The sequence below is a fragment of the Borostomias antarcticus genome, assembly GCF_949987555.1.
Source record: "Borostomias antarcticus genome assembly, chromosome: 29".
Taxonomy (NCBI): Eukaryota; Metazoa; Chordata; class Actinopteri; order Stomiiformes; family Stomiidae; genus Borostomias; species Borostomias antarcticus.
The window spans coordinates 4,368,691-4,508,690 of NC_140262.1; the positions used below are offsets into that span (position 1 = coordinate 4,368,691).

General features: G+C 47.8%; 13 protein-coding genes across 16 annotated transcripts in view; 5 read left to right on the forward strand and 8 right to left on the reverse strand.

Annotated features, from left to right (window-relative positions):
* skap1 (src kinase associated phosphoprotein 1) overlaps positions 1 to 2,092 on the reverse strand; it is a gene marked incomplete at its 5' end in the record, with an annotated part of 24,942 nt that extends 22,850 nt beyond the window's left edge. The window contains 4 exons of the mRNA XM_084459874.1: positions 325 to 432; positions 618 to 643; positions 1,267 to 1,372; positions 2,053 to 2,092. Of these exons, the coding sequence (XP_084316000.1) occupies positions 325 to 432; positions 618 to 643; positions 1,267 to 1,372; positions 2,053 to 2,092 (280 nt within the window). The remainder of the gene's footprint in view (positions 1 to 324; positions 433 to 617; positions 644 to 1,266; positions 1,373 to 2,052) is intronic.
* Positions 2,093 to 9,954: 7,862 nt separating this feature from the next.
* On the reverse strand, positions 9,955 to 11,966 carry hoxb1b (homeobox B1b; the record flags this gene model as incomplete). The annotated part of the gene is made up of 3 exons (XM_084459875.1): positions 9,955 to 9,969; positions 10,808 to 11,022; positions 11,384 to 11,966. 3 exons carry the CDS (start codon positions 11,964 to 11,966, stop codon positions 9,955 to 9,957), a joined length of 813 nt encoding a protein of 270 aa, XP_084316001.1.
* A 10,428-nt stretch (positions 11,967 to 22,394) lies between these two features.
* hoxb5b (homeobox B5b) lies at positions 22,395 to 23,747 on the reverse strand (the record flags this gene model as incomplete). Its single annotated transcript, XM_084459684.1, has 2 exons — positions 22,395 to 22,642; positions 23,165 to 23,747. The coding sequence occupies 2 exons, from the start codon at positions 23,745 to 23,747 to the stop codon at positions 22,395 to 22,397; spliced, it is 831 nt and encodes a 276-aa protein (XP_084315810.1).
* Positions 23,748 to 24,975: 1,228 nt separating this feature from the next.
* hoxb6b (homeobox B6b) lies at positions 24,976 to 26,209 on the reverse strand (the record flags this gene model as incomplete). The annotated part of the gene is made up of 2 exons (XM_084459876.1): positions 24,976 to 25,229; positions 25,783 to 26,209. 2 exons carry the CDS (start codon positions 26,207 to 26,209, stop codon positions 24,976 to 24,978), a joined length of 681 nt encoding a protein of 226 aa, XP_084316002.1.
* Positions 26,210 to 33,427: 7,218 nt separating this feature from the next.
* ttll6 (tubulin tyrosine ligase-like family, member 6) lies at positions 33,428 to 40,148 on the reverse strand (the record flags this gene model as incomplete). Its single annotated transcript, XM_084459877.1, has 14 exons — positions 33,428 to 33,669; positions 34,177 to 34,459; positions 34,547 to 34,810; positions 35,110 to 35,269; positions 35,617 to 35,805; positions 36,836 to 37,014; positions 37,355 to 37,580; positions 37,694 to 37,779; positions 37,961 to 38,104; positions 38,323 to 38,512; positions 38,576 to 38,706; positions 38,796 to 38,914; positions 39,686 to 39,723; positions 39,982 to 40,148. 14 exons carry the CDS (start codon positions 40,146 to 40,148, stop codon positions 33,428 to 33,430), a joined length of 2,418 nt encoding a protein of 805 aa, XP_084316003.1.
* A 3,431-nt stretch (positions 40,149 to 43,579) lies between these two features.
* Positions 43,580 to 48,778, forward strand: calcoco2 (calcium binding and coiled-coil domain 2). 2 transcript variants are annotated; one of them, XM_084459734.1, is made up of 14 exons: positions 43,580 to 43,671; positions 44,254 to 44,425; positions 44,852 to 44,954; positions 45,110 to 45,270; positions 45,371 to 45,496; positions 45,591 to 45,713; positions 45,864 to 45,967; positions 46,275 to 46,344; positions 46,568 to 46,735; positions 47,022 to 47,201; positions 47,319 to 47,414; positions 47,526 to 47,682; positions 47,790 to 47,815; positions 47,997 to 48,778. In XM_084459734.1, the coding sequence occupies exons 2-14, from the start codon at positions 44,288 to 44,290 to the stop codon at positions 48,159 to 48,161; spliced, it is 1,617 nt and encodes a 538-aa protein (XP_084315860.1). In that variant the 5' UTR covers positions 43,580 to 43,671; positions 44,254 to 44,287; the 3' UTR covers positions 48,162 to 48,778. The 2 variants fall into 2 exon arrangements, with proteins under 2 accessions (XP_084315860.1, XP_084315861.1); XM_084459735.1 differs by having other exon boundaries at positions 47,043 to 47,201.
* Positions 48,779 to 49,613: 835 nt separating this feature from the next.
* snf8 (SNF8 subunit of ESCRT-II) lies at positions 49,614 to 51,866 on the reverse strand. Its single transcript, XM_084459747.1, has 8 exons — positions 51,549 to 51,866; positions 51,412 to 51,462; positions 51,118 to 51,256; positions 50,897 to 51,001; positions 50,714 to 50,786; positions 50,395 to 50,536; positions 50,079 to 50,153; positions 49,614 to 49,964 (listed from the first exon to the last, which is right to left on the reverse strand). The coding sequence occupies exons 1-8, from the start codon at positions 51,600 to 51,602 to the stop codon at positions 49,827 to 49,829; spliced, it is 777 nt and encodes a 258-aa protein (XP_084315873.1). The 5' UTR covers positions 51,603 to 51,866; the 3' UTR covers positions 49,614 to 49,826.
* Positions 51,867 to 53,837: 1,971 nt separating this feature from the next.
* Positions 53,838 to 61,098, forward strand: msl1b (MSL complex subunit 1b). Of its 2 annotated transcripts, XM_084459737.1 has the most exons (10): positions 53,838 to 53,884; positions 54,631 to 55,406; positions 55,630 to 55,826; positions 55,924 to 56,237; positions 56,384 to 56,448; positions 56,795 to 56,862; positions 57,210 to 57,334; positions 57,774 to 57,846; positions 58,145 to 58,206; positions 58,720 to 61,098. In XM_084459737.1, coding segments are annotated over exons 2-10 (1,566 nt in total). In that variant the 5' UTR covers positions 53,838 to 53,884; positions 54,631 to 54,746; the 3' UTR covers positions 58,722 to 61,098. The 2 variants fall into 2 exon arrangements, with proteins under 2 accessions (XP_084315863.1, XP_084315864.1); XM_084459738.1 differs by lacking the exon at positions 58,145 to 58,206.
* Positions 61,099 to 61,106: 8 nt separating this feature from the next.
* On the reverse strand, positions 61,107 to 64,010 carry chmp2a (charged multivesicular body protein 2A). The gene is made up of 6 exons (XM_084459748.1): positions 63,888 to 64,010; positions 63,319 to 63,486; positions 63,040 to 63,219; positions 62,702 to 62,832; positions 62,363 to 62,424; positions 61,107 to 62,218 (listed from the first exon to the last, which is right to left on the reverse strand). The coding sequence occupies exons 2-6, from the start codon at positions 63,484 to 63,486 to the stop codon at positions 62,097 to 62,099; spliced, it is 663 nt and encodes a 220-aa protein (XP_084315874.1). The 5' UTR covers positions 63,888 to 64,010; the 3' UTR covers positions 61,107 to 62,096.
* Positions 64,011 to 64,934: 924 nt separating this feature from the next.
* Positions 64,935 to 76,767, forward strand: fbrs (fibrosin). 2 transcript variants are annotated; one of them, XM_084459727.1, is made up of 18 exons: positions 64,935 to 66,553; positions 67,458 to 67,637; positions 68,297 to 68,332; positions 68,445 to 68,474; positions 68,586 to 68,634; positions 68,841 to 69,207; positions 69,349 to 69,563; positions 70,178 to 70,476; positions 70,595 to 70,639; positions 71,044 to 71,139; positions 71,313 to 71,396; positions 71,652 to 71,690; positions 72,136 to 72,207; positions 72,455 to 72,608; positions 72,841 to 72,921; positions 73,187 to 73,270; positions 73,385 to 73,598; positions 73,748 to 76,767. In XM_084459727.1, exons 1-18 carry the CDS (start codon positions 66,245 to 66,247, stop codon positions 75,432 to 75,434), a joined length of 4,041 nt encoding a protein of 1,346 aa, XP_084315853.1. In that variant the 5' UTR covers positions 64,935 to 66,244; the 3' UTR covers positions 75,435 to 76,767. The 2 variants fall into 2 exon arrangements, with proteins under 2 accessions (XP_084315853.1, XP_084315854.1); XM_084459728.1 differs by having other exon boundaries at positions 71,328 to 71,396.
* Positions 76,768 to 78,944: 2,177 nt separating this feature from the next.
* srcap (Snf2-related CREBBP activator protein) lies at positions 78,945 to 112,099 on the forward strand (the record flags this gene model as incomplete). Its single annotated transcript, XM_084459878.1, has 32 exons — positions 78,945 to 79,005; positions 80,020 to 83,006; positions 84,131 to 84,394; positions 84,563 to 84,748; positions 85,125 to 85,265; positions 85,475 to 85,664; positions 87,166 to 87,335; positions 87,419 to 87,506; positions 87,604 to 87,693; positions 87,851 to 88,030; positions 88,309 to 88,541; positions 90,416 to 90,593; positions 90,861 to 90,997; positions 91,413 to 91,582; positions 91,804 to 92,133; positions 92,332 to 92,518; positions 92,840 to 93,009; positions 93,221 to 93,366; positions 93,510 to 93,725; positions 94,277 to 94,441; positions 96,197 to 96,352; positions 96,760 to 97,086; positions 97,638 to 97,765; positions 98,075 to 98,388; positions 99,680 to 99,882; positions 101,143 to 101,312; positions 102,114 to 102,310; positions 103,169 to 103,283; positions 103,448 to 103,573; positions 103,977 to 104,159; positions 104,264 to 104,347; positions 104,899 to 112,099. 32 exons carry the CDS (start codon positions 78,945 to 78,947, stop codon positions 110,524 to 110,526), a joined length of 13,920 nt encoding a protein of 4,639 aa, XP_084316004.1. The 3' UTR covers positions 110,527 to 112,099.
* Positions 112,100 to 114,576: 2,477 nt separating this feature from the next.
* stx4 (syntaxin 4) lies at positions 114,577 to 120,137 on the reverse strand. The gene is made up of 11 exons (XM_084459744.1): positions 119,988 to 120,137; positions 119,399 to 119,500; positions 118,593 to 118,692; positions 118,288 to 118,362; positions 118,105 to 118,175; positions 117,819 to 117,927; positions 117,482 to 117,555; positions 116,615 to 116,752; positions 115,935 to 116,045; positions 115,749 to 115,829; positions 114,577 to 115,606 (listed from the first exon to the last, which is right to left on the reverse strand). Exons 1-10 carry the CDS (start codon positions 120,015 to 120,017, stop codon positions 115,752 to 115,754), a joined length of 888 nt encoding a protein of 295 aa, XP_084315870.1. The 5' UTR covers positions 120,018 to 120,137; the 3' UTR covers positions 114,577 to 115,606; positions 115,749 to 115,751.
* Positions 120,138 to 121,253: 1,116 nt separating this feature from the next.
* Positions 121,254 to 140,000, forward strand: part of LOC311326772 (rho GTPase-activating protein 44-like) — a gene marked incomplete at both ends in the record, with an annotated part of 46,916 nt that continues 28,169 nt past the window's right edge. The window contains one exon of the mRNA XM_084459730.1: positions 121,254 to 121,306. Within this exon, the coding sequence (XP_084315856.1) occupies positions 121,254 to 121,306 (53 nt within the window). The remainder of the gene's footprint in view (positions 121,307 to 140,000) is intronic.

A 140,000-nucleotide genomic window follows, 5' to 3' on the forward strand; every position in this document is an offset into this window, starting at 1 on the left:
CTATAAGGTCTGTGTGACCATGTGACCAGCCACCTTCCCTCAAGATGATCATGACTATTAACACTAACATTTTCATACACAAGACTCCACCAGAGGGCCATGGCTTACCTGTCCGTGATCAAGGACTCAGCAAGTAACAAAATTTTTCTTTAAAAGCCCTTGATAAATGTACGGCGTAAAGAAAATGGCTGTCTGACATTAACACTCGGCACCAACACATGCAGTAACACAGACACACTCACGCACGCACACACAGACACACACACAAACACTCAGACACACACGCAAACACACACAGAGCTGGAGAACCAGGCCTCTACTCACACTCTGGCGAGCCGTCCTCAGAGGCCACGGAGAGGTCGTCTGAGGGGGCCGATCGGCCCAGACTGGGGCTCCGGTTGTCATCTGAACTCTCCTCCTGTTTGGACTCAGCTGGGAGGGCAACACCACATCGTCATGCAGGCCAGGGGGAGGACTTTCAACGTTACACAGGAAATGGCCCAAATAGAAGAATCTAAACTTTCTTACTAACCTCCTTTTTTTTGCAATGGAAATAAATTCCACGCACCCAGTTGAGAAAAGGAATTAATTATATGATAGAGAATATAACTACTTACATCTGAGGGGAAACTCCTGAGGATTTCTGTAAAATTAAAGTACTATGAATTAAATCTAATCCCTTGAACTGTAACAAAATTGGTCTTTGTTCTATTGTATGCAAGTCTGTTTACATTACAGTCTGTTACAGCAACCCATTTTAGCTTCCTGCTCCACAGACCACAGAACCATAGCACCATGTGCACCTGCAAAGCTAAGGAACAAATGCTTGTTTCCTCCCTTGTATTACATGATGTGCTTCCTTCAGACATTCGCATTGCCTTTTCAATCCTTGAACAAGATATTTCTAAAACGATCCAGTTTACCAACCAATATTTTATCAAACTGAAGATCCAAGAGAATGAATATGAAAATATTAATATCTAGTGAAGACTATATTAATGCCATATTTATGAGATAGACAACAACTCACTCACTGACTATTCTATGAAAGCAACCCTCCTTCACAGATGCACTGTAGGCCTACTCTTTTCACATGGGTGTAATTAATTGTACTAAAATGATAAGGAAATATCTATCACCTAATGCTTTACAACATGAGGCTGTCTTGTAGTATTCTCTCCACTTGAGTGGACACAGAGGTGTTAAACCCTGCCCTACTTGTTGTGGACCACTCTGAAGACGCAGAGGTGTTAAACCCTGCCCTACCTGTTGTGGACCACTCTGAAGTTCCTCAGAAGGATCTCGCGGGTTTCTCTGGCATGTTTACTGAGTTCCTCTTCCTGCAGGATATCTGATACAAACAGCTCACAGTCTAAGGAACATAAGACACAATTAATTGACCGTTTATCAGCAGAAAAGTTCACCGAGACGTGATCACAAGCTATGTACAAGTCAGAGGAGTATCAAAAGACAGTTATGTTCATGTTGCTACAAAAACAGTGGTTCACCTACAATTTATCAGACTCAATTACTTTATTTTCTCATTTATATATTTACATAATCACCTTGACACATGCAAATGTTTGTCAAAAGATCAGTGTTACGGAGCCCGGTCTATGCAAATATGTCAGACAGCAGACATACTGTATGTGACTCGATTCTGCAGACTGAATCAGATGGCAATCCATAAAACACATTCATAGGGAACTACATTAACTGCACATATGTGTAATGTTCAGTGTTATGAAAGGCACACTTTTATCTATAGATGGAACACACTTTCCTACTACTGTATGTACAGGTATTCATCTGAAGCACTATCAGCACCCAATCTCTATTCAGCCATGAGGCCAATCATATCTATATACCTGTGTGTGTGTGTGTGTGTGTGTGTGTGTGTGTGTGTGTGTGTGTCTTGATGAATAAAATACCCATTTGAAAAGAATGATTGTAGTTATATGCTATTTAAGGAAATCCTATAGCTAGGTAATACCGAATTAATATATTAGTAATAAATCACATGGTGGGAAAAAAACACAATAGAAACATTACCATCCAAAAGCCTCCTAATGTCCTCCGAGACTGACCCCATCCTGACTTCTCAGTTCCAGAGTGACTTGACTGATATGTTATGCTATTTGGAGCACTTACATTTGACACTTACTGTCATATCATCACCAGCACCTGCTCTGAAGCTAAAAGTTCCCTGCATGTATTTACAGATTTACAAAAACAGGGTGGAGCAAAAGGGGTGACTAAACCACTTCCTCCATGCACTTCTTCCTGCTTGCTAGTTTGAATGTCACATCGGTTTATTCAAAGTGTGGGTGCAGTCTGACATACATACAAGAAAGGGTTCATATTGTTTTATGTGCATTTGTAATATTGTTCGTTTGTAAATTTGTAATTTGATACTGAGTATTAGAGTTTATTTATGTAGCATAATCTTGGAGCCGGCGATAACGTTTCACTGTGACTGTATAGCCTAAAGCCTACCTTACATTACATGTGACGAATAAAGGAATATTGACTTTCACGCAATAGGCCTAGGCTACACTTTAAACCGAAATCATATTTTACGCTCTGAATGGACCTCTTGCTGAATATTTCTTTCATGATTTTTTGATGTACAATCAAGACTATCTGCTGTGAGAAAGAAAGGCTAAACCAACATAGGCTTTTCACAAAAACAAGGGGGGCCATCCGCCATAATTAGCTTATTGTGCAAGTTTGTAGCCTGTGATATAGGCTAAATGGTATTGAATCTACAACTACAACTGTTTGAAAAGCTAGACTGTGTGCCGTTTTGATACAACAATAATCTGTTCTGTTTTGTTCTATATCTTAGAGGCCTAGATTCTTCCTAAAGAGGTCCAGATGTTGATGTTCCACACCTGCCTGACGCGCAAGCCACGAGGCAAGAGAAGTCATGCGTTGAGCGCAAAAGTAGCCTACCTTGTAGCCTACCTTTTTAGTGCATCTTAAATGTATCTTACAGTAGCCTATGTAACCACTTTTATAACATAACCTTTTTAAAGCAGTCTTCAATCCTCCTTTCTACTTTCTAAACAGGGTCAACTCGGAGTCAGACGGCCAGGGACGTCGACTCATCATCTCCCCATGAAAGGTAGACTAAACACGAACTGACTTGAGAACAGCTCTCGTTTGGACCCTCGTTTTGCCAGTAGGGGGCAAACAGTGCTGCACTCAGCCAAGCCCACGTCCTTACCGGCAACTTGCTTTCTCTGCGGCTATAAGGTAACAAAGAGAGAGAACAGCCTACGGCAGCTGAAATTAATAGACGCTAATGAATGACCCCACAGTGACATGTTTCCGTAGCTCTTTTTTAAGCGGTGCCGCGACGTGCGTCTATCCGTCCGCGTGTGTGTAGGTTCTTAGCATAAAATTTAGACCAATCAGGAGTAGCCTATGCAAATCAGGAGTAGGCAGGGTAAATACAGGTGTAATTGATCAAATGAATTATGGTACCACTATATATATATATATATATACGTCTCAGTGGCCTCTGACTACCAAGATGACGGCTCTCTAGTGTGAGTAAAGGCCTTGTTCTCCAGCTGTGTGTGTGTGTGTGTGTGTGTGTGTGTGTGTGTGTGTGTGTGTGTGTGTGTGTGTGTGTGTGTGTGTGTGTGTGTGTGTGTGTGTGTGCCACAGCCCAACAGAGCCATAATTCATGTTATTAATTACACCTATGTGTACCCTGCTTTGACATGTCAAAATGGCTGCTGTCAAAACGGGCTATCTTTAATATGATTGCTTCTAAACCTACACTGCTTACTTCACAACCTTGGTGTGATTTTTTTGTATTTAATGCAACCTAATGTTTCTATATTTCTTTCAAACCAATGCCCAGAATATTTAGATTTTAACTCAATGTCCATGCTTCTGTATTTGTGTCCAATTACACATCCCCATAGGATGTGTAATTGGGTACAAGGACTAGGACTCAGTTAAGCTACGCAGACAGAAGTGGCTTTTAATAACGTATCATTATCTGAATTGGAAGAAAATGTACAGATGTTGCAATAGTTTCATGTTGACCCCAGCTCATTATTCTCTAATTGACCCACCATTATTTAATTACAATAATGTAATTGTGTTACACCTACTGTTTGAGGCTGGGGTCTGTGTTAGGCCTACTGTTTGAGGCTGGGGTCTGTGTTAGGCCTACTGTTGGAGGCTGGGGTCTGTGTTAGGCCTACTGTTTGAGGCTGGGGTCTGTGTTAGGCCTACTGTTGGAGGCTGGGGTCTGTGTTAGGCCTACTGTTGGAGGCTGGGGTCTGTGTTAGGCCTACTGTTGGAGGCTGGGGTCTGTGTTAGACCTACTGTTGGAGGCTGGGGTCTGTTAGGCCTACTGTTTGAGGCTGGGGTCTGTGTTAGGCCTACTGTTTGAGGCTGGTGTCTGTGTTAGACCTACTGTTTGAGGCTGGGGTCTGTGTTAGGCCTACTGTTTGAGGCTGGGGTCTGTGTTAGGCCTACTGTTTGAGGCTGGGGTCTGTGTTAGGCCTACTGTTTGAGGCTGGGGTCTGTGTTAGGCCTACTGTTTGAGGCTGGGGTCTGTGTTAGGCCTACTGTTTGAGGCTGGGGTCTGTGTTAGGCCTACTGTTGGAGGCTGGGGTCTGTTAGGCCTACTGTTAGAGGCTGGGGTCTGTGTTAGGCCTACTGTTTGAGGCTGGGGTCTGTGTTAGGCCTATTGTTGGAGGCTGTGTTAGACCTACTGAGGCTGGTGTCTGTGTTAGACCTACTGTTTGATGCTGATGTTTGATATTCTCGCAAGTCTTTAGTCTTGTCTTATGCAAATTGTGTGGTTCAATGACGTGACCATTATCAACAACCAATAGGCAATTTGCAGAATCCCAGTCTGTGACTTAAAACTCTTTTTAAAAGTCTTTAGATGTGAGAGGGTGACAGTCTTTTATCTTATTTTATGACAAATCTTTTAAAAGTTTTATCAGAGTCTTCTAGTGTATGGACAGCAAGTTGCACAGAGTGGTTTCCCCTCCCTGGCCATGGTTCCCTCCGCCCCAGTGACAACACAGGGTGAGAGGTTATGTTTTCGGTGGCGTGGTGGTCGGTTGGTTCGTTCTTTAGCAGGATTACGCAAAAACTACCAGACTGAATGTCATGGAACTCGGTGGAGGGGTGTAGCATGGGCCAATTTAGAACCCATTCAATTTTGGAGCGGATCTGAATCACGGGGCGGGTCCACAAGCCGCCCAAACACGACCGGGCTGGCCATTCACCTCCAGTCATTTTTGGGACTAGGATTACCAAAAAACTACCAGACCGATTTTCATGAAACTCGGTGGAGTGTAGCATAGGCCACCTTAGAACCCCTTAAATATTGGAGTGGATCTGAATCACGGGGTGGGTCCACGAGCCGCCCAAACACGGTCGGCCATTCACCTCCATTCATTTTTTTGGACTGAGGCTCAGGAGTGAAAAATTCCCCTACTCATTATCAATGGGAGGGGATAGAAATGGCCATATCCCGACAGAGGTCAGAGGTCTATGCTCTGAGCAGCAGTTCTAGTTGGTTTATTAATATTTTTAAAAGTACAGCTTTAGCAGAAGATGGTTTCATCTAGATCAAGATGGCGCCACAAATGGCTGCGTTGGTGCTCCCTGTCGTTGTACCGTCCCTTCTTGTCATTGCACCCGGTCTAGTGTTTTCTCCATCAGCATTATGCACCATTTGACCAAAACAAATTCCTAGTATGCGTAAAAACGACCTGGCAAATAAAACCGATTCAGATTCTAACACTTAGAACTAGATGGTGATAAGGGGTTTTCTGATTACTCTTTTCTGCTGACTATAGTCCTGTCTATCTTGACTGCTCTTAAGATATTCCCAGCTCTGGGACACATATGGTCAAGAATCCTAGGAATAGAGGGCAGACCAGGTGACAGTAACGGCCAACTAAGGCACTAATGCAAACAATGAATAAGGGGGTAAGACTGAACTATGTATAGAATCAGCCACACCGTGACTATAAAGCTGCACAAACTCAATGCTATTCGGTCTGATCACACTGAGAACACTGTACTCTCTGTGATTGACCCGAGATCTCGCATGCTGTTGTACTCAATAAATCTGATTGAGTCTGATCTACAGTTCTGCTCCGACGTACTCCTTCTCCTCGGCCATTGAATCTTCAATACCAGATCTACATTTATCAGATGGTAACAATCCGTTGTGGGATGGTTCCCCAGTCGCCCTCCTCAGAGGAAGTCCGTGAGGTCAGGGGGCGTAGAACTCCTGGGACACAATTGTCCCTTTGACCTGTCTCATTTTTTTTTTCTTCTAGAAGCTCCTTGGTCTCACTGCCCTTCCCAGCAAAACCCCTGTGAAGGTAGAAAAGGAGCCAGCCCTCCTTCCCCTCCACAGTCTACCGCCACCTCCCTGCAGGCCGGCTCCATATGAAAGAGACGGCCCTTTGTAATCTGGCAGGGATTACACCAGCCAACAATGCGGGGCTGAAAGAGCGACAAAAGCCCCGTATCAAACACAACCCTGGGCAGCTGAGGGGGGGGGCCTGCTATGATCTCCCACCACCAACGCCACCACCGCCACTACCTCTCACCGCCCCAAGAGAGCCCTTTAGCATTCGCTCCCTCTGTGCCCCTCTCATCTCTGGAATCAGGCCTTTTTATCAGTGCATTCTTTTCATTTGCATTGAAGTGGGGGGCGGGACAGTGGGTCTCTCTGATCTGATAGTGAAAAGAGAGAGAGAGGAGCAACCTGAGGGCACAAAGAGTGTATGTAGCTTATTTGCCTCCCCCCCCCCCCACCCACAGAGGGGTAAACTGGTTCAATACTGGATGTTCAGTGCCTGTTTTTCGGCTTGCTCATAGCAGTGGTAGGTGAACCAACAACCTGACCCGTTTGCTCAAATTGTCTTCCCCCGTTTAACATTTCCCAACCTGTTTTAAAAGCGTAGCTGAAGATAATGTTTGGGTTGATACTCGAGAGGCCACTGTAAATATTTGTGTTTGTGGAGATAAAAACAGGTAGTTTGCTTTTAGGATTTCCTAGGAAATCATTGTATTGCCCTCCCACCCATTGCTCAAACATGATGGGGGTCAAGAGATGGGGGCGGGGGGGGGGGGGTCGTGGTGGGTCAAATGTGATGATAGATTAAGGACACCGGAGAGGAGCAGGTGTTGCGCTCATCCAAGAACCCTGCCTGGTCACACATTGGCTTCAGTTATATCGGCTGGAGTTGTACTCCAACAAACCTAGCATGTGATATATTATATGCACTTAAGAAATGTACATGCGTCCCGAATACTCAAAAATGTACATTTTGTTTTATTCATTGCCAGTGATTTTTTTTTTTTTAACTGATTACTAGCCATGAAAAGGATATATTTTTAACCATTAAGACATTGTCTCCTGAGGCAATTTTAAAATGATGAATCTGTGAGGTATTCCCTCAGAGCACCTGGCTCTCGTCACGAGTGCTGGAGGGAAAAGGAGAGCTCGGCTATCCACTGTGGGCATTGATGGTGGGATTGCGAGTCTGGGAGGACGCCAAGAGACTAGCTGCCTCTCTTCCCGTTATTGCGGCCTCTCCGTCTGTCCAGTTAATTGGAATACAAAGCAGAGCTGGGTCGATGGGAGAGAGGAGGAGGAGGAGGAGGAGGGGGGCTCTGTCTGCCTCTGACAACCCTCAGCCTTCACAGCACTCCGCTGGAAATTGACCAGAGAACCAGCGAGCGAGACCGACACACTGTCACTGTTAAAATGAACTGTCACCTCACATTTTTCACCCTCCCGGCAGCATCGAATTGGCCCCTTTGAACCATGTGACGTGACACTGATTGAGTTCTGGTTTTCTCTCCCGGACTCCAGGAGAACAAGCTAGTCTGTTTCAAAATGCACGGCTCATGCGAAGACTTGGCACGGCATGGGGGGGATGTATTCTCTTATAGCCGTTTACCCACATTCTGCTAACCCTATCACAGATGCACTCCTTTTTCCTCAGGACCCCCCCATCATTGCACTGCTTCATTACTCTGCTTTTCTGCAATTCCCGTTCCTCCTCTGCCGCACAGCCACGGCGGGCTGACGGACACACAGAGAAAAAACTATTAAGGCAGCCATTTGGATCCTGGAGCCAATCCCAGGGAGCATTAAGACGTTAACCCTGGCCCAGTCACACTTGTCCCTCTCTCTGTTATCAGCTGATTAGGGGGGGGGGGTGGAAGCAGTGGCCAGAGAACTCGGGAGGGTTGGTCTTCAGGTTGGCTGGGGGTCCCAGATAGAATAGAACTTGACTAGGAGGTAAGGGGCGGGCGAGAGGGGCGGGTGTGTGGGGGGGGGGGGGGGGTTGAGGCAGTCACCGCCTTGGCTGAAAGGGACCCCTACCATAACAAAGGGATCATGCAGAAGCAGGAAGCGTGTGTTGTTTCTCTGTAAGGACCTGCGGAAGATTTTGTTGTCGCATATTTATCCCAAGTGTACATCTGAATTCTGCCACCCCTCATTCATGCTTTGATCTTGATTCTCTTGACATTTTGTGATAAACGTGAAATACACTCCCACATCTCTGTAAAAACCCCAACCCCCCTATCCCATGAATATTGTATACAGAGCTCCCTTTGGTCTCTTTTGAAGCTTGGTGTCCCTGCAGAGTGACATGTGACAGAGGAACTAGTAAGACCAAGGAAGTGAGCCTGGCATTAGACTTTTAAAGGAGCCTGCAACAACTGGAACCAGCATGGGGCACACGACATCAGTTTGACCCCAGAAAAAAATGTCAGCTGCAGGCAATGGGGGCAACGACATGTGAAGAATAATCACTGTCCATTATTTGCCTTTATGCTATTCTGTAGCGTAGCTTTGCTCGTCCCCGACTCCATCGCTGTTGCGTTCTCCCCCCATCCTCCCCCTGCCCTGCGTCCTCCCCCCGACAGACTAGCTACGGTGATATGACATCTTCCGCCTCCCCTGATGAACATCTGTCTCCGTGGTGCCGGCCCCGTCGCTGGCTCTGACGCCTCCAGATGGAGACTGTGGGGGCTCTGAGGTAATGCCTGCCGAGGCAGCGGGGGGGTCACACCTCTGGAATCAAGTCCCACACTTGTTCTCTTCTCCCCTCCCTTTTCTGTGGATTCTGTCACCTCACGCCCTCCCCTCCTAAGGTCCCTTGTGACTCTTCCACTCTTTCACCCAGGCCTGTTCGCTGCAAAGGCAAAAAGGATATATGTCAAATAGCCTATAGCATAACCTAATTTACTGTAATGGAAAGTATAACGTTTCAACTGAGTGTAAAGTTTCAGTTATTGATGCCAATAGTTTTCCGTGGAGCCTGTAAGCTCGTGCAGGTGTATTTCAGGTTCGTATGGACGGGGACTTGTTGTTTCAGATCGTTGAAAGTGAAGAGAGATGAACGTAAGGGGAGAAAGAAGAAGAAGGAAAGAGTCAAAAAGGAAGACATAGTGGTAGCTTAAGGGTTGTGCTTGGAGTTAATGAGGCCCTTTTTAAGGGGACATTAATTTACTCCACTTCCATCTTATTGAACTGTGGTTAAAATATTGAAGTAGTAATGAGTACCTTGCATTGCAAAAAGGAATTATCCCCTTTTCAGAGCAGAATCGTGTGAAAGGCAAAGAGAAAGACCTGGCGTTGACTCCTCTCAAAGCTCCTCTGACAGATTGACTTTGTGAATTGGTTTGTGTCTGAACTTTGGGTGAACCTCAACTTTAAGGAGAGGGCACTGACAGGCCAGTGCTGCTGGGGAGAGCAAATATTGAGACTGCTTATACCAGCAGCAGATGAAACAGGGTTGCCAGGTCCTTGCTAACTTTTAGGGAGAGGTGAATCCACAAAAAGGGCACGGAGGTTTGGGCTATCGATACCCCCAAAACGTACGAGGTTAAACTATCAATTGTATTGTTGAACTGTCAGAAAATAGAATACCACACTTCTCAACTGTTGAAATACTACAGAGGAAAACATAGAGGAGACAGAGGCAGTGAGAAATAGTGCTGATTGATTGTGAGACAAACTGAATTTGGGTAACAAATCTAGTGTGAAACCTGGCGCCATGGAGTTTGTTGTCATGTTGGGAACCCCTGGAGCATTTAGAGGTGAAAAGGTCACCAATGCCCCCCCCCTCCTCCATGTGAGTTGAGGGATTCCATAAATCACATTATTATTCAAAAAGTAAATTATTTGGTGAATTTATTTGCAAAACCGAGAGAGAACTTCAGTAAATTTGAATATATTTTGTAGTTTAATTCAAAACTGCTTCAGTCAAGTCTTGGTTGAAAAGTCAATGAATAACATTTAAATTTGTAAACAACAAATACAATCCTTACAGGAGTTTTTATGTGCATGAACAGAAAATAATGGAGGACAAGACATTTATACTGTGAGTATTCCATATTGCCATACATACTATCAACACAATAAATGCATTAGCCCATATAATTTAAGAACAAACAATCCTATACACATTTGCCTCAAATATCCTGGACTAGGCTATATCACCTATCAAACACCCTGTGAATAAATAGTGCAAACCATGACTCTGGACTTTCCATCAATAGAAATGACAATCAACCAGCCTACTAAAGATAATAGAAACACGTTTAGAGTAGCCTACAGGCTAGTGGAAGGGGTGAAAACATTGCTGCGTATGTGTAGACTAAGGACGTCTCAAGATAGTTCAGAATTATTGCTCTGTGAGTTTGGAGACGTGTCAGGGGTAGAGAGATTTAAGATGTCATCTCCTGCTACATTAGTTGGCTCTCTGGCTTTGATCAACACAGTTCCCACTTTCTCACGCTTTTTCTGTTTCATTCTCCGGTTTTGGAACCAAATCTTCACTTGAGTCTCGTTGAGGTCGAGAGAGGCTGCCACCTCCACACGCCGAGCCCTGGTGAGGTATTTGCTGAAGTGGAACTCCTTCTCGAGCTCCGTCAGCTGCTTTGTGGTGAAGTTGGTGCGAATTACATTCGGTTGGCCCGGAACTCCATATTCAGATACGCTCGCTGTAAAAATGAATGAATGGGTGGATGAGAGACTGATGGGATGAATTGAATTGTGCATGATTGAATGGAAATATGATCAAAAATATTCACAAGAAAAACATGAAAAGGTATGCTCATATATAGGCACTCATATCATCTACATTTGTGTTGCCAGAGACGGGCCTTTAGGGGTGTTTTACGCACAGTAACACTTAGGCTACAAGTCTATAGCCTATCTAGTGTAGGCATATTCTTACAAACACTGAGGTGTATTATATTCTGATTTAAGTACGTATAGGCTATAAAACAGCAATGTAGCCTATACTTTGACATGACACGCCATCTGAATATCTCTGGTTATTTCTCTCAGGTGTGAACAAACCTGTTTTAGGGGGATTCCTCTTAACTTTCATCCAGTCGAAAGTTTTTGAAGTTTGCTCTGCGCAACTATCCAAATTCTTATCATTGCCTTGGGAAGGCAACCTAGAGTACGCGTTCTCCAAATATTCCTGCTGCTCCCCGTTGCTGTAATTGAGAAGGATCCCCGGTGCAGAACCTGGCCCACAAATGCCCTCGGCCAAGGGAGCCATGTTTGAGACGGCAATTCCTGGCGACTGAAGGAACCCTCTTTCCTGCTCATGCTCGAGAGCATACTGGTGATGTCCGTAGTCCAGAGTTGATCCGATTTGCCCACCGTACATCGGATTTCCTGTTGTTGCAAACTGAAGATCTAGATTAATATGATGCAACTGAGTCTGGTGGAGAGTATGGCTTGAAGTCTGGTGATGATGTGGTGCCGAGGAACCACCAACTCCCAACCGCCCATCGGACCAACTCTCACTTGTTGCGCATGAATTGGAAGATAAAGCCGACATGTATCCATGGTTTAGATTGTGAAGTCCGGACTTGCCATTAAATATGTTCGCCCCCCGGTTACAAATTGGATAATCTAAGTACGAGTTCATTTTGTATTGTATAGCAGAATTGATGAAGACGGGTCAGTCCACGTTAATTGGTATCCCTTCTGCCCTACAACCTCTAGGTAGTATGTCAAAGCTGTAAAACTGCCTTCCACCCTCATATCACCTTAGTGACAGACCATGTGACTTACTTTACGCCAATAGAAAGGGGCCTACAGCAGTTTGTCAAGTCCTAGGGTCGTCCATCAAGTGTCTTACATTTACATGACAAACGCTTCAATCAAACTCGCCCATCAATCTGATAACAAACATCAAACCACATCTGTTATGACTCGTAGATAAGTATGGGAGAATTTAAATAGCCTAACATATACACTGAAGGAGTATAAAGTAGCCTAATTTGTTTCTCTGTTTTTTTTTTCACATGGCATGATTGATTATGACTTGAATGCCTTGGATTTTACTAGGAATCTTGGTGGCCGAGAATACAAATGCTGGTTAATTTTAGACTTTTTTTTTCTGGCCGTAAAATCACCATTTCGGAAACCTGTGCATTTTATTTCATTTCCCCCACTATGTTGAGTATTTAGAGAGGAGCGTTGAAATTAATGTGGTGATCAATCTTTTGCTCCTCGAAAGGATTGACAGCCTGTTCTCCAATTTTCCCGTGAGGAGACAAAGAGACCACCTTTGAGGGCTAATTTATTGTGCCTCAGATTAGAGTTTAACGAATGGCATGGGCTATTTAGGCCTAATCTTGAAAATTGGCCTAGGACTATATATATTTATTGTAATCTGAGTGCCCTAAACGTTACGACTAATGGTGATCGGGACGAAACTTTATAGAGAGATAAAGTTAAATAAATAAATAAATAAAGGTTGCTATAAATAGGATGTGGTAGAACAATTCATTGTCAAAGCACTCAGTGCTATGCACCACTACTCTAACCTAACAACAGACGTATTTCTATGAGGGCCGAACCAGCACCAACTTTCATTGAGGTTCAATATCCAATTCAATAGAGGTCCTATTATGAGTTTTCAGTTAGTTCGTAAATAAACGACAAATAATTAACATCCACAAACAGTCTAATATCAATAGATAACCTAGACGACACCAACAAAAGTAAAACATTGAAAGTATTTAAAATAAAATAATAAATAATAATAAATAAATAAAAGAGATAATCTGAAAGTGCAAAAACAAGTCTATTCTTTACCCTGCATGGTTTATGTGCTTATATTCAGAGGAATTGTGGATTTCAAGATGATGGGCTACATCTTTCAAATGTCTTACAAATGAGTCAGTTTTGGAGCTTGCATGATTCTTTCCTGAGTAGAAAAATGCCCTGACAAGTATGACGTGTTTGGATCAGTAGGCCTATATCCATGCTGTTGGCAGGATGTCATTTGCGCAGTAGACCTATCAGAAGAGGCCATGTTCACATCATACCCAGAGACACGCTTGGCATTGTGGGTGGGGAAAACATTGTCCCGGGGACTGTGAGTGTCATATTCAGAAGTTGTACTTGCACATATCTGTTGAAATGGTTGGGTTTCCGTTGAATTTAGATAGACCGGTGCTTTCCCCGGTGCGTCTTGCTGAGGTTTTAAAGATGGCGAGGTAATTGTGCCATAATCACTACTCGTATCAATATAGCCAAGATTGGTAAGAGTGGGGCTGTCTGAGCACAGTCCTTTTAATTTTTCATCCTTCTTGTGCTTCATCCGCCGATTTTGAAACCATATTTTGATCTGCCTCTCGTTGAGACTGAGCGAGTTAGCCATCTCCACGCGTCTGGCTCGGCACAGGTAACGACTGTAGTGGAACTCCTTCTCGAGCTCCACCAGCTGCGTGGTCGTGTAAGCAGTGCGTGCTCTTTTGGAGGCCGATGTATTCGTTGGACCTGTGTCATCCCCAGAGCAGTCTGCAGACAACAAAATAAGATCCACCATATTTCAGAAATTCAATAGGCCTACAGTGCATTTTGGGTATCTGTAAAAAAAAAAACAGTTGGACTGTCCCAGAGGTTTGGTAATTAGGCTACCGTTTAATGTATCTAAATGATACAATTAGCATTTATCAAGATGAAGAAGAAGAATTAAGAAGGTAAATAGCACTGTCTAGTTGGTAATGTAATTTGCATACGTACCGTCTGAGATTTTGTTGTCTTTTTGGATTGAATGCCTCGAGTCTCTCATCCAAGGAAAGATGTTCTCGGTGATAGTTGACTTTGGGTTTTGCTCTTTGGATTTCCGTGGATGCGGCGATTTGATGTTAAGTGACTGTAATGAGCAATTATACTCTTTGTGGTTTCTCTCCAGTTGCGCCAACGGTTGGTGGACTGGTGCGTCATGCTCGTATTCAAGTCCATTGGCACCTTGGTAAAGCGTTATGGTCTCGGTGTAGGTAGTTCTCTGCATCCCCCCCAAAAAAATGTCTCACTGGCTACATGGGACCCTTTTGACCTTCAGATAAAACATTGGCACCCAGAGATCACGTGGTTGTTCCTTTCCAAAGACCCATGGTTTCTGTCCTGAAAGGTTATAGAAAAAAACACACAAAATAAGGGAGGTGACAGCATGATCCATCTTATCAACTCAATAGCATCATGACATGAATAGCAGCCTCTCTACGAGGCGTGCTGAGGCAATGTTGGAGTAGACCAATCTCTCTACCTAACCTGGCTTCACACAGGCCCATTTGCAACCTCAAACTGATATGTCCCAAAAGTAGATTTTTTTTGGCTTCCAGGCTACGTTAACCTCCTTAAACTGAAACATGAAGAAAACATATTTTCTTTGGCCAACAATATTCACCCAACTCTATCCCTCTGGGCTTCATATTCAAGTGCACTTAACACGTAGCCTATTCGTTGTTCCTTCAGATCCCTTTTTTACAATCTGATTCTATAATCATCATGCATGGTTTAACTTATTAAGTGCCTATTACTAACCCTAACCCTAATATTTTTTACAAGGTAGTCCATCAATAAAAAAAGAATACACTGAATAAAGAATAGAACAGTTGCAAAATCAGAAGCAATTCTCCTCCAAACTCAGTAAAGAGTCATGTCCGTGTGTGCATTATTTCCTAAAATATTCATTCTGGAGCATACCATCAACAGGATATGTGCATGTAGGCTAACCTACTTTACGTTTTCTTCCCCTTTTTCATCGAGCCTGTAGAACCTTGCATGCTTTTCTTCCAATCAAAATAACATGCTTTTTTTTATCTAAACAAAAGGTTGAATTTGAACTGCTAGTTTAAAGTGAGAAGGAATTGTATTTTGAATCGGAGGCATGCAGCTTCCTGAACTCCGCATGAACTGGTTCTGGAGTCATAAATCACCACGACACCTAGCCCCACAACAACACGCAGCCAACGCATCTTACCTTATAGCTTCAAATGTGGAGCTCCCCAAAACAATATGTGATCACATTTAAATCCACACCGTTTTCAATCAATAACAAATGCTCGCTCCTTTCAAAAATATTATGGAATAGGCGTTTGCAATCCGAGTAGGCTAGCATCCAGCTCATCGGATGATATCCGCTATAAAGGGAGAGATCTGGGAGTGAATGGACAGCCTTTAGGCTACGCAGACCTAGACAGTGAAGTGGAATTCTGAGACATGGAAAATGTGATCCAACATCTGTTTAAATAAATAGCCTAGTCTATGTGAATGATCAGGCGAGTAGGCCTAACGCATTTTAGGTTCTTTAAAATGCAAATCTATTCTACCGAATTTTATATGGGAATACATGAAATGTGTGAAATGTAAGATACGCTAATGAGGACGTGCACTGACGTGGATCGTGGCTGGACAGTGGCGTTTTAGCCAAGAGAAACCACGACCTTAGAGATGGAGCCTCGTCATTCGTCGGGGCCCCTTCGCCTGAATAAATTGAGGGTTTAACGCCTAGCCCGCTAAAGCTCAAAAGGCTTTGAACACTTTTTTATTACCCATTTATGACCCAAATATTATTTTATTTCCCCCCCCAAAAAATAATAAATTAATAGGCTAGCAGAGACTGACTGATTTATTTTTAAATATTGGAAACACAAACTTTAGAAAGACATCCTATTGAGATATAATTTTCGTCTTGGCATACGGCGATCATAGGCTAGCCTATAGGCCTACGCCCTATACTCCATGAATCATGCGTGATGACGTCCATGACAGATGGACAAAAGGTTCCTCTGTAATGAGTAGGCCTAGGTCTACGAGTTGATGTGACTCAGATAGTCTACCAGAATGATTGGATGGGATGAGCACTTCATTCAGATTTAATTTTCATAAAGCGTAGGCTATGCCTTCTTGTGTTCACACAATTAAGCCTATACGTGGTCAGGTCTCTCTTGAGAATTAGACCCTGGGTGTCTTAATGAGATTAGCCTACCTGTCTATAAGTTTCCTGAATTCAAATAAACAATTAGGATGAAACGTAGTTTGTATGCTATAGGCCTATGCAATATGCCACAGCGAGCATGCTAAAAAGTGAAGCCCGTATACCTACTCCCAAATTCCAAGGAAGGCCATCTGCTGTTTGACAGTCCACAGTTTCTAAATGACTGGAGCTGACGTGAGGATCAAAAATGCCGCTTCCTACAGGATTACTGTCAGTAGATCGATATCGGTCCGGCGAGGCTTTGATCTCTCATGTTCATCTTTCAATTTAGAATACTCAATCACTTCGATTCATTCGTTATTGAAAGCAGATGAAGTAATGGCCTACCCCAAGCAGGAGAGGTAATGTTTAACCAAAAGTGAAAATAACACAAAAGAAACCGTTTCTTTGATCACCCATCCCTGCCACATATGCTGTAACAAGTTTAACAGTCGAGAAATATAGGTTAATTAGAAAAATACTAGAGTATTTACTCCTGTAGACCACAGGCCTTCTACAACCACCTAGTTTGCATTAGACTAGGAGTTATTTTATGGTTTATTTCTCAAGCACTAAACAATGTAGACTAAGTAGCCATAGCCTCACTCCCATGCTATAGGCTAGTTAGATGCAGAAAAAAGAAATAGCCTATCGAAATATCAGGAATCACAACCCTTAACATTGTATCAGGCCTATATTTCCACTCGCCAATGATAATTTCTATACCATCACTTAAGTTCTTATTAGACTATTTAGGCATACACCTTTGTACTTATTTAGGCATCATGTGTTTAAGTCATTCAAAAGCAAACTCTGCTATGTCCTGCACAATAATAGGCAACATTAATAAACGTGTCACAAATTTCCTTCTGTTAGCCTATGTTGGACTCGCGAGTAGAGCTAATGGATAAATATAGGCCTAGACTACTACCCTATGTATAAAACAGGCCATGGTTGTGACTAAACCATAATTTATTAGCTTAGTTTAGGCTAACTCCTAAAGGGCTCTGTAATTTACATCGTATAGGTTAACGTGGGATCCCCAGGCCAGTCTACACGACAATGAATCTAATCACTTATGGATCACAAGATTAATAGCACACTTGCCCCCTAGTAAGGAAAGCCTCGTAAAATACAATGGTATTCGGCAATAACACTGTCTCACATATCAATGTAAAAACCACGTTCTGGTGATCAGCACTGAGTGAATGACACCGTGGGGAAATACATCCATAACGTATCTAACGTTTGAGACAGATGAATGGGCTCCTCATAACTTTGGCTATAACAAAATATAATTTCTAAAAAGGCGAACAAGTTGCCTTATAGGCCTGAAATAATGGAATTAATTAACTTGCTCCAAAACGAATTGATATTGTATTTACTTACAATGCTCTTTGTCTTTCGTTTGTTGGTGAGTTTCCCACCAGACGACAGTTCACAGGTAGGCCTGACGATGAATGATCTACACTACGAACTCTTGCGCGATTACTTAATGAGTCACGTGACCCTGTGGGAAATGGTGGAGCCCTGTATGGTCGCTATATGACTGTAGTGCATGATTGGGAGTCTGAATTCAAATCATAAAATAAATACATGCGACCCGAGGTCATCCGAAATAGTGTGACAAGTTAATGTATTACACATAATCACATAATGTGATCATCGTCATCAAGAGAAAAGACGGAAATATGACATAAAACTTACCCACATCCACACATCCGTTTCGCTGTGGTGTTGTGTCTTCGAGGAGGGCATAAGGTCCCTTTTTTTTAGAGGGTCCAGACTCCGCCTTTAGCTACAGAATAGAATGTTGCAGACAAGAAGATAAATGGTTTCCTGAACAATGCAGACCTCTCCCAGATATCGAAGACTGGGGGCGTGTATTTCTATTCGTATTACAGTCAGGCGAATGTGTGTCCATACACGGTCGAACCCGTGCGTAATGCATGCGTATTGCACGTATTTACACTAAAACTGTAGCCTACCCGTGGATCACACTCGTTGAGACGGGGTATTACTTTGGAGATGACAACACATTGTGATTATGGTGGCACTATGAAATGTAGGCTACAGTATTGCGTCCCATGAAATTAGTGTGTGTGTGTGTGTGTGTGTGTGTGTGTGTGTGTGTGTGTGTGTGTGTGTGTGTGTGTGTGTGTACTTACCGATCCTTTAGACTTTAGTTTTCCAAAAGTTCGACGTGCGTCACTTGGACTATCAAGTGTATACAGTATGCTATTGTCAGCCCATTCGAGCAGGATAGGGTACATGCTGACATAATGGGCGGTATAGTGCCCCCCCCCCACTGAACGGTAGGCTATACTAAAGCTTTCCCTGCCAAAATAGAGCTTGCTCGACTTCGCGTCATTGCTGTTCTCTATAATGGTGTCACGGTCATTAAAAAGGCCATTAGTGAGGTCTCTGTTCAAAGGCCATATACCCTAAAGGGAGTTGCAGCAAAACAAACGCCCTCTCTGTGCATGACGACTGAAAACGTATAGTGGGAGAAAAAGTATCAACCCATGAAGGAGCCAATGACATATCGAGTAAGCTGCTCCTCAGAGAGGCGAGGTGTCATCAACGACATACTCCCCAAGACACGAATTTGCGATGCATGTCTGGTCACACAAATTCGGATCTACAGGGTATATATAGGCTAGATGATAGGTATTCAGAAGCACTTGAACTATGACACCTCTATTAAAATATCAAAACTATAGGCGAAATGGCAAACTTCTCGTTTAATAAATGTACCCTTTGTAGGTCGACATATACTGGACCAAAAATAATCTTGAATAAAAAATTAGATGTTAAAGGTTAGCACATTTGTAAATATAGCGCTGCAGGGCTCCAATTAAATAGGAATTAAATTATTCATTTGATTCAATAGTTTCCTGTATACTGAAAACAAACAGTCCATGCAACTTCCTATTCCCCTCAGCAACACGGCGTGTTGGGCGTGCCCGTACTCAAAAAGCTTGTTGTCATTGACCTATAGTGGTGCTATGTCATCGTGGGGATTATGGCCTGTAACACGTCAGCCTACAGTACAGGCTTATGTGTGGACACGGGGTTTCTGATTAATTCAGCCATTGGACACGGAGTTTGATGAACAGCGCAACATGTCACAAATCCCAGGGCATTTTAATATTTGTTAGACGCGGTGACCCGAGTTTCACCCCTTCCTCAAGGCCCCACGCACATTAACAATATCTGACTTGTTCGTTGATATTGAGTAATGTACTTCTAAAAGAACAGGGGCCTAAGTATAGGGGCCTACACAATACACGAGGCTTCAAAGTGCTGGCTTTGCCCACTTATAATTCCGTGCGCAGTGCCAAAAAAAAGTTCTAGTGCTGTTCCTGTTTAAACACAAAGTTGAATCAACCATGAATGGCTACTTTGCAGTTCTTCATTTAAGTTGTCCACTTATTTAACAATTTTTCACATTTCAATATTGCAGTGTGCAGATCAGCCCTCATAGCCATTGTTTTATAATGTTGTAAACTATAGGCCTAGTAAATTATCAAGCCCAAGAGCCATAAAGGGTAACCGGCCTAAAGCGCCCTCTGCTGGTGCCAAGGCTGCGTTACATCTATCACTTCACTGAATATCGCTTCTTCATTTGCTTTATTTTCATCTTAACATTGTTTTAGATCGCTTTGATATTAATTTTCCTTCCGTATGCTGCAGATTAGTTATTTACAAAAGGGTAAATAATAGTATGTCTACTCGATATGCTCACGTGCATAGCCTAATTCCAATGTATTTAATATCAACAAATAGAAAATAGCCTATAGGCTACAATCAACATCTAATTTCGACCATAGGCCTACTTGGGTCTATAAAGCCCATGCGTAGACTAACATACATTGTTTTCCTATTCAGTTTGTGGGTATAGACCTCCGAGTAAGTGCCCTACATGAGCTTCTTCTTCTTTGCTTTGGCGGCATCTGTGGCACCCGTCTACTGACCTAGCGATGATCCCGTCTTCATGAATTATTGATGAGATCCGGGCACTGATTACCCCTATCAATATGCAATACTCATTACCCTGCTTAAATGACTACTTAATAGTTATGAATATATGGAATTGTTTCGACCCAATCCAAAACACAAGGTACTGAAGCCTTAATGTGAGGGCATATTCAATTATTTTCCATAAAATAGACCTACATTTCACACGGTGCATTGTTTTCCATAAGCCTGCATGTCCTATATTTGTTCTGATTGTGATTCCAATTCAAGCAGTCCTGCATAACGTGAAGTGGGTCGTGCAAAATAAGAGTTCTACACTCCTTGGAGCACGTTCAGGCCTATTTTTTATTGAAGATCGATTTTAGACGAATGACTGTAAAATCTTGCTCAAGTTCGCTGGTTCATATTTAGACAGTTCCACTTAAACCACTTAACACATTTAAATCTATTGTAATTTGCCCATGCAGCAGACATGCATGCAGTTCGCAAGGAAAGCGAGGGTTTGCCCTTTGCCTATTTCTCTTAACAAGCTTAAATTTCACCGTGGAAATTAAGTTATTATTTACTTCAATGCATAAGTGCTAATTACATTGCTTGTAATACGCCTCTGGCAAAGCATGTATTTTCATTTGAGGATTACCTAATAATGTGATAATTGCAAGGTAGATTAAAACATTTTTTCCGCAATAGCCTACAGCATCTAACAATTTCGTCTATATCTGCACAGTTTACAAAATAATTGTGGGCACTTCTTGAAATAAAAAGTCTATAATAAATAGGCACAGCGCATTCTGACCGCCCGGACTGGGTCTCTTTACTGTCCACCCTGTGGGTCCCCTCATTGCCGTTAACCCGTCACTTTCATTCAACAATGTGAATTATATTGTACATTGTCTACTCCCTAAAACCATAAAACCAACTTTATGGACCCCACGTGACTTTTCAGAGTCAGTACGGATTATAGAACTATGATCTTTGGCAAGGATGGTTTTACTAACTTCGGGCCCTGTAAGTCATGCACTCTTTGGATTTGATCAAGAAACTAACAGACTCATCCTACAAGCCACGCGAGGGTAAGTTGAACAGGTTCAGCCTCATGTTGTTCAGCTAGGTGTTGTTCAGCTAGGTGCAGCTTATCTGCAGAATGCAACTTGGTGTGCTTTTGCTAAATCAAACACACATGCCACAGTGTGACCGTATGTGTTAACCTATAGCCTATAAAACTTTTATTTCGGACCATAACTTTACAGGTCTAACTAAGAAAGCTGCATATCGCAAGCACTGATTGAGTTCATTTAATTTCGAGTCTTTGGATTTACATCAGGGATCGTTAATGAAATTGTGACCAATCTAAACTACGACTTCATAATGAGGAGCAGGTACTACTTTGTCACATTCAAAGCGATTGAGAAACTTTATTTCAAGTTCTATAGGTTCACATACAAATACAAAAAGCTTATTGGCAAAAATTCTTACATCACTGTTCCCTTCTAGCCCACAGAATAATTCCCTTCTTGTCCACTACAAACTGGTCTCATTTGAATGGTGAATACGGGTACATTGTTTTACATAGCCTATCTGTTATTTAGTTCTAAGTATATTGATGCACAAAGGCTCTTTAGCTATACATTGGAGTCTCATGAAAAGTATGGTCCGACCACAATATAATCAAGCATAAATAGAGCATTAAAACGTACACTAAAGCGCTTTGAATGGTCCCATCTTCTATACAGTAGGTTTACATCCAATGAAGAGCAGCATATGGTTTGGAAATGTACTGTACACCTAATTTACACACCTGTTTTTTAAACTGCTAAGAAGTTACACAATAAAGAGCTCACGTGAAACATGACAACATCCGAGAGTAAACTGAGCACGACACTTAAGACTCCAGAATATTTCGTATTTCTTATTTTTTTCAAAATAACTAAGCTACCATAACACAACGGCAAACTAATAGTGTGCTCGATAAGAATAATTATTCGTCTACCACAACAACATGCTGAAAGGTGCTGTATAGCTTTACAGTACTCAAGACCCCCCCACCCCACCCCCCCCAGACACACACACACACCCCATGTCATCTTTTGCAGTTCGAACTCAATTATGAAACGCACTACCTCCTGTAACAAGACTCATACTTTTGAGTTTATTGTCCTTCTTCCATTTCATCCTTCGATTCTGGAACCAGATTTTAATTTGTCGTTCCGAGAGGCACAGCGTGTGGGCTATCTCTATTCTCCGTCGCCTGGTTAGGTATCTATTGAAGTGAAATTCTTTCTCCAGCTCTAGCGTCTGGTAGCGGGTGTAGGCTGTTCGGGCGCGTTTCCCGTCCGGTCCAGTCATATCTAAATTGTATGAGAAATCCAAATTAGAAAAGACCACTGCAGCAAGACGGAACAAAATTTTGTAGACAATAAGGACACGTTTATGGAGGAAATGCGGTATGGAAAAAGTGTAGTGTAGCCTATAGGCTATGTTATGGGGGCACACAACGGTTCACACTGAAGTCCTATATGAATAACACTCTTAGCTCTAGCCGCAAACACAAATATATTCACCACCAACATGTATGCGCAATTTAAACCACGATTTTTTTTTGTGCTATTGCATGCTTTCTCATTTCACACCTCTTCGGCAGTGTCATCTCATTATCCATGACCCCATAAGCTAGAGGTGGTCATAGGTGATATAGTTTAGCAACCGCTGCCTTTTTCTCTCGTCTTACTGACCTCGCCAAGTTCATGCAACACTTGACAGATTTATGACGCTTTCGCAAATTTGAGTTGAGGAGAAACACAATAGAAAGTATGCGACCCAATCGAATACAAGACCACCACGAAACAATATAAGGAGGCTGTGTAGCCTACCATGGTTTATGTGTAGTTTCCGCATCCAAGGGAATATTTGCGGCGTTTGGCAATCACTTGACGTTGTGGTGGATGTTGCGTTGGATTCTTGTTGTTGCTGCTGCGCTCTTGCGACCGTGCTGGTGCCGCCGCCGTGTGCGCCTTCCTCGGTCTCGGAGGCAACGCTGGTCTCCTCAATCTCAGTGAAATGACCGTTGTTGCCTTTGTTGAGATTGTTGCTGTTCGAGGTCGTGCTCCGGTCAGATGGAGGAGAGGGGCTTTTTAGTTCCAAAGACTGTGTTGAGTTGGCTGTGGCGCATGGTACGGAATCTGGAGACGTGAGGGAACAGTCCGGCTGTCTGTACCTGGAGTCCGGGCCGAAACCACGGGCATCATCTCCAACAGCCCCGTAGTGGCTACTGTTGTTGGTGCGATTTACCGTTAGGTCCATGCCATTGTAGTTGTAGCCGAAAGACCCGGAGTGCATGGTGCCAGGGTCTCTGAACGTGCTGTTCACGGCGCTGTTAGTCCCATAATTTAGTAACTGATAGTCGGAGCCATTTGGATAGCGCCCTGAGAACGAGTTAGCAAAGTAAGAGCTCATTTGCTTGGTTTTAAAGCCTCGATTTGTAGATCTTTGTCGCTATAATCCTTTGCTTTACGATTTATGATGTAATCATGAATTATAGCAATGAAGCCTACTGTACTTTGCCAGGTATGCGGCCAAATATGGGAGAGCGTTCAGGAATCACGTGCCTTTGTTGACCAGTCGTAAATTCTCACTGATGACTTCAAGAGGTAATTCATGCTCTATGGTTACAAATGATGACGAAATGATGGTCGTTAGACTCTAGTCAATGGTGCCTCCCCATTGCGCCTCGTGGTCCATGTAGGCAGACAGCGTCATCTACTGGCAATAGAGTTAACTGCTTGTGGGTGCGCGTGAGGAGGCTAGAGTTTCCTTCATTTTCATACCCTTGACTCATTTCATCATAACACTAAACAAGTGATTACAGTGATCTCTTGTATCAATTGAGATGCGTTGTCTATGCAGGCTAATCTATTGTATTCTATCTCAATAACAATAATAACATTTATGATAATGATACCAACTATAATATAATAGGCCTACTTATAGCCTGCTAATACTAATACCAATACTGATGGGACTATCCACGACTTGACACAGAGCAGTAAAATATAGGCTATAAAATGCACGAGATATGTGAACAAATGAACAGAAATTCTTTATTTCAATTTTACAAGTGAACAAAAACAACATATTGCACACATATGCGGACGTGCAAATGCACAAACTCTTAAACACAATAAATACCTTGTCAGATTTAGGAAATTCAAGACTAAACATGTTGCAATGGTACAGGCTACTGCTGTGCCAAAAAAAACTAACGTGAACAACCACTGTACAACAAACACTGATAGGCAAAAGCATCTTGGTGGAATTAAAGAATAGCACGACGATTTGAGAATATTGTTACAAAATAATAATAAAAAAATAAAATATATAAATGTAGTGATCGAGCAGATAACATGTAGGCTACATTTGTCACTCTGCATAGTCCACTATAAACGCACGAGCACATTTACTAACAGAAGATGATGACCTTTGTATAACCCTATGACCTACAGACGTTATTTCATCGTGCAAGTATCAAAGCCTATTATTCTAAACATATCTCTAAAACGTGTTCTGTCAGGTAGCCTAATATACCGTCATTATCTGCAAAACAACAAATATAATTTCAACATGTCTGGATTTTCAACTGAGGCCAATGCTGGCTTGGGTTGGCTATTGTTATTTACAGTGTCCTTTAACTCGTCTCTTTTTCTTTCTCTTCGTCGCTGGGTTTTGACGAATTCATGATCTTGTTCTCCTTTTTCCACTTCATCCTACGATTCTGGAACCAAATCTTGATCTGACGTTCGGTGAGACAGAGAGCGTGAGAGATCTCGATTCGGCGACGCCTTGTAAGATACCTATTGAAATGGAATTCCTTCTCAAGCTCAAGAGTCTGATATCTAGTGTAGGTCTGACGGCCCCTGCGTCCACTGTTGCCAAATGTCCCTGCAAATAAAAGGAAAATGGGCAGTCAAATATGTTCAGCATGAATGTAGCAAAAGTTATTGACATTCATGCATTTGCTATAATTTATTTGAATGAACGAATTATCATTGTCTAAGGCTAGCTTTTCTTTAGATTATCAACACAAGTACTATTAATAATACATAGTATACACACTCGTGGAAATGGCATCACCGTAGGAACTTAAATAGGATAATTCACGTGATCAACCCTCATATTTTGACTCTCATATTTCAGTGTATTTATGTCAGCCATCTGAGTAGCCCTCTCAAAAGTGTCAATATGCGAGGCTATATTTAAACAATAGCCCAGGCCTATGATCGCAAAACACTTAGTTAGGCTACTGATATAGCCTGTGCAAACGCAAAATAACATTGTGTATAGCCTACCCTGTGGCTATTGCCAAGCAACACTGACTAAGTAGGCTACAGTGCCCGATTCGAAGGAACATAGCCTACAGTAGTAGGCTAAGCTTTCACAGATTTACGCACACCATTAGAAAAATGCAATAATGTAAATGGAAAGTTTCACTCACCAGCAGAGCAAGAATTTATCCTTTGCATCCACGGGAAGACCAAGGACGAGGATTTGTCTTCGACAGTACTGTTCATGTTTACATTGTGCTCGGGGCAGTCCGCCTTGCGCTGCTCCTGCGTGCCAAAGAGCGGCGGCTCCTCACGACCTGGGAACGCGCAAGAGCCCTCACTGTCCTTGTAGAAAGTAGCAGCTGCGTAGTCGCATGGAGAGCTGGTGCTAGGGCGACCATAGATACCAGTCGTTTGCTGATAATACGAGGAAGGGAAACCCTTTTCTTGCATATTGGCAGCGCCATATGTAGCGTTGGAATAGTGTCTTAAAGGATCCGTGTATCCAGATGAATATAACGGTATCTGACCCAAGAGAGACTCCTGTCCCCCGGGCAGAGAAACAGGAAAAGTTGAGTTAACAAAGTAGGAACTCATTGGATGGACAACGGAATACTCCAAGGGATATGATTTGTTGTCTTTTATAGTCCAAGTGGTTTTGCCATTACTTTATCGGGGATTTGGTTTTAGCTGAAGGGGGTTGCGAGGTGCTATTGAATACAGAGGGGAACTGTACCACCTGATCAACGTCTGGCCAATCGCGGGCTTCTGTGGTTGCAATATTGCCCCCATGGGGGGGCTCTTGTTGCGCACCGGGGTCCCCAGTGCATCGAATCGAAGCGCTCGAGCGTCTTTGCACACATCCAACGCGACTGTATCCAGACCCACGTGCATTCAGTATTAAAACATTCCATGAGAAAGCAACTTCAACTCGTTACGAAAATGTGTGCGTATTGCATATGATCATTGCAATAGACTGGGGGCCATCACTTCATCCCCCAAACACCAACTCACACACACGCACACACACACAAACCCTAGAATGATTGGATGTCTTGTTTCCATTCTTGCATTAAATAATCATATAGGCCTATAATTCTCTTCCCCGTTTCATTTAGATGGCTTGAGGAGAATAATGCCTTCGTTTTTGCTCAGAATGTATGTAATCCCTATGAGCGTAATGAAGTATAAGATCATAGTTATGAAAAGTATCTGAAACATAGTTATAGGTATAATGATTAAGATGGAAAACATTCGTGTTCAGACAGAAACATTCATGTCCAGGTGGAAACATTCACATCCGTGTTCATTCACGTGTTCATGGTGTTTTTTAGGCACTTCCCTTCCAACAAAGTGACCGGATAAAGAACAACACGGGATCAACACTGCTACTGAGAAATGAATGGGAAATGGGGACACATTCCTCAACTGATCAAGATCCAAGCGGATAATAACACAACTATATTCAATTGTCATCATGAAAAAGACGTATGTTCAATTATTAAATGCTGAAAATGTAAATAGACTTTACTGTTTGTTTGGCAGGGGAGAGGGAACTGACATTTAAATCACATAGGCTATATCACATCTTAAAATGCATAAACCAGCAGCAGTCTATATTATTATCATGATTATTATTATTGCTGGCCTAGAGCACTATAGACTACTAGCCACACCATGAACGTGGATATTTACTGTGTAAATTCTATAAAGCCCAATGCACAATTTCATTGTCAAAATGTCAAAATTATTATTATTATTATTAGTAGTAGTAATAGTATTATTATTATTATTATTATTATAACCACTACTGTTATTTATTATTATTAATATTAATAGTATTATTGTTAATATTATTAAGATCCTTGCTATTTTACTATAGGCTATCTTAGGCGTTTCATGTAACAATCATACTGTTATCACTGTATTTTAGGATCAAATAGACCGATTGTTTAAAACAAATCGAATGTATTAAATAAAGTCACAAAACGAAAACGAATGCATCAATTGTTTCCCATTTTCATCCAATCCAATTCTATTTCTTCCTTTTAACGTAGGCAAGACTATTCAGCAGCTACCATTATTTGCAAAGAAATTCATGGGCCTGTAAACCAAAGCAACAAACTCATATGCCTACGTTTATCCATTCATTTCATTGATCTACAGTATTCAATAGATATTTTCCGTATATGGTGGAGGAGCTAGGCTAGGTAGAGAGAGAGAGGGAGTGGAGGGCATATGTACAAATGTAACTATGATGCATTGTATCTCACGATGCAACCATGTCGCTTTTGGGGGGTGTTTAAGAGCTTGTGGTAGAACTACAACCACTTCACTATTTTACACAACCTACATCTAATTAAGAGTCAATTGTGGCTCTGCCAACTATTGTCACTAGATGGCAGTAGAGAGAGGCGAATGAGGTTGTAGAGTAGCCAAGGCCCACGAGTAGAACCATTATCATTTAGCTGCTAAAGCCTCCATAATATAGATGAAGAAGATTATGATGATGTCAAGATATAGGCTACTGATAGAGCCAATAATGTGCTTATAAATGCAGTTGAGGTTCCCTTTAGGGGATAGGGTACTTATGACTGTTCAAACAAACCTGGGAAAACCTGAAAACCCAGTGGAATGTAGCCAAATCCCTTAAAAAATAATTCTTATATAATGCATCAGGATTCTCATCTTTGTCAACATATTGTAACCACCGATGAAAAGGCCTGTGGTATCTCTCAATGTTGCTGCCATCTTGCCATCAACGGTTGACGCGCTATAGCCGCTGTCCTATTTTACAGCCAAGGAATTTTGTATCTAACATAAAATGCATTATCTGCCATTGCTTAATCTATTTAAGGCTATCTTGAATGCTCGGCCAATTTGAATGCAGGTATATGTGCATTAGCTGTGTCTGAAGTGGTCGGAAATGAGGCGGTCCTACCTTTGTTGATAATCCATCATTTCGAGTGTGGGTGAACGCCACTCCGGAGTAGCCTAATTGTCTTGGTTGTTTTTTGATCTGTTTTCATCATTATCCTATTTATACGATGCACAATGTGATATCTGTTAAGTAAAAATAGTATTCCGTTGTCCTGGGATTATCGATTTTTCATTCACGCGCACATAACTGAACTGTAGACTCATTAGCATAACATTTGAGTTTGCGCAGTGGCTCCATCCGTTAGGCTACTTGGGAGAATTACGCAGCAACTGAACACATTTCTTTAATATAATACTGTGAAGACAAACAGCCCATGAGACGAAGATGTTAGTGAATGAATGTTAGAACACAGACAGCTATAACATCATGGGAAAAAAGTTCCACATGACACAGCTCAGCCAATCCTCGAGCAGAGATAGTCGTAAAGTCCCGTTGCAAAGTTGTAAATTTCCCAAACTGCACCCAATTTAATGCATTTCAAAGAATTCTGCGCCGTTGCGACTTTGTCTTCCTCGCCACCCTTTCTTCACAAACAGGACAAAATGGACTCGCAAATAGTCAGTAAGGCCTCTTATCTTATGCGCAGTTGTAGGATTGCTTTAAACGAAAAGCCCAATGTTTTGGATCATTTGATATCAATTTCTCATATTATCCGTTCTCAGATTAGGCTATACAAAATATAGGCGTTAGTTTTTACACCAATGTTTTTTATGTAATTGTGTCAAAGACTAGCCTATTATTCAACCCAACACTGAAGATTGGCCTTCAGATGTAGGCTACAGTTTACCTTTTTCACAAGAAAAAAATCTATATGAATTGACATCAGGTTGTAAAGATTAACTGTAGGCTATGGATGATGAGGCTAGGCGCCATTTTGAAAGCAAGATGATAAACCACATATTTTGGCTATGTGCAGGCTCGTGTGACAGCATTATACAGAGATACTGTAGATATCCTATGCATTTTTCCTAATTTCCATTGAAAATAAGAAAGAAAAAACAAAGCAACGCAATAGAACAAAAATAGCCCTAAATTCCCAAAGCAGAAGGTTACAGGAGAGGTCATCTCACCCTAAATACACCGAGGCCTGAACAGACAAACAAACAAACTAGTATTTCAATAATCGTATTGATAAACAGAAACTTCATATCAAATTGACAAATTTCATGGATGTTTTTCCTACGCTGTCTTGTGCGCTTTCAATAAATTTCTCTGTGTATTTTGAATATCAACGTGTTTTGAATTAAAACATTCCCATATTTCACAACATCTTTTTGGCCTTTAGCAGGTTTCGTTTGTAGGCTTGCAGCTCGGAAATAGTTATGTTTGTATTCTTTATATCTTATGATTTAAGTTATGAGAACACATTCCACTATGCAATAAATTCAGCAAAATTTATCATAGCAAAGTGCAGAATTTCCATAATCTACAAAGCCTACAAATCAGCAGGCCCAGAGCGAGGCTATTGCGCTCCACCAGCTATTGGCACCTTTTCCCCGAGTATCAGGTATCAGGCCTGCGGTTCTACTAGGCTATGCATATTTTACGATCTTTCTTTTTTGTCTTTTTCTCATGACTGACATGGTTGCAAAAGAAGCGTGTGTAAAAGGTGGATGAGTATGTGGTGTGGTGCCATGGCTATATTGGTCACATGCCTAATGTAGGCCAATATCCAAGCAGGTGTCACGGAAAGTAAATAGGTATAGGCTTGTGTATATTATTTGTTAGAATTTGTGTAAGAATATGTTTGCAAGCCTTAACAGTAGGCCTATAAGTGTTCCAACGAAATAGCGTATGATTCATTTTTAGTGCTTATAAGTTCCTTATTCTATCCTATCAATTCCATGGGCCTATTCCATTCCATTTGGTTCAACCCCCTATTGGCAAAATTAGCCTATATTTTTCGCCAAATAATCTAAGAACGTGATAATAAAATGGAGCGTTACTGGATTACGTCTGGGACAATCATAGTGGTCAATACACCGTTCACCACTCAAGCTTTTTGTTTTAAATTATTAGTCTACAGCTTTTGCAAGGCGATGACTTGGTGTCGTAGATTTATCCTTGATTAGCGGCTGTAGACCTGCCATCGACGGATTTACAAGAAACCGGACACAGCTAATTGTTGGTTGTAAACCTTTATTACCCTTTTCCTCCACAATACCCTCTGTTAACCAACTGTTGAGATATAGGCCAAACACAATAGTCTTACGTTTCTATGGAATACATTTAATGACAATACCATTCAAGCCTAGCCTATTTTAAATACACTTGGCAACACATGTTTTGAATTGTGTAAATATTGATTAGACCATGTTTAGGGGGTGGTCCTGCGCCGTGCACTGGACGTGAGCTCCTCCCAAAACCCCTGACCTCATATTGAACCCGTGCAGGTACTTTACGCATGGTTACGCACGCACATTAGTCTGCCAATTAGTTATCCACAGTAATCTTGCATAAAATTCACATTGACGGCATTTCAAACATGCATACACGTCTCTTTTACTTTCCCAGAGCAGAAGTGTAAGCCTTGATTTTTCTTATTTCTTCATTTCATCCTGCCCCGTCTCGCTGCTTGGAAACTTGTCCTTGTTCTCCTTCTTCAATTTCATGCGTCTGTTCTGAAACCAGTTTTTAATCTGCCGCTCGGTGAGCGCAAGCGCGTTGGACACATCAGCCCTGCGCTTGCGGGTCAAGTAAGGGTTGAACAGAAATTCCTTCTCAAGTTCCAGCGTCTGAAAGCGACTGTAGATCTGTCTTCCTCTTCTCTGTGTAGCTGTTGAAAATGAAAAGTTAGATCATTTAGCCTATAGCCTACACACAGACATGGCAACTTTCCACACGACATAAGGCTTTCTCAAGGTTTATTGGGGGTAATTAAGTCACGCTGTCTCTGAAAACAACGAACGTTTAAAAAGGTCAGCACTCGGGCGACTCACCTTGTGGTGTCATCCAGGGAAAGTGATCAGGTGAAGAGTAGCACAGATCTCCATCATCTGAATCCTTTAATACACCTAAAGCTTTCGAGCTGCAGCCGTTGTGCTGGACAAGATCCACATCACGGGACGCGTAAAACGGTTTAGTAGGACTGTGCGCATGATAAAAGTTCCCCACCGTCCCAAAGTGTAAGGAGGTTACGCACGGGTTTTCTTGATTGGCTGGTTGGGTGAACGAAGCACCATGATGACAGAACTCCGGTAACTGCGTTGGGTGTTGCTGTATACCATCGTCAATGTATCCGTACGAGGTTGCGCTTCCCAAGTCGTCCTGCGTAAAACGGTACTCTACACTGGAATGCAAATATTCACTGCGTTTCGAGTATGAAGATGTAATAAAATATGACATTTTCGCTGCGTCTTTATTGTTGATGTTTCAACAATATCCAGATGGCCAGTAGGCTGGATGAATCATAATGGATCCTATTTTAACTTAAACAGACCTGCGCTGAGACAGTAGCCTATAGGATTGTCCACTGGCGTGTCTATCACGTTGATTCCATTAGCGGTAGCAGTTTCCTCGTCTGAGGAGGATGAAAGGGGAAGCGGCAGCTGTGTATGTGCCTCCTCGGAGATGGGCGCGACTCACTTATAGCTTACACCTCGCAGTTGGGGAATATCATGGGATCCTGGCATTGTGGACGAGAGAGAGGGAGGGAGGGAGGGAGAGAGAGAGAGTGTGTCTGTGTGTGTGTGTGCGTGTGTGAGTGAGAGAGAGGGGAAGGTAGAGATGCTGTTGTTAATATGCTGAGGTAAGTCTGGTGATAAACTAGATAACAAACCACATTGCCATCTCAACGAAAACACAATCAAATGAAGGAATTTTGAATATTCCGACCGAGTTGAAGACCGAGCTGAAGGAATGACGTTGAGGTAAATCTATTTAAAGGAAAGCGAGCTCTTTAATGTTAAACCTTTCCTTGAGGTAAAATTGTAACACAACGGCATGCTTATTACAACTGTTGAATCTTAATTTGCTCGAAAGTTGTTCAAGGTAAAACAAAGCAGGCTACCCTACAATATAAGCAAATTATTTGCACTGATTCCCTTTCCTATGTTTTGTTCATGGAATATATTTATACATTAGGCCTATAAACAATATATTCCATGAACAAACAAGCAAAATACTCTCCATTTATATGATTTGATAAATCATTTTTGTAATTAATAGTTTATTATTGGTATTGTGTACAAATAACGGCATATTTGTTCATAAATAGGCAAATAAGATGATAATTAGTGCATATTTTATTTGCATATTTATAAGTCTTGATAAAGTTTTGAACTCAACCGCTCATCTTATTACATTCAAACAAATGTCAGATATTCATTTTGAATCTCAAACTCAATATAAACCAGTTGATCATAATCAATTCAGAGACACATTTAAACATGAAAGATTTGGCACAAATGAGCGTTCATGCTTTTTCCCAGCCATCTCCCATCCAGCATGGGAAGCGTTCCGAGGTCACACAGATTAAGTGTATTACTTTAAGGTCACTTTTCCTCCCCCAGATTTGGGAAGGACCAAGGAAACATTTCAACCTGAATCACCGGTGGCTCTGTGGAGGTATTTGATTAGAAAACACATGACACTATTTTACACATCTCAGTGTCAAGTACGAAGTAACACACGACAACTAATTCAACAGGCACAATTTTGTTTCTATATTTTCACAATATAAGGCCGCACCGACTCTGTTTCTCCTCAGTGAATTCTCCTGACAAACGTAAAAATGAATTTCATTCTCAGCAGTTGATGCAGCACATGTAGAGGGGGATCTGAGGGACGAGTTCGGAGGCCTGATCGCCCCCCCCCCCCCCCCCCCCGGGTTTGAGGAGGAGAGCGCATGACGGGCCGAGTGACATCAGCGCCTGCTAGCGCCCGTGGCGGGGGAGGTTGTGGGCGGCCCTGCGGACGGGGTGGGGGAAGTCCGGCCTCCTGACCAGGGGGGCCGGGGTGGAGATGACGAAGAGGCCCTGCAGGTTTTTGGGGGGGGCGCAGTACGGGCGGCCCGGCCCCGGCCCCGGCTGACTGTCCCTCGACGCGGCGGCCCGAGCACGAGTCCCTGTGCAGGAGGAGCTCATACTGCCCTGCCGAGCGGTCAGACAACCACTGACTGAGAGAGGGAGAGAGGGGGGAGAGAGAGAGGGAGGGTGAGAGAGAGAGCGGGGTAGAGGGGTGGAGAGAGGGAGATGGAGGGGGAGAGAGAAAGAGGGAGAGAGAGGGGAGAGAGGGGGGGGGGGGAGAGGGAGATGGAGGGGGAGAGAGAAAGAGGGAGAGAGAGGGGAGAGAGGGGGGGGGGGGGGAGAGGGAGATGGAGATGGAGGGGGAGAGAGAAAGAGGGAGAGAGTGGAGGAGAGGGGGGGGGGCGGGGGAGAGGGGTGGAGAGAGAGGGGGGTAGAGAGAGGGAGATGGAGGGGGAGAGAGAAAGAGGGAGAGAGAGGGGGAGAGGGGTGGAGAGAGAGAGGGGGGGAGAGAGGGAGATGGAGGGGGGGAGGGGGGAGGGGGAGAGAAAGATAGTCAGAGAGAGAGGGAGACGCTAATGAGTTTCCTCAGGTCCATCGCTGGACATCTTTGACGACATGCAAAAGACAAGCGGTCAGAAAAGGGCCGGTTTGCTCACTTGTCCACGGGATGCGCCGGGCGCTGTTGACCCTCCTCAGGTCCCCCGGGGCGCGGCGGGCCGCCTCCGCCACCGGCTCCTCTGGCGCGTGGTACTGCAGGCAGGCCGACTCCCCCTGCGGGAGCCCGCGGGGCCCCCTGTCCAGCCCGGGCCAGGGCCAGCGCTGCTGCCCCAGCTGGGAGCGGACGTACTGCAGGCAGGGCTTGGCCCCCGGGGGCACCAGGTGCTGGATCACGGCGCAGTGATGCCCCGGCCTCCTCGAGAGCTCCGTCAACGACTCCAGCTGCATGAAGAAAAAAAACGCTTTTTCTCACGCCGGCGTAAGAGAGGTCGCGGCACGGCGGCGCTATGCCGGGCGGGCGCCACTCACCTTGTGGTCTCTCTCGCGTCTGTGGCGGAGCAGCTCGCCGTGCGTGTCCAGCGGGGCGCGGCCCCCGCCGCCGGGCCCCGTCCGGAGCAGCTGGTACACCTGGTCCACCACGCCCAGCTCCCGCAGGAGCCTCTCTCGCTGGAGGAGGCCGCTCACGCGCTCCACCTCCTCCTCTTCCTCCAACAGGTCCGGGGCGGCGCCGCCGATGGCGGTGGGCAGGGGGGGCATGGTCAGGGGCTGGCGAGAGACCGCCAACGCACACGGCTGCGTTGGTGACGATAGCATTTCATTGGGGCGCACAAACTCAATGCATTAATGCACCCGTATTAAATAGCGGTGTTCAGTTAAAAGGATGTTTGGCTCCCTCTGGTGGGGTATGAAAGAACTTCGGTGAATTCTGTAACCGACTACAGGTTCGGTTATAGGTGATGACTCCAGCATTTTCTATGAAGCCATTATGAAACATGAAACAGTTCAAGGACTCCCCCCCCCCCCACACACACACACACACAACACACACAACACACACACAACACACACAAATGACCGACTGGGCGGCTTACGGTCGTTGGTTGGTGGTTGGGGTTGGCGGGGCGCGCTGGGATCCTCTGGGGTTTGTCTCTCTCTCCAGCTGACTCCCCCTGTAGGTCTCTCCTCCCATTCGCCTTCCGCTCCTTCCGCTCCTTCTGCTCCTGCTTAAGACGCAGATCCTGCAGCTGCTGCCTGAGTACACACACACACACACACACACACACACACACACGGGTGAGAACACACGTATGCACTAGTAAGTCGCATCTTTACGCATTTACGATGTGTACAGGTGTACGGTGGGAGGTGTGTGCCTGTATCTGCCCCTGGCGGGGTGTGTGAGCCTGTATCTGCCCCTGGTGGGGGGCGTGTGAGCCTGTATCTGCCCCTGGCGGGGGGGGGCATGTGAGCCTGTATCTGCCCCTGGCGGGGCGTGTGAGCCTGTATCTGCCCCTGGCGGGGGGCATGTGAGCCTGTATCTGCCCCTGGCAGGGGGCATGTGAGCCCGTATCTGCCCCTGGCGCTGGCCTGTGTGGTACCTGGCGCACTCCTCCCTGGCCTTGGAGGCGGCGGTCTCCTGGAACAGGGAGCTGCTGTGCTGGAAGAACCTCTCGTACTTCTCTCCTCCCTGCCGGGGGTAGATGCTGCGGAACCCGCCCAGGTGCTTGGCCTCGTACCTCCGCGTCTGCTCCACGCTGGCGGCCTGGGACTGACGCAGCTCCTCGCTCCTGACGACGCACACACACACGCACACACACACACACACACGCACGGGTGTTACTTACATTTCAGACTCTGCACGATGGCTTTTTTAGAAAATCGGGTCGCATCGGTTAGGTTTCATTCAATCCGAGGCCCCTGCGGTCATTCTCCGTCCTGGCCCCGCGGGGGAGGAATGAACTGCCCACTGACGTCAGGACAGCAGAGTCACTGCCCAATTTTCGCCACAGGCTGAAAACTCATCTCTTCAAGAAGTACTACCACCATCCTCCCTCTTAAGCACCTATTGTATTTTAGATTGCTATTCATGCACTTTGCCTTCAGCACTAGATTATGATCTTAGTCACTTGTTTTAGAAAGGAGATGCACTTGTGAGTTCTGGAAAGTAGTAGTACATTGGCTTTTCCTATGTTAAATGCAATTATTGTAAGTTGCTTCGGATAAAATGACTAATGTAATTTAAATCTCATAATGGCTTTTTAGAATATGCTTCATCGGGTAGGTTTCGTTCAACTCTCATGTTAAGGAACAGGTCTGATAAACTCTTCATGCGACACGACATTCTCTTAGATGATCATAGAAAGTAGCATGGATTATAAAACCCTATTGACTCTGAATGTCCTCTCGTCGTCTGGTAATGTATCACCGCTACCGTACGTCTGTGCTGTACTGTACCCGTCTTCTCTGGAGCGGTTCTGTGTCCCGTACCTGTCTTCTCTGGAGCGGTTCTGTGTCCCGTACCTGTCTTCTCTGGAGCGGTTCTGTGTTCCGTACCTGTCTTCTCTGGAGCGGTTCTGTGTCCCGTACCTGGCCCCTCTGGGGCGGTTCTGTGTCCCGTACCTGGCCTCTCTGGGGCGGTTCTGTGTTCCGTACCTGTCTTCTCTGGAGCGGTTCTGTGTTCCGTACCTGGCCTCTCTGGAGCGGTTCTGTGTTCCGTACCTGGCCTCTCTGGAGCGGTTCCGTGTTCCGTACCTGGCCTCTCTGGAGCGGTTCTGTGTTCCGTACCTGTCTTCTCTGGGGCAGTTCTGTGTTCCGTACCTGGCCTCTCTGGAGCGGTTCTGTTGCAGTCTCTCTTTCACCCGGCGTCTCTCCTCCTCCGTGATCTTGCGGCGGTCGCAGGCGCCCAGGTTGACCAGGACCAGGGCGTCGTACAGCAGGCCGTCCTTCACCTCCCGGTCCAGCCGGGAGTCCGTGGTGAAGCTGGGGGAGTGGTTCACCTGTGGAATCACGTTCACCACTCACGTTACGTTCTGGGCGCGCGTTGTGCTCTGCGCTTAGCAGCTGCAGATCCCTTTAAGGGGGCGATCACACCTGGGAAAGACGCTAGAAACGAGACGCCGGTAAAACCATTGATTTCCTATGATACGGCGCGTCTGACTGGCGTTCCTGCGTCTTTTTCGACGGGCGTCTTTCAAGCGTCTTTTTTGACGCGCACGGACGCTGAATACAAAAAAAAGTTGAACTATTTTCAACTTTTGAGCGTCAGACGCGAGAAGCGCCATTTTGTCATCGTCAACAGCCATCTTTTGGAGGACGTAAATCAGTACCATCACTTGCCTCCAGCAGCCAGGGCCGGAGCCGGTGGTCCAGCAGCACGTCGAAGCCCAGGATCTCGAAGCAGGCGCTGCCGGCCGCGTGGTTGGGGAAGCAGGTGTGGTAGTTGTGCTTGAGGATGGGGTGAGCGGAGATGAGCGTCTTTATGATCACGTCCTCGATGTCGGCCCACATCTTCTCCGTGTCGTAGCACATGGCCTCCAGGTGCTTGTTCAGCGTGGACAGCTTCCTGGAACGACAGGAGGGGGGGAGAAAAGGGGGATGAGGGGAGAGGTGGCGTCGCCAGAGTCCGTCAAAGCGCCCGTCTCACAGGCGCACAGAGGTAGAGGTCCGTCTGCTGACCGTTTGCTGCCGGTGTCGTTGTCGCGTACAAAGTTCTCGCTGTGCTTGTTGATGGCATAGTTGGTCAGATGCATGCAGACGTCCGCCTGGTCAGCATATAAGAGAGACCAGAATGGTGGCATTATTGCAAACAAATTATACCACTGTACCAATTCATTAACTGCATGTGTAACAGCAACAATGGAATGTAATTGTTATATGTAATAACAGCCCTGTAATAGCTGGCATTGAAGTGAGTAATAAGACGAGCTGTGTGTTCCACCTCACCACATTGCTGTTGGTGGGCTCAGTGTACTGGGCGGTGCAGAAGCGAGCCAGTCCCTCCTTGTACAGGAAGATGCGGAAGGGGTCACAGGAAGTCACCAGCACGTAGATACGCAGGTCGAACTTGAAGCCATCAATAATGAATGGCTATCAACAACAACAAAAAAGATGGTTCTGATGATTAGACAGGTGTTAGTGCATATTCAGCAAAGATCTGGAAACGTTGCACAGACATGACAACAGAATACTGAGGTGTGTGTGTGTGTGTGTGTGTGTGTGTGTGTGTGTGTGTGTGTGTGTGTGTGTGTGTGTGTGTGTGTGTGTGTGTGTGTGCGCGTGCGCGCGTGTGTACAGTAGGCTCTCACCCGGGACACGTACACCTGACAGATCATGTGTTCTCCGGGTCGAATGTCCTTGCTGGATTTGGTGATGAAGATGCCTCGTCCTTGGCAACCGGAGTCAGGCTTACAGATGTACGTCTTGTGTTTTTTATCCCTGGTATAAGCTTGGTAGTCACTGTAGCTGCAGTGAGAAGAAGGCGGGAAAAAAAACAATGTTTGATTCTGAGTTGTTGGACGTTGGTACTGCCAAGATTGACATCATACCGTGAAAACTCACTCTGCAGGAAGGCACCATGTTCGGGGAAATATATTGTAGTCTTTGGGGAAGAGCTTCAACATGCGATTCAAGTTCCGTGCCAGTAGATCCTTCCGGCAAATTTCACTCATCCCAGGAAAGTGGTTGATTTTCTGCGGAAGGACAGCAGACGGATGAGAACGCCGGAGCCACACCACGTTCTAGAAGGAGGCGGAGTTCAGTGTCGGGAGAGGAGTATTACCTGATAGCGCCTCATTTCCATGACTCTGTCCAGCGAGACCGAGCAGTCTGTCCAGAACAGCGTCCAGTCCTCTCCCTCTGCCGCTTCCCTCAGGCCGTACCTGCGAGCGGCCCGGCGAACTGGACACATGTGGAAGGAAGATCACATGAATCCCTGTCCGTGATTCCCATGGAGAAAACCAGACGTGAATCTAAAGACACCGCAACCTTATAATGCAGAGAGGTAAGAATGTGTTAATAACACTGCACTGAAGTAATGGAGCCAAGATTTACATAATGCCCAAGTCCAAATGAATGGTGGTGAATGGGCGGCATTGTTTCTGCGGCTCTGTGGCGCCCCCCCCTGGTCGCAGCCGGCAGTTTGGTGCACTCAAGGCTCAACCCCCGCACACCCCAGTCCAAATCCTGTGTCTCTAGTGCCCCCCCCCGCACAGGGACTTGGTGATGCTCAAAGTTTTGCGTGGCTTCGCTGCATCTCTGCAGGCTAGCGTGCGATGTTTGGTGTTGCTGCGCTCGTTATGCCGAGACCTTTCTGCAAGTCCAAACCCTGTGTCTCTGTGACCTTCCCATTTGGAGATATAGCCATTTCAATCCCGTGACACCGCCCTCTAGTGGCTATGCAGTGAAGTGCATGGTCGACTCTACCCCTACCTACCCCTACCTATCAGCAACAGCGCTGTGTGAGAGGCACAAAATGCATTCAGTGAGCCCCGTTTCTAGTTAAAGTGTAGATTATAGTATAGATACTGTAGTATACGGGAAACTTATGGGATTTAACAGGAATAAATGATGTTTTCCAGTTTATTCCCATTAGTCCCCATAAATATTCACAAACTTCTCTTTCCCATGGGAAGTTTGTGAATATTCCCTGAATTGTGCAACCCTACTCACCACTCTCATATTTGCAGTTGGTGATATTGATCCACAGTCATCTGGAAGAGAAGAGGGAGAGGGAGGGACAGACATGTGCAACAATACATCCATAATGACATCTTTTATATGTTTAGCGTTTCTTTCTGACGTGGCAGGACAAGATTAGTTTCAAAGACAACTCACCTACATGGCCTAGAATGTAGACTATGAAGTCATACCATGTCTTTTTTATTGTTAAACAATGTTATTCCTCCTTAATTGAAGTATGTAGGATCTTCTTCCAAATCTGACAGGAACAGGACACTGAAGAGTACCTCTTTTTCCTTTTCTTCCTCCTCTTGCCAGCGGGCGGCGGAGTCGGGGTGCAGACCTCCGGCTGGCTATCGCTCCCCCAGTCCTCTCCCTCGTCTCCCCCCTCCTGTTCACACTTGAAGGCTTCATCCTCCGACTCTCTATCAGGGCTCTCTCCTGGCGGGACCATCCTGCAGAGAGACACCAGACATCTAAGAGTACTACTAGCTCCATTCATCATTATCAAAACCGGCGGGTGACATTGGTGTGTGTATGCGGTATGTATATGTGTGTATATGCGGTATCATGCCTCAGTTTCATCAACAGATGTAGCATGGGGGTAGATAAGAATGACATTATACTAGTTGATGACATTCTGTTTTCCAATCTGCATATAGTTCCATATGGTTTTCATGGGGCGAGTACCCCCATCGTGAAATTCAATCAAGTGGATCAAACTACAGGTTGCAACGCACACTGACTCATGTTTCCGTGTGCTGTAGTTTCCACTTCTGTCTCCAGGTGAGTGCTTAGGCTGTCAACTTTCCATAGCAGAGTGTTATTCAAGAGTTACTGTGGCAGGACAGGTACAGATGTAGAACACAGTCAATAGGATACTGGCTGTGGCATTGGCTTTGCAACTCCAATTTGGGGAAAAAAAAGAAGAAAAAAAACCACAAACAGATTCCAGAAGACAGTTTGAAACTGATTCGATTTGACGCAAGGTATCCCCCTGAACATAGGAATACCCTGAATGTAACTAAAGTTACTTCCTTGAGGTCTCCTGACCCTGGTTTACTGTGGCTTGTCTGCTGACCACCGCTGGTGTTTCCTCCCCTGTCTGGTGTCTGAGGGGTGAAGGTGAGGCCGGGCTAATTGCTGGTAATGGTAAGGTTGAGTGCTGGACAGGGGAGGGGAGGGGAGGGTGAAGAGGGACATCCTAGGTAGGCTGCGGGAGGCTTGGGTGCTGGGTAACGGTATTCTGATCCAGTGATCTGGATAATCCTGGCCCTGAACTCTTGGCCCGTTGGTCGAGGCGCCCCTGTGACCTCCAGCGGAGTACTGTTACAGAGGCACTGTTACAGAGACAGGTATTCCTAAGGACCTCACCAAATTACATCAGCTACATAAAGAACAGCGCTGTTTTTTCTGATATAGGCTACTGCAAGAACATATAATTGACTCAGACAAGAATATCGACAGACTAAACACTATTACCATCCAAGCACAAAACAGATGATCCTATTTTCAATAACTTTGAATTCCCTCGATCTTTGAGGATATGTGGGAGAAAAGAAAAAAAAATAATTTAATGGATCTGGAATGTAAAACAAAAAACCTAACTTGCATGTTCCATGGCTCCTGTTTTCTTACCTACTGTATGTAAACGCTGTATGCATAGCATATGCATTACCGGTCTCTCATGTTTCTATTCTAGCAGCTATATTTCTACGTCGACAATGACCGGGTTTCCCGATAAAGAACCTTCTTAAGGAATCCTTCTTAAGCACCCCTTTGCATGGGAGTTCAGAAGTACTTTGGAGTTAAGTGCTTCTTCTGTGTCATCATGCTGAAAAGACTGCCAGTATCTATTATCTGAGATACAGATAAGAACCAAGCCCATTCCTTGATAGGTGATAGATGTCAAATAAAACCGTTCAACGACAACCTTCTCACCTGTGTTTCGTGCACCGTCGCAGGGGAGGGGGGCAGAATTGCTGGAAGACGCCCCCCACCCTACCAATCCCGCCACTCTACTAGTATGCAGTGGGACCCTTGGTTTCAGGATCCTGGCAAGAAGTTGTCATCCGGAATGGAAGGCAGCTTACGGAGCAACATATCCACCTCCAGTCTGTGTAATCCTGAACAAAATGGAGACATTTGTATGACCTGTGCAGGGGTAGCCCAGTTCAGATTGCCTCTAATAGTCGAGTGGATCAGGTGATCAATTAGAGACGCAGGAACAAACACCTGATACGTGCTGACAATAGATGAGCAGGACAACATTGTGTGTGGAGGTGAGGATAATGTCCTAAATTTGTTCACTGTAATCAGAGAAGTGCTTCAGCAACTGAAGCTGTTTAAATCTGTACTACATCATCAACAGCTCACATCATCTTACCTGCTATAATAACATGCCTATAATACCCTAAAATTTGCAACCACATTTTAACCAAGTTCAATGTTATCAGATGAAATGTGAGGAATATTCTACACTTTGATTAACTTTCATGAATACCACGCATAAGTAACTTTCATGCATACCAGTGATCACGTTAAGCTATTACAATGTTTCCCTGTCGCCATGGTAGCTGGTATACTGTAGGTAACTATCAATCAGCACACAAGACAAGTGCGCAAGCAACCATCGTGGTTACGTATTATGTAAACAATAGCTAACTTAGTAGCTAGACATTTTCTTTATATATCTAATTTAATTCATAGCCTCAAATCAAGATGAAAGCTATATTTCTGGCGTTAGCCAACCTTTCCAAATGAATATGATCAAATGATGATGTACCGCTGCAGCAATTCCCCCAACATTATCGAGCAATAAAAATTACATCCGAATGAATAGCAGTCTCATTCCCCAATGTGAAAGTTTAGGAGAAATGATCCTAAACTCTTCTAACATTACCAGCTACAAATGAGCTCACGTGAGCCTTTCGGTGGCACGTGACCGATACTACAGAGAGACCGTGGCATTGCTATGGCAACAGGGACGCTACCAGTTCGCAGAATCAAACGAACAATTTTACACACACATGAAATAAGTGAATTATAACGCTACATTGCGTTAAATATAAGTTAATATAATTATAAGAGTTGATACATACCTTTTACTTTCACAATAATCTGCTGCCGGTATTGTGTCAAGCACACATCGTTGTAAACATTCAGACAGAGAATATTAATCTGCCTCGCAGATGATCCGCCCCCTTCAGCACATCTGACCAATTAGATCTCTGTTTGTGAATTATTGGCTTCTGATTGGTTGTTAGGATCTAGGAGTTCAGAGCGTCCCAGGCAGGAACTCTTATTCAAGATTCAATATCTGTTTATTAGCCATGTATATGGTTCATATATCCTAGGAATTTGACTAGGGTTAAGGCATACGCTGTTGCAGACGACACAGGACAGGGTGCAGGACAGGACAGTGCAAATACAAAAAACAGTGCAAACAAAATACAGTACAATGTGCAAATTACGATATACTAAAAAAGGGACTAGTAGTAGTAGTAGTATGCTAGTAGTAGGATCAGTATGCTACTGAAGGTGCACCTCTGCCTGATAGAGCCCTTCATCCAGGCTATCAGATGGTGGGAGACATTGTCCATGATGGCCAGCAGTTTGGCAGGCATAAGATTTTAGTTGTGCAATAATCCATCTAATTTTTCTTCCTCAAATCCTTCTAAAATCCATTGCAAAAAAATATTTAGTGGTTCTCTAGGGCAGATCATTGTTAAGGCGTTGAAAAAAGGTGTTAGCGTTACATTCAATCATATGATTACATTAAATCCATTTTAGCTTGGTTTCCCTGAAAAACTACATTTCCCTATAACCAACAACCTGTCAACAAAGTCTGTGGGTAGGCTCAGCTCAGCGTCATAGAGATCCTGTTCTGGGTATACGCGCTTGAGATTGTAGGCTATCCGGGGCAGGCTTGTTGGTCTGAACCGACGAATTGCGAGACCTTGAAGTTGTCTGAACTTGTAAGTAAACTGTTTTAATAAGCATTTAATATTGTCAATAATAGCATAGGCTACACGTGTGTCATTTGTTGTGAACTACGTAACATTTTAGGAATATAATTGCAGGCTAGCTACTTTCACATTCGGTTTCATCTCGTTCCTAGGTCTGGCAACAATTTATTAATGTCGAGTAATCAGGATGAGTTTGCTACTCTAAAGATAACTTAGAATTACTTTCTATTTAGAAATAGTCCTGTTGAAAGCCGATTCTTGATATATCAAGAATCGGCTTTCAACAGGACTATTTCTAAATATTACTATAGTCAAAGTAGCCTATAGAAATGAAACCAATAGGATGTTAGTGCGTTCGTTTATAACTTGGAGGTGGCAAGTCGCAATTTGCCACCTCCCAGTTATAAACGAACGCACCATTAGTCTACATTTCGGATTTTTGCTGTTGTCGACAATTAGGATATCAATTCATAATCCATAGACCATGGATTAATTAATTATTAATATATTATATGAATTTACTGCAGGCTATATTTGTTAACAAGGCAGTTCGGACTCATTCAGAATGCGGTTTCATGTTGTGTTTTACAGCTGTGGATGCAGAACTCCACCGATCGAGATTGTCATGGAATCGTCAACATATTCCCAGGTCGTTTTCAATGACATCCCTCAGTCATACACTGCAAATACTACTGTAACCTGCCACTATACTGTCACCGTGGGCCTCCAACCGCACCCCAGTGATTGGGTGGGAATTTTCAAGGTGAGAATAAATGAAATATGCATATTAATCAGGCTACCGATATTTCCCCCTGTAATCTGTAGTCTACCACTCTTCTATATCAGAATAGGGTTTAGGTCAGCCAGCCAGTCAATCAGTCAGTCAGTCAGTCAGTCAGTCAGTCAGTCAGTCAGCCAATCAGTCAGTCAGTCAGTCAGTCAGTCAGTCAGTCAGTCAGTCAGTCAGTCAGTCAGTCAGTCAGTCAGTCAGTCAGTCAGTCAGACCGACAGTTTCCTGCCCCTTTGTGGGCGGAGAGGGTGATGCGTTCCTTCTGAGACTTCCAATGGTTGATGTCATATTTGCACAGTGGAAAGAATAACCTCAAGGAAACTCATGCCAGAGTAGGCTAATATTGACCTAATAAGGTGTTTATTTAGTCATTTGCTGAGATGATGTGTCACTATGCAGGTAGGATGGAGCAGCCCAAGGGACTACCACACCTTTGTGTGGGTAGAACCCTCACTTGATGTGGTAGGGGACGAGCCAGTGAGAAAATATGCGGTTTTTGCCGGTAAGACATTTCAGAATCTGGAAACTTGTGGATATATGTCGTTTTTTTTTTTTTTTTTGAATATATGAAAACTAACCATAGAATGTTACCTGCCTCTAAGCCATGATAAATATTACGCTGTGATTAAAATGCCATGCATCCGTCTTTGTTCTTAGAATACTACTTGCCTAAGGATGAGTCTGAGTTCTATCAGTTCTGCTACGTTGATAGCAAAGCCCAAGTGAGAGGTGTCAGCAGCCCCTTCTGCTTTAAAACCCCCGGGCAGCTAAGTGTGGACTGCAGCCTGGACAACGATCTCCTGGTGATCACAACACAGGTAGGCTACAATACTGTTGTCTGAATGAATGTGCATTTATTAACAATACTTGCGTTTTGATCAAGGAGATGGACGTGATGTTCTAATTTGTTTAATCTAGGACCAGCTTGAGCTAATTGATCGGGAGAAGGAGGAACTAGTCAAGGATTTGGAACAAACGAGAGAGCAAAATGAGATTATGAAAGGTGAACTTCTGGAGCAAAAGCAAGAATTTGAACGCCTCAAGGTCAGTTTACCCTGTCCAGTTCCTGACAACAGTTCATATCAGACCCGACCCCTGGTCAGTGTACAAATGAGTCAACATGACATTGTGTAAATAGGTATCTAGGAACGAGTTGACCCAGAAAGTAATCAAGCTGGAGCAGCAGCTACAGAATTCCAGAGAGAATGAGGAGTTGAATCGGAGCACAACGTCAATGGTTGAGCCAGAAAGAGAAAAGGAGGTACCGTCATATCTGCTGATGTCCACAGCATCAAGATGTGTTCCCTTTTTTCAAAATGATAAATGTGTTACAGTGCAGCAACCCTGCTTTTTACATCCTCGAACTCTTGCTCACTTCATTTATTCTTTTTTTTTACTTGAGTGCCTACAGTCTCTGACCCCTCTTCAAGATAAATATGACCAAGCTGTAATCAAGATCAACCATCTGAAGAAGGAGCGAGATGGACAAAGAAGAGAGATTGAAGAGATTTCCCAGTAAGTCTTGGGGGGGGGGGCAGTCCTTTACCCGTATGGGGGCAGGAGCCTCAAAGCACCTTTCTACCCATGAAACAACGATTCTTGATTGGCTTTTATAGTGTAAATGTCTTTATAAAGGGTTTCAAGAGTATATAAACAATGAATCAGCAGTGTATTGATAGTTCACAACTTAGTAATACATTAAATTGTGAGAATGTGAATAGCATGGTTTTGTTTGTCTGTACGTGATGAACAATATGACTTCAATTGTGTTCTTCTTGTGTCGCCCGTGGCCTCTAATCCTCTCTCCTCCGTCTCTGCATAGGCTGAGTCCAAGGCTGATGACATCAGAGGAGGAACAGCACAGACTAAAGGACCATATTCAGCTCCTACAGGTGTGTTCTTCTCATGTTCTCATGTTCTTCTTGCCACCTGAACAGTTTCTTCTGCATGGCAGTGGGACTTACAAACAAGCCCCCTGCCTCACACAATTGGAATATTGGGCACAGTCTGCGCGTAATATAATGGGAATAACTGGCTTAGCAAAGTGTCTTCTCCACTAATGTCAGAGTCTTGAAGTACAGAATGCAATCATGACCTGCCTGCTGTGTTTTACAGGTGGACTTTCAAAGCAGTGAGAAAGAGAAGGAGAGGCTGTGTGAGGAACTGGTCAGACTGCGTGACCTCACACACGACCTTGAGAACCTGAACACAGAGAACCAGGGATTACGCAAGAGTCTGTCAGAGCTGGAAGCACGGCAGGAGAGGACAGACGGGGATTTGAAAGTGAGAAAAATCTGCCGAAAGACAGTATATCCAGTCTTGTCAACATTGTACAGTGCAATAAAGTCGTATGGTCGGTGGTTCAAATCCCGGCTCCTCCTGACAACATGTCGAAGTGTCCTTGGGCAAGACACTGAACCCCAAATTGCTCCCAATGAGCAGGCTAGCACCTTGCATGGCAGCTGCCGCCATTGGTGTGTGAATGTGTGTATGAATGAGAGGCCTTCTTTGTAAAGTGCTTTGGATGAAAGCGCTATATAAGTGCAGTCCATTCCATTTACCATATCAGACCCCCTCTGGCCTGCTTCAGGAAGCTCGGACACAGCTGCACCAGGAGATGCAGGTTTCCAACGACGCGAAGAGGCGAGCAGAGTGTGCAGAGAGGGAGCTAGAGGAAGCCATGGCACGCCTGGAGAGCAGGGCCCAGATGTCCAATCAGGAGGCACAGAAAAAAATAATCAAACTAGAGGTGCTTTTGAAAGTATCCTAAACACTTGTGTGTGCGCTTTGTCAGTTTTCATGTGAGAGAAAACATTTTGATAGGAAACAAAGACGCTAATGACAAGAGTTCCATCCTCTCTTCTAGATGCAACTTACTGAATTATACAGTCAGCTTGAGGACCAGGAAAACAAGGCAGAGATCGCAGAAAAGGAGAAAGATGAACTGACCAAAGAAAATCTGGTAATTTCCCAATTTTGCCACCATCTACTCAACTCATTTCATGTCTCACTCTCTTCATAGACGACTAAATACTGTCGTTCACCGCGCTCTGCATTACATTCCCCCCGCCAGGACCTTGAAAGAGATATGGAGAGACTTCGCAAGGAGTTTGCTGACCTCCAGGCTGCTCCTCCTGCTGACCCAGTGACCCTGCAGCATTCAAACCCATACAGCCGGCAGGAGGAACTGTCTGAATCTCTCCATTATGGGAACCCCTATGAGAACTCGGGTAGGCCCAATAGATGTTTTGCCGGCTGGAACCCTTACATTACGCCAGTTGGTAATGTTCCTAGCATTCTAGGAAGGTTCTGCTTTAACTGATGGTTTTGTTTTCAGGAAGAGCCACGGACGCAGAGGAAGAGGTATTTGAAGTCACCCTTTTCATATTCAATTTTAAATTATATTTTAACTACCAGTGATTTAGGATCGAGGGGCTGCTTAAATATTGTGTAGTTGTTGTGCAATGAGTCAGTATACATCTGTTCTAATTTTATCCGCTCTACATATTTAGTTACCACTGATCTGTGTCTATTTCTGACCCAGTTGTTCTTGAAGTGTCGTCACTGCCAGGAGAAATTCCCTGGCATCATCCAGGAAGAGCTGGAGCAGCACGAGCACAGCCACAGCGTGTGCCCCTTCTGCACCCTCGTCTGTGACTTCATGAAGCAGGCTGAGTTTGAAGATCACGTCTACAGCCATGAGGTTTAGGGATGCAACAGCCCCCCCCCCAACCGAGCTACTATCTAGTACAGTGAACTGATTCGTGATGCAGTATGAGTAAATTAAATTGTTAGTTTAGATGAATATTATCACAGGGTTGTTTTTCCATAACATTTCAGTAGACTGTAATATTAATCATAACATTTTAATCTTAGAACAGAGCTTAATTATTTTGCTTGGCCCCTTTACTCTCATCTGAATTACTGGGTCATACTTGATACCAAATGATCTGTCGGATGTGGTAATGATGTAATAACTGAAACGGCATGTCAGAGATGAATGTATCATACAGTACGTACGGGCGCAGAGCGAGTACAGGAGGGCACGCCACTGTTTACATCAGCTGATGTCATATGGCTAAATTGTCATTGTTTGTAGGGAAGCTGCAGTCACACACACTGACAGGGCGGTCTATTAAAAGATAGGACATTTTGCACACACATCTGACAAGCTAAATGCATGAGTCTCTATCAGGATTTTGCTTCGTTCCTGTCAAGGGATTCATGGATGCTATGCTGTTCTCTGCCATTGTTGTTTGTCATGTATGGTACATTCTGCCATACTGCCAAAGTCATTTGCTCCATGAAAATAACCTGCTAATAATAAAAAATATCAAAAAAGAAGTCAGTCTAACGACGTCTTAAGGGAGACACTACAGGCAAAATGCCATTCATCAATTTCAATTTCATCAATGTCAATTTTCTGATTTTTCCTGATCTACTGGTGAATAGGACTTTATCTCACTTTTCTTATGTTATATCGCCATCTTCTGGTACAAGCAGCACATCTGAAAATCACAGGACTTACCTTTGCTGGGGAAACAAGTTTGCAGTATGAATTTGTGATGTGTGAGCTTCCTGTCATATTGAACACAGGGGAAATGGTAGCTGACAGTAACATTCCCAGCTGTCAGGATACGTTCACCCTGCTATGAGGGACACATTTAGGGATAGCAGACTGAAAATCACTGGAATTACATTCCAGGTTGCTCCCCTAAAGGTTCCCCTAATGTCACTAAAGGTTCTGAAAACATTCTGGGAATGTGATAAAAGAACCTGAATAGGAACAAAAAGAACATCATTGGTCCCCTAAAGGTCCCTGTAATGTCACAAAGGTTCTGCGAACGTTATGGGAAGGTGTTGTAGAGACCTAGAGGGAACGTTCCCAAAACATCCTGAAAGTATCAGGATCATACCATTTTAAAGAGCTGGACATTGAGACCGTCCTGGAAAGTTCTGGGAACATCCACGCTGGTATAAAGGACGTCATCTTGTAACGTTTCCAGGACGTTCCGGGGCGGTCATGCTACACCAGCAAGGACGTTCCCAGAATGCACACAATTTCCAGCTGGGTAGGGTGTACTCTATTGAACTCAGATACTATTTACATAAACATTTAAAAAGTTAAATATAAAGAATATTGCATATGACAACATTACAAGATAATTGGAATTTATTCATGAAAATACATAAAACTGGAATCCACGATACATTACCAGAAACATTTCAACTTAATTTTCATCTCTAGTGTCAAAGTTACCAGGATCATGATCCTTGCAGTTATACACTCCTCTACGATACAGCATATTTGGGACAGGAAAACATTATTCAGCAAGCTTGCAGACTGCCCACAAATAATACAACCCCATCTCTCTTAAGGCGTCATCTGATTGGCCTCCTCAGGTGTGACATCACGGGAAGTCAGCTCTGAGAACAGGGCTGGCAGCCAATACTGTGGTTCCTCTGCAGCTTGGGAATCCAACCATGCCAAGCCTTCTTTTAATAGGTGCTCCTAATAGGACAATAATAAATATAATAGGCTATTAAGTAATGAAAACAAATTAAAACTCCCATGAATGATGATAAGCAATAAAGTCTTGCCATTGGCTGTTTTCTGGACACTCACCAGCACACGACAGGCACGTTCTCGTTCCCACTTTAGACTGTCCTGGATCTCACTGACTGTAACATAGCCCTTCTTCTGTAAACAGACAGAGGCCACCATTGCCATGAATAATAAAACTCACAACTAAATATACATATATATATATATAAATTAAAAGTATATATTTTTTTATATATATATATAATTTTTATATATAAATATATATAAAAAATAAATTTTATATATATATATATATATATATATATTAGTTTATACATTTTTTATTTTTACACGCTCAAGTTAACACAATCAGTATTTATGTGACATGAAAGATGACCTCAGACAGCTGTAACACCACAGTGTGGTCCATGTTGAGCTCAGCTGGGACTGACTGCACAAGGTAGGAGCCTCCGACCGGAATCATCCCAAAGCCGTTTCCCATGGCTTTCAGCTTCTTTATGGCTCGCACCAGGTCATCTCTGGAGGGAGGGAAGACGGCCCATTTAATGATGAAATCACACAACATGCGTATGCTCTTTGAATTATGGATGTATTGTTGCACAAAGTATAATCATTACCACTGATGAACTCATATCCAAACCCATACAAATAGACTGTTGATCACATTCTATGATTTTTTTGTCATTGATACTCACTGGCTGACATCTTGAGCGTATTTTCCCCTTCCTTTCAAAACTCTGTGATGGAGTTCATCTAGAGTAATGAGCCCTAAAACACCAGAGAGAGTGAAACTTGCCTATTCCGAAGGTAATATTATGAAGATATCTGGTGATGATAGACAACACATTATGTATGTCCAACAGACAATTGACACTCACCTCCATTTCTGTGCTTCAGGGCGAGGCAAACTTCAATAATCTGCACACCAAGCTCATAGTAGAAATCACCCACACCAAGCATCTCTGACCAAAAGCCTTTGCCAGCTGTGCATGACAGACACCCCTCACTTAAATCACTTTGAACATTAGATTCATAAAGGTATGAAAATCCTAACTGCAAGCCTTTCAGTGACCTAAATACATTTGAATATGATTCTCACAGGCTAGAGGGTCTACTCCAATAGTGGCACACATCTCCTGGAACTGGACCCGGAACTGTGAGCTCTTGCGAATCTCTTGTTTGTGCTTGCTGGCAAATTCCTCCAGGTTGGACTTGAAGGTCTCTAGCTGCTTTGACATCTGAGAGTAACATGGTTAAATGTTTCCACTGTCAAAACTGATAAACAATCACTTTGTGTTTAACAATCACCTGTGTGCATGGACAGTCACATGCACCGTTTCTCACTGAAACAACACGCACGCATGTACACACACACACACACACACACACTCACCTGCACAATTTGATCCGCAGCAAGCACATTACCCCTCTCTTTGTACCTTGCCTAAAAAGGAACAGTCGATTAATATCTTCCATGTCGAGCACACAAAAAAGTGGAGTTAGCTAATAGAGAAAGACTGAACTATTTACCTCGGCAAGCTTCTTCTTGGCGATAGCTCCCGCACCTACTCCTCTCCTATGCATGTTGTTGCTGTTGGCTCTAGACTTTGAATCAGCTTGATTATTCCCCCTCTAGATTGATTATCCCCCCAAAAAATCTACCAGTCCAAATAGCCAAGAATCTGCCTGTCTGACAGCTAGTAGCTTCTTTCTGGCTGTAAACACAGCTTGTCTCTACGTCAGTCATATGAAGTTATCAACATTCATTCCGTGTAATTCCAGTAATGTTAACGCGCACAAATGTTCTTAATTTGAGATTTTTTGAGAACTGTAAATGACACTTACTAATATTTTTTATAATAAGGAAGTCATTGCGTCTTTGTCAGTTATTTGGTAGCGTTATCTTATTGAATACTGCCACCTACTGTCCTGGCGAGAAATTTCCGATCGGCGGATAATAATTTGTCCGTCTGTGAAATGTAGCGTTAGATCTTATACAAAATGTTGATTCTGATTATTACCTCAATGAAATGACCATATTAATTTCAAACAATTTAATATTGTTTTGAAATGATATAGAAGTAGGTCAAAATCAAGTAGCCTATTTGGAATTCATGGACATTAGAAATAGATTTAATACATTATCAAATTGTCAAAAGGTCACATTATCATTAGGCCCTACATTACATTATCAAATTGTCAAAAGGTCAAAGGCAGAGCTCGGTCGTCAGTCTTCTCCAATGGTTTAAATTCTTCAAAACATCACTGGTTTCTGTAATGATAGAAATACATCGTAAGGCATAGAAACAATCTCTGACAGGATACTTAGAAAAGGATGTTGCCATGACTTTAGCAAAAGTTCAAGAACTCACACAGGTCCCTTGCTATGGACACACGCAGCCAGCTTCTTCAGGAGGTCATTGTACGTGCGAACGTCTGTATCTTGCTCCAGAATCACATTAGGCCTGTGAAAGTTGCCAGAAAAAGAAGATGGTGTGTCTGAACATCAAACCCTCTATTACCTCTAGGTCTATAACTCTCCTTTTTTGCCTGTCACTATCTTACACGCTCTTTTTCTCCCTCTGGCTCAGCAGAAAGTTGACAAAGTTCTTCTGCACCATGGAGTCCATGATTTTGCTGATGTCACTGGCAATGGTTGACTCAGCATACCTTCTGCCTAAGCGCTGCGCATCGTCTGTGAGACTTGACATGCACACAGAAACACAAACTCGTGTCAGAGGAATTTAAATGTTTCACCAGTAAATATTCCTCTTTGATGTTTCAGTTCAGGGATATTACCTGGTTTCTTCGGATTGCTGGGCCCTAGCCTCAGCATGCAGCATCCCAGTCAAGCAGAGGAGCACAAGAACAAACAGCTCGACCTTCATGGTGACTATACTGTAGGAGAAGTACAGTAGTGTAGTAAATACACACCCTTGAGAAACAAGATAAATAAGGTAATAATGCACCACGTCTTACCTTCAGAATGGAGTGTTTTCTGTGAGACTGACCGGCTTAAGTTTGTGAGCTACCTTGACACATTTGCCTTTTTATACAGTTTGATCTGTTTTGCAACCGGAATACCAGGAGGAAAAACACCTTAGTCACACTACATTAAGACAGAAATTACACTAACATGCACATGTGATTTCTGATAAGCAGGCATTCTGATAAATTCAGAGGTGTCAGGTATATATTTTCCATTTCAAAAGGATATGGTGGTTCAAATAAATTACTCTTTAGTTGGGGGTAACTACCCTTTACATGACCATAAGAAACCTGTATGGATCATTAGACTAATCTGAATGGGGAAATGTGGCTAGATGGGAAATGGTAAATGGATATTCTTATGATAAGATTTCAATGATGGCAGATATGCCACTTCACTGTGTTGGCCCATTGGCTTATGTCAACAAATGATCCCCAGATGTAAAACATGCATGGCTTAGTAGTAATGCATTAGTACATAATGAATGGCATTGTATTTGATATGGTTAAGGTTAGGATATTATATTTGATATTACCTCTGTTTCCTTCAGTATCACACTAGTGCTCATTATCACCAACAAGTCCCAGACAGAGCAATAATAAACAAATAACAAATAAACATTTTTGAATTTTATGAGATATAATATTTGGAAAATACAATGACAAATTGGGCGGAAAGACATTAGAATTGTATCCCATGCTACATGGGAATGACAAAACAAAGCCAAGTCGGACAAGGGTGAGGTCAACCCTCAGCTCTTTATCGCCGCCTATCGATACACTTGTGCAACTTACAAAACACAAAAACACCACCATTCACCCGTCCGCACTGGGCGCTTTAACAAGTCTGCAAAAAGTGGAACATGAAAGGTACCCAGGTAAGCTCGAGAAAGAAATAAGAAATGTGAGAAACACAAGTGGTTTTGGACGAAACCATGTCACGTCAGAGGGGTGTTTATTTTTTGGACGGATGCGATATGCGTTCTTGAAACCAATATCTTGAAGAGTCAGTCCCACTGTTATTATTGTTTTCATCAATTCGCTGTCGAGAACCAAAATGGAGGAGATGCCTTCTGCCAAGTCGTGCTAGCTAGCACTTCTTCTTAGCACCCCTCTTGCTAGCTAACGTTAGCTAGGTTAGTTGCAGTATTCACTCACTTGTGCTACAAGCATATCAACTTATCTCTGTTGTTCTCCCCCGTGTCCCTGATTATATTATTCTCTTCCTCGTTAAACTTAAATGTTAGCTAGAACCGGACAGGTTCCCTTGCAGAACTGAATCATGAGCCGTTAGCTTGCTAGCTTTGATTAGCTACCATGTAGCTAGCTAGCTTTGTTTGGCTGCAGTCTACGTTCAGTATCAGTGTCTAGCTAGCTCTTTATAACCGCTAGCTATCGTTTGCTAACTTAACTAGTCAGCTAGCAAACTAATTAAAAGAAATGATGCTGGATCAGACCCGACGCAGTGCAGTATTTTTGTTTGTCTGGCAGCAAAGCAGCCGCCCTGATAAGTCCAACGTTAGGGTAACGTTTTATATACGTTTCCAGTTGATGTATCAGTGAATGATTATTGTCACTGCAAACCAGCTAACCCAAGCATGTCCTGTTTTTCTTGGTATCACAGGAGCCAGTCACACCAGTGTTCAATGGAACAGGATATCGAGTGATATTGTCTGCCTTGCAAATGGTCAGCAGTTCTCTAATTTTGGCTCAATCACATTGAGCTGAGTTTCCTTTGCCATGACTTTGAGATCCACTTTGTTTCCTACCGCGCGGTTCAAGCTGGATGCTGAGAAACTTGACTTCGACAAGTCACAAGTTGGAGCTGCAAACCTGAGCTCGGTAGCCATCAAGAGGGAAAACTGTGACTTTGTCATAGATGTACACGATGTGCTGGGGGGCATCCCCAACAGCGGGGCCGAGCTGCCCAACAAATCAAAGACTGTAGATCAGAATTACACTGGAAAAGTGGCTCGCGCTCCAGTGGCGGCTGTGCCAATCAGACCCGGACTTCCTGTGGGTCCAGGGGACAGCTGGGAAGCCACCAGGCTGTTGTCATGCCCGGTCAGACTAATGTGTGCCGAGGGAACCCCAGTGAAAGGTAAACCCGTCCTCTGCGAGAACATGGATAACCCCGAGTCGGTGTCGAACTCCAGGGACGCTGCTCTCGATGAGAGCGCCAGAGGGGTCTTGGCCGGAGGAGTTCTTGGCACAGCATCCATTGAACTCAGCGCAGAGGGCAAGTGGAGGAACGTCAGGAAAACCCCCGCCAACCCCCACACCCAAGCGAACTGCCTTCGACAGATTCTCCTGCTTCAGCTGGACCTGATAGAGCAGCAGCAGCAACAGCTGCAGGCCAAGGACAAGGAGATAGATGAGCTGAAAGCAGACAAGGATACGGTATGTAAAAGGTTGAAGCCTTGGGGTGTAGGACATTTGGGATGTAGGCTTAAAACTCTGAATGATGGCGCAAAAGATATTCCTGAACATAAGTGTTGCTCAGTTCTTGTTTTGATACGTTACCTTCTGTTTGGTTGTCTCATATGATGTAATCAGTAACCCCAGTCAACCAATGTAGTGTTATGAAATTGAACATTGTGATATTGTTTCTCCATGTAAACAGTTGCTTGCACGCATTGAGCGCATGGAGCGTCGCTTGCAGCTCACGAGAAAGGACCCACGCGACAAGCGTCTGTTTCAACCGCTGGAGCCGTGGACGCCAGACAAAGATGACCTGTGGGATTTGGAAGTGGATGACAGCCCACAGACCAACACACCCAGGTCACTTCCTTTCAGCCGAGGGGGCAAAGGTCACAAAAGGTGACAAACTGGACATCCTCTACTGTTTTCGTTTAATCCACAAACAAACTCTCTTTCGTTTCGCCCACTAACTCACTCATCTGCTGCGTCATTGCAGGAAATTTTGCTTCCTGGACTCCAAGATCCAGAAGTCGCGAGGCAAGGGCCCCAAGTTTGGCTCCCCGAAGTCCGAGTGTGGTTCTGGCTCTCCGTATCAGAGGGAGCTGCGCAGCAAAGAGCCCCCGGAGAAGATGGGTCTGGGGAGGTCGGCGGCAGACAGGGACCCTTTGGACAAAGAGGAGTCCGAGCTCTCCGCACAGATGGACGAGCTCCCCTTCATGTCCACCACTGAGATGTACCTGTGTCGCTGGCATCAGCCGCCTCCCTCCCCGTTGCGAGAGCCGTCTCCTAAGAAAGAGGAGGTGGTGGCCAGTGAGTGGATTTTTCATAGGCCTAGTAGTGGTATTGGTGCCAATAGTATGTAGTAATAGTCTGTAGAATGAAGTGATATCTTACAACGATAAAAATCGTACAATAGACTAAGGATGATGACTCTTCTGCTCTTTTCTGTCTTCCAGTTCCGTCCTGGAGGGAGAACAGTATGGAGCCCTTGGATGAAGAGGACGCCATCGATATCCCTGAAGTGAGAGAAGGGTGCAGCGCACATTCTTTATTATTACACAAGGAGTTTACAGTGCCAGGCAATGCTTTCTCACAGTTTCAGAAAAGGAAAACAAGGCAATGACTCAAAACGCCATGTAGGTAGATAGGTAGATAGGTACAGTAGGTAGGTAATACTTAATTGATCCCTGGGGGGAAATTTGGGGGCTACAGGCAGGACTATACAGGAAGCACAATCAAGACTAAGTACAAATTTAAATATATATTTACCTCCAATACAACATTTCTAGAATCCAAATATTCAAGAACGTAAAAAAAAAACTGTGCCAATTGTTAACGCTTACTGTTTGTATTTTTGCTTGATCCAGATGTTGGAAGACGGCGTTTTTTTGAAACGCCATGCGAAACTGGAGCTGGATGAGAAGAGGAGGAAAAGGTATGAAAGTGTTGTTTCTGTCGTCCAGGTTCCCTCAGTGACTCATGACATTTATCATTTCATTTCATATACTGTATTGTCCCCATGGGGAAATTTGTTGTGGACTCTGCTGGTCCTGCAGGTCACAAGACAGACATGGCAATCATCCTCAACACATGAATTTAAGTAGACAATAAATAGCAATGTCAACATATTGCACAACCCTCAATTGACAAATGTAGCCTCATTCCCGAATAACTCATTCTCTAGCTAGTGCACATCTCTACATTGAGTCCTATGCTACTTCCCTTCATTCCTCTGTCTCTTAACCCCCATTATGTTCCCCCCTCTCTCTCTCCTGTGTGAAGATGGGATATTCAGCGTATCCGTGAGCAGCGCATGTTCCAGCGTCTGCAGCAGCGCATGAACAAGAAGAAAGGGATCCAGGAAAATGAGCCAGAGGTGTCGTCCTTCTATCCCGACACCGAGGACGGTACGGAGCACATCTCATCTCACACCGTGTCCTAACTGCTTGCGACGCGAGTGACAGAGCGCGACATCGCATGCTTGCTGTCCTAACTGAAACCGTTACATTTCCTGTTCTGTTACGTCATGTGTCTATATTCCCAACTGAAGACGGTTAAAGAACGAACGCCTGTCAACGCGAGCGACAGGAGGAAAATAGGAACAGGGCGAGCGTCAAAAGGGCAGTTAAAATGTCGCGCTGCGTTGCTCGCGTCCAGCTAGGACATAACAATAGAAAACAAAGCAATGGAACGCATTTTGTAGCCGACGCTCGCTCGCGTCGCGTGTAGTTAGGACACGGTGTCAGACTTAAAACCCACATGAACTCCAAACACTGTATTTTGGGGTTGCTGTTTTGCAAGTATGTAGAAGGGATTCTGACGTCGTTTCTGTCTCTCCTCTCCCAGTTGAGTCCATAATCATCACCCCCTTCCTGCCTGTGGTGGCGTTCGGCCGGCCGCTGCCGAAGCTCACTCAAGAGTAAGTGTGTGTTTCTGTGGCGCCGACCTTCCTAACATTGTTACTTCTACATACAGGGATGATCCTAATATCAGGGGACCCTTCTCCTAGCCTTTCCTCTACACAAACATATGTCTGCTTTTTGTTTTTCATTCATTCTATAAAGTGATATTTAACCATTTCATTTCTTTTTTTCTTTTTTTTTTCTTTACTTTTTCGAGAACATAGGGTTGCTCAGTTAGGTGATTTGTTTGGTGTGTTATTCACAATGTCCACTAGATTGAGTTCATCCAGCATTCTGCATAATCTATTTTTCAAGATGGTACCATGGTGCAGGTGGCGGGACAGGGCGAGTTTCACAGAAAGACCTTTCATCAAAATGCAAGTATTTATTCCTCCCATAAGTATGTGTTTTACATTTGAAAACGAAATTGAACCGAAAACTAAGCCCTCTGGGATTCATGGATTTTCCGAAGTTCTGCTCTGTGACTTGAAAGGGGGAAGCAGACATGCCATAAGATTTTGGATAAGATTTGGATTGGTTAGAAGTTAAGAGCATTTCATTTCACATTTGTGTATTTGAATTACAAATTGGTAAGCCGTATATTGCAATCAATTGAGAGACAAACATTCGGTACTGACTTTGAATTTACTATAGACAAACGTTATATTTCTGCAGTCAAACTGGTTCATTATTGACATGTCCACTGACAAAAATACTGTATATTGAGTGCAGAGAAACAGTTTGCACTGTCTTTTCATCTGTGTGAAGTAGTTTTGATAACCAAATGTTTTTCAGGTCGCGGGGGCTGGATTTTCCCGGTGACCTTCTCATACCCTGTCGAGTCTGCTGAACCCGTCTGAATCCGTGTGGTTTTGTGTCTCCCTCTGCAGGAACTTCGACCTGCCCTGGCTGGACGAGCGGAGCCGCTGTCGGGTCGAGTTGCCCAAGAAACACACACCTCACCGAACCTGCCGGAAGTGAGATGGCACCTGTGTGTCAGGCGAGAGAGGGAGAGGGAGAGAGAGAGACTCAATGGCCTCCCCCCCCCTGCACATTTCTGGTCTGGAATAAGGTTGTCAGCGGGAGCTGGCCCAGCATGCATCACTCTGTGGAAGAGTGAACCACCGTCGTAACATATCACTCCTCCGCTGAATCTGCTGGGACAAAATAGTGACGGGAACAAGGCCGCAAACTCTGTTAGCTGTGGTAGATTTGACGTAGCCTGGCTTCGCCAGACCCAATCCGCAAGAATGCGAAGGGTCTGGAAAGTCTCCGTTCATTTTAGATTTCCAAGGGGTGTTATCAACGGGCATAGATCAAAATACCTCTGAACGCCTTTGGATAGACCGTTAACCAATCAGAGCGTAGCGCGCTCCTCTGTACAGACATCGTATCAAACCTGCCCCATATTAGATAAAGGGTTGTGATTGGCTCGACCAATATCTGGTTGGGTGGAAATCAGTTTGAACGGGTACGTTACCAAACTGATCTGTGGTGTGAAACAGAATGTGAGCTCACGTGACCAGGGTCAGGATGGCAACGCCAGGCTTTATTTGCCTCTTGTTCTAGATAGAATGGCAGAACATCTATACCCTTCAAGATTACAGTCCATGTAATAAGCAAGCTATGTAATAATGTGGTAAAGTGCAACAGTTCTATTGTACTCTGTCTAGTTAAAATATTTCACACTTTTTCATAACAATAGTGAAAAGCATGTATTTTTTGCGAGACAAACTGGGGAGCATAAATTAAATATTTTTGGAATTGGTTGCGGCTTAGTTATGTTACTGCATTGCCACTAAAATGTGGGTGGTCCACTGCTTCTGAATTTGATTAATTCATCATTATTACATACACGTAGATGTCATATAGCATGTTAATACAAGGACTGGAATCTGTAGGGTAACAATTTGAGATTCATGTTTGGCTGATTTGACTGAATGAGTGCTTGTTAGTACAGAATGCTCTTTGCGCTAATCAATGTGCTGGAGGCCCCTTAGGCATTTACATGCTCTGTGATTTAAATCTCTGAATTTGACTGTATTTTCATGTCGGTGTGTTCACTGTAATACTATTCCTTGTGCTGACACTGCTTCAAGCAAAAGGTTTTCTTTTTATCAATGTGTACTGCACTACAGTGTGAATTTAAGGGGATCCTCACTCTGCATGTGTTCTTATCAGAACTGCAATGCTAAGCAATTCTAAGGGAAAAAATTATGTTCAGAAGCTGCAATGATTATGCTGCATTGTCCATTCTTTGCGTTATGAAAACAAAATCTCTCATCAAAATGGGCGGTAAACTTTAAAACATGTTCCAGTCCTATTTTTGTTTTCAGCATTTTACGATGTGGGTGTGCATGCACTTAATTCAAATGGTCAAATCTGTTCCATATGATATCACCATGGTAGAGTGGTAAATGACTCGATGCTAATTTCAATTTATGAACAATGTGTTTACATTTTGAAAGGCTACTTATGCTACTTATTTCAAAATGCACTGCTTTGAAAAATCTCAAAGTGGCTGAGAATATTGTCCAAAATCTTTTTTGAAATGTATCTAATGTTTCTAACCTTCCCAGTAATCTAATTTACAGTAGCTAGATATTAGTTGGCAGTGAGGTCCATTGGTCTGTAGTAAGTCATTTGAGACGAGCTTTGATCACGTTCTTACTGGAAGTAGTATTGGCTAGTGTATTCTTTAACATGTTCGTTTCCTGCTCTGAAACTTTCTTCGCAACTTCTAACTCCTGGCGATGTTAAGCTTGTGTTCTGTTGTTTAACCATTTTACTTTCATGACATTTTGCTTCATGGCTTTCTGCCTTGACAATGCAACTAACCGCCTGGGTATTTGCCCTCATCATGAATTTCTTCACATAGCGCTTTTTTCGAACCAAGTCCTTTGCCATAATCTTGACAGCATTCTGCAAATAGTGTGTAAAATTAATACAACACAAAGATATTTCCAATTTGAACTCATCCTGACCCAACCTGAACATTTCTTTGCGGTGTTGGCTTCTAACTCCTAGTGATGTTATGCTTGTGTTCTGTTATGTGTCGGTTAACCATTTTACTTTAATGGCATTTTCCTTCTTGGCTTTCTGCCTTGACAATGCAACAGACCACAAAAATGCAAACTTGGTCTTCTGTACATAGCTTTCTGAAACAAATGTTGTACATAAGTAAAACATGGCTGTTATTTTTCTATTATTTAATGTGTTGAGTACATTCAATATTGTTATTCTATGATAATGATTGTATGTTGACAAAATAATTGACAAGTTTGTTTTGGAATAAAATTAACATATCTTAAACATTGTCAAGTCTTAAATGTTTCATCCTTGGATTAACTACTACAAATTTGACAACCAGACCCTCAATGTCAAATGTGAAAAAAAAAGTTTATTGGATAAAGGAAGGCAAATAGGCCAGAATTTCTCAAAAATATAAACTACACCCTCCATCAACATTTCAATACTTTGTCGATTATTACCAAAACCCAAGATACGTTTTGAACATGAAGGGTAACTATATTTACCAGGCACCACAGTGAGTGCCCTCCTTTTAATCATTTGGATTCGAGGAACATCCCATACTTTAGCCACTTGAGTATTGTTGAAACATCTGTTGACCTGTGTCATCTAACTCACACAAATACAATTGATAGTTCCACTCTATGCATGAACTAGGTTCAATTCCCACACAAAAAATGATATAATGAAAATCTAAGTCACAGATGGTACATCATTATTAAGCAGTGATGTTAATATCTAAAATCAGGCATACTATTATGAAGCTCAGGTTATACAAATGTAGTGATATTTGCACATATTAACATACAAAACGGCTTAATAATACTGTATAATCTAATTTCATATAACTTTAATAATTAGTGTTCAAATTACATGTAAATAACATGCCCTTGGGTGTTGGTACAGTATTTACACTCACTTTATTCATTTTTCACCTTCAAATTGAACGTTTCATTTGGCATTCAGCAAATATTTTTGTAAGAACAACCACGTACACAAGGTTCGCCGTAGCACACAAATCTGTGTGTGTCACTGATAAAAAGATATACATACTGCACAAAAGTAATAAAAGAACCAGCAAACAAAAAAGCCATACACCTTAATAAACATGGATTTCTCACTGAACCCTTCCAGTGTGGCTCGAACTCCCTTCCCCAAGAAATCTAGATACAGAAATCTGAGTACACTTGAATCTGTATTAACGCCAACGCGCTGTTCTCCGTCACTTGCTCCATTCTCAGTCTCTCCTGAGGTTATTCAGCCTCTCTTCCAGGTCAGCATCTGCATCTGCCAGGGCCGCTTGGGGCTCAGCTTTCTTCCCTCCCGCGACCGACAGGCTACCTCCAGTGGACGGCAGATCTAAATGAACATTAAGAACAATAAGAATGATTGATCAGATGATGTGCTCATATACAATCTTGAAGACCATACTATTATGAATCCCTGTGTCATTCAGGTGGATGACTTCTCAACTTATTGCAAAAGTTAGATGGTATCCCTTACTTGAGAGTTCGTCGGACAGATTGAGGCCTAGTTCATCCAGCACTTGGGACACAACAGCATCACTGTGAAAAAAAATCACACCCAGGTGGTGAAGTAAGGCGGTGCAGGTTCATGAGTGATCTCTACTGTCCTCTGCTGCTTGATTGGTGTGAATCTCAGAATCTCCTGTTACCAGTGATTGGTCCAGGGAGATTCTTCCGCTTCCTAATGACAAGGCTTATCTCCAAAACCTACATCCGGTGAGACTCTGACCAGTGCTTTGGAAACATTACATTTAGATGTTTCCTCCTGACACATGCAGCTGGGGATATTTTTTTTCTGTATTTTGTTTTCCCTTACGTCTCTTCCTCGTCATCCTCATCACCCATGGCATCATCTATTGCGTCATTCATCATCTCCTCCTTCATGTCCATGATTTCACTCTGCCGCTCAAAATCCATCATGATCTTCTGAATCTGTGGCAATTTCAACTGTGTAGAGGAAGACAGAAAGACAGGGGGGGGGGGGAGAAAGAGAGAGAGAGAGAGAGAGAGAGAGAGAGAGAGAGAATGTAGTGTAGAGCAATTAAAATGTGAGCCTATTGTTACATTTCCACTGGTAACAAGATAACAAGAATGTGATGTTTGAACTGACCAGAGTGTAATTGTAACTAATGAATTATAGTATTTTGTGCTCACCTGTCTGTTCATGGTAGCCATGGCTTTGGTGACTCCTTTCATTGCTTGGGCCATGCTATTGTTGGACTTGAGCGTCTGAATTTTCAGACTAACTGCCTGGATATTTGCCCTCATCATGATGAATTTCTTCACATAGCGCCTTGTGCGAACCAAGTCCTTTGCCATAATCTTGACCGCATCCTGCAAATAGTGTATGTGCATGAGTGAGTGACTGAGTAAAATTAACACAACACGAAGATATTTCCCATTTGAACTCATTTGTGCTCTCAACTAGCTCACCATCTGTCCCTGTTTGGCCATTTTCTTAATGTCAGCGATGATTTTCTTCTCCTGTTGCTCCAATCTCTGGCGCTCTCTGTCCAGATCTCTCATGGCTCGAGTCAGGGCTCTCTGATTCTGCCTCAGCATCTCCTCTGGAGTCTTCCTTTTCCCAAACAGGAAGTCCATCTAGAAGACAAATCACAAACACCACTCAGAAACACCATTGGGCTTTGCTACAATCTATCTGACCTTGTTGTGTTATCACTAGAGGCGTCTTCTTCATAAGAGGCTTGTTTCCCCGAGGTGGTAGCTAACTTTACACCACGAAATGTTAGGGGAAATATACAGTAAAGCAAAATGAAGTAGTTTCGATTTCCTAATAACGTGCTCACTTGGCTAGCAACGTTACACGTTTCATAAACAGGCCTACGGATCATGACACATAGCGTCCCTATCTGGTAATGTCCATTTTTAGACGTCAGCTAGTAGCTCACTAGCTAGCTACTGTTTGTTTGCTTCCTGTATCGGTAAGTTTATATTCCTAGTATGACAGTCATCGAGCTGGTCGTTATTCAGTTTTATCTTACCTTGTGTAAATCCTTTTATACGGCTGTAAATGTCCAAACAATAACAGCCCCAGAGCAGATTAAGGTTGATAGACCTTTGTTGGTTTTTCCCCTACTTGTTTTCTTCTTCCACACACTTCCGCATAAGACAGTTTGAGGATATGACGTAATGCGAAACGTCATAGACGCATCGATTTCGGTAACATAGATATTGACGTGTTTTTCAGTGAAACATGGATATGAGCTGTAGTGGTGGTTTCACTGGAAGAACTCCACTTTTTCTTGTGTTTATAAAAGAAGTGTCCTTGTACTTTGATTCGATTGAATTCTCCATGAACAAAAAGGCTTCCAAGTCCTTGTATCTCCGTAATGCTTTTGAGGTCTTTATGTAATGAGTTTTTCCCCTGGTGTATTGTGTTTTGTTCATGTGTATGTATGTGTATGTATATATATATATATATATATATATATATATTGTTATATTTTGTATACATTGCTTTGTATATTTCTGCATCTTTGAATTAAAAAAAAAAAAAAAAGCTGTAGTGGTGTCCACAAGGATGATCCTTCTGACTGGGATTGTTGAAAATGGATCCTACTTTACCTCCGTTGACAGATCCCACTTTCAATCCTTGAAGTGTGTCCCATAGTAAATTATTTGAGAGCATGTGCGCCCCAAAAAATCAGCCAAGATATTGTGCTACTCGCTATTGCCCTGGATGTGTGAATTGATGAGTGCAGCAAGGACCTTGTCTTCGTTATAGAGATACTTTTCATGGAATGAAATACAATAAAAACCCTTGAATGTATGATAAAAGACTTTCTGGCAACCGGATCTCTCCTTACATCCAACAACCAACTCTCCACTTGGTGGCAGTAACTCACTTGCAATGGTCTCAATGTGCAACTATTATGATTCCAGAGGAAGAAAGGAGGTTCTCCGTAGCACACAATGCACTACCGCTGACACTGTCTTTAGTGTCTCCTAAATCTTCATGTTTTGCCAGATCGAGATCAACAAAAAGACTGAACGAGATCCATTCCGTGCTATTCAATAAGTATTGACGACTGGTTAGTAGAGATAGTTCAACCGGAAACGAGAATTACAACTTCCCCAGACTCATTGGATTACAGGGAGGCTGCTTGGAAGGAGGTGCCCAGCCCCAGAGAGTCTTGGTCAACACTCTCGTCCATGGAAATCAAGACCGAGGCTTCAGTTTGGGGCCTTTAATAATTTTTGTTGGTTAATGGGATCTGGAGGGCGAAAACAAATTGATCTAGGAACAAACAACCTCGATAACACACGGATGGGTGGTGGCCAAACAGTCACCACACAACACCAGTCTCGGTATAAAACAGATTAATCGCTTTTTTTGTTTGTGGATTAGTTAGATAGAGGGCTATTTTAGCATTAGCTAGCTTAGCTACGCCTTTCTTTGATGCGAATTCAACCATTTGTATCGGGGCCCATTATCGCCCACCCAGCCACTGCAGGATATTGTGAGCTAGTAGGCTAGCTAGCCATCTTAACTTATATATTTTCTGCAACTCGGGTCTATTTGACAGGTTTAAATTAAATATTATTCATAGCAAACTAACATTATCTGGCTGTGTGGTACATTAAAGTAGTGTTAGACATGCTAATCAGCTAGCTAAGCCTACCAATAAGACACATTAGCTAGTTATCTTGGCTGTATTTCTTAAAAAAGACAGGTGTTTTCTTTGGGTAATATCTTTAAGTAGCTAATTATAGGTATTTATAACTTAGCATTTATGCTATCTAGCTAGCTAGTCAAGTTAATTGGCGTGGTTAGAGCTAGCTAGCTGATGCTAAGTTAGCATGCTAGGCTATTAGTGGCTATTTGACGGCGTGTGCCGAAATTGAGATCAGGGACAGGGTTCATTTGGATATTTCACAGTAAGTAGGTGCATCAGTTATAATGACATTGCATTGAAATATATCTATTTTTGCATACATTGGTGATGTAGCCTACATATTCGTAGTGCTCGTCAGTCTGTCTGGGCTTGTCATTTGTGTTTACATACGCATTCTTTGAGAGAATCAGCTATGTCTTGACATTTGGGACTTATATCCTCATGAACAGAAGCAGCACTATAAATTCTGCGGTGGGAAGAAGTTTTGCATCCAAGTGCACTGACATGACATTAAGAAATCACCGAAAGACAGGCTCTGGGGCTTTGATAATGTTCTCAAAAGACGCAAAATAATAAGACTGATATTCACGCCATTTTAAACAGAGGCTCCCGTGTGGGCCTGTGTGGTGGTGGTAGTTTTGAGGTTGAGAAGAGTGCCTTCGACCGGACCGGGATTTTAAAAAAGTGCCTTCGACTGGACTGGGACTAGGTGCTGTTTTGCTATGGACGGTCCGAGTCGAGGCGGTGGGTTCAGACAGAGCCGACGGTCCCGATCTCAGCGCGACAGAGAACGGCGCAGGAGAAGAGTAGACCTCGCTGATCAGCGGGCCACATCCCCCTCCTCGGCCTCGGACCGGGAGGTCTGCGGAGCCAACTCTGTTCTCGGTCCCGGTGGGAGAGTATGTCGACCCGGCTTCCCCGGTGTGAGGCACAGGCCTCCGCGTCGAAGGAAGCGAGAATCGGTGTCCTGCGAAGAGGATATAATCGATGGCTTCGCCATTGCCAGCTTCATAAGCTTTGAGGCCTTGGAGGTAAGATTGGACCTCAAATCCCAGACTAGAAAAGCCAGACATGATGGAATGCTACATCACTCACATTACAGACATAAGTAAGCAGCCTGTGACAATCCATCATATTAAGCCCTGACTAGACGTGCCCTTTAATCTGTCATACTAAAATACAACAATGCATATGATTTATGCCTTTCCTCACTGATTTGTTGCCATTTGCACCAACATATTGAATACATGACTCCCTCCCTACTTGGGCCTCTCAATGAGACTTTCTCTTTGGGGTTGTAGATTGAACTTCCTTCTATTCTCACTAGGCTACACTTAGAACAACCAATCCAATCAACAACTAGAGTCATTAGACCCTGAGCAATCTCTTCTGATGCATCTAAATGACCAGAATTATTCATGTCCACTTAGCACCAAGAGTTGATGAATTATCTGGGCCTAAAAAGCAACTCATTAAACCAAACAAAGTGATTGAGCACACAAATTGCGTGCTTGACTGCCAACATAATACTAATTATATTTCTAGACTATAGGTCAGTGAGCGCCATGCGGTAGGCTACACACATTAGCATTTCTTGCCTCTGCTTTACTTTGAAGGGCCTGTACAGTGCAGCAGCATGCAGTTGAAATCCAGCACAGTGACAGATGGTCCTCTAGAGAGGCAGACATCTAGACTCTACTTACAATGGTCATTTGAATATTTGTGAAGACCCAATTTTCAACACGAAAACAGAACCTGACAAGCAATGGGTTCAAAAGTGCTCTACTCCCACTTATCTCTAGACAAAAGAGATCCCTCTTACTGCCGTGCCTGGAAAATAACCAGAAAATCAATCAACACCTACAGTTGCCATTTTCAACACAGTAGCCTAATTGTTTATATTGACAGGTAAACAGAGATGTTTTCTCTCCTCAGATGGACTGTTCTCTGAAGCCCACACAGCGCGCTGCTATGCTTATGGGAAGGAAGAGGAAGAGGGGCCCCGAGCAGAACGGTGGCGGGCTGCTCTCGGAGCCAGAGGAAGGGGCCCCGCCCAGCTATTCCCGCAGTTGCTGGAACAGGAATAGGAAGAAGAGAAGGAAGACGAATGTGAAGGTGTGGCACGAGATATGGGCGTATGAGCTTTCTGTTGGCCGAGTTCGTCTTGCCACGTTTGTATGTACTGTAACAGTCAGACGTCTGGTGCAATAAACCAGTCGCGTCTGCGCCTTGCTAGTGAACCGCTCATTATTGTAGTGAGAGTTAGCTGGTCTGTCAAGTATTCACACTATGATGTCATGAACGCGGTCATGGCTTACTGGAAGCAGACCTGCACACCTGGTGTGTAATTGCGCTTAGTAGTGCCAGCTCCTAGGTAGGTATGTAGTATTTTATTGATCCCCCAAGGTGAAATTACAGTGTTGATCCTCCTAGGAGTCATGGTAACCATAGGGAGGGTGTAGTGTGCCTTGCTGGTTTAGGGTGGGTTTATTCCGTGCAGGACTAGTGCTGATATTTTGTGAGGTTCCTGTCTGAATAGATGACAGCTAATCTGCGCATACACACATTTTCACTGTTCTGAAAAGGTGTAGAAGGCGGGCGTTGGCTAGTGAGGCTACCTCACCTGAACTAAGCCGCTTTACTCTGTATGGATCCTTGTTGGACCTTCTATCCATTTCTTTCACGCCTACATTATAAAATATGCATCTGTGTACTGTGCCGTCACCCATGGAGAAGTGACAATGACATGCGTAACCTTCTAATGGTTCTTCTAGGGCGGAGGGATTCTACTGCTGGAGACTGGCTACATCGTGAGTTTTATTGCGCCGCTTAATGTACACGTTGAACGCTTACTCCGTCCGAACACTATCCGTTGCGGTGAGAGATTAAAATCTTGATCGACGGTTTTCTGTTGCCTTTCAGTGTGACACAGAGAGTGAATCAGCGGATAAGGTGGGTGCTGTTCGCATCAAATGACTTGTCAAGTTTGTGATTCACTGGAGGAGGAATGCTAGTGTTCGTGCTCATCAAGTTTATTAATTTTCTCTTTCCTCATCTCTCCAGGCCTCCGACAATGACATGGATCCAATGTTCACTGTCAGTACAAGGAAAGGTAAAATTGAGTTCCGTCTTTTACATAGCTCTCTGCCTCACTCTATAATAAGGCCTTTATTGAGAAATACAAACGAAACATACCTTGAAACACATGTTTGAAGTAGATTTCAGTGTTTTGGTGTGGAATACTTGCTGACTCAGCTTTGGAGCAGATCCGATTGAGATGAATTGGAACCTAATTCAGTGCTTTCTTTGTCCCCCCAGTTCTGGAGCCTGCCCCTGTGAGCATGGTCTCCTCTATGGCCAAAGGCTGCCCTCCTCTTCCGGCCCGCTGCGGCCTGTCTCGGCTCATGGTCACGCCGCGCGTCTCCGGACTCGAGCGCAGCCAGGAGCGGAGCCTGGAGCCGCCTTACCCCGAGCCCGTCTCTTCTTCTACCTCTTCCTCCTCCTCCTCCTCCTCCTGCCTGCCTTCCCACTCCCCGGCCGCCGCCTCCCGGCCAAGCCACCTCAACGGCAACAACGGCTTCCACCACCACCGCCACGAGCCCAGCCCCTCGCTGTCCAAACACAAGCCCTTCCTCAGCTTCCCCGGGCGGCCCCAGTCCATCTACAACATGGGGATCAACAACAGGTCGGTCCGCGGTGAATCCCGGCCATGTGGATCACTTTCAAGTGCCCCAGGCTGCTTTGGAAAGCAGCTATGGTGGACGTTTGGAAAATATCAACGCCGTAATCCGAACTCCTCTCCCTGTTTTTTTGTTAACCCTTGTAGAAGCGGTACCTCAGTCAAGCCCCCGTCGTCATCGGCCGCCGCCTCCTCGTTGCGGCCGCCCACCCCCTCCACCAGCATGTCGCTCATCAGAGGCCAGGGGTCGTCCGGATCTCTCCGCCCCCCGTCGCGCGCTGGCTCCGGCCCCCTGTTCAACTCCTCCCCCGGCCTGCCCCCTCCTCCCCCTCTTCTCCAGGTCTCCTCCCACACGGCATCAGGTACGGGCAGCGGACACACCCCTGTCCTCCTAACCGCACGCTAACGCAGTAGACCCAACGGTTGTTAGATCGAATCGCAAACGGCTGGGTTTGGACTCATTTCACAGTCTGTGGTCTTCATTTCGCCGGCTCGCTTACTGTCGCGTTGCATAATTACTAGTCTCTCTCATAGACTCAAATATTAAGTTGAATCGCTGCGCTCCGCATACTACATAATAGAGTCTGTGTCGCTTCGCTGCCTCTCAAACTGGTGTTCTGAGGGCGTATCGACGGGTCATAATTGAAAGAGTGACAGGTCGTAGCTCAAGTTAGATGGGCGGGGCATACCTATGGGTGGGAACGCCTCATTGCGAAAGTCGTTACTGATTGGTGTCGCAGAGATTCCTGCGAAACCAATGAATTGCCAGGATTTGAGCACCAGGTTTTTGCCCGAAGTGTCCCAGACCCATAGAGAGATCTGCAGCGTGCAGTAACGTAGTCAGCGTAGCTTACGTAGCGTATAAGAGAAAGAGCTCTCATGGGTCTGGCGTTGAGACTACATAATTATTAAAGCTCCATTTCCTCCTAATTGATATTCCTCTCATTTCCTCTTCACGTCTTCCCGTCCGTTACAGACCAGGACCTGCTACGCCACGGCCTCAACTCCCACTTCCTGGCGTCCCAGGCGGAGCGCGAGGGCAGGCGCAGCGTCCCCAGCGCCGAGGCCAACGGCGGGGGGGCGGGGCGGTCCACGCCCGGGGGTCCGTCGGCCTCCAGCTCCAGCTCCGGCTCGTCTGGCCGGACGCCCCAGGCCCAGCCCAGCATCCAGCCGCTGGCCTTCCAGTTCCATCAGCACAACCACCAGCACCAGCACACGCACACCCACCAACACTTCACGCCCTTCCTGCACCCCACGGCGACGGCGCCGCCTCTGGTGAGACGCGTCCCTCGACGTCCGAGGCGTCGGAGAGTAGCGCCCGCTTTTCTGTTGGGGTTCGGAGCGCCGCTGTACCGTGTTCTGCTAACGTAACCTCCCTTTTTTTGTCTTTTAGTTCGAGAAGTATGCTGGCAAGATGGAGGGGCTTTACCGACACACTGTGAGTTCCCATTCAGATAGCACACCGACGCACGCATGACACACCTTGATAAAAGAGACAAAAGAAAAGAAAAAAAGAGTCACTCTCGACAAGGCGAGGGAAATTGACCGTGTCACTTCGCCTGAAGTCCGTTTGCTCACACCTCCATGGTCTTCAGGGGTATTTCTGTGCAGGGCTGAAAATTAACGACTGCCACCGGCCAAATGCCGGTAAAATTTCCAATTGGCGTCTAGATTTCGGAAGGCTATCTGAAAAAATAAAATAAAATGGCCGGTAGATTTTTTTATCTACAGTCCCCTTGGCAGGTGACTCACCGTGAGCCAAAAAGTTAATTTTCACCCCTGTTTCTGTGTGTAGCACCACTGGTTTTAACCAGTTTCTGTGTTTGTCTTTGGCTGATGTAGTTCTTCCCACAGTACCCTCCCTCAGTGCCAGGCATCCAGCCGGTCATCCCCCCCACCGGGCCCTTCGGCTCCCTGCAAGGAGCCTTCCAGCCGAAGGTGAGAATCAATGCAATAAGCCCATCTATCGTATGGCTGCCATTGACGCACAACATGCGTCATAAGATTTATTTTTAGATAAACATTCTGTCTGTTTTACTATTGGTGTTAGCTAAGATGGCGTGCACAGTAGGTCTTTTGGTTCCTAGCTCAAAGTGTGCTGTGTTTGACAGCCCCTTGTCCCCCAGGGAACGGGTCCAGAGATGAACGCTCGCCTGGGGGTCGTGCCTCACCACCTGCAACCCAAAGACCCGAGGGTAACGACGACGCGCCCGTGTTCGCTGAAACTGCGGCATCTTGATTCTGTGTTGACGATTGTTAATTGCAACAGCTGTTTGTGTGTTTTTTTAGTAGTCAGTGCTTTTGGACGGCACTAAGATTTAGAGACGTGACCACTTAGACATGATGTGCAAAGACATGGGCCGTAGTCAGCGGAGGACAGGCTGAAAACAGACAGTCTCAAAGAGGCGAATGTGTTCACCGAAGTGGTTTACAATTCTGTTCTCTTTTAGCTAACTGATCCGTTTGGGACATCGTTGAAAGTCAGTAATGTAAGCAAATACGGCTGCTTTCTAAACCCCGTTTACCTCCTCACTACTTCACACTATCTTACTCTTTACTCACTCTTGATCGTGATCAATGGTATCGATCAGTTAAATGCCCTTGCACACCAAGTCCACTTTTTCATAATTTTGCATGTCAGAATATAGACGTGAGCTCATGCACTCTTTTTATTTCTCGCATACCTTCTCTGAAAATGACTGAGGCATTCTGTCAATTCCAGTAAGATTGAGTATGATTGATTGTTTTATTTTCACCAGCCAATAGGACAGTAGTCGATGCTTGCTTGACTAACCTGAAATTTTCCTCAAGCTCTTGAAATCCGTATTCTCATTTTGATGCAGTGCAATACAGAAGAATATTCCACATTTAAAGATGCAGCAGAAGCTTTACATTTTAATACAAGTCTCAACGTTATGTTTCCCCGCTATTCAGAAACCAGGGAAGTGGTGTGCGATGCACGTACACGTGGCCTGGATGATCCTCAGCCATCAGAAGAAAGTGAAGGTATGTTAGTAGAACTAGTGAAACGTACTCTTATTTTGAAATGTCTTTCTAGAGCCATCTAATCGTTATTTTATAATGATCCTATGGACTGAGACGCTCATGATCGTAGGGACTTAGAAGCAGCTCCAGCACTATCATTTTCATTTGTGGCAAAGCGAATCATTTATTTCTAAAATAAGATGGCGAGTTTTCATGATTACTCATGTTTTTAACCGTGCCCCCCCCCCCCCCCCCCTTCTTGTCTCAGCTTATGCAGGCTGATCCTCACAAGTTGGACTTCCGCAACGAGCTGCTGGCTCGTCTTCCAGGAGCCGGGGGCCTCGGTCCTCTGGGGCCCATGGGTGGCGGTCTTCCCTCTGCCCACGACCTGAACCGGCCTGCCAGCCTCTTCACGGCCCCTGGTATGTGTGTGTCTGCGCTCTCACGATGGACGGATGTGGCTTTGGGTCACGATGGACGGATGTGTCTATGCCGGATTTTGCGCTGACGAGCTATTTAACGTCGTCCAAAAGCGTCACGTCACATCAGGCCTGATGTTCAGTGTGCGGTGTTTACAAGTCTATGCAGAGGTGTCTTATGTTCTGAGGGTCGCTTAATCTCGTTCGCCTTGACGTCCCTCATCCCTCCCTCCAGGTGGAGTCAATCCGTCCTCATCCCCTTTCATCCCCCCATCAACACCCCACACCTCGTTCCTCACTCCGGGGGCACACATGGGTAAGAGAGTCCTTCACACGGTCTCATGTACCATCAAACACACCCTCACGCTGATTCACTCGCTCAAGAGTGTGTGTGTGTGTGTGTGTGTGTGTGTGTGTGTGTGTGTGTGTGTGTGTCTGTCTGTCTGTCTGTGTCTGTGTGTCTGTGTCTGTGTCTGTGTCTGTGTCTGTGTCTGTGTCTGTGTGTGTGTGTGTGTGTCTGTGTGTCTGTGTGTCTGTGTGTCTGTGTGTCTGTGTGTGTGTGTGTGTGTGTTGCGTTGCAGACCCATATGGCCGCTCCCCTCCCTTCACCCCTCTGGGAGCCCTGGGCTCCAGTGCCTTCGGAGGACTGGGCAGTCCCACACTGGGTGAGTCTCATCACCGTCACCGTCCTTCCCTAAGACGAGCGCCCTCGTCTGTCCTGACCGTGATATGCCGCGAGCTCACTCCCATTAACGCTCGTTTTGTCTTTGCGTTCTCAGCGAGCAGCTCCGTGTTCGGCCACAAGGACTCCCCTACCGGTGTGGTCGGGGGCCTCAACAACCCTCACGACCCCTGGAACCGCCTGCACGGGGCCCCCCCCAACTTCACCGCCGGCCCCAGCTGGGCCAAAGGCGCCGACAAGAGGGACGAGAGGGACAGGGGCAAAGACATGGAAAGGAGAGAGATCCTTCACATCAAGGATGAGAAAGACAGGTAGATAAAGAACATAGAATCGCCCGAACTTCCCGATTTAAACTACTGATCGCAATCCGTGCTTGATGTTGGGATTGAGAGCTCAAACGTCTTATCGTCCTCTAACCGTCCGTATCTCTTCCTCTCAACGCCTCTCTCTCTCTTTGCAGAGACAATGTGCTGTATGGTCGCCCGCCCGTGCGCATGTCCCCGGTAGCCCCTCCCCAGAAGCTCCGCAGCAGCACGCCCGTCTCCCTCATGAACGGGCACGGCGGCGGCGTCATGGCGGCGAACGGCGGGCCCGGCGAAGACCCGACGCGCAACCCGAACAGGGACAGGGACCGGGAGAGAGACGGGGACAAGAGACCGCTCTCGAATGCGTCTTCGCGGGCGGCGCCTCCGCTGGGCTCTTCCTCTCTGCTGATGGACAGAGACAGGCCCCGCTCCTCCTCTTCCTCGGTACTCACCACCCCCCCGCCCTCGGCCCACTCCGCCCCCTCCCCCCTGGACCCGTACGGCGGCCGCCAGCAGCCCCCGGCGCCGCACGGCCACCACGGCGAGCCCTCCCACCACTCCCAGAGAGAGGGCGGCCACCCCGCCACCGTCACCTCGCAGTCCCAGGGCAAGAAGCCCGACCGGACCACCCCGGTCTCCAAACCCCCCGTCCTCCCTCCTGCCCCTCCTCAGGTCAAAGTGAAGGAGGAGCGGAAGGAGGAGCCGGAGCTCATCCCCATCTCCCTGCCGCCCCCGGCCGCGCCCGGCCACGGCTACGACCGGCCCAACAGCCGGCCCCACCACCACCGCTCCGCCACCCCGTCCTCCTCCTCTCACTCGCTGACCCCCACGCCCGGGCCCCAGCTGCCCCCCCCCACCCAGCACCCCCCCACCCAGCACCCCCCCCCTCACCACACGCAGCTGTCTCTGCTCGAGCGCTCCCGGGCCCAGGCCGCCCTCGAGGCTTACCTGGGGAGCGCGGCCGGCGCCGGGGGGCTGGTCATCGGCCCGGGAGGGGAACGGTTCGCCACTCACCCCCACGGTCCGCATCAGGGGCCCTCCCAGGGGCCCCACGGCTTCCACGCCTGGGACCCCTGGAGGGAGCTGGCGGCGCAGCAGCAGCAGCAGCAACAACAGCAGCAGCAACAGCAGCGTAGGGAAGCCATGGCCATGCGGTCCGACCCGCACCTGGCCCTTCGCTCGGACCCCCATCTGGCACTCCGTTCGGACCCCCACCTGGCCCGGCTGCTACAGCACCAGCACGCCCAGCGCTTCCTGGAGGCGGAGAGGGCGGCGGCCATGGCGGCGGCGGCCGCCAACCCTCACCACCCTCAGAACTCTACCTCGTCCAACCCCGCCTCCGTGCGGCAGGAGTTCGGCCTGATGGCCCACCACTTCGACAGGCCCCCGCAGCTGGGACCGCCCAGCGGCAGCCTGATGGACGAGGAGCAGCGCGCCCAAATCATGCGGGAGGACTTCGAGAGGGCGCGCTACTTCGGCATGCACCCCCACGCCCACCCGCACCTCTCCGCCTCCCACCTCTCCGGCCCCTCCCACGCCGCCCACCTGGAGCAGCTCCACTCCGGCCTGCTCTCCCACGCCCACCTCCAGCCTGGAGGCTCCGCCCCCTCGCCTCACCACCCCGGCCTCTACGCGCGCCTGGGGTCCTTGCACCCGCACCACATGCCCAACGGCGTTATGGGTAAATCCCCCGCGGGGCTGGTGGGAGCTCTGAACGTCGGGGCGCCGCCGCCTCTCATTCCCTCGGTGACCAGCAGGTCGTCCACCCCGCCTCGCGGCTCCAGACTCGGGCCAGGTGACCTGGCGATGTACGGCAACCACAAAGATGGGGAATCCAGATAGTACTGGGACGCTCGCCTGAGGAGCTCAAGGGAAATGTCAAGATTACTGTGCTGCTCTTACTCCGCCCCCTGACCTGGGGCGACCCCTCACACAAACTATACGCTAGGCTCTCTCAGGCACACAACCATGCGTGGTTTCAGCTTCCCCCAAAAAAAGGGCGCTTGTGATTGGCCGCCAAGGAAAGCCTGGGAGGGAAACGCGCGAGTTGTCAGGGCGACTCGGTATATTATCCACAACGGTTCTGTCAGTGCAATGTTAAGGTACATGGTTTCTGTGCATCCTAGTGTATTTTTTATTTCAAGAAGGCTGTCGGTGATCCCATATGATATACAATAATGGTAGCTGTTCGAAGAGGCAGAGGAAATTGTTTTTGTTTTTCTTCAGTTTAACATGATCATATTTTTAAGTGAGCCTTTTCAGGTCGGATGAGGGAGGTGCACTTTCTGTATGTGCGTAACTGGTTCATCCTTTCCTCGTTTTAATTCGTGGGATATTATAAAGCCCTAACATGTTTTGTGGATGAGGGCAAACGGGGAGGGTGACTAGGTGTTTTTTCTATGTTTTTTCTTTCTGTGTCCTCTGTAATTGTGAAGAGACAGAATACTGGTGAAAAAGGAAGTCTGTAATGAACAGTGAGCATCTGTACCTCAGTAATGATCTGTACCTCCGCTTCTCCCAAAAATGATCCCCACTCTGCAACTTCAACACCTTTTTTTGTGACATGAGATTCTCCACCTTCTTTTGAGAGGATGAATGACAATATGAACTGTACTTGCTGTGGGTGGAACACCTTTTAAAACGTATACGAAAATATTTCCCATGATCCTCTCTGACTCAATATATGAGCAAGACCAGAATATAGTAGTATAGTGAAATTACCTTTGTAATTATTATTGTTAACATTAATTATCTTCTATAATGATAATAAATATATTCACTGTTATGTTATGTCATTGTTTCAGGTATCACCAGTGCACTCCCCTGACTGTTAGAAGTTCAAATCATGCAAAAGTGTAAGGCTTGCTTCACAGATAATACTTCAGAACGTAAGATGCAACTGTCACAGCATATGGCCTCTTCATAGAGGAGACCTTTGAATATATTCGTATTCGGAGAGGGCGTATGTGTTGGTGTCAGTGTCCTACATCACATTTTAGGACTATGTAACCCCTCTAACAAGTCGGTTTACAGAGATGCTTAGTGAAAACAAAGATAAGTTATATACATGATGGAAGAATGGGGCGTCTACTGTACTGAACAACTGAAAAAAGACTTGTGAAAGGAGTGAGGACTCAACTGGACAGCGGGTATATCGAGAGGTGGAAAAGACTTTTGGGTCGATTATTTTAATAAGACCATTTTATACCTTTCCAACTCCTTCCCTAGAGACCACAAAGATTAATTATTAAATGAATTGTTGGTTACTTGATTGTGTTGGGCTCATTTGTCTAGTTGTCTTGGCGTGACTTATGATATACACAAAACAAGTCTACATCTATACATGCTCAGAATTCATTACTTATGGCAGCTCAATAAATATCATTCATGTGATCTTATTTTTTTAATGGCATACACACAGTCTGAGAAATAAAATAATTTCCTATTAGCCTATAAATCAATTGAAGGTTGTCATGAGAATAAAGGCACACACATTGCAAGCAGAAAAAGATACCAGATACAATATGAGGTGCATCATGTCTATGGCACCAATTAATTATCTAACACATGAGAGAAAGACTAATTTATCTGACCCATTGAAGGCAGAATTGAGGATTAAATTCTTCAGACAAAGTTTAATATATAATTCTTAAATTATCAATTATATACGCCTTTGTTGCTGATATTGTAATGTGAAGTCCATAATAAAAGTGACAACTCTAGGGTGCTGTTCCCAAAAATTGAAGCGGCGCGCTGGACAACCTCTCGCGAGAGAATACTTTCTTCTGCACTCTGTCAGCAGTGGTTCTCCACCATTTCGCTGCGTCTAAAGTCTCCTCCCCGCAACCGCTAGATTCGGCGAGCCGAACCCACTCTCCCTCGGTCCGTATTTCAACTTCTTCCCACGGACCTACATGTACCTCGTTGGGTACCGAGAGACAGTTTGGAATACTATCATCACGGATTGAGTACGATTTTATGCGGATGACGACTCCTTCAACAAGAATTTAGTAAAAGAAAAGTGGTCGGAAATTTCAGGTAGGTGGGAACTTAAGATGGCGGCCGTGAGAGGGGCATGGATGTAGAGGGGGGGGGGGGGCTATGGAGGAAGTAGTGGGGGGGTGCCAGGGGGGCTTGTTGGCTGAGGGACACCAAACCAAAATATTCAATAGACACCGACAGTTTGCCGACAGTTTGCAATTGTAATGTTTGCGAAAGTGTACAGAGTGACATTTCACAATACACCACGGATTAATGACAACGCAGTTGCACAATGCATGTTGTCCAAGGAGCCGGTTTGCCAGCCCAGAGTCACCGGTCAATTACGCATTACGGGTCCGGACAACATCCTTGCGGCTTAAACATTAGCTAATTATTCAACCTTATCCCAGAAGTAATCACTCATGCACTGCTCAATTCAAGCATATGGTCATGGCCTCATTCCAATTTTACGCATAGGAAGCCTTGTGGGAGAGTGAGTAAATACACACTTCAGGAATTGTGGAGAATCTACCGTCACTTTATTGCCTGTAGGTTTACTAGACCCCCCCCTGAACCCCCCCCCCCGGTTATCATTGCTAATATTTCTATCAAACATTTCAGCGCCGTTTATCTATTTACTTTTCATCGCTCCACTTAATGAAAACATAAATAATAGGTCGAGATTTTATTAATGCACGATTTCAAGTGTGTATTTTTCGTGGATACCCGTTTGACCCCCCCGCGCAATGACGTCACGAGTGATTGTCTCCCCCCCCCTCAGCACTGCATGGAGAAGCAGCGTTTAATCATGGTTTAATATGACTTTTAAAAATGTTTGTTTTCCCACAATCGAATAACAATAGAATTCACAAAGGCCCGCCGAGAGCATTACATAACTTCTGGTGTGATGGGGGGTGCGTGCGCACCCGGCTGAACGTTCCAGCCAACTATTCCTGTTAGCCAGCTAAGCTAACAACCTCGTCGTGGTCAGTTGTGCTATTGTAGTAAAGCTGACTTAGCTCACTAAATCAACAGTTTATTCAAAACGATTCTTAAAGAGGGGCACAAGAACCTTGTGAATGGGTGTCAATTCGCTTCTAGGACACTGATACATGTTCTCAGTGTTGGTGTACTGCCATGGAAATAAAATAAATGAAACTATAGCTGGTAGCTAGCAAGCTTAGTTAGCTTGATGCTAAGCTAGCTGTTAGCTTGATGCTAAGCTAGTTGTTAGCTTGATGCTAGTAGCTATAGATGAGTTAGCTTGATGCTAGTTAGCTTGATGCTAAGCTAGTTGTTAGCTTGATGCTAAGCTAGCTGTTAGCTTGATGCTAATGCTAGCTGTTGAGACCCCCACGGCTTGAGACCGCAATGAATGAGGCCCGCGCGCTTCTTCTTCACCAGCTTGAAACTGAGCGCGTGCCAGATCCTGGTAATGTAACATTGTTGCAAGCAACCTATGCAATTAAGCAATTAGCTAATTAAACATTTAGTTCTGGAAGCAATTAGCTAATAAAACATTAAGTTCACGTTCACTGTTTTAACGTTGGTTGCCTTCTGATTATTCAGCTTCTTGTGACAAGTAAGACGTCTACATCCATAAACGAGACTGCGTTATGTTACTAGCCAAGAAGCAACAACCAAAAACTTAGTGATTATGTTCTCGTCAGAGTTGCTTGCTACTGTACACGACTGCCGGTGTATAATGTTACATGTTTTCATTGTCACATCCTATTTCTTTTCTCAAAGAAAGGCATATGCAACCAATACCCAAAGTCATGTGGCTCCATTATTCCAGGGCAGTTGAAGTGAAAATATTGTGAGGTACATGGATGAAGAAGTTTTTTTTGTTGTTGTTAAAAATAAATAAAATAAAGTCGAATAACCATTGGCATCTTTTTCCTTAGATATGTGGATGGGACCTTAATCTCAGCACCCTGGAAGTGGAAAGCAGGGAAGATCTGTGTCTCACCCCACAGACAGGTAAAATACTAGATTAGAGGTGCAGACCTGAATGGAAATGAGTGCATTACTACTCCCGTGAGTGTTTGGCGTAAACATGTTTTTTAATCCTTTTGTAGCTTGTATTTTTTTGTGTTTCTACTGTTTCGTCTCTCATATTTCTATTCAATTTTATATTATCCATCCTGTTTTATTTTCTTATTTTTTATACCATTTACTAATAAACCTTTTATGAATGCATGTGCTATTTATGCACGAGCATGTGCTATATAAATAAAAAAGGACTTTGACTTCTCTTGTCTTCAGATGTCTGGCCTTTTTTTCTTTTCTTGTTTGCCATGTCCAGCGTGTGCTTGAAAGTGACAGTATAGTCTTGAGACACGGACCAGACAGGAACATGGGGTTATGTTGTGTGTTCTTCTTGTGTACTCACTCGCTGCCCTCGCATCACCAACGCAGTGATCTCTTGTTTGTGGCCCCCCAGGTGCCGTGTGTAGCCGGGGCAGCGCCCAGGAAGGAAGCCCCCCCGGGGAGGAGGCGGTGCAGCGCCGCACCCCTCCGGCCGTGGATGTGCTGGGCGGCAACCCCCTGGCCGCACCGCAGAATGTGGCCGGGTCGTCCCAGCATGCCCTGCAGCCGGCCGCGGCTGCCCTCCTCCTCCCGCCGCTGGTTAACGCGGCCGCGTCGCAGCCGGAGAGAGACGACGCCGCCGCCGCCGCCATGGAGGACACCCCTTCAGAGACTCAGCCCGACAGCAACACCGACGACGGCCCGGAAGAGGGGTGCTTATTGGGTGGTGGCGCTGAGGGTGTCGAGGGAGGACCTTCGCCGCCACCCCTCAAAGACCCCGGTCTCTCCGCAGGGTCAGAAGGGAGAAGAGAGACCACCACACTCGGAGAAGGGAGACCGCCCTACTCGGATGGACTCTCAGACACAATGCCAGACAGCACAGAGCAAGGTGTTCGTTACGAGTCACAAACTGATCAAAGCCAAGATGGGACCGTACAGCAGGGAGGCGCCGGTGTGTCTCTCAGCGGGACAGAGAAGGGACATCCTGTCTCCGAGGGAGAGACATTGGAATATAAACCAGGGACTGGAATTGGAGGGGATCACACAGCCCGAAATATACCCTCTCAAGTCTGCCCAGCGGCCCCCCTACTTCCCCTCAACTCCACGGCAGGTCCGGTCAGAGACCACGCAGAAGATCGAGGCACGGAACAGTCCCAAACTGCCCGGCCTGTTGAGGCAAAGCAGGCCGGCCACATACCTCTGCCCGATGTCGAGGAGCAAGCTGGCATTCGCTCAAACTCTGACCAGCCCCTCCTCTCAGCGCCCATCACTGACAATAGCGAGGGCAAACTATCTGACCTCCCCACGGAGCCTCGATACATCCAGCAGGACGCCTGCGACGACGGCCGAGAGATACGGCGAGCAAATGAGGCGGGGGAAGGTGAGCTACCAGAGCCGTCGGAGCCAGGGGACGGCGAGAGACAAGAGCCCGTCTCTCTCTGGAGACCGCAAACGCAAATTCTACTGCCACGTGCACCTAAAGATAAACCCTGGACCCAAAAGCCAGGAGAAACGCACCCTGGACTGTACACCCTCAGCGGCAATGAAAACGCTACCGTCAACTGCACAGCTGACGGAGAACAGAGGGACGACATTCAAGGAAGTCTCTATCATCCTGAGGGACAGGTGGAGAGGAACAGGACGCAGGAAGAGACGGACACGCCCTTGCCTAACCTTACCACGCGGTCGCAAAGCCCTGCTCTACGGGAAAGGTCAAGAACCCCTCCCACCCACCTCTCCGGTGCCGAGCTAGGCTTTGGACACACTGAACAACCTGTCGAAGCTGAGGTGTCTAATCCTGCCCTAGAATCCAGGATTGAGACCCAGCTGGTCTCCGAGCTTGTAGATTCAACGGACGCTCAAGGAGTGTTCATGGCCGAGGTAGAAGCCGGCGTCAGCGGGGACGAGTCTGAGGTGCAGCATGGGAGTCGTAGTTTCCTCGTAGTGGGGGAAAGCAGCGGTGCTTATGAGGCCGCTGCTAATGAGCTCAACTCCGAACTTTCGGCCCAAGAACCAAAGCTGTTTCCAGAGGGGACTCACTCCGACGTCGAAATGATGGACGCTGAGGTGACCGAGGAGACGTTTGAGATTTACGGCTTCGTCGAAGAGGTTGCGACTGAAACGTTCTGTGTCAGTAGCAGCATACAGTTGCCTTCCTCCCCGGACTATGCCGTGAACTTATTCAGTCCGCTTGCACATGATGAGAACTGTACAACAACCACAGAGGGGCACGTTCAAGAGATGGAAGTTTGTTCTAGCGACTTTTATTCCTGTCTATCAACACAAGAGGCGTCAACAGCTGCTCCCGAAGGGCTGAATTCAGGGCCAGAACACCAAACTGACACGGTGGAAGACTCCGGTGAAGTTTATTTAATCCAAACTGCCGCTCTATCAGACACTCCCGTTGCTGAATCCGAATTCGACTCTGGGACATCATCCTTCACAACACCTTACATAGAGACCAGCGTTGCCGTCTCGGACCACGCGTGCATGAGCGTTTGCCCCGATGTCTCGAGCGACGCCCAGACGCTACCAGAGAAGGAGGAGGTGGAAGCGACGGCCAGTTCGTCGTCTCTTGTTCCTGCCGTGGAAGTATCTCTAGAAGTCACCCCTACAAACACAACAAAGTCTGAGGCCTGTGTTTCTTCTCACGAAGGGACCGAAGAACCTCACTCCTCAGGAACCCTAGCTCTGGAGGCGCAGGATGCTGTCAACGTGACTGTAGAGACCAAACCAGAGGCCTCCTGTTCTGCGCACCCGGGTGTCATCGACCCCAAGCTCCTCCTGATCGTACGGAGCGACACCCCTCTCCTCAAGCACCCCTCCTCCCTCTTGGCGGGGGCGTCTAGGCAGCAGAGATCTGTAGAGTGCCTTCCCAAAACTGTCTCAGCCACAGAGTCGGTGCGTGAAGCCGTGGTTGGGATCAGTCAGAGAGACCTGAGAGAGCCAACTGTCAACAGCGCATTGAAAGCAGCTCCTTCCCCCGCCCAGAGCCAGCCAGCTACCCAGACACCACCCCTCCTGCCCAAACCCCACCCTCACACACCCACTCCGGGGAAATCCAACGAAGCGGCCTTAACCCCCACAGGGACAACACACCCCGTGTCTAAAAATGTCACCCAAAACGTCTCCAGACCTCCCTCTACCACGAACCCGCCCTCGGCGCCGGGCGGCTCGAGGAGCAGACCTCGCGCCTCCTCCGGCGAGGGGGACCTCTCGGCGGACGAGAGTATGGAGCAGGAGCAGGGGAGTCCATCCGGAGCGGACCCCCGGCAGCGGGCCCCCGCCGGGCAGCGCCACGGACCCGAGGAGGAGGAGGAGAGCAGCGAGGGAGAGGCGGAGGCGGCTGTGGAGACCCAGACCACCGGTAGGACGGACGGCACCAGCCCGGCGCAGAGCCAGGTACGACGCCACACGCACGCTCTCACTCACAGGCCCGTCCGCCTCCTTTAAGTAGTTTATTAAAGCAATTATAATGCTGTTGAGGGTGTCGCGAATGATCAATTATCCTGCTAAGTACGAACAGGCTGACTCATTCCTGCAGGTTGATGTCTGTAATTAAGGCTGCTGATTGGTTGGCCAGTGTTATCACGGTGTAACCTCTCTGTCAGTGCTGCCCATTATTTATTTCCTGTCTCGCTTCGCTTGCAGTTTGGAAAGTTCTGAGCTTCTGGGATTGACCAAGTTTGCCTTGTGATTAATAGGCTATGTAATGTATACCAGGCTCAGTTTGTGGGCTGTAGTATGTAATTTGAAAATTGTATGAAATCATTTTTTGAAATGTAAGGCTGGCTGCCATGAAAAATAGACATATCATCAAATTTTTGAGGCTTTGTTGAATTCGGCTGCATTTTTCAGATGATAAAAATATGATACAGTATGTATGGGGAACAATTGTACGCATTTATTTCTTATGTTGACAATATCAGCTTGTTTTCACTGTTTGTGGTATTATTTTCCCTCTAGTGCTCAATATTATTTCTCCATATGCTCTCTCTCATGTCATCTACAGTATGTGTGAATGCACTGTTTTGATTTAGGAGTGTTAAGTTGTTTTGATTTAGGAGTGTTAAGTTGTTTTGATTTAGGAGTGTTAAGTGGTTTTGATTTAGGAGTGTTAAGTTGGCCGCATGTTAAGCCATATGTGTTTTCCAGCATGGACAGAGCAGGACAGATGGAAAGGCACTGTTCTCCAAGGTAAGTGGCGGGTCAGACCCCGCCCCCTCCCCCTCCTGATAGGCTCCCACTCACATCACTCACAGAACCATGCTTTAGCTCACAAGCTTCACGCCGGTCGGCAGGTTTTCTGTCTGAATGGTTCCAATGCTGCATTCTGGGAACATTCAGGCATTATGCACGAGCAGTTGATGGCAGTTTTCTCACGCTGAGGCAGTTTCGAGGTGGTTGATTTCCATTTCCTTTGATCTACCACATGCTTGCTTTCCCCCCCCCTCAGGGAATAAATCTTGTTACCGTTCTGTTTGTTTTTTAAAGTCCCTAATTTCCTCCCGGCCTCCCCCTCTCAGGTGCGGCAGTGGATCACAGACAGGGTCACGCCAGGGGCGTCTCCCAGCTCCCCCTCCACCTCGTCCACCTCCCCCGGTCCCTCCGCGTTCTCCTCCGGTGACTGGACCACCGTCTCGAGGAGGGCCTCCCCTCTCCGGGGTCCCCACGGCAAGTTCCTCTCTCCTCCCTCCATGAGCCCGGGCGGGGCCTCCCCGTCGGACCAGGCCCCTCCTCACCGACCCCGCTTCGAGAGACACGGCGACATGGCGGAGCAGGCTAAGCACGTGAGTTGAGCGCTCCCCATACAGAGCGCCTCCCGACCTCTAACCTTTCGGTCATAAAATGTCAACCCGGGATTCTTTGCTCTATTACACCGTATGGTTCTGTTGTGATTCAGGATGTTGACTTTTATTTATTGTCGATTTTTTTGTGTGTGTCTTTGCTCGCCACAGGAAGCGGAGATTGAGCATCGTAGCCTGGCGTTTAAACGAGAGGGATATTGGTCGGTGAAGCGCCTGACCCGTCTGACGGAGCCGGTCCGACCCAAGGTCCACTGGGACTACCTGTGTGAGGAGATGCAGTGGCTCGCCGCCGACTTCGCCCAGGAGAGGCGCTGGAAGAGAGGGGTGGCGAGGAAGGTAGGAAAGACCTCCTGGTGATATTATAGACTACCTTACATTTCAGCCATTTAGCAGACGCTTTTATCCAAAGCGACTTAGAGGTTTAATGGCACAGGGATGTTGGATCCAAAAACGTAATAAATCAAATCAAATCAAACTTTATTTGTATGGCGCATTTCATACACAGAGGCAACACAATGCGCTTTACAGAGAGCAATGGGGGGGGGGGGTGGGCATAGGTCCCACCCCTACATATTCCAGAGGGAAGCAAAAAAAAAAGTTTCACCCGGGGGCCAGATAAGTGAGCTGTAAAAATTCTTCCCTCAACGAGACGATCGAGCAAGCTCCCGGGACATGTTTGTCTTAACGAAGGAGCTGATTGGTTGCGTTGCAGGTGGTGCGCATGGTGATGAGGCACCACGAGGATCTGAGGCAGAAGGAGGAGAAGGCGAAGCGGGACGAACACGCCAAGATCAGGAGAGTAGCCTCCAACATAGCCAAGGAGGTCCGGGCCTTCTGGGGCAGTGTCGAGAAGGTACACCTCACCTCCTCTCCTCCCAGTCAGAGTGTAATGAAGGGACATTTTTCATCATCAGGAAGTGTTTTTTTTGTGGCAGAATGAAGACCCTAACCTGGTAAAGTTCATCAATATCAGCGCGGTTAGCGATAGCTTTTCCAAACGCGCCCCCGCGTGTCCCGACGCTGTTTCTAACTGGTTGAACTCGTGCGTTTCCGTCCCGGTAGGTGGTTCAGTACAAGCAGCAGTCTCGCCTGGAGGAGAAGAGGAAGAAGGCCTTGGACCTCCAGCTGGACTTCATCGTGGGCCAGACTGAGAAATACTCGGATCTCCTGAGTCAGTCCCTCGCGCCCGCTGGGACCACCATAGCTACATCTCCTCCCAAAAAGTCTCTTCAACCTGCCCTCGATGAAGACGGTAAGAACAGTCAACAGAGCGATCTCAGTCAAACCACAAAACTATCATTTGGGCAGGGACGTTGTCATGGCCACCGTGCGTTTCACACTGCGGTCGAGCTGTCTTTGTACTGAGTGTGTGGCGTTTATAAATACAGCCCACGCAGTCATCATCGTTACCTATCAAGGGCACTGTGCTCGACACACTCTGTAAGACACAATGTAGCTTTTTTAGAAATCAACGCTTCTCCTCTTGTACTCCAAGTGTTGATTAACAGAGCGGTCGCTCGCCTGGGTTACGGTTAGGGTTAGGGTTAGTCTGTCTGGGGTCGTCGGGTCGGTCAGGTTAGCCTGCTGCTGTTGCCGCCCACTAGGGATGCTACGAAAACCCACACCGATTCCAATTCAATACCAAATTTTTTAAAAAGCAGATCTGATCTCCCTTTAATACCCATTCGGTGGTAACGATGGTACCGGAGCGTAATCAATTGCATCACATCATCGGTCATCCGTCCATACGGCACACGTCACAATTATGTTACTGATATATGATGATTATTGATGGTATTGAAGAAACACGTTCAGCGCAAATTAATTGTAAAAACGTTACAGATTTTTTTTTTGCTGTGGTATCGAAACGAGTATCAAGACTGTAATTTATTAGTAACGTATCCAAATTCTGGTATAGTGACATCCCTAAATAGTAAATGCATGATAAATGGACTGCACTTATATAGCGCTTTTATCCAATGCGCTTTACAATGGCCTCTCATTCACCCATTCACACACACATTCACACACCAATGGCGGTAACTGCCATGCAAGGTGCTAACCTAATGAGCAGGTTAGCACCTTGCATGGCAGTTACCGCCATTGGTGTGTGAATGTGTGTGTGAATGGGTGAATGAGAGGCCATTGTAAAGCGCATTGGATCAAAGCGCTATAAAAGTGCAGGGAGCAATGTAGGGTTCAGTGTCTCGCTCAAGGACACTTCGACATGTGGACAGGAGGAGGCTGTTCGAACCGCCGACCCTGCGATCACTGGACGACCCGCTCTACCAACTGAGCCACATCCGCCCCCTACAAACCCTCATTACATTAATCACCGTTTGCTCAGAAAGCCGTGGAAGGTAGACTGATCTCTACCGGCGTGCTCAGCCGCAGGAAGAACTTGGCTCCCGTTCGCCGCCGTTGAACCGAGCGTGACAGGAGCGCTTCAGTTGATCCCTTCAGCTTTTTGAAACCTGGCAGCCTCCGTGACGGCCTCGGCGCGCGGTGTCACCCCCCTCAGCAGACATGATTAAACAGTTTAATAGAAGAGGAACCTCCAGACTTCAGAGTCTGAATAAGACATGAATCCTGCCTCAGCTTCCAGCCAAGTACTTCATTGTGTCTAATGGGATCAAGTCATCAACTTCTCTCTCTCTCTCTCTTGTTCTCTCTCCCTCCCCCTCCTCCCCCCCCCCTCTCTCTCTCTTGTTCTCCCTCCCTCCCTCCCCCCCCCCCCCCCCCTCTCTCTGCAGACAGGGACTTTGAGCCTCCCTGCGAGGAGGAGGACGACGAGGAGACCATCGATGTAGAGGAGCAGCAAGACGGCAACGACGAGGAGACGCAGCGGCTGGAGATGGAGCTGCTGAGGCAGGAGGGCACCCTGCCCCTGGACCAGCTGCTCAGCACCCTCACGCGCCCACAGGTAACACGGAGAAGCTCCTCCCCCTTCGCTCCCGACACGCCCCCGGTTCCGAACCCGTCACTGACCCCTCCGCCTGTCCTCAGGACTCCGGGTCGGAGGAGGAAGGCTCCGACGGCTCGTCCTCAGCGGTGGAGGAGGAAGACGAGGAGTTCACCGCCAACGCGGACGACGGTAGGACGGATTTGTCATTTATAATGTCGGTCGATCAGATCCTTTCGCGGTCCAGATTCTCCAACACATTTTGCTCGTCCCTCTCCGCGTGCCGTAGCCGAGGACGAGGAGGACACCATAGCAGCCCAGGAGGTGGCGGAGGGCTCGCAAGATCACGAGGAGGAGCTGGATGACCTGGCCAAAGAAGGTAGGCCCGCCCCCGAGCTCGCTCCGCTGGGCTGTGCAGTCATGTCGAGAACGCGGCTGATGATGGAAGCTCGCTAATTTGAGCCTCTGCTGCATCCCTCCCATCTGCATCGCCGGCATGAATTATTCAACCTGAATCCTCTCTCTTCCCCTCCCAGGCGAAATGAGTATGGAGGAGCTCCTGGAGAAGTACAAGGGAGCGTACGCCTCCGACTTCGAGGAGCCCTCGGGCTCCGCCTCCCACGCCAGCTCCGAGGAGTCGGAGGTTTCCGGGGACGAGGAGGAGGAGGAGAGCGAGGAGGACGAGAGCGACGTGGAGAGCAACTCTTCATCCTCGGGTACTTCCTCATCATCGTCGGCGTTTGCTTTTTCGCGTATCGAGTGGAACTCCTGCGGGCGCAGGGTGGTCGAGTAGGGTTCCTGCGGGTTCCTGCGAGCGATCTAGTTAAGAGCTTGAGCGAGCCTCGTAATGAGCGCTCACTTAGCCGGCGTTGAATTCACAGCACTTCCTGCTCGAGGTTTTTCTGAGCTTGGCGAGTTCTTAGCTACACCTCTACTGGTAATACTCTGCTCCCGGCGCTAACCGCTTCCTCCTCTCATCCTCTCACCATCTCAGAATCACCAGAGGAGAGCGAGGAGGTAGAGGAGAGCGAGAAGGATGAAGAGGAGAGTGATGAAGATGATGATGACGATGATGATGAGTTTGGGGAGGGAATGGAGGTGCTGCTGAAGGAGGGAGACCACAGCCCTCCGGTCACCTCCGGCCCGCGGCCCAAGAAGGAGATCAGCCACATCGCTGCTACCGCCGAGAGCCTGCAGCCCAAGGGCTACACCCTGGCCACGACCAAGGTGCGCCTCCCCGTCCCCTCTGCCCTGTCCCCTCTGCCCTGTCCCCTCTGCCCCGTCCCCTCTGCCCCGTCCCCTCTGCCCCGTCCCCTCTGCCCCGTCCCCTCTGCCCTGTCCCCTCTGCCCTGTCCCCTCTGCCCTGTCCCCTCTGCCCTGTCCCCTCTGCCCTGTCCCCTCTGCCCTGTCCCCTCTGCCCTGTCCCCTCTGCCCTGTCCCCTCTGCCCTGTCCCCTCTGCCCTGTCCCCTCTGCCCTGTCCCCTCTGCCCCGTCCCCTCTGCCCCGTCCCCTCTGCCCCGTCCCCTCTGCCCTGTCCCCTCTGCCCTGTCCCCTCTGCCCCGTCCCCTCTGCCCCGTCCCCTCTGCCCCGTCCCCTCTGCCCCGTCCCCTCTGCCCTGTCCCCTCTGCCCCGTCCCCTCTGCCCCGTCCCCTCTGCCCCGTCCCCTCTGCCCCGTCCCCTCTGCCCCGTCCCCTCTGCCCTGTCCCCTCTGCCCTGTCCCCTCTGCCCTGTCCCCTCTGCCCTGTCCCCTCTGCCCTGTCCCCTCTGCCCCGTCCCCTCTGCCCCGTCCCCTCTGCCCCGTCCCCTCTGCCCCGTCCCCTCTGCCCCGTCCCCTCTGCCCCGTCCCCTCTGCCCCGTCCCCTCTGCCCCGTCCCCTCTGCCCCGTCCCCTCTGCCCCGTCCCCTCTGCCCTGTCCCCTCTGCCCTGTCCCCTCTGCCCTGTCGCCTCTGCCCTGTCGCCTCTGCCCTGTCCCCTCTGCCCTGTCCCCTCTGCCCTGTCCCCTCTGCCCTGTCCCCTCTGCCCTGTCCCCTCTGCCCTGTCCCCTCTGCCCTGTCCCCTCTGCCCTGTCCCCTCTGCCCCGTCCCCTCTGCCATGTCCCCTCTGCCCTGTCCCCTCTGCCCTGTCCCCTCTGCCCTGTCCCCTCTGCCCTGTCCCCTCTGCCCTGTCCCCTCTGCCCTGTCCCCTCTGCCCCGTCCCCTCTGCCCCGTCCCCTCTGCCCCGTCCCCTCTGCCCCGTCCCCTCTGCCCCGTCCCCTCTGCCCCGTCCCCTCTGCCCCGTCCCCTCCGCCCCGTCCCCTCCGCCCCGTCCCCTCTGCCCCGTCCCCTCTGCCCTGTCCCCTCTGCCCTGTCCCCTCTGCCCCGTCCCCTCTGCCCCGTCCCCTCTGCCCCGTCCTCTCTGCCCTGTCCCCTCCGCCCTGTCCCCTCTGCCATGTCCCCGCTGCTGCATGAGGACCGAACCGAGACGCGCTTCCCCTTGTTTACCTGTGACCTCAATATCAGCATGTTTCTGTCAGTAAGGTTGCAAAATTACAGGAATATTCACAAAGCTCCCGTGGGAATTAACAGGAGTTTATGGGAATGAATGGGAATTAACGGGAATAAACTGAAAACCAGAATTTATTTCTGTTAATTCACATAAATCTACAGTGTATTCCCAATAATTTTCATAAATCCATTGGGAATTTTGGGAAGTCGGTGAATATTCCCGGAATTTTGCAACCCTAGTCAATATACATGCATGCGCATGGCTGAAAACGAATTAACATAGATACTGCTTATTTGCATAAGTGTATTTGGATAGACGGATAAATATTTGCTAAGTATGTATTTAAGGGCCATGTCCACATAGCGCCTTTTTCTGGGCGCCAGTGCCTCTGGCTTTTTTGGATTTTTTGAGGGAGGGCAGCCACTTCCAACGCTCGAAGTTGAAAATATATCAGAACCTTTCAGGAAGTCAGTGGTCTCAGGCAACCAATCAGATATTAGATAGGGCTTGACCCTTCAGCTGTCTGGAGATATCCCCCGAGTCCCGCGCTCGGCTAGTGAGAAAAGGAGCTACTGTATGTGGACACGCCCTCACGTTATCTTTTCCTCTTGAAACAGGTCAAGACTCCCATTCCCTTCCTGTTGCACGGCACGCTGCGCGAGTACCAGCACATCGGCCTGGACTGGCTGGTCACCATGTACGAGAAGAAGCTCAACGGCATCCTGGCTGACGAGATGGGTCTGGGGAAGACCATCCAGACCATCGCCCTGCTGGCTCACCTCGCCTGTGAAAAGGGTGAGACTCCGCCTCCTTCAGCACCGTTCACGAACCGCCGATTCACTGAAACAGTAGTTGACACGGTCAACGCGCCGTGTGCAGGTTCATAATAAAGCTCAGCTGGATGTAGTGTGAATGTCATTTTATAGCACCGTTCATACAAATTAATGTAGCACATAGTGCTTTACATAAAAGGAGGATATACATAAATCATAAACACAGTAAGAACAGATTTAAAAGAAACAATCCCAGTGAAATGATAATGAGCGCCTCTGGTATCCGTAGGTAACTGGGGGCCACACCTGATCATCGTGCCCACCAGCGTGATGCTGAACTGGGAGATGGAGCTCAAGCGCTGGTGTCCCGGGTTCAAGATCCTCACCTACTACGGCAGCCAGAAAGAGAGGAAACTCAAGAGACAGGTACCCATAATGCTCGGAGCTCCCGCGCTAAGCCGCCTTATGGTAGATGTCCGGTTGCTCACAGAGAGGCCTGAAAGTGTGAAAAAGAGGGAGTCTTGGAGCACACGGATCATCTTTTAATTAGAAACTTTATTTGGTGAGATTTCAACATTTTGATTTATGTCTTTTTCAAGATGACCTTGAAAAAGACGCAAGTCGAAACGTTGGTGAAATCGCACCAAATAAAGTTTCTAATTAAAAGATGATCTGTGTGCTCCAAGACAGGTGACCATGTTTGATATATTGTCCCTCGAGACCCGGGTAATTGTCCCCAGTCACCCGTTGAAACTGGATGCTCTCTCCGCTATTCCTTCCTGTCAGAAACACACTAAACCTCGTCCGTAGCACAACCACGTTCTGTGTTCTCTCTTCTCAGGGATGGACCAAGCCCAACGCATTCCACGTGTGCATCACCTCCTACAAGCTGGTGCTGCAGGACCACCAGGCCTTCAGACGCAAGTCCTGGAGGTACCTCATCCTGGACGAGGCCCAGAACATCAAGAACTTCAAGTCCCAGCGGTGGCAGAGTCTGCTCAACTTCAACAGGTATGAAGGGCGCAGGCTGAGGAAAGACCTCCGGGTAACGATCTGTTTTATCTGTTTCCCTCGGATGCGCAAAGTGACGGACCGCCAGTTTTTTTTTTGTATTTATGAAGGCGGTCCTCCAGAATATTTTTAACAATCAAAAGCGGACGTTAAATCACAAAAGCTTGAGAACCCCCCCGTTATCTAAACGTTTCTACGCTTCCCCCCCCCCCTCCCCACAGCCACCGCCGCCTCCTGCTGACCGGCACGCCGCTGCAGAACAGCCTGATGGAGCTGTGGTCGCTCATGCACTTCCTCATGCCCCACGTCTTCCAGTCCCACCGCGAGTTCAAGGAGTGGTTCTCCAACCCGCTGACGGGCATGATCGAGGGCAGCCAGGAGTACAACGAGGGCCTGGTGAAGCGGCTGCACAAGGTGCTCCGGCCCTTCCTGCTGCGCAGGATCAAGGCGGACGTGGAGAAGCAGATGCCCAAGAAGTACGAGCACGTGGTGCGCTGCCGCCTCAGCAAGAGACAGCGCTTCCTGTACGACGACTTCATGGCGCAGGCCTCGTGAGTTTCCCCATCGCCGCCTCGCCACTTTGAATACACTTCACATTTTTGAACGGCCTCGTTGAGTTGACTCGGGAATTTCGGAACTGTGTTGGTGTTGGTGTTGTTGTTGTTATTGTTGTTGTTCCCTCAGTGTAATTTAAACTTTCGTTGTGCAGAAATCCGTGGCTCATTTCCTCTTCCTCCTCTGTCTCTCAGGACGCGGGAGACGCTGGCCTGCGGTCACTTCATGTCCGTGATCAACATCCTGATGCAGCTGCGGAAGGTGTGTAACCACCCCAACCTGTTCGACCCGAGGCCCATCCAGTCCCCCTTCATCACCCAGCACATCGTCTTCCACACGGCCTCCCTGGTCCAGGACGCCCTGGAGACGCCCCCGTTCAAGGTCAGCATCTGGGCGCTGGATAGGGCTGCAAATTTCAAGGAATTTCATTAATGGATAACTGTTAACCTTAATAAACAGTAGTCGATTAATTGATAAGCACGTCCCACGCTGGACTGTGCTTTGCTCGCTATATTTTTGTGTCTTCTTCCGCTGTGTCGTTGAAATTTGTATATATATAATGACCGGAATTTCTCCAGTTTGTCCGGAAAAGTCTAATCTTCCCGGACACATTGACCGGTACCCATTTTCTCTAAGGGAAACCCTGGTGTGTGTTCCACTGCATCCTTCACGACCTCCTCCTCACGTCCTCTCCCCCTGCAGCGCTGTGACCTGTCCATGTTCGATCTGGTGGGCCTGGAGAGCCGCGTGTCCCGGTACCAGGCCCACGTCTTCCTGCCCAGCAGGAAGGTCGACCGCCAGCTGATCCAGGAGGTCATGGAGTCGCCTCACCCGCCTCCGCGCCCCAAACCGGTCCGCATGAAGGTCAACCGGTAAGGACCATGTTGACTCCGTCTGACCTGCTTTTTTTCTGCAGTCTTACAAACGTCAATAACATTCGTAGAATAGAATTTAGGAAGTAGACGAGATCTCTTACGATCGTGTTCCACGGTAAAGTATGTGGATTTTATGGTACTGAAAGGTCTGGCAGTAACATTGGTTCCCGTGTGTGTGTGTGTGTGTGTGTGTATGTCTATGTGTCAGGATGTTCCAGCCTTTGCCCAAGACAGACGGCCGCGCGGTCCTGCTCAAGAACAACCCCCGGCCCACCTGCTCTGTCCCCCCCGCCGCCCAGTCCCCTCGACCGCCTCTGATCACGGAGGTCACCCCGACGCCCGCCCCCGCGCAAGGTCGGCGGCCATCAGAGACACACCCCCCTTCTGCTCTGCGCTTTCACACGGGAGACGATATTCACCGTTTCCCGCTGGGCGTTTTTTGAACTCCGCTGCTCTGTAACGTAAGCCTTAGCGTTTGCTTTTGCTTTCTCCACCAGTGGTGTGCTCAGTGGCGCCCTCTACCCCGTCACGCCCCCCTCTGCACCTGAGCACCACCACTGCCGTGAGGTCCGGCGGCCCCAAGTCTGTGCTGACCGTGCGGCCCCCCACGGCCTCCTGTCACCTGGCCGGGCCGATCCAATCCACCCCACCTCCCAGCAATATCATGCCCCAGAGGGTCCTCCTCAGCCCGGACATGCAGGCCCGGCTGCCCTGTGAGTATCTGATCAGCGGGATGATGAGCTGGTGGTCATTTTGACAGGAAAACCAGTTCAAGAAAAAACTAAAGTGGAATTATATTATATCCAGATATGTTTTAAGTCTGGATTAATTAAATGACTCTCTCTTTACTCGCTCGCTCTCTCTCTCTCCTCTCTCTCTCTCTCTCTCTCTCTCTGTCTCTCCCCCTCCCCTCCCTCTCTCTCCTCTCTCTCTTCCTCTCTCTCTCTCTACTCTCCCTCTCTACTCTCCCGCTCTCTCTCTACTCTCTTTTCTTTGTCTCTCTCTCCCCCTCCCCTCCCTCTCTCTCCTCTCTCTCTCTCTCTCTCTCTCTACTCTCTTTTCTTTGTCCCTCTCTGTCTCTCCCCCTCCCCACCCTCTCTCTCTTCTCTCCCTCTCTCCTCTCTCTTCCTCTCTACTCACTCCCTCTCTCTCTCTCTCTCTTTCTCTCTCTACTCTCTTTTCTTTGTCTCTCTCTCTCTCTGTCTCTCCTCCTCCCCTCCCTCTCTCTCCTCTCTCTCTTCCTCTCCTCTCTCTCTCTCTCTAGCGGGGAAGGTGATGAGTATAGCTCAGCTCGCGTCTCTGGCCGGACGCCCCGTGTCGTCGTGTCAGGGCAGCAAACCCGTGACGTTCCAGCTGCAGGGAAACAAGCTCACCCTATCTGGGGCTCAGCTCCACCAGGTCCCTGTGGCCCCCCCGCGCCCCGTTCAAGGTCAGCCCAACGCACCCCATCACTCATATTTATACTCTTTATTTGACTATTGCTCTACTGTCTAATTCTTATTAATCTGCACCGATGATGTCTAACCTTCTGCCTGCAACCTACGACCTGCTGCTTGTACAATGTGCGTAGAAGTATTGTTTTGTTTGATTGTACAATGATTTTATGTTTGAATGTATTATTTTATTTTGAGAGGACTCCAGTAAGAGTAGTCATGACTGAGGTAATGAGTAATGGGGATCCTAATGACTAATGAGGATCCTAAATAAACGATAAACCTTACAAGGTTCAATCCTAGGTCCCAGTGTGTTCAGCTTGTATATGCTAAGATTGTTGCCTGCCACTGTAATGCAGATGACACACAGCTGTGTGTATCACTTCAATCTGCTTAAAAGCTTAAAAATCTGGATATTTGGCACGGTTGCCTTACTGCTATAAAAGATTGGATGTCGCTGAATTTATTACAGATGAATACGGACAAAACAGAAATCTTGGTCATTGGCCCAGACCAAGTTTCAAAGAGTTTTATCAGGAAGTAGCCATCTGCTAGAAATCTTGGTGTTGTGTTTGAACAAAATTTCGACTTTGACTTTCCCATTAAGAAATTGGTTCAAATGTCTATTTTAAAAAATAAAATGAAATAAAAAACGACTTGGAAATATTGCCAAAATCAGTTCAGCACTGCATAGGAACATCGTGGAGCAAATCAGCCATGCTTCCAGTTCTTCTCGCTTGGAATACTGTAACTCCATATTTTCTCCAATTTTAACTCCAATTTTAAATTATTCAACTTGAAATGGTTCAGAACGCAGCAGCCTGGCTTTTGAGCAGCGCTAAGTGACCAGAGCACATGACCCTCATTCTGACCCACATACACTGGCTTCCTGCGCTGTGTCAATGTCAATGTCTTTTCATTTATATGGCACCATTCATACAAATCAATGTAGCACATAGTGCTTTCCATAAATAGAGATGGAAAAAACATAATCATGTAAACAAGGTGAGAACAGATTTAAAAGAAAGGATTAAAGTAAAATAATAAAATGAAAAGAAAAAAAAAGACATTTCTTAACTTTTTCTCAACTGCGTTCAGGAATGAGGTCCATTGTTTTCACAAAACACCTGTCATGGAGGTTTCCTGTCACTGTGAGGCCAGCACAAACACTGGCAGCTCTGAAAACGGATCTGCTTCTGAGCATCTTGAAGATGACTAGTGCAGAATTCAGTCGCCGCTAAATTGGAAAAGGGGACAAGCCGGTGGACACCTAAGGGCTTGTAGCGAGGATGCGCTGATTGGCTGAAGCGAGTGCATGAATCACTCCTACGGCTGGGAAATAAACCAGTACATTCGAAGCCCCTGAGAAGCAGAGGGGCTCCGACTGCTGCTCCATCATTTATTCATTTTTAATATATTTTTAAGGCATTTCTGCTTTATTATGATAGGACAGTGTAGGTGACAGACAGGAAAGGTGGGAGAGAGAGAGAGGGGAAGACATGCAGCAAAGAGCGTGGGCCGGATTCGAACCCACGCCGCTGCAGAAAGGACTAGCCTTTACATGGTAAGCGCCCCAGCCCGTTGAGCTACCGGGGCGCCCCCCCACTGCTGCTCCATCATGTGTGGCTCTCCTTCGGCGCCAACAGCTATAAAGGAAGAACCGTCTGAGTCGCTGACTTGTGACTGCTGCTTTGAGAAGCGCTACATAAATCAAGCGAACCAACCTGTGTGCTTGTGTGTGTGACCCACAGGTAACGTAGTGCACCTGGTGTCCAGCGGAGGGCAGCATCACCTGATCAGCCAGCCGGCACAGGTGGCCGTTTTGAGCTCGGCCAACGCCCACGCCGCCGGCACCAACGCCGGCCCGGCCTCCTCCGGCGTTCAGCTGCCTCACAACGCTTCTCAAGGTACGGCGTGGCGGCGGCGGCACCTTCTAATACCAGGGGTCTGTAGCCTGGGGCCCCGGGGCCGGATGTGGCTATTCAGCCTCTCTCCACAGGGCTCCCTGGCTCTCATTAAAGTTCACCAGAATGCAGGAAACAAAGTGTTTGATGCTCAAAATTGTCCTGGGGGAGGGGACCCCCCAGGCCTGAAAAAAAAATCCAGGGGAAACACTGCCTTCATTATTAAGGCTCAAATGTTTTGTGGCTCTAGACAGATGACAGATTATTTTTATTTTTATTTATTTAAATTAATTTCAATTTCAAATTTTTTTCCCCTCAAAAAATGTCTCTTTTGATAGAGGTTGCTGACCCCGAGCTAAACCATTGACATGCCTGCGAACTTTACTGACGGTTTAAACTCCGCCCCCTAGTGCCTGCGTCTGGTATCGTGAAGATCGTGGTGCGCCAGTCGGCGGGGAAGGAGGGGGGGGGCGTGCCCACCCTGGTCGTGCCCCCGTCCCCCCGGGCCACGCCCCAGGCCTCGCCCTCCCCAGCACACCACCACGCCAACGCACACCCCCCCACCAGAGGCCCCCACCACCGCGCCCCCGGACCTGCCACCGCTCAGTACACCGCGGCCCCCCCCCGAATCCCCCCCTCCGCCCCTGGACACCCCCAGCCGCCCCGCCCCGTGCTGAGGGTGGTGCAGGGACCAGCGGCCGCGCCGCCGCCACCACAGCCAAGCACAGAGACGCCAGGTGAGGAGATGAGCAGCCAGGATCAACATACTAGCGATGCACCGATATGAACATTTTGGCCGATACCGGTAACAGATAACAGATGAACGTGCTCTATAAATAAAGTTGGGTTGGATTGGATTGGATAACATCGCTGTCATGGCCGATAACCGATATTCACCGATGTCGATAGGTTCTGTATTCTAAGTAAGTTTCTATGATAATCAAATGTTATACTGAAAAACACATGGAAACACCGTCTCTATTTCCAAAACATTTGGAAAAGCCGATGAATCACAGATTTACCGAATTGTTTCCTCTCAAAAACAACACACAATAGCAGCGAGACAGAAATAATTAACGGTTCTTCACATCGGCCCCGTTTTGCACCTCGAACCGGTACCGATATGATTGGCGATGTATCGTGCATCCCTAATATATAGACCCTACTTCGACCAGTGTCGCGTGCATGTGTAGCGCACGTGGACACTTTTCGATGTACCTCAACCTGAAGACGGTGGAAGCGTTGTCACTCACGCCCTATTGCGCCTGCCCCTCTCTCCTGCCGCTAGCTCCTCGCGTCCACGCTTCTGCGGAGGACGCCGCCTCACGTGTGGGCCCTCCGAAGCCGGCGGCGTCGCATGGGGGCGGAGTCGTCCGCCCTCGAACTCGACCACTTCCTCGTCCTCTCTTCCACATGGTGAGCCCGCTGTGTTTACCGTAGTTCCTCTCCACTCAAACTGAATGTATTCATGAATCGGATATTGCTGCCATTGTTGTCAGCTGATGTTAGATTAATACAGAAAGGTATAAGTGTTGATATTCAGTGTTTGACCTCATCGTCCCTGCTGTACATTTAACATGAATCAACTAACATGAATCATCTTAACACGGATCTTCTAACATGAACCATCTACTGTGACATGAATCATCTTAACACGGATCTTCTAACATGAACCATCTACTGTAACATGAGTCACCTAACATGAATGGTCTACTCCTCTGTCAGCCGTGGCTGGAGGAAATCCAGAAGAAGCAGCGCGACAGCCGCCTGGACTACATCTTCCGCGTCAACGAGCTGCGCAGCGCCGCCAAGCCGGCGTACGGCCGGGAGGTGCTGGACTTCCTGACCTTCCTCCCCGCCGCCCGGCCCTCCCCGGCCCCCCAGACCCCGGGGGAGTGGGGGCGCTCTGGACACACCGGCTGCCTGTACGCCCGCGCCCCCCGCACCGCCTCCGACTTCTGGCTCCAGAGCCCAGCCCTGAGGGACGCCATCCACACCCCGGATGAGCGGCTGGAGCTGCTGAAGGAAGTCATGGACAGGTACTGAACCCACGCCCTGCTGGAGGCGGGGTCTGCTTCTTCCTTCCTGCTGGAGGCGGGGTCTGCTTCTCCCTGGGTGGGGGACCCGGCACACTCACCATGTAGAGACCCACCTGGCACACTCACCATATAGAGACCCACCAGGCACACTCACCATGTAGAGACCCACCTGGCACACTCACCATATAGAGACCCACCTGGCACACTCACCATATAGAGACCCGGCACACTCACCATATAGAGACCCACCCGGCACACTCACCATATAGAGACCTGGCACACTCACCATATAGAGACCCGGCACACTCACCATATAGAGACCCACCCGGCACACTCACCATATAGAGACCCACCAGGCACACTCACCATATAGAGACCAGGCACACTCACCATATAGAGACCCACCTGGCACACTCACCATATAGAGACCCACCCGGCACACTCACCATATAGAGACCCACCAGGCACACTCACCATATAGAGACCCACCTGGCACACTCACCATATAGAGACCAGGCACACTCACCATATAGAGACCAGAGGCACACTCACCATATAGAGACCCACCCGGCACACTCACCATATAGAGACCCACCCGGCACACTCACCATATAGAGACCCACCCGGCACACTCACCATATAGAGACCCACCCGGCACACTCACCATATAGAGACCCACCTGGCACACTCACCATATAGAGACCAGGCACACTCACCATATAGAGACCCACCTGGCACACTCACCATATAGAGACCCACCTGGCACACTCACCATATAGAGACCCGGCACACTCACCATATAGAGACCAGGCACACTCACCATATAGAGACCCACCAGGCACACTCACCATATAGAGACCTGGCACACTCACCATATACTGAACGCTTCCATACGTTTGCTGTAATCTAGGCAAGGAAAGTTGATTTATATAGCACATTTCAGCAACAGGGCAATTCAAAGTGCTTTACATGAAATGTTAAAAGTGACAAAGTGCAAGAAACACATTATGAAAGGACATTTAAAACAAAATGCAGGACAAATTAAATACAGGAATAAAACTTACAGTGCAGTGTATGAATGAATAATTACTTGATTTAATAAAAAGCAGCGGTGAAAAGTCTTCAGTCTTGATTTAAAAGAATAGAGTTGCAGCAGACCTGCAGTTTTCTCGTTTGTTCCAGATATGTGGAGCATAAAAACTGAACGCTGCTTCTCCATGTTGTTTTAACGCGTGAAGAAAGGGAAATATGCAAAAACAAACGGACCTTTCCCCTCTCCTCCCCGCTCCAGGTTTACGTTCGCCATCCCTCCGGTGGAGGCCCCGCCCATCTCCATGCACTGCTGCCACCCCCCTCCCTCCCTGAGCCACCAGCAGGCGGTCTTCACCTCCATGCTGTCCTCCCAGGTGACGCCGCTCACAGACAACCTGCACGGCATCCAGTGCAACATGAGGACCCACTTCCCCGACCTGAGGCTCATCCAGTACGACTGTGGTGAGTCCCTTACGCCCACGACACAAGGCACGCTCGGGGGGGGGGGGAGGGGGGTCTGATGGCCGTGGGTAAGAAGCTGTTTTTGTGGCGCATGGTCCTGACTTCCGATCCCCTGATGGAGCGCAGTCTCCCGCCAGAGGGGAGTGGGTCAACGAGACCTTTGCTGCAGAGAACCAGGTGGTGATGGAGGAAGTGAGGATGGACTCGATAATGGAGGTGTAAAAGAGAACCATCATTGCCTTTGGCATGTTGTATTTCGTCAGCTGCCCCAGGAAGTACAACCTCCGCTTTGCTTTTTTGGTGAGGGAGCTGATGTTCAGCTCTCACTTGAGTTCCTGGGGAGCAGATGTGGAGAGGTCTGGGCCCCTGCTGGGGTGGTAGGTTTTGGGGCTGATGGGTGAGGGTGGTGGGGTGGGGACCCATTGTTCTTCAAACCTGCAGTAGAACCCGTTCAGGTCGTTGGCTAGGCGTGGGTTATCAGTGGACTGGGGGGGAAGATTCTCGGTTTGTAGTTGATCTGTCTCAGGCCTTTCCAGACGGGATGTATTTCATTCTGAGAACTGGGTGTTGTAGTTTCTCAGAGAAGCGTCGTTTAGCTTCTTCACTGCCTTGTTAAACCTGTACTCAGCCTCTCTAAACCGGTCCTCGTCTCCACTCTTATCTACTTCCTCTTTCTCTTTCTTCTCTTTCTCTCTGTTCTCTTTCTCTCTCTTCTCTCTCTCTGTTCTCTTTCTATGGCCCCGGTCCACGTTGCAGGGGTGAAAATATTCACCTCACTCACCCGTCGATACTCGCTCTCTCGTGGGCGTTCCAGCATGTGACCGTGTGAACTGGGTGAACGACAAACAGACTTGTTACAGATTTGAACGGTGCCGATTGGCCCTGCGGAAATTTGCCTTGTATTTGCATGAAATAAACTTGCAGTCTGCTCTATGCAAATAAAACCGCCTTCAGAAGATGGACGACGGGGAATTTCACCTCGGGCGCTCACAGTCCGTTGGTTTGGAACAGAAGGGGATGTTTTTAGAAGCCAATGCGAGACGCTGCTAGTGGACATATGGGTAGCTAGCAGCCTGAGACTCTTATGCCATAGCTAGTTTGGCAATGTCCATAGATGTAGCCTAAATATAAAAGATGCTGTATTAAAATACACCGATTTTGTGTGCGTGCGTTTGTGTGTGTGTGCGTGCGTGCGTGTGTGTGTGTGTGCGTGCGTGTGTGCGCGTGCGTGCCTGCGTGTGTGTGTGTGTGTGTGTGCAGGTAAGCTGCAGACGCTCCACACGCTGCTGCGGAGGCTGAAGGCGGGGAGCCACCGCGTGCTGATCTTCACCCAGATGACCCGCATGCTGGACGTGCTGGAGCAGTTCCTCAACTACCACGGACACATCTACCTCCGTCTGGACGGCAGCACGCGCGTGGAGATGAGACAGGTGTGTGTGGGGGGGGGGGGCAGAGACAGGTGTGTGTGGGGGGGGGGCAGAGACAGGTGTGTGTGTGTGGGGGGGGAGTGAGCAGAGACAGGTGGGGGGGGGGGCAGAGACAGGTGGGGGGGGGCAGAGACAGGTGTGTGGGGGGTGGAGCAGAGACAGGTGTGTGTGTGTGGGGGGGGGGCAGAGACGTGTGTGTGTGTGGGGGGGGAGTGAGCAGAGACAGGTGTGGGGGGGGGGCAGAGGCAGGTGGGGAGGGGAGCAGAGGCAGGTGGGGAGGGGGGAGCAGAGGCGGGGGGGAGGGGGGGGGGGTATACTGTGAAATACCATAAACCGTACCGTGTAACTAGATACCGTACCGTAATGCACAAATCCATACCGTCTCATCCCTATTCCAAACACACCCACACTCCAAACCCCTTGTCTTCTCATTGTATCGTCGTCCAGAATGAGTTTTTACCCTTGCAGGGTCTGCTCTCATCACATGACCTGCTTGTGTTTATTTCTGTTTTTTTTTTTTTACTTATGTAACTCAGATCTAGGAGCTGGAGTTCACAGTAGTGTTTGGTGGGAAATGTAGTAGTAGTAGTTCTTTATCGATCCCCGAGGGGAAATCGCAAAAGATGTCTTTCTAATTATGCCGTTCTATTGCTAATTAGCTCTGTGTGTAATTTAGGCTAAGTGCAATACCAAGGGAACCAATTAAAACGGTTTGGTTACATGAGAACCCGTGCTGCCGCGGCCTTTGGTTCACCCCTCTCCCTCTCTCTCTCCTCCCTCTCCCTCCCCCTCTCCCTCTCTCAGTCTCTGATGGAGCGCTTCAACGCCGACCGCCGCATCTTCTGCTTCATCCTGTCCACGCGCAGCGGCGGCGTGGGGGTCAACCTGACCGGCGCCGACACCGTGGTGTTCTACGACAGCGACTGGAACCCCACCATGGACGCCCAGGCCCAGGACCGCTGCCACCGGATCGGACAGACCCGCGACGTCCACATCTACAGGTACAGCAGCCCCCGCCTGCCTCTGGAGGAGCCTGGACCCATTCATCCCATTCCCCGAGTCCCAGCTTCTCAAGGCTCTAGTAGCTGAGTCTCTGGAGGAGCCTGGACCCATTCATCCCATTCCCCGAGTCCCAGCTTCTCAAGGCTCTAGTAGCTGAGTCTCTGGAGGAGCCTGGACCCATTCATCCCATCCCCCGAGTCTCAGCTTCTCAACGCTCTAGTAGCTGAGTCTCTGGAGGAGCCTGGACCCATTCATCCCATTCCCCGAGTCTCAGCTTCTCAGGGCTCTAGTAGCTGAGGGATCCTTTTTGTTTTCTTGCCCCAGAATCCAAGAGGCATTTGAATCAGTCATTTCAATACTCAACTCGACTAAAATTTTATTTATAAAGTACATTTAAAACAACCAAGGTTGACCAAAGTGCTGTACGGGTCCAGAGCAACAAAACACACAGCACGCAACTGAACACTACAGTACACCTACACAATACACAATAAGCAATATAAAATACAGTACAATACAGGGGCCATCGGGTGTCCACTCAACCTGAGTTGAAGGCCTGGGAGAACAGGAGGTCTGGGCAGAGCTAATGTCCCAGGGCAGACTGCTCCAGGGCCTAGGGGCCTAGGGGCTGGGCAGACCTAATGTGCCAGGGCAGACTGCTCCAGAGCCTAGGGGCCGCCGCCCCAAACGCTGGGTCGCCTCTAGTCTTCAGCCGAGTCTTTGGGACAGCCAGCAGCAGCTGATTAGAGGATCTCAGCTCTCTATCTGGGGCGTGAGACTGAGGATATGAGTCCGATGCTACTTCTACCCCCGCCGTGTTGAGCAGCTGGTGTCGCCCCTGTCCCTCCCCCTCACAGGCTGATCAGCGAACGCACCGTGGAGGAGAACATCCTGAAGAAAGCCAACCAGAAGAGGATGCTGGGAGATATGGCCATAGAAGGAGGCAACTTCACCACCGCCTTCTTTAAAGAGGTCAGTCTTGGAATCCACGTTCTGACGCCATTTAAAATGGAGTCAGAGGGAAGGACCTGAGCTCACCCACCTCTCTCTGTCTCTCTCTCTCTCGCTCTCGCTCTCACACTCTCTCTCTCTCTCTCTCTCTCTCTCTCTCTCTCTCTCTCTCTCTCCCCTCACAGCAAACCATCAGGGATCTGTTTGAGGTCAACGAGGGGGAGAAGAGGGAGGTGACGGTGGAGCTGTCGGTTCCCCAGCCGGAGGACGAGGAGGCGGTCAACAAGCAGAGCACGACCATCCTGGAGCAGGTCAGAGGTCACACACACACACACACACACACCCCACACACCCCACACACACACACACACACACACACACACCACACACCATCCTGGAGCAGGTCAGAGACGACACACACACACACACACACACACACACACACCCCACACCATCCTGGAACAGGTCAGAGACCACACACACACACACACACACACACACACACCCCACACACAACACACACACACACACACACACAGACACACACACTCCCCACACCATCCTGGAACAGGTCAGACACACAGCACACCCACATTGGCACTATTGTCCTAAATATATAACAGATATTAGACAGATAGATAACTTCACTATGCATCTCTCTAAGTATATATTATTAGTGTAAACCTGTAACAGCTGTTCTCTTCCGTGGCTCAGGCCTTGTGCCGTGCGGAGGACGAGGAGGACATCGTGGCCGCCTCCCAGGCCAAAGCCGAGCAGGTGGCCGAGCTGGCGGAGTTCAATGAGAACATCCCATTGGACGACGGAGTGGAAGTGAGGGACCCCGAGGAGGAGGAGCTCTCCAAGGCGGAGCAGGAAATAGCCGCCCTGGTGGAGCAGGTGGGACCCGCCGACGCCGCGTTCCGTTTCCTTGTTTCAGCGACGCGTTGACCTTTGTCCTGAACTTCTGGAGTTGTTTTCTGTTTTTCCGCCTCCCCCCTCAGCTCACCCCCATCGAGCGCTACGCCATGAACTTCCTGGAGGCGTCGCTGGAGGACGTGTGCAAGGAGGAGCTGAAGCAAGCCGAGGTACAGTCGCTACTTAACCCATTCATGTCCACCGTTTTACTTTTATCCAGCTTCCTCACAAGAAGCCTGGGTTTTTCCTGGCTCTGAATGGGTCTTTAGGGGGTGATGCGCACACAATTTTGGGGGGAAACCTCTGTTTTATGCCGAGTATCCTACCAGCATGTATAGGTCTGTATCCTTTGCTGTCGTTCTGACTGAGCTCACTTTTCACAATCGAGGGAAATCTCCTGACATGACACATAATATATATGAAGACAAAGTTTAAGATCTCAATTACTAGTGGTCCAAACCATGGACAGTGCAAGAAAGAGGGATGGGCTGCACTTGAAACAAGCTATGAAACACATTTTGAGAGGATTTGAATTGCTATTTTTACTCAAAATGTTTTTGCATTTTGGCACTGGTGATTTTCCTTTGGCTCTGGCTAAAATCTCTTTGGGGGGGGCGCCAAAAAATCCTCTATGCAGGAAAAACCCTGGAAGCTTCTAAACCGGTTAATTTGGTTACATTGACGTCACGAGCTCTTCCTGTTTCCTGTTCTGCGCTGGCAGGAACAAGTGGAGGCAGCCAGGAAGGGTCTGGACCAAGCCAAGGAGGGGGGCCTGAAGCTGCACGCCTCGTCCGACGACGACGACTTCCCGTCGCAGCAGGCGTCCGAGGAGCCCTCGCAGCCCTCGTCAGGGCGCCGCCAGCGCAAACACAAGGAGAAGGGCGCCCCCTCCACCCGGGCCAGCGGCCGGCTCCGGGGGGCCACCGCCACCTCCTCCCCCGAGCAGCAGCCCGAGCCCTCCTACACCCCGCGGCCCGCTGCCAGAGAAGTGCCTGACAGACTCCGCGTCGCGCCGAGAGGCCGCGGCGGGACCAAAGAGGCGCTCTCCGACCCCCCCAGGCCCCGGGGGGGAGGGGCCAGGCTCGACTCCGCCCTCCTGTCCAGAGAGCAGAACTTCAAATCCAGGGCGGCGGCGGCAGCGCCGCTCCATCGGCCCCTCCCAGTGCCTTCCGCTCCCGTGGACCACGACTACGACAGCCGGGGCCGCGACACCATGTCCCCGCCGTCGGGGAGGTCGCCTCGCAAGCGTCAGTCGGCGGACGGCGAGGTGCTGCGCAGCCTGCCCGAGGACTCCCTGTCCGCCAAGGTCCTGCGGAAGCTTCCGGGCCGCCTGGTCACGGTGGTGGAGGACAAGGAGCCAAGGAAGAGGAGGAGGAGAGGGAGCGGGACGGGAGGAGGCTCCTCCGAGGAGGCCGAGCAGCACGCGGCAACGGCGGCGGCGGTGTCGGAGGGCGCGCCCCAGGTGCCCGACAAAACAAAAGCGGCCCTTTCGAAATCCTCGTCCTCCTCCTCCTCCTCCTCCTCCTCCCTCCCCCGGGACCAAGAATCGCCCGCCCAGTACCTGCCCCCCGTCAGGAGCTACCCCCCGTACTCCCCGCCCCACCTGTCCCCCGACATGCCGGTGCTGAGGAACCTTCCGGTCCGGCGCCGGCTGGAGACGGAGTCTCGCATGGCGGCCCAGATGGGCGAGCAGCACCTGGGCAGGGGGAGGGGAGCGAGCTTCCCCCGGAAAACGGACCCCCAGCCGGGCCGGGACAGCTCCGCCGACGGCAACGTGAATCCCGCTGCGCCCGTCAAACGAAAGAGGGGTCGACCCCCGAAGACTCCCCCCAGGACGCCGGACTCCCCCGTGTCTCCCCTCCTACCCATCTCGCCCGTCGGGGGGGTAAGCCCTCCTCCGCTGTCCCCGAAACGCAAGAGGGGTCGACCCCGCAAGGACTCGACGACAACTGTAGTGGACGCCAGCGCCGGACAGAACTCCGCCGCCTCGGCCGATGCCAGCAAACAGCCAGCGGTCCGACGTCCCTCCACTGAGCCCACCTCACTGGCCTCCTACGCCGCCAGAACCGACCCGGCCTCTCTGTCTAGCAGAGCCGAGGGATGCAAACCAGACACTCAGACGGCGGTCCCGCCCAAAGCCCCGGTCCCGGTACCAGGCCCGGTCCAGGCCCCCAGACAAACCCCAGGTCCGGTCTCTGTAGCTGCGCCGACCCCAGCAGCCGTTTCTGTCCCTACTCCAACCTCGACTGAATTCACTGTTCCTACGCCTTCTTCTGTGGCGGTGTCTGTTGCTACAACAATGTCTGTAGCTACACCAGCGCCAAAGGCGGTGTCTGTGGCTACACCAGCACCAAAGGCGGTGTCTGTTGCTACAACAGTGTCTGTAGCTACACCAGCTCCAAAGGCGGTGTCTGTTGCTACAACAATGTCTGTAGCTACACCTGCTCCAAAGGCGGTGTCTGTTGCTACAACAGTGTCTGTAGCTACACCAGCTCCAGTGGCAGTGTCTGTCCCTATACCATCTCCAATGGCGGTGTCTGTTCCTATACCATCTCCAATGGCGGTGTCTGTAGCTACACCAACCCCAGCTGCAGTCTCTATATCCGCACCAACCTCAGTGGCAGTGTCTGCCACCACAACAACTCCCGCTGCTGTCCCTGTCCCCAAACCAACCCCCTCTGCTGTCCCTGTCCCCAAACCAACCCCCTCTGCTGTCCCTGTCCCCAAACCAACCCCCTCTGCTGTCCCTGTCCCCAAACCCACCCCCGCTGCTGTCCCTGTCCCCAAACCCACCCCCGCTGCTGTCCCTGTCCCCAAACCTACCCCCGCTGCTGTCCCTGTCCCCAAACCTACCCCCGCTGCTGTCCCTGTCCCCAAACCCACCCCCGCTGCTGTCCCTGTCCCCAAACCCACCCCCGCTGCTGTCCCTGTCCCCAAACCCACCCCCGCTGCTGTCCCTGTCCCCAAACCCACCCCCGCTGCTGTCCCTGTCCCCAAACCTACCCCCGCTGCTGTCCCTGTCCCCAAACCAACCCCCGCTGCTGTCCCTGTCCCCAAACCCACCCCCTCTGCTGTCCCTGTCCCCAAACCAACTCCCGCTGCTGTCCCTGTCCCCAAACCAACTCCGGCTGCAGTTGCTGCTGCTACACCCACACGAACTGCAGTCTCCATCTCATCCCCGACCCAGATCTCCGGTTCAACTCTAACTACAGTCCCAGCCACGATCCCGGTCCGGGTCACCTCTGCGCCTACCACAAGGCTACCTGTCTCCGCAGTGACTCAAGCTCCAGCTCAGGTCCCAACTCCTAAACCCACGCCAACCGCGTCTCAAACCCTTACTGGGATCCCTACACAGGTGTCCGCCCCAACCCCTGTCCAAACCCTCAGAGGGACATCCATACCTCCTTCTACCACTTCCTCTACCATAACAGTGGGACCATCTCCTACTCCAGCCCGGTCCCCTGTCACCAAACCAACCCCAGTACCAGCCACCACTATCTCCACCGCAAAACCAGTTTCAGCGTCAGCGCCTACCATAGCAGCCAAGCCATCCCCTACCCAACCTCCTACCACGGCTTTCAAACCTTCTACAACAGTCACCTCCTCTACTGTGACCAGCACTGTACAGACCTCTACCACGACTGTCAAGCCAACCCCTTCACCACCTCCCATTAGCGCGGCCATGCCAGCTGCTACACCTGGTTCTGCCCCGGCCACGTCTGTCGCAATGGTCGTACCTAGCGCTACACCTGTCCCTCCCAAACCCACCACAACCTCTGTTCCAACCTCTACCACAATCCCAACACCTGTCCCTCCCAAACCCACCTCTACCACAATCCCAACACCTGTCCCTCCCAAAGCCACCATAACCTTTGTTCCAACCGCCACCAGAACCCCTATCCTCACCACTACCACAATCCCAACACCTGTCCCTCCCAAACCCACCACTACCACAATCCCAACACCTGTCCCTCCCAAAGCCACCATAACCTTTGTTCCAACCGCCACCAGAACCCCTATCCTCACCACTACCACAATCCCAACACCTGTCCCTCCCAAACCCACCACTACCACAATCCCAACACCTGTCCCTCCCAAAGCCACCATAACCTTTGTTCCAACCGCCACCAGAACCCCTATCCTCACCACTACCACAATCCCAACACCTGTCCCTGCCAAACCAACAACAACCTCTCTTCCAACCTCAACCTTTGTCCCAACCACTACCACAATCCCAACACCTGTCCCTGCCAAACCCACTACAACACCTGTCCCTACCAAACCCACCAGAACCCCTATCCTCACCACTACCACAATCCCAACACCTGTCCCTCCCAAACCCACTACAACCTCTCTTCCAACCTCAACCTCTGTTCCAACCTCTACCACAATCCCAACACCTGTCCCTGCCAAACCCACCTCAACCTCTGTCCCAACCACCACCAGAACCCCTATCCTCACCACTACCACAATCCCAACACCTGTCCTGGCCAAACCCACTACAACCTCAGCCCCACCCCCCCCCACAATTCCTACTCCAATCCCTCCCAGAACTGCTACGACCACTGCATCTACCCCTACTCCAGCCCCTACCAAGCCCTCAACGTCTACTGCAGCCACGGCCACAAGCATCACTTCTGCCCCTGCAGCAACCCACACATCAGTCCCCACCCCAACCCTCCCAGCCCCCACCGCCAGCCCCGCCCCAAACCCCTCCGCCACCCCGTTCCCAGCCCCCAACACAACCCCCGTCCGGATATCCACCCCGACCCCCTCTCCAGCTCCGGCTCCTGTCCCCTCCAGCGTTTCCCCTGCTGCTTCCGGATCAGAGAACCAGGCTGTGGCTCCGGCGCCGGGCGACGCTGTGCGGAACCGAGACGCGGGGAGCGCCACGGACATGGAGGCAGACGGCCGGGCAGCGGAAGACGGGGAAGCGGCGTGCGAATCTCAGCCCAAAAAGAGGAAGGTGGAGATTTCCGGAGACCCCGCGCCCGCCGCCACCGACTGCCCGGCGACCGCTCGGAGAGAAGAGGAGGAGGAGGAGAAGGCCGCGGACAAGAGATACCCCATGAGGAAGAGGCCTCTCAGTCGGCAGAGCAGCCAGGAGTCGGGGCGCTCCTCCTCCTCCTGCGCCTCCTCCTCGGCGAGCTCCACGTCCACCCCCACCCGCCCCGCCCCCCACAGGACCGCCGGCGACAGAAAGACGCCCGCCAAACGGAGGCGAGCGGAGCCCGACTCGGAGGAGGAGGGGGGCGTGGGGAACAGGTCCAGGTCCTCGTCGTCCTCTGACTCGGACGCCTCGCAGACCAGGAAGGAGCGCCGCCTGACCCGCTCGGCGAGGGAGAAGGACGGGACCGGCGGCCGGCAGAGGAGGCGTCCGGCCCGGAGCTCTAACAACACCACCTCCACCGGCGGGGAGTCCGGCAGCGAGACATCCTCTAGGGTCACCCGGAAGTCCTCGGGCCCTCGGGCCGCCCCGGAAGGCCGACCGCAGCCCAACAGCGTGCCGTCCACGCCCCCCCCCCAGCCGGAGGTCCTGGGGAAGAGATGCTCGGCGCTGAACGCCGCCGCCAAGCTCCTGGCCATGAGAGGCCGGGTCGACACCCCCGGCCACAACAGCAGGAGAGACTCCGGGGCCCGGCACAGGGCCTCCTCTGACAAAAACCAGAAGGCTAAAAGCAAAAGCCTGCCCTCCACCCCCCAGACCAACTGCGGCGGCGCCGGCAACAACAACAACAACAAAGCCGGCGGGAGTAAACAGCCCCCCGCCCGGCCAAGCCGGTCCGCCTCCCGCTCCACTCGTCAGTGTCCCGGCGCCCTCGTCCCGCCCCTCGAGACGGAGTACAAGCGCGGGGGCAGGCGGGACGAGAAGGAGAAGGACAGGAAGAAGGAGGAGGGCGGTGGGGGGCGGTCCTCCAGGGGGAGCAGCGCCTGCAGCAGCAGAGGGGGCGGCGGCGGCGGGGGGAGCAGCCGGAGCAGCAGCAGCGAAAGCAGCAGCCAGCGAACCGGCAGCATCAGCTCCCAGAGCACAGGGCCCAGGGGGTCGCGCTCCCGGCCCGCCTCCTCGGGGAGCGAGCGCGGACGCAGCACAGAGAGACGCAGACGCAGCCGCCGCCACCGGGGGGAGGACGGGGGGCGAGGGGACCGCGGCAGGGAGAGCAGGAAGGAGAGGCGCTCGCCGAAGCGGGAGAGGAAGCTCTCGCAGGAAGTGGGCGGCGGCGGCGGATCCGGGGAGGGCACGCCGGACAGGGTGCTGCGCAGCGTGGCGGCGTTGGCGGCGGCTCAGGCTCGCACGCCGGCCAGCAACACGCGCTCGTCCTCCACCCAGCACCGCCACAGCAAAACATGATGGGAGGGGCTAGAGAACAAGCGGAGAGGGAGGGAGGAAGTGAGGGATTCTGGGAAAGATAGAGCGAGGTAGGTAGGTCGCAGAGGCGCGTGAGAGGGGGGGGAGATGACCTCGGCGGTCGCTGCGTTGTCTACGCTCCCGAAAGAGACGAGAGGGACTATCGAGTTTTGTACAGGTCAGGGGACCCCCCTCCCCCCCCCTTCGGTCCCTCTCCCCCCAACCCCACATTTGAACTGGTCTTCCTCCAGCACGGCCGTCGTCAACTGGGGGAAGGCTCGGGGAAGTCGGACTGCGGAGAGAAGGCGGCGCCATCGCGGCGCCCTGTCGAGAGTTGTCGCGGCCCTGAGGTGACGAGGTCATGAGGACAGTAGCTGACCGCACCACCCTGACTTCCGGGCCGGCTGCGAGTTACTGTTAGTTCACACTATGTACTGTAATCAAAAGACTGGAATACTAAGAGATCTGTGTGTTAAAGAAGGGATTAGATTGTGCCCTTAATAACGAGTCTGCCCTCTGCCAGGGCAATTGATAACATCATTTGTGCAAGCATTCAAAAGACGCTTTTGAGTGACAAGTTGTATCGTTGAAGGTTTTAGACATTTGGGTTCTGGACTTTTTGTCAGCTGTTCTGACTATTGTTTGTTTCTAGTCAGTTGCTAAGTTATGGATATTGTATGGTTTCTTCCAGGGTATTAGGAAGAGAGCAGGTCTGTAAATGTGATCTTTGCTGCACTATGCTGGAGTTAGTCTTCGCTTGGGCCTCCCTATCTTGTATTTTTCTGTCCATCTGATTCTTTTAAATCCAGCCTCCATTTCTCATTTGCACATCTGACATGTTGTCCTCAGCATTCGAGTACATTGTGGTGTAGTATTTCTTTTTTGGACCTTTTGTTAGCGTTTTCTCTTTTTTTTTTTTTTATATACATCCGTTTCAATCAATTACACCGTTCCTGGTACCTCACACCATGTATCTGAAGCTCTAAATATGTGTCTGTCTCTCTTGAGCTTGTAATGTATCTTGAACAGTTCATATTTTGCTCACTGGCAATGCAGACATGGGAGCAGAACCCTTTTCCAAAGCCAGTCATTATGGTCAACGTTGCCATGAGTAAAAGGGTATTGAATCAGTGTGAATTAAATAAAAAATACAAAATGAAATGAGTGCCTCGTGGGCCAAGTGGGTTGGAATCCCGGTTTGCCTTGTAAAGTATCTGAATTTGGGGTGTGGAACTTACTTTGCTATTAGTCTCCGAAAAGTAACCAGTTACTCCAGAAAATCACACGGAAAACACCCTATTCATCAGTGCTACCAAATTAAAAAATCTTTATTTTTGATCTGATTTTCTACTGTCGCCATTTTGCCATCGCACCCGTTTCATGTAAAAAGTACTTGGACAAAATATGTGAATAAAAATACTGGTCCTGTTCCAGATGGCTCTGTAAATTATCAATTTTCTTTTTTGAGGATGTGCATTTGTCAAAGCTATTTTTTGGGCCAGGTGGTGTTTGAGGTGGATGGGTGAAATATGGTGACGGTCTTATTTTGATTTCTCTTTCATTTGTTACATTCCTTTGTTCCCTTCTAATTCCACATCGTTTTACTTGAAAGATTAAAAGACAAAATTACCATTGAATAAAAAGACCAAAAATAGCTTTTCGTGTTTCTTTCTTGAAAAGACTAATTGAAATTGACACTCGGTACTCTGGTTCACTCCTTGATCTCGGTTTGTCAAGAATGTTTTCAAATTCGTTCAAATGTCGAGAGTCCGATGTCATTTATATGAATCGACTTCCCAATGCAGTACAAGATGTTTAAAACTGGATTCATCCACATTCAAGGTTTCCAACTCAAAACCCATCTTTTTAGACTGGCTTTCAGGCGCAATGAAACACCACCTTACCTGATGAGTCAGTCATCACTTAAACCTTGAAAAGCGCTTTTGAATCACATTATTATTAAAACTGACCCTTAGATTTATTTTATTTAACCTTTATTTAACCAGATAAAAAGCATAGCAGATAGCTGCGGATGGCCATTCCTGGAGCACACAGAGATGATGAAGCCAAGGGAAACAGGGGTAGTAGAAGCTGTTATAGGCTACTGTCGTGTAGTGGTGAGATGGAAGATGCTTAATAGCCAAGTTGCTGAAATTGTACATCAGGTGGTACAGAACTGGATAAACTCTCCATGGAAAAGTATGTGGCTCTATTCCTCCCTGTGTGACCGGCTACACACCTACCTGCTCAAGCAAGTCCACACCCTACCCAGCTAGCTCCCTCACTACCACACCCTACCCAGCTAGCTCCCTTACTACCACACCCTACCCAGCTAGCTCCCTTACTACCACACCCTACCCAGCTAGCTCCCTTACTACCACACCCTACCCAGCTAGCTCCCTTACTACCACACCCTACCCAGCTAGCTCACTTACTACCACACCCCCCTACCCAGCTAGCTCCCTTACTACCACACCCTACCCAGCTAGCTCCCTTACTACCACACCCTACCCAGCTAGCTCCCTTACTACCACACCCTACCCAGCTAGCTCCCTTACTACCACACCCTACCCAGCTAGCTCACTTACTACAGTACCACACCCTACCCAGCTAGCTCCCTTACTACCACACCCTACCCAGCTAGCTCACTTACTACCACACCCTACCCAGCTAGCTCCCTTACTACCACACCCTACCCAGCTAGCTCCCTTACTACCACACCCTACCCAGCTAGCTCACTTACTACCACACCCTACCCAGCTAGCTCACTTACTACCACACCCTACCCAGCTAGCTCCCTTACTACCACACCCTACCCAGCTAGCTCCCTTACTACCACACCCTACCCAGCTAGCTCACTTACTACCACACCCTACCCAGCTAGCTCCCTTACTACCACACCCTACCCAGCTAGCTCACTTACTACCACACCCTACCCAGCTAGCTCCCTTACTACCACACCCTACCCAGCTAGCTCCCTTACTACCACACCCTACCCAGCTAGCTCCCTTACTACCACACCCTACCCAGCTAGCTCACTTACTACCACACCCTACCCAGCTAGCTCCCTTACTACCACACCCTACCCAGCTAGCTCACTTACTACCACACCCTACCCAGCTAGCTCCCTTACTACCACACCCTACCCAGCTAGCTCCCTTACTACCACACCCTACCCAGCTAGCTCACTTACTACCACACCCTACCCAGCTAGCTCACTTACTAAAGTACCACACCCTACCCAGCTAGCTCCCTTACTACCACACCCTACCCAGCTAGCTCCCTTACTACCACACCCTACCCAGCTAGCTCACTTACTACCACACCCTACCCAGCTAGCTCACTTACTAAAGTACCACACCCTACCCAGCTAGCTCCCTTACTACCACACCCTACCCAGCTAGCTCCCTTACTACCACACCCTACCCAGCTAGCTCACTTACTACCACACCCTACCCAGCTAGCTCCCTTACTACCACACCCTACCCAGCTAGCTCCCTTACTACCACACCCTACCCAGCTAGCTCACTTACTACCACACCCTACCCAGCTAGCTCCCTTACTACCACACCCTACCCAGCTAGCTCCCTTACTACCACACCCTACCCAGCTAGCTCACTTACTACCACACCCTACCCAGCTAGCTCACTTACTACCACACCCTACCCAGCTAGCTCACTTACTACCACACCCTACCCAGCTAGCTCACTTACTACCACACCCTACCCAGCTAGCTCACTTACTACCACACCCTACCCAGCTAGCTCACTTACTACCACACCCTACCCAGCTAGCTCAGTTAGACTACACCCTGCCCAGGCAGCTAGCTCAGTTGGTAGAGTATGAGACTTTCAATCTCAGGGTCATAGGTTTGAGACCCACATTGGGCACAGCTAAGCGTTTCATTGTACATGGTATGTCATATGGTACATGTCAAATAAATCACATTATTATTCCAGTCAACCTCAATTGAGACAAAACAACCTCTTGGAAGAAGGCAATGCTTTATCTTAAAAACAATTCTACATTAAAATACATGAGCTGTCAGTTTGAGGCGAAATTGAAGAGACTAGTAAAGTACAGTGGTCAGTGCTCTCCTCGTCCATCTCCAGCCTAGCTAATCCCTCAGGTTTGAGCTCTGCTGTCGCATGCATTTCATTGGGAGCAGGTCTGCACAAATAATTAAGGCTGGGGTAAATATAGCACCATGTGGCTGAGACTTGACTGTAAAAAACTGTACATAAAAAATAAAAATTTGAAGCAAAAGAATAACATTTGAGCAGTTTCATCACGTTCTGTCCCTTTACGTTTATGTAATACACATGATCTCACATACTGTAAAGCCCTTGTGCTGTCCAGCAACATATGAAACATTAATTTGGAAAATGACTACTACTTACATAGTAGCTTACTGGTAAGAACAAACAAGGCTATACAAAATAGAGATACTTTGTAAGTATCAGGACATGTTATGGGTATCGGGTCAATCCCTGCAGCACTCAGAAACCATTCAGTAACCACTGCTTGAATCTTTAAAAGGAGTGATCAAATTTAGGGGTCAATATTTGTATGTAAAAGAGCTATGTACATGGGTAACTGCAATTTCAGACAGTTCAAGTTTTATATATTCTATACTGTATGTCTTCATTACTCACCAAGTATCAGTGGTGTATAATTATATTATTCTTTATCTGTTATTAAAACCAAGAAGCCCCAAGATAGAAAACATTCAGAGCCATGTCAGAGCTTTCAATACTGCATTCTTCCTTGTACAAGGACACTTAGGGATGTCCAGCAAGGTATAGATGTCCTTAATGTAGCAAGTTGCCACGTCAACGTTGGGATAAGTTCTCCGGCTAAAATCTCCTCAGGTTCCATTGAAGAGAAGGGCTTGATAGAGAAGGACCAATAGTTCTCGGCACTGCATCTTGATGAAAGTGTGAACAACGTAGACTATGGTTGGTTGTCTGTGTGTTTATGTAAGTGTGAAGAAGTTAAACGGTCAGTGTTTTTAGTGAGACAGGCCTCTCTTCTTACAGAGGTCCCCTAGGGCAGGAGAGGGCGCTGTTAGAGGAAGACAATACTGCAAGACAAGAGGGGGTAGTAAAGCATAACGGCTTGTAATTAGTATGCAAAGGGTCTTATGTGTTATATAATGTATACCAATAGCAGTTTGCCTATAAATAACTATATATGTAAAAACAAATATCAATGGGCTAACTTACATCTCAGGAGAAGGAGACAGCCAATGAGATGGCTAGAATAAGGATGAGAATGGCGCAACATAACGCGATCCACATCTTTTTCTGCAGGGAGGAAGAAAGACCAAGGTTTAGCTACCCACACTCAGCATGTCACATCCTCTAATAAAAAAGACTTCAACGCCTGAGAGCTTTGGCCCAAACCCTTACCTTGCGTGCTTTGGTGTGGTAGTTCACTGCTTCGGCAGTTTCGGCCACTGCCTTCACTACATAGTCGCTAGAGTGCATAATGTTGTTTTCGATGCAATTTACCATTTCCCCCTGAAAAACAAATCAACTGTTTTACAAGTTGCAAACACCTTACTTGGCACTTCTTGCCCACCAGTGAGGGCATTGAGTCTCTCCAAGTCGGATTTTGTGAAGTGCTTTATGACGGGCTCACACTACAGGATATTTTAAATCCTAACCAATTTCTAGATCGGGTTGCATCACGCATATAAGGAGAATCTTAATAGATGTTCTTCTCGTGAATCTCAAACATGCACACACGCCAAGATGTGAAAATAACAGCTCATCACAAACTGCAGGATCTAATCGTTCCCACGGGAGCAACAAACCACTGGTCTCACCATCTCGCTTGTAAAGTAGTGACGTAGTAATCTTAAATATCAAACATTTTTGATATTATCAAGGCAGCTCCGATGGGTCTGCGAGCCGATCGGGAGGTATAAGATTGGATCTGTAAACCCCTCGCATTACAAGATCATCTGGGCCGAACATCGGTACCGACCAACGCTCCAGACCAGATTTCTCCTCCGATTATCAGGAGGGCTGAATCGGGGATAAATCGGATCAGAAATCCTGTAGTGAGAGCCCAGCGTTAGTCTGACCTGGGCCTCCACCTCCATGGCCAGGTAGTGGAACATGTCATGCAGCTCTCTGATGCTCCTCTCCAGTTTGATAATCTCATCGTGTCGGGACTCAATCTCATTCAGCGCCTGCTTAGTGGCTTTAGCATCACTCAAGATCTGCGTGGAAAAGAGAAAATATTTGTTATTATTCCTCTCACAGTTTTACACAGTGAGAAACCAATTCATATATTCTACTATCTTAGACTATGTAGTAATGTGCAGCACATGCACGCACAGCCAAAAGGACATCTTGATGTTGTTCTTTTATAACTACACTATGGCTACTATGCAGGGATCTAAACACATCAGAACAGTCATTCTTGAGTGAGTTTAACACTTTCACACTTTTATCCCAGCGCAAGCAACCAAGAATGAACAAACCTAAAAATGTAATCACTATTAGCTCTGACGGAAGTGAGCATGGGATTAACCTTGGTCCTAAAACTAAGCAGAGGCTACTCATCTGGCTTGTAATCATATGTAGGCCATTAAAGGACAGGTTTGGAATTGAGCATTATAAGCCATGTTATAAGGTTATTTATGATCATATACAACGGCCCATATCAAAGTTTCGTCAAGCGGTGCACTCGAGATATAGCCCGTCGCCGCTAACGCACTCGATGGATCCATAGGTGTAGAGATAAAATCCCTCAAAAACATCATAAACTCTCGCCCTTAAAGCTGCACACACTGTTACACACATACAGTATGTGGTTGAGGGGAGTTGTAGTTGATCAAAACAGGAATCAAAAATATTCCGTCATGGTTGACAGTTGGCTTCAGCATGAATCTTCTGCGTCTGGTTTCAGTCGTTCAGTGTTTGGATGCAGACATCGGCGTACTCACATTCTGTGTAAAAACATCAGTTTGTCCACTTTCAATCATGGTGTCCAACTGCTCCTCCGTGACATCGGTTCCAGCTTTGGGGACGTAATAATGACGTTAGCTGCATTTCTGACTCATTTCAGATTTACTGGAAAACAACCTCAGTTGCTATCTGCTAACGATATATTCAGAGGACATTCAATTCCTGAATGTTGAAATATTTTCTAGTTTCCTCTTTTTTGTTCAGACAGGGCATTGCAGTTACCGCTGATTGAAGAGTGAAACAAGATGAGATCAGTGATCATCACAGACAGTAATCATTTCAGAATTTATAACTGACAACACAATTCAGACATACTGATTTTGAGCTGCCTCCGTATCCGCTCCATATTGCGATCTCTGTATTGGGCCTGGATAGTGTTACAGTTGGCCATCAACTCCACAAACTCCCTGGACAAGACTCCATGCTGGAGACAGAGAGGGGTGGACAGGAGAGGACAGCCCAGACTGATCAGAATTATGGATGTATAAAACCAGAGTAATGACAGGTTAGATCTCATGAACATGGCCATCAACACTCAGGCACAACACTTGATTGATCTGCTCGTTTTCTTCACTGTTCTGTGATGATATGCAAGACTCACTTGTGCTCTCTGCATCCTAAGGCTTATAGGAACATATTTCCCATCCTCTTCACCTATTTTGGATTCAATGGCTGTAAAAAGAAAGGGAATCTGTGACAATCCTGCACGCAAGAATCTCTGAGACAAAAATGCAAGGAAATATAATCCAAATATGACCAGTTCATCCCAGCTCAGACTACTCACACTTCAGTTTCTTCTGAATATGGCTGGCCACTGTTTTGATCTCTTCTCTGAGGGCCTGGAGTTCTCTCTTCATGTCTGTGACCAATAAAACCAACACATCCCTTTATTTGCTGTCCAGTGGCACTAATACAGAATATTTCACAGGGCAACATACTGAAAATTCTATCTTCTCACAATATACTAGGCCTAGGTGCAACCATCTCTAGACCCTCCACTAAGATACAACAGTGCGCTGCAAACTTTGGTTCCCACTTCTTGTACCAAGGAATGTATGAGTGCAGGTCTGACCCAGCTACTGTACTCACTGTCCTCTGGCAGTGCCACGACCAGCACCGTTTTCTGTTTATTCTCAAGGTCAGAGACCGTCTTTTTGAGCGACACCAGTCCCTCGCGGATCTCTTTCACCTGTAGAGAGTTTTTGAAGAGTGGCGTGAGACAAGCAGCCTCGCGAGTGACCATTCTGATCTCGCAAGTGACCATTCTGTTTTTCACACAGATCAGTCTGGTCAGGCTCAACATAAATCCGTGTGTCTGAGTAAAATTGAATGACGTTTGCTTATTGATATGACTGATTGAAGTTAGACCATGATAAGACGGCGATAGACAGATGGTTCATCCAATCACCTGCCAAGTATTTTTGAAAGTGCCTGCCATTTTCCAAATAGTTTCCAATGATGACTTCACAGATGGTTCTGTGTAACAAGCTATCTGGCGCGTCAGGTTATGAAACGAGAGCACTATACTTAAGTTATAGTTAATGTAGTTTACTGGAGTGGGAGGGGACAAAGTGTTCACTTTCCGCAGCCCTGCACAAACCCCTAATACATTTGTTTTTGTACTGTCACCAACGGGTATGTACATGAATCATTACTTGCACAGGACATTGTCTGTTTATAATTGCCTAGATTTAAACTACATGGGGAAAGTACTCTAGGGCGGACAGGAAGAGAGAGGATATTTACACAACAAACTTCCAAATCTGTACATCCGTCCATCGAAAGGTAGACATAGCATCCTCAGGACACACTGGTGGGTGAAAAGGTCGTTTTGTTTCACCGTTTCTGATGCAATGCAGCACTTGAGAAAGCAAAAGTCACAGAGAACACCTCACCTTCTTGAAAAAGGCCTCATTCTCCTTCTCTTCCTTGGCCGAGGAAGAGCTTGGCTTGATCATGAGGGCGCCCTCTCCATCCTCGTCTGAGCTCTCAGCTTTCTGGTGTTGACAACAGGGAGAGAGACATCATGGAGGGAGAGAGACATAATGAAGGTAGCCATGATCAGCAAACATATGTTCAACGTCAATCCAATACTGTCGGCAACAGGTATCCAACTGATTGAAGAATATGAAGGAAGCTAAACTCAGTCAGGAAGCAAGCTAGGTTTCTGCCCCTGCCCCAGTGCCCTGCCCCGTCCTGTCCTTCCCTTCGGGTGAAGACTTGTTGGTGATGGCAAGCTAACCTACACTATATGCTAACTAGCTAGTAAACCATCTGGAAATAAATAAAACCAGCTAATAAAGATCAAATGATTGAGTACAACTCGCTGGGGACATGTTATGTTATGGGTCATTGCCACGGGGGACCAGCGTGTAGCATAGGTTAGCCAGTTAGCTATGCTAACTTTCCTAGTCTTTAGCTCAGTTGTAGCTAAGCTACCCAGTCAGCTAGCTAAAGCAAAGCTAGCAAACTATCTGAACTTACATTTCCTAGGTCCTTGGTTCGGTCCCGCATTTTTTATCACAGTCCAAAGTCAATGAGAATGCGTTAAACTGATACTATACCGAAGAAAAGTAGCAATACAAAGTTAAGTATAAACTTTTCCTTTGGGTCATTCAAGAAGTGAACTCCTTGACATGTTTCGTCTGTGGTTCATGCTAGCTGAGTTACACCCCAAACAAACAAATATGCCATCTACCGTACTGGAGAGCAAAGCACCCCTGCAGTACCATGTTTTGGCCACAGGATGGCGCTAGTTGCCTTATTATCTATATGGAGGATAATCAGTTTTTCCACTCAACATCTTGCTCATTAAACACACTTCCCTTGATTGATTGATTGATTTTATTTATTTTTAAGACAGGGACAAGGTACAGTAGACATTTACCCTATCGAATAGGGAGAGATGCACTGTACAAGGTTATAGCTAGACAGCTAATTTCCACCCGCAGTCCCTGGGCAAATAAATATACAGTCTTAAAATAGTGGGGCAAATAGTACACAGTGGGAAAGTTACATACATGCTGTAGAAGGAATACAAAAAAGTTATGTAGCAAAGATTTCACTCATTCCTACATAACATATACACCTTCGTGTGTAGTAGCACATGTGGATCTAATAAATTAGTAGGCTGCACCGAATATTTTGCTTGCCGTTTGATTCGGTTTTCAATTTACATTGACATTTTAGTTGGACTTATTTCTAAATCATTCAGATTGCTTTATGGGATAAATTGTTAAGCTTGAGGACAAAATACCACATTGGAAATATTATATATTTATATATAATATATATATTATAATATTATAATAATAATATAAATAATAGTATAATAATATATATAATATATAATATATATTATAATATATATTATTATATAATATATATTATAAATATCAGCGACAGTGGGCTTATTCTTGGTTTCTCATCCTTGCTGATGAGCCCACTCAGTGGGATGAACTACATTTCCCAGAGTGCACCAGCGAGCGGCGTCGTGAGCTGTCACTCTGCCCGGGGAGAAAATTGCTCCAGCATCTTTGAGCAGCGAACTGTGTGACAGGGACCTTAAAATGCATAGAAATTAGCCAGCTCACGATTTCTCTTTATCTGCGATGAGTTCGCTATAGCAATGAGATAAACTGGGGGTTTAAAGGGAGGACTTTCTCGTTTATCTCTCCGGAGATCTGTCCGTTTGTCAATGAGATATGTGGAGTCGCTCTATCCAACGGTGTTAACGCAGAAAAATACAAGATGAAGAAGCAATTCAATCGAATGCGACAGCTCGCCAACCAGACAGTGGGCAGGTAAGAACAAATTACATCTATCCGGGTTTGCAATCATGCAATGACTTTACAAAATCCGTACGTGCCCAGCCCCTATTTATGCATCTGATTGAATTAGATTTTCAGACCGTAAAATAATAAATATTGGTTTTCAATAATAGTTTTTCATTCGTGCATGTATAAAATGTACATTTACCGTTGTAGAAAAATGCATGCGCTCGTGCGCGATGCCCATTCCAGGCAGGGACGCGCGCGCACAAGAGGATGAGAGGAGCTGGAGAGGAGAGGCTCGAGCCAGGGTACCATCCCATCACCACCCCATAACCATCCCATAACCATCCCATAACCATCCCATCACCAGCCCATAACCACCCCATAACCATCCCATAACCATCCCATAGCCTGCTGATGATGGACAGCTTACTTGCACACTGCAAAAGTGATTGACAATCGACCCAATTGGTTTCGAAGCAAATTTCGTGGCTTGCGATTTAGGAGACCTACATCCTACATTAAAATCAAGATAGGATTGGCCTAGTCAGCGGTTCACGCTTTTGGCTGTTACTCAACCAATTCATCAACCAAACAATTCATCAACCAACCAATTCATCAACCAAACAATTCAGAGTCCCTTGTTGCACGCGCCTTTTTTGTGTTCTACACGTGAGATGGATGGAATCCACACATAGTCTGTAGCAGCACTAGTTGGCTATTTCCCTCATAAATTGATAGTTATGATGCTTCACCACTGGACTGGTATGAATTGAAACTCAGGATCTGTGCTACTACGACGACAGCTGAGGCTGTGGTTGTTTATGTCAGTAGGGTAGTAGTAGTGGCGTGCCATAAACCCTCTGGCCAAATTGGATTGTGACAGGGGATATGACAGGGATGACAGAGATTCCGAGAGAAATAGGTGACGAGATTCTCTGGCTCGGTTCGTGCAATAAGTCAGGTGTTGTGATATTGCCTTCCCTTTATTTGTCTGTCCCACCCATGACACACAACCTGTCATTCCAACAGTCTTTTTGTGGTCTGGATTCAAATGGGTTTTCCTCTGTCATTGTTGCATAATCCAGAAGAGAATCAACGTAAGAGCTTGTTTACACACCCAGGTTATTCACCTGGCTAAACAGGACCTGTCAGATCACAAAGAGGTTGACTCAAAGCCTGCAGGTACTGTTAACCCGGAGGTTCAAACAGGCGTGGTGTGTTTATATCTCAACTCTCTAGTGTCAGCATCAACATGCTGTCACAGCTAGCAGTGTGTGTGTGTGTGTGTGTGTGCATCCATGTGTGCGCTTCCATGTGTGCGCATATGTGCTTATCGTAGGCCTGCTGTACATGTATTTGTGTGTGTGTGTGTGTGTGTGTGTGTGTATCCACTGAGGCGGAACAATCCTGTAATGAGTTCTAACCTGTGTCCTGAGAGGAGTAACAGCAGCAGCAATTACTCATATTTAGAGGGCAGCGGCTCCACGACTCCTCTTGACTGCTAGACATACATGCAAGTGGGGATATCTCTGGCTCTGACCTTGGCAGCCCACTTCACCTGGCTCCTTCTGTCTTCTGACGACACACAGGCTCATTTGATTTTGAATTAGGACGTTGTGATGCTTTCATCTTTTTAGGATAGAGAGATAGGCTATTCTATTTTCCACGTTTGGTTTTTTAACCCAGTTAACATTTTAAACACACTATTAATCCCATGTGATGTTGCCACAGCTCTGGGTCATGTGACAGGAAATGGACCGGCTTAATCCAGAGTTACTACTTTGACCTTTATTTTGAGCTTATCCTCTCTACACGTTTTTTGTTTTGACAATGCTGTCTGCGAGGGTTCAGGACGTCGATGTGGGAGATTGTTTATGTTGACGGCAAGAGGTGGCTGTGTCTCTTTAAGAAAACGGAAAGCAGAGATTTGTGTCGTTATGGTCATTTTGCTGGGTCAGCTAAGGAAGCTAAAGAATGTTGGGACTAATAAAAAAAAGAGTGGGAAAACAGAAAAATGTTTTCCCAAGGATGTTGAAAATGGGTTTCTAATTCTAATTGTTTATTTTTGTCACTGTAGCTGTGTAGCCTACAGGCAATAAGGACCCAAAGGCAGTATTTATCTCCGCATGCATTCCATTCCTGCTCAAACCACCATTGACTGTTAAACTCCTGTATTTGGTCTGGTGATTTAAGATAGTGTTGTAAATTGCCTGTTTTTTTTCCGCTGGGAGAAATGCAGATATGTATTAATGTCTGTATTAATGTGTCTCCATCGTTGTAGCCATCAACTTTTGCTCAGCTGTTTCCCATGTCAAACCAAGGGCAATGGAACGGCCATACAGGATGTCCCAAAACCACTGATTGATTGATTGATGAATGAGCACAGTTGATGACACACTAATTGTTACTTGTTTTATGGCTTTCTAGAGCTTGTGGCTGGAATCTCGTGGTTTGGTTGATTTTAGTTCTTGACGGACCCTTATGCAAGCCATGTGTCACTGTAGGTGACAAACTGTGGTGCTGTCTAGGGTCTCCTATATGACAGGAAGGAGAATAATGGGACACACAGTGGCCTCCAGTCTAAATATTCCATGTGGAATCCTAAAGATGTCCGAGGCCCTTCTTCACTGGAGACAGATCCACCCACTCTACGTATAGCTGTATAGCTCAGGAGGTAAGAGTGGGTCGTCCAATGATCGTAGGGTTGGCAGTTCGAATCCCGGCTCCTCTTGACTACATGTCGAAGTGTCCTTGGACAAGACGCTGAACCCAGCATGAGCAGGCTAGCACCTTGCATGACCGCTGCTGCCATTGGAGTGTGAATGTGTGTGTGTGTGAGAGGCCTTCATTGTAAAGCGCTTTGGATAAAAGCGCTTTATAAGTGCAGTCCATTTACCCTCTGCTTGATAGACACAATTCACACGTTCACTATGTACTCAGGTCATGTCTTAGGTCTGAGTACATAGTGATCTGGGGACAATCGGCACTCTGAAATATACAGCTGGAAGTTATTCTCAATGCCGGTTCAATGTCAGACATACTGCTTGATGTCCGTTAGGGAGGGTATAGAGTTCCACCGGGGGGCTAAATCCAGTCTGGTATCCCCATCAATCCCTGACCCCCCACATACCACCGCACGGACGCCTCATGGTCAAGGCTGTGTCCTTGTGTGAGAGAGAGGTCTGTTGTCTTATACCATGTCCACTTGTCTTACCACCATTAGACCATTAGCCTTGGAGCAGGGCGCACTTAATGGCTGGGCTAAATAAAGACTTTCTATGTGTGCTACATGTTGTGGATTAGCATTTTAACCCTGTAGAGTCATTCAGAATTAAATGGCTCTACAGAATGAACATAAATTACACTAATCTGTTTTTATCCCGCCTGACTGCTGGACCATTCAGTAAAAAGATAATGAACCCCATTTGTCAAACATGGCGCACAAGGCCAAGTGTTGGTTCTACAGAAATGAGAGTTGCTTATGCTAATAACCTCCTCGGAATTGATTATCCGGTTTGGCGAAATAATTAATATTCTCTAGTCACTCCGATACTAAATAAAGTATGAAAATCTTGTCTCGGAGGCCAAATGAAGCGCTGTTGGGTAGATGGAGTGTGTTGGAGAGCTAGCGGGAGAGCAATGGTGTGGCATCCCTAATGGAGTCCGACACACATGACATCATCTTTATGGTGTGAAATGTTGCATCTCTCTGGGGTGCCGAGAGGTGTGGAGGCACAGGAGGTGAGAACAGCCACCAACATCATCATCATCATCATCATCATCATCTTCTCTCAGTGTGTGTGTGTGTGTGTGTGTGTGTGTGTGTGTGTGTGTGTGTGTGTGTGTGTGTGTGTGTGTGTGTGTGTGTGTGTGTAGTGGATAGATTCCTGCAAGCAATTAGAGCCCTATCTGGGCTTCACTGAGAAAATGAAAGATGGTAAGAGTCGGGTGGGGGTTGGTTGAACAACACACACACACTCACACACACTCACACTCTCTCCTCACATACTACACACACCTACTATCTCCCCTCGTTCCCGTCCATCTCTCCTGCTTCTCGCCTCGCCCTCGTCCGCTGCTCATCCATTTACCGTTCCCATGTCTCCCATTTACTTTTGTCCTGTACCTCCTTCTCTCCATCACGCGTTTCATCCCCTGTCATTGGTTGATCCCTCTGGAGGAGCTCATCGCTTCCCTGGAAGTGGGACACGACCTTTCCCAGGCGAAGTAGAGCAATGACGTGCCGTGGAAGTGACAGGAATAGAGGGATAGAGAGGTGTAAGGAGGGGCCGAGGGGGGGGTGACTATTACATCTCCAGACTTGATTTGGCGCCGCCCGCTGAGACTGAAAGCGGGTATGATCTCGTTTCGCAATGGTACGAACCGCAGACCCACCCCTCTGATTGAATCACCAGTGGTCCGCTCTGAGGCTCCATAAAAAAGCCAGTGTACTTAGGACAATCCTACAGGGGAGTCACAAAGTATCCCAGTCAGACTCTGTCGTGTGCTGCCTTCCCCTGTCCTGGTTTTTTTTGTGAAACATTGGGAGTCACGAAGAGAGGCTGTCGCCGGCAGAGCGCGGCGTGGCGGATTATGCCGAAGCCCCTGCCGACGCCGCATCCCACAATGCCTCGCTCCGCCGACGACTGCATCTCTGAGATAGGGACGTGGAGATGGCGTGGGAGGGGGAGGCGGCGTGGGAGGGGGAGATAGCGTGGGAGGGGAAGGCGGCGTGGGAGGGGGAGACAGCTGAAGGATGGAGCTTTTTTGGATCAGTGTGTTTATACAGTAGGTCTTTGGACCTGTGTGCTTGTTTGAGATGCGCAAGAAGAATATCTGTTAAGATTCTCCTTATGTGCGTGATGTAACCTGATTTCTGATTTAAATATCCTGTAGTGTGAGCCCGTCATGAGAGAGAGAGAGCTTGACAGAGTGCTGCCGCCGTGATGCATGTCCTCGGCGTCTCATCCATCATGGGAGCTGACAGGAGGAGGAGAGCTGGGATTGGAGAGAAACACATGATGCAGAGTGAATCAGAGAGTACGGGCCAATGGGCACGGCCGCATGGTGTCCTGTGACACGTCCATTCCATCGCCGTGGCGAACCAGACGATGAAGTACTAGTGAGCCAACCGTTTGCCCACCCTACCGATGACATCATGCTGTGTTTCCACCCCACCTTTCCTGTATACCCACACGTCTCCATGCCAACCTCAGGGATGGAATGGAACCATTAGGGCGTCGGTGAAAAGATCCCAGCGAGCATGAAAACAAAAAGGCCGACAAACACTCCCAAACTCACCCAGGACATGTTCATAAACCCCGACCAGAAGAGAAACCTGAGCATTCTCTCAACATTGCCTCAACCCGACAGGAAACTACATCACGGGTTGAATCATCTCTCGCAGTGATTTTGCTGTTGTAATGGACGCTGACTGCAGTCTGTTGGGAGTTTGAATCCCACGTCGATGATCACATCTCTCCCAGACATGACGATGCATAACTCAGACCTGTCAGATCCGGTATACGTCAGTCCAGTCTCCCACAAACTCCGCCAAATGAGGGTTAGGGTCAGGGTTAGGGTCAGGGTTAGGGTCAGGGTACCACAGAAAACGTCGTTATCCCTTCGTCACATAAGTCAAATGGAGGAAACGGGGAATATTTCGAAGCAGTGACTGAAATGTGGCACAGACTCCTCAGTTATTGGGTCAATCTTCACGGTCTTTATCTTGTTACGTGCTCGCCCCCCTGGTGAGGCCTGCATGGTTCAAACCTCCAGCGCTGCCTCGCTCACATCACACCGTGTTAGAGGGCAGAATGTGTGACGTTATGAATGAGCTGGAGGAGAGAGGCCTAGCTCATTATATTCTCATTAGCCCGGATGGTTCTCTCAGGGAGCGGCAGAAACATTCCCCCGTTTTAATGGGACAGACTTTTCTTTCATGTTCATTTCTTTCCCTGTTGCCGACCTCGGAGGTAGTTTTTCACCGTCGGTAATGGTGGCCTTTCACCTCGCACACTTCTCCCCCCCGTGTGGAGTGACGGTCGCTGAGCCTAATCTTCTCGGAAACAGGGAAAGAAGTCCAGCGGGGTTTGTGGCTGAGGGACAGATTTCGAGGCTACATGACTTTTCAGACCTTCAGCAAAAATGTTTTTATGATCGGATTACAAGAAGACATAGACATGTTATCGTCATATTAAAATGCTATATTACTCCTTACAAATGACCAAAAAAGCTATGTAATTGATGAACCAGCCCTAATCTTCCATCTTTCTTGTCGTCTTCTTCGTTTGGGTGTAGATGTTTCACAAACAATATCTTTCTTGTGACTGTGAACACAATATGTCTGTTTGGCTTCCTTATGGGATTATACTGTATGTGCTGTACTTTGAATGACCTGACTGCTGTTTTTTCTATGAGCTCTGCCCCCCCCCCCCCCCGCTGTCAGGGGGCGTGGCCAGAGCTACTATACCTGCCTGTTAAACTTTTAATGGGAAGTCAAACCACCGGAGCTCGGGTGTCACTGGCACCGCCATGCCACGTGTGAGACGAGGGCCAAGGGTGAGGAGGGCAGCTAGGGGTACAGCCGGGTGATGAGGGAGCAGAACCGGCGTCACGCTGACCCAGTCTCCGGGTGCTCAGTTGTAATATGGTGCAGTGTGACCCAGGTCACCACTGAAGAGCTATTGGACACATTGAGTAGATGTTCAGGGGTTCCAAACCTACCCTGATATCAGTGTCATAACATAGACTTTCCCATGGTACGACCATATTGTTGCACTATGAAATCATGTGGTAATATGTTGCCAATTATCTAGCCTATTCTGTGAGATCGATACACTGTCTTACCCATGAGTAAAAATCATGACTGAGATCCCACCCTCAACACTGCTGATGGTACAGAGCTACAATCTGACTGAAGAGAGGGACTCAGTCCCCCATTCCTCCCACACGCATGGAGCTATCTCACACCTCAACACAGCCCTATCTCACACCTCATCACAGCCCTATCTCAGACCTCATCACGGCTCTATCTCAGACCTCAACACACCCCTATCTCAGACCTCATCACAGCCCTATCTCACACCTCAACACAGCCCTATCTCAGACCTCATCACGGCCCTATCTCACACCTCATCACAGCCCTATCTCACACCTCATCACAGCCCTATCTCACACCTCATCACAGCCCTATCTGAGACCTCAACACAGCCCTATCTCAGTCCTCAACACGGCCCTATCTCACACCTCAACACAGCCCTATCTCAGACCTCAACACAGCCCTATCTCACACCTCAACACAGCCCTATCTCACACCTCAACACAGTCCTATCTCACACCTCAACAAAGCCCTATCTCACACCTCAACACAGCCCTATCTCAGACCTCAACACAGCCCTATCTCACACCTCAACACAGCCCTATCTCAGACCTCATCACGGCCCTATCTCAGACCTCAACACAGCCCTATCTGAGACCTCAACACGGCCCTATCTCAGACCTCAACACAGCCCTATCTCAGACCTCATCACGGCCCTATCTCAGACCTCATCACGGCCCTATCTCACACCTCAACACAGCCCTATCTCAGACCTCAACACAGCCCTATCTCACACCTCAACACAGCCCTATCTCAGACCTCATCACATACAGACTTAAATTACTGCAAGTCAGTGACCCTTTGTGGAGAACATCAAAGGGTGAGAGACCACTACATTGTTCCCTAGTGGCTGGAGAGGAACAGTCTGACAATGGTGAGATAGAGGGAGGATAGAGAGGCGAGAGAGAGAGAGAGAGAGAAGAGAGACTGGGGAGAGAGAGAAAAAGAGAGAGGGGAGTGAGTCAGAGAGAAAGAGAGAGAGCTGTGTGGCTGTAAGGGGAGGGTAGTGTTCTTGGAGGGAAGGTACTCCACTACAAAGGCTGTCCAGTGAGGGGGCCTGGACACAAGGGGAGACATGGTCATCACAGCTGGGCGCAGGAGGAGAGAGCTCGTCCCTGAAGGGCCAGAGAGCAGAAAAGAGAGAGAGAAAGAGAAAAGCCTCCCCTTCGTTTCTCGCCCTCGTTCCAGAGCGTCTCTCCTCAGCTCAGCGTTAACTTCAACGAGCCGCCTCTCTTACTGTATATCACTTTACAGTAGCTGGTCTCAGGCCACATGGCCTCATTTCCACACAGGAGCTCCATGGCAACGGTCGGGCCACACAGTATGCATGGGGGGGGGGGGGGTGGGGGCTGCACAGTGATGAGGAAAATCTCGTTGAAATCATTTTGGGCACATCCACTGTTCTCTAAGCTACTCATCTTCACATCACAGCACCCCACCTTATCCACATCCTTATACATCATTAACCAGTGCAGAATTTGAGGGATTTTTTAAATTTGAGATTCATTTGAGGGATTTTTTAAATGCTGGAATGCATGCATAGAATAGTTTACTTGGGTATGTGATTATGTCAGCTGTATGTAGAGGTTGAAAACATTGTTACTAGCTGTCCGCCTGAAATAAATCAGACTTCCCTTTCCTGCAGGGGTTCTCAGATATCTTTATCCCACACACCTTGTAAAGAACAGTCTAGTGGCCAATGCATTGACTAGAAAAACAGCAGCAGATGTCAGAAGGACACGTGGACATACTGACATGACACAGAAGTTTCAAGTATTACACATTTCTGTGTTAATCATCCATTGTTTTAAGGGATCGCTATAATACCTGTAGGTATTGAGTCCTTTGAGGTGAGTTGGAATTGGGTTCCACTCTCATGACCCTCTAATTGACCAGGCAGACTGAGTAAATACACTCATCCTCACTGGGATAATGCAGCCCCCGCTAGTGACCTCGCTCGTGATGCATGACTTGCACATAGTCCTCGTGGGAGCAGTGCCAGGGGAACGCTTATGTCCAAGCCATGCCAAACATGTACAAATATTCGGATTGCGATACATTTCACAGGAGAGCATACTGAGACTGGTAAGACTACACCCTGTGCTTCCCGTCTCGGAAAAGCACATTTATCATAGTTTTTCCAACGCATTTACAGGTGCCTCATTGACTTCCATTGTAGCCCAAATGAGAGCCTGCAGAGAAAGTGCAGCTAGCTCAATATGGTAAATGGTAAATGGACTGCACTTATATAGCGCTAATATCCAAAGTGCTTTACAATGGCCTATCATTCATGCTTTCACACACACACTCACACACCAGTGGCAGCAATGGCCGTGCAAGGTGCTGACCTGCTCATTGAGAGCAATCTGGGAGAGGCAATCAGTGAAATGATGGTCTGTGTGTTTCAGGTTCACAGACAGACCACAAATAGGACTAAATGTCCAAAAATAGCACACTACTCCTTTAAACTAAATCAAATCACTTATTTTATCTCGTGGACTTAAGTTGCCCCTCTCTCCCCCCAAAAATGTCAAAGTTGGGAGGAGAGTCAACTTGGTCAAGCTGCCTCAGTAAACGCCCGGCAGAAATCACGGCTGTTGAGACGAACTCTCTGTCGAGAAATGTTTAGTGGAATATAAGGATGTCAGAGCTGATAATGCGATGTCTCCATAATCAGCTCGCGCACAGCAGGGTTGTTCTACAGATTCAAGTCTCTTTTTATCCACTGAAACATTTCTTGCCCGGCTCACTATATTTTCAGGAGGGCCGTCAGGCTTTTGCCGAATCAAAGCTGGGAGTGGGGTTGGAGGATGCTGGGAGAGACGCCTTCCTTTAACGAGCGTCTGTAGATCAGACGGAAGAAGACGTGCTTATTAGAGGGAGAGAGATGGCACGCCGTCATAAATCCCACAAAGCACCCTGGTACTTCTGCAGAACACATGATGGAGAGGGTCACCATGAAAAGAGATGCCTTCACATCCCAGGCTGCGGAGGAGACGCATAACAGTGACAAAGCGAGGAAGGTGACATACAGTAGCTAAGCGTCCTATCAGTAGTGACATCGCTGAAGAAACAAAGGGGATTGAAGCAGGGACAAGTTTAGGTATTGGCTTGAAGTGTCCTACTGTGTCTGTAAAGAGAGTCTATAAAGTGACCCACTTCTCTGCAGTAGCTGCCTCGCACGCCCACTTCCCCTCGGAAGGGGACAGTTCAGGAATGACAAATATCTCTCGCCGAGAAGCAGGCCGCTCGGTCTCACACGCTCCCCTGCAGCGCGAGCGTTCACGGCTCTCGAATAACTCCGGACGGACCCCTGCCAGATCCAGTCAGTTCCTGGCTGAACTGTTGTTTCTCTGGATACTGTGACGCAAGCGGTTTCTCCTTCGGCGTCCTGGTTTTATGAGAGTGATAATGCTTATGTCACTGCCTACGACAATTACCTACTGTACAGTTGAATACACTATCGGGGTTACAAACTCATCATTACCAGACTCTGATTGTTTTTCACTGTCGTTGTTTTCGCGTTTGGAAATACATGGAGGTGAATGAGCCATAGTTACATTCACTCCCATGTATTTCCAATCGCACCCCAAATTACGTCAGACTGACCTGAGGTGAATGGAGTACTCAAACACTGCTCCCTGCATATAGGCCTACTGTAGGCCTATATGCCTGTACTGTACATGAGCTATTTGTTGCCTCTGTTACACAAACCAGTTCAGTTTGTTGAGTAAACCGCTCTGCTTTTAGTCACCATCTCCACCCTGTATCTTCCATACTGTGTAGGTGTGGTTCAGAACAAGTCTTGGGAGACCTCTGCGTGTTATATGTGTTACTTGCAGCCATTCTGGTACTAGCTTTGACCTAGTTTGGCGGCCAGCTAAAGCGGGAGGATTCTCGTTTTTTTTGTAACCTGATTTTCTTACATCCACCCCTCAAACCTTGCTTCCACGCAGCCTGTCTGCACTTTGACCCCGACAAGCCTAATTATTGGACCCTCCTGTGCTGAACAGCTGAAATAAACCGAAGCTGTGTCCGATATTCCAGGGTATTCGTGCTGTAATGTGGGTCTTTTAGAGCAGACCCAGGGTGAATGAGTGAGGGAGGAGCCCCAGGCAGTCTCTGGGTAGGTGTGATATCGATGACTCATGGCCAGGCTTTCTTTCCTGGTGTAATGACTTGGAATGGATTTATTTCTCAGCCCTGCTCAGAGGTGACGGAGTGTGTGTGTGTGTGTGTGTGTGTGTGTGTGTGTGCACTGCTGCAGAATGTTGTCGGCGCAATGCAACAAAACTATAACGATCCTCAACATATTTTGAGTATGAGACTTCCCACGATCTGTTGTCTTGCACCCTGAAACAATGGAGCCAGCGTTCGGAGCGCTCCCTAAGGCCGAATAGGTTGCTTTTAGTCATAAGGTCACATCAGAATGAGTGATTATTGTTCCATCGTTCCCCTAGCTTCCTGTGTGATCTGCAGTCGGGAATCAGGCAGCCAGTGTTCCACAACAATAGCAAGTGCTCTTCCGAGTAGCCTACATGTGGTGAAGCGGACAGTATGGCGTGTTTCACTTCCAAGTGCCCTCCTTCGAGCCTATCAGCGGCGCTCACGAACCGCGCGGCGTTTGAGAGCCGTCCGTTTGATTCCCGCCTCCGCGTCTCATGTCGACCCGGTGCTGCCGAGGGCGTGTTTGAAGACAGATGAGAGGCGGAGGGATACGCCGCGCGTCGCTCGAGGGGCCCGGGCGCCTCTCTCTCTCTCTCTCTGTCTCTCTCTCTCTCTCTCTCTCTCTCTCTCCGCCCACGCATCCGCCACCCGGTCGGCCGATCGGGACGCGAATGTGGATGAAATCAAAGCTGACATTTAGAGAAACACGAGACGCATCCGGAACTGTAGACGAGGCGCAGACCCACGTGGGGGGGTCGCGTTTGGGTGTGACACCGAGATGCAAGGCTGTTCAGCTTCCTCGCCCCCGCCTCCCTCTGCCTCGCCGGTGCGTTTAAATGACCTGACTGAATAACACTCACGTGTAATTGGAGCCAGTGAAAGCAAGGAACCTTTGCTCGTTCCTTTGACGACCCAGCCGGCGACCTTTACCAGATCGTAATTGGCGCACGCTCTAAAGCCCTGGCGGATCTGTGACAGGGGACACCACGCTTGAAGTCCCACGTGAGAGGGATCCCAATGACACCCAATTGTATTATGCTGTAAAAACGCGGGACTCTATAATCTAGTCTATAATCTGATGAAGCGATCATCTGCTGAGGCCGATATTGTGACAGGGTTGACGTGATGAATATTTCAGCGTGATGTAGTACGGTAAACGTGGGACGAGGGGGAGGTCGTTGTAGAGAGCCGCGCATATCTCAGCGTTTTAACGGCTCTGCTTGATTAAAACGCGGCGTCGGCTCGGCCCGCGGTGACGGGTACGAGTAAACCCAGAAGACCTCGCCGGCCCCTAGGGGACCTTCCGCTTCATCTGCAGTCTGTGCGACACGAGGCATTCCTGCTCCATTGAGCTTGTGTGTGTGTGTGTGTGTGTGTGTGTGTGTGTGTGTGTGTGTTTGTGTGTGTGTGTGTGCGTCAGAGTGTGAAAGAGAGCGAGAGAGAGACAGAGAGAAAATGAAAGAGGATAGTAGAAACAACTTCCCCGTGTGAATATTTATGAGGCCTTGCGATGCGGATGTAGCTACACTTGTATCAACACCTGATATGCGCTTCGATATAGCAACAGTGCACATGGCACGGGATTTGCTTATTTGAGTGAGCATGTTTATCCCTCAGTGCAGATAGCATCTGTGATGGTTTATGGCGCTGGGCCGGTGTGGGCGGTGCGCTACACGCCCGTGTCAGGGGAGTCGCAGTGACGCTGGTCCCCTGTGGACGAGGATATAAGAGAAACATTCCACCTTTACTGTTCTGTGTGTTCGGCTGACAGTGAGGGGGAGGGGGGGTGGGATTGAACATTCTTTCTCTTTTTATGTCCTTCCCCCTCTCCTCGACAGTACACACACACACACATCCACACACGCACCCACACCCATTCACACGCACACACACACTAAAACAACACACACACACACACAACATCTGGTTGTGTTTGCGGCCATTGTCTTATCTGTCATGTCTTCGGCTGTATTACAGGATGCTAAGCAGCATTCCCTTCCGGGAATGTTGCCTGGCTGTTTTCACAGACGGGGCACGAGTGGGCGTCGACACTCTCACCTGCCATTCCTGTGCAGTCAGCACTTTCCCCCATATGCATGCAGTCTCCACGGTAAACAGACAGGGGGCGTGTCCACCGACCAGCTGTATGTAGCTGAACCGCGCCAAGTTTACAGATACATATAGATATGTGTACAAGTGTTGTGTGTGTTTGTGTGTGGGGGTGGTGTGTGTATGTGTGTGTGTGTACTGTATGCGTGTGTGTATGCGAGTGTGTGTGTGTGTGTTCTATTAATACATCCATGACAGATACGTACTGTAGAGCGCACTAGAGCTGGAGTTTAGAGATGGCTTGGCTACCGATGTTTTGCACCGATGTTAGCAATGAGTATAGTTTTTTTTTGCAGATTAACAGACTGCGGATTAACTAGCCAAGTTAAGATGGCTAGCTAATGTTAGCTAGTGCTAATGTTCGCTGTCTCTGCAGTTTCGCCAAAAACCGACCGTTGTTGTAGTCAGAACAGCCGTTTACAGACTGCGCTATAGCTCAAAAAGTTCAACTACAAAAAGAGCCTAGAGCTCATGGCGCTGTAGCACTAAGGTACAGAAGAGCATTAGGGCCAACAACTGAGTTTATTATTTTTTTAAGCTTCTGAGTTTAAAGTCAGAATTTCTGAGAAAAAAAACTCGGAATTTCTGAGACAAAAACTCGGAATTTTAAAAACTCAGAAGCTTAAAAAAACAAAACAACTCTGCTGTTGGCCCTAATGCTCTTCCGTACTAAGGCCCCGTCCACACGTACACGGATATTTATAAAAACACACTGTTTTCTCTGCGTCTTGGCCTCCGGTCGACACGTACACTGAGTTTTTGGTCGCTGAAAATCTTTTTGAGGGCGCCTTCCAAGGTGGAGATCTGTAAAAACTCTGGTTTAAGTGGATTTGTGTGGAAGGGTAAAACGGAGCTTTCGGGTCTCGTTTGCGCGCCGTTCTCTACTGCGCATGCGCCCGGAACAGTCTGAGCAGAACAATGGCAGCTATATGCAGGACTATATTTGGTCCATGTTGCTAGGCTTGATTAATGTATTAGAAATCAACCTAGCTTTACTCCACCACTACACCGCTGAGAGGAGGTGAATAAATACAGGCCTACTGCGGCAAACAGTCTTTATCCCACCTCTCCATAATGTCCAAAGTAGGACTACGCCGCAAACGTGGCTTCTGGACCAGGCCCGGCAGATGCAGCCTTAAAGGCTTTTATCTCCGTCCTTTTCCTTGTCGTGTGGACGGTGATATTTTCCAAAAATCTGTTGGTGTGGACGCAATCGTTTTTTTTAAACCAGGGGGGGGGGGGGTAGAATTATCCATGTTTGTGTGGGCGTGGCCTAAAAGCGCTTGGAACACAGCTCTCGTCTCTAGAGCGCTCTGGAGCTCGTTACCATGTAAACACGGAGAAAACAGCGGCAGCTCTAAAATACAGCGTGTCGTGTTGCGACAGAGATATTTGTTGACTCTTAGATATTTGGTGTCACTTCCTCATTCTGCAGTTAACACTGCATGGGGGAGGGGGGGGACTTACTGAGGTAAAAAGCTTGTTAATGCAACCAAACACAACGTCCTACCACACAGTAGACTCAAGACTCAAGATGTGTTTATTGCCATGTACTGTATATGGTTCACACATACTAGGAATTTGACTGGGGTTCAGGCAAACGCTGCTGCGTTCTCTGAGTACATCTGCTCTCTCTGCTCTGAGAACAACCACAGAGATGCTCCCAGATCTGTCCTTCCTGGCATCACGCAATGTTTCCTTCCACATTCGTTCTGGATCCTTCTAAAATCACAGCCTTCTAAAATCACAGAGACACACATTCCTCTGCACCTTCTGGCCTGGCGCAAACACACACACACACACACACACACACACACACACACACACACACACACCTGGATGCAGATCCGAGCAGCAGAGTTTGTGTGTGATGGAGTAGCAGGGGACTGGGCTGTACAGTGCTGCTGGGCCTGGAGGGCTGTGGGAGGGGCCTGGAGTGCTGTGGGAGGGGCCTGGAGGGCTGTGGGAGGGGCCTGGAGGGCTGTGGGAGGGGCCTGGAGGGATGTGGGAGGGGCCTGGGGGGCTGTGGGAGGGGCCTGGGGGCTGTGGGAGGGGCTGGGACCGCTGACGGGGATGTGCTTCGTCAGGACAGCCAGCTGTGCGATGTTACCCGTTATCCGTCTGATCCCACATTCTGAACATTCTTTATGAAGCTGTGTGTGTGTGTGTGTGTGTGTGTGTGTGTGTGTGTGTGGGGGTATTTTCTCCCATTTGTTTTTGTTTAAAATGACTCTATCCATGTCTCAGTGAGAGCATACCATCCAGCATATTTTTGTGTCATGTAGCTTTATTAATCGCATTAATGTGAGCGCGTGTGTGTGTGTGTGCGCGTGCATGTGTGCGTGCGTGTGCGCTTGGGAGAGTGACGGTTTTGAGGCTTTGTGGATTACAGTGGTGTGTGATGCCTTGTATCACTCTGAATAAAACAACCCTCCTGGAGTGAGGGTTTCCTCTCCCGTGGATCCTGTCCCTTCAGTACCTCCCTGGATATCCGCTGAGTCACGAGAGCGTGGCGCGCCAGGGACTACCTCTCCAGCGACGCTGCCAGCCCGACAGCCTGTCCGGGCACGGGGCGCGGTCCTCCTGTCCACCTGCCAAATATAGGTGGAACAAATATAGCCTGAGCCAGTCAGACAGACTTACATAATCTCTGTATATTTAATATCCGTGGAGGTTTTTTTGACCAGAAGGTGTGTATTTGTGCATGAGTGGGTTTTATATTATGGATCCTGATGAAGCGTTGAGGAGTGATCGGCGCCCCCTGGTCAATGTCACATGGAGAGAGCGAGCTGTGATTGGTGGGGAGGCACCGCTGCAGGAGGGGCAGACGGAGGGCGTCGACGGGCGCCACGCCTTCCCCTGTGGAACCGAGAAAGGGCCCCCTGCAGGCTTTCAACACCAGACGCCCGAGTGCGCGTCGGAGAGGGCGGGAGACGACATCGGCAGTGATCCACCCTTACGCAACAACAACAACCCTCCCTTACGGACGCAAGAAACCTTGAGACAAAGAGAGCGAGGGAGTTTGAGAATGTAGCCAACTTTGGGAACTTTGTCAGCCCCCATCCATCACCTGAGTTAGTACGGCGTTGTGTGGAAATGCCTAGTAGATTGAAAGAGAGTTTTTTTGGCCTGTTTTATTTTTCTTCGATCGAACAAGGACGGTTTCAGGGTCCTGGTCTCATCCCCCCCCCAGCAGGGCCATCAGGGTCCTGGTCTCATCTCCCCCCCAGCAGGGCCATCAGGGTCCTGGTCTCATCTCCGCCCCAGCAGGGCCATCAGGGTCCTGGTCTCATCCCCCCCCCCCCCCCCCCCCAGCAGGGCCATTAGTCACTCTCTGGAACTGTGTAGAACTTGGCAGAGATGGAGCCCGAGAGCAGCCAGAGAGTCCAGAGGGGGGGGGGGGTGAGATGAAAAAGAGGAGGGAAACACAAATAAAAACATAGATAGATAGATAGGGAGTAGGGGACAGAGTAGGGAGCATTGGTCCATTTGCCCAAATGTCTAGCTCCAGAAGTTCACCGTTGGCCCTGATTCAACTTTGATTGGAGTGAGTGAGAGACAGAGTAGTGGCTGGTCCAGTCACAACAGGAGGGCTGAATGAAACATTTCCGCTGTTATTTGCAAAGCAGTCATCCTTCCAGATGTTCTCAACCCTGGGAAACGAACCAGTTTTTCGTGCTTCCTGCAACGTGATAACATACCGTAGCTGAAAGTGCACTGAGCTGCCCCGCCCTAGGGCTAGCCCTGGGCTGGATTTCGGTATGATGAGCCAGTGGCCTTCAGTCAAGATATTCAGCGACGTCTTCTTTCTTAATGTCTGATGTTGATGCTGATGTTGTGGGGCGGCTGTGGCTCAGTTGGTAGAGCGGGTCGTCCAGTGATCGTAGGGTCGGCGGTTCGAATCTCACCTCCTCCTGTCTACACGCTTTTTTTGGATAAAAGCGCTATATAAGTGCAGTCCATTTACCATGTTCTGAACTAATATGATGAGGTCCTGTCCCTCCCAAATGCTTCTTGGCCGTACTAAGGCCGTACTAGGGCCGTACTAGGGCCGTACTAGGGCGGCCAAGAAGCCGGGCGGCCGCTGGAGTGTGAGACCAGACCTCAGTGGCTGTCCTGTGAAATCCTGACAATCCTAAGTGTCCCGTCTCCGTCTGGCCTTCAGGGTCAGCGGGGTCAGGTCAACACAACGAGTCCTGGTACAGACAGGGTCAGCAGGGTCAGGTCAACACAACGCGTCCTGGTACAGACCAGCTGTGTAAAGACACCAGCATAAAGCCAGGCTGGGTCAGATGTCCGAGGAGGAGGGTCTGAGTCAACTCTGCGGGCCGAGGAGGCCACCGTCTGTCTCCCAGGGAGTTCAGCGGGGTCTCCCAGTGAGTTCAGCGGGGTCTCCCAGTGAGTTCAGCAGGGGTCTCCCAGTGAGTTCAGCAGGGGTTTCCCAGTGAGTTCAGCAGGGGTCTCCCAGTGAGTTCAGCAGGGTCTCCCAGTGAGTTCAGCAGGGTCTCCCAGTGCTCTATTGGACCTTTTGATGGGGGAAGGCCAGATGGGAAAGCTCCATTGGAAACTGTTTGGAAAAGGGCAGGCACTTTCCCCCCAAAAAATACAGCCAGGTGATTGCCCGTAGCTGCTAGTAGTTCCCAGGACGCTGATTGGCCTGATCAAATTCTGTTCAGGCCCAAATTGATCTCTATGGAGCGTTTCCAGACTGAGGAAGAGAAATGGAATGTGTGGAAGACAAGTGGAATGTGATGATGATGATGACGATGATGATGACAAGTGGAATGTGAGCAGGTGAGATCAGAAGGACACACGACTATAGAACAGGTTTTCCATCCTGGGGCAGAAATATGACAGTACAGTTACAGCTCATATAATATCTAGAAGCAGAATTATGAAGATGGCCTACAGCCATCTTCAAATACATCCTACTTTTATATGTGTAACTATGTTAACAGTTAATCGACTCATCGATTAATTGCCGATAAGAATTTACTTGAGTAAGATTTGGTTACTTGATTAATTGCTTGTTAATGGAATTGAACTCTTTTGGGGGGAACAAATGTTATCAACGGGAGTTGCGTGAAATGTAATCATGATTTAAGGTCTGTCTGCACATGAGGGCGCCACGCCACAAAGGGAAGGCTAATTGGGATGCCGGGAAATTTCAACGACACAGCGGAAGACGACACAAAAATGAAGCGAGCAAAGCACCTCAGCGTGGGAATGGAACAGGGATGGGGGCTCGTTTACAAAGATTATCCAGCACATTGTGTGACAGCAAGGGATTTTTTGGGGTGACAGCTTCACCCATGTCTCCGTCTAGAGATGCTCAGTGCTCCAGATTGCCTGCAGACATCTGCACTTTATGTTCTGTGTCTGTTTATTGACTCACGTGTGTGTTTATTGACATATAAAGAACACCCAGGACCCACGGCACCCACTGAGGTTTACAGAAACACACTTCATATGAGACGCACACACACACACACACACACACAAACACACATGTGTTATTGAGCGTGCACATTGCACACTGATTTCTGGAGATTATTCAGCTCAAGG

Coding starts and splice junctions, on each gene's coding strand:
- calcoco2 (XM_084459734.1), top strand. CDS start 44,288: ATGGAATCGTCAACATATTCCCAGGTCGTTTTCAATGACATCCCTCAG. Junction 44,955..45,109: donor AAAATATGCGGTTTTTGCCG/GTAAGACATTTC, acceptor CTTTGTTCTTAG/AATACTACTTGCCTAAGGAT. Junction 47,202..47,318: donor AAAAAATAATCAAACTAGAG/GTGCTTTTGAAA, acceptor CCTCTCTTCTAG/ATGCAACTTACTGAATTATA.
- snf8 (XM_084459747.1), bottom strand. CDS start 51,602: ATGCATAGGAGAGGAGTAGGTGCGGGAGCTATCGCCAAGAAGAAGCTT. Junction 51,463..51,548: donor CCAAGAAGAAGCTTGCCGAG/GTAAATAGTTCA, acceptor GTTCCTTTTTAG/GCAAGGTACAAAGAGAGGGG. Junction 50,154..50,394: donor TGGTGTTACAGCTGTCTGAG/GTCATCTTTCAT, acceptor GTCTGTTTACAG/AAGAAGGGCTATGTTACAGT.
- msl1b (XM_084459738.1), top strand. CDS start 54,747: ATGACTTTGAGATCCACTTTGTTTCCTACCGCGCGGTTCAAGCTGGAT. Junction 55,407..55,629: donor TGAAAGCAGACAAGGATACG/GTATGTAAAAGG, acceptor CCATGTAAACAG/TTGCTTGCACGCATTGAGCG. Junction 57,847..58,719: donor CTGCCGAAGCTCACTCAAGA/GTAAGTGTGTGT, acceptor CTCCCTCTGCAG/GAACTTCGACCTGCCCTGGC.
- chmp2a (XM_084459748.1), bottom strand. CDS start 63,486: ATGGACTTCCTGTTTGGGAAAAGGAAGACTCCAGAGGAGATGCTGAGG. Junction 62,425..62,701: donor GAGGATGACGAGGAAGAGAC/GTAAGGGAAAAC, acceptor TTTTTTTCACAG/TGATGCTGTTGTGTCCCAAG. Junction 62,219..62,362: donor TCTGTCCGACGAACTCTCAA/GTAAGGGATACC, acceptor ATGTTCATTTAG/ATCTGCCGTCCACTGGAGGT.
- fbrs (XM_084459727.1), top strand. CDS start 66,245: ATGGACGGTCCGAGTCGAGGCGGTGGGTTCAGACAGAGCCGACGGTCC. Junction 68,333..68,444: donor TGCTGGAGACTGGCTACATC/GTGAGTTTTATT, acceptor GTTGCCTTTCAG/TGTGACACAGAGAGTGAATC. Junction 72,208..72,454: donor GCCATCAGAAGAAAGTGAAG/GTATGTTAGTAG, acceptor TTCTTGTCTCAG/CTTATGCAGGCTGATCCTCA.
- stx4 (XM_084459744.1), bottom strand. CDS start 120,017: ATGCGGGACCGAACCAAGGACCTAGGAAAT. Junction 118,176..118,287: donor TATTCAGAAGAAACTGAAGT/GTGAGTAGTCTG, acceptor TTCTTTTTACAG/CCATTGAATCCAAAATAGGT. Junction 116,753..117,481: donor CTGATGTTTTTACACAGAAT/GTGAGTACGCCG, acceptor TTTTCCACGCAG/ATCTTGAGTGATGCTAAAGC.